The sequence below is a fragment of the Syngnathoides biaculeatus genome, chromosome 10 (genome assembly GCF_019802595.1).
Source record: "Syngnathoides biaculeatus isolate LvHL_M chromosome 10, ASM1980259v1, whole genome shotgun sequence".
Lineage (NCBI taxonomy): Eukaryota > Metazoa > Chordata > Actinopteri > Syngnathiformes > Syngnathidae > Syngnathoides > Syngnathoides biaculeatus.
In genome coordinates this window covers 10,305,027-10,426,922 of record NC_084649.1, presented here as the reverse complement: position 1 = coordinate 10,426,922, position 121,896 = coordinate 10,305,027, and the positions used below count along the sequence as shown (strand labels likewise).

General features: G+C 41.0%; 4 protein-coding genes, 1 non-coding gene and 2 pseudogenes across 10 annotated transcripts in view; 5 read left to right on the top strand and 2 right to left on the bottom strand.

The window, feature by feature from the left end:
• Positions 1-1,124: 1,124 nt before the first annotated feature.
• LOC133507156 (eukaryotic translation initiation factor 4B-like) lies at positions 1,125-32,895 on the bottom strand. Of its 4 annotated transcripts, none has more exons than XM_061831930.1 (15): positions 32,742-32,895; positions 31,172-31,312; positions 18,196-18,401; positions 16,364-16,480; positions 14,532-14,586; positions 13,717-13,863; positions 11,658-11,777; positions 11,323-11,493; positions 10,964-11,231; positions 10,744-10,832; positions 9,100-9,343; positions 8,990-9,027; positions 2,733-2,856; positions 2,255-2,327; positions 1,125-2,069 (listed from the first exon to the last, which is right to left on the bottom strand). In XM_061831930.1, exons 1-15 carry the CDS (start codon positions 32,752-32,754, stop codon positions 1,995-1,997), a joined length of 1,881 nt encoding a protein of 626 aa, XP_061687914.1. In that variant the 5' UTR covers positions 32,755-32,895; the 3' UTR covers positions 1,125-1,994. The 4 variants fall into 4 exon arrangements, with proteins under 4 accessions (XP_061687914.1, XP_061687913.1, XP_061687915.1 ...); XM_061831929.1 differs by lacking the exon at positions 32,742-32,895 and adding an exon at positions 31,532-31,565; XM_061831931.1 differs by lacking the exons at positions 2,733-2,856; positions 32,742-32,895 and adding an exon at positions 31,532-31,565.
• LOC133507157 (keratin, type II cytoskeletal 8-like) lies at positions 32,798-60,635 on the top strand. Of its 3 annotated transcripts, none has more exons than XM_061831935.1 (10): positions 32,815-32,924; positions 53,290-53,980; positions 55,838-56,046; positions 56,586-56,646; positions 56,774-56,869; positions 56,968-57,132; positions 58,056-58,181; positions 58,458-58,678; positions 58,789-58,829; positions 60,216-60,635. In XM_061831935.1, exons 2-10 carry the CDS (start codon positions 53,528-53,530, stop codon positions 60,467-60,469), a joined length of 1,626 nt encoding a protein of 541 aa, XP_061687919.1. In that variant the 5' UTR covers positions 32,815-32,924; positions 53,290-53,527; the 3' UTR covers positions 60,470-60,635. The 3 variants fall into 3 exon arrangements, with proteins under 3 accessions (XP_061687920.1, XP_061687919.1, XP_061687917.1); XM_061831933.1 differs by having other exon boundaries at positions 32,850-32,924; positions 53,248-53,980; XM_061831936.1 differs by lacking the exon at positions 53,290-53,980 and having other exon boundaries at positions 32,798-32,924.
• LOC133507797 (keratin, type I cytoskeletal 18-like) lies at positions 38,165-42,834 on the bottom strand (annotated as a pseudogene).
• Positions 50,949-51,067, top strand: LOC133508196 (5S ribosomal RNA; annotated as a pseudogene).
• Positions 60,636-75,253: 14,618 nt separating the features above from the next.
• LOC133507911 (keratin, type II cytoskeletal 8-like) lies at positions 75,254-78,990 on the top strand. The gene is made up of 9 exons (XM_061833493.1): positions 75,254-75,701; positions 76,559-76,767; positions 76,848-76,908; positions 77,013-77,108; positions 77,217-77,381; positions 77,464-77,589; positions 77,679-77,899; positions 77,998-78,050; positions 78,143-78,990. Exons 1-9 carry the CDS (start codon positions 75,324-75,326, stop codon positions 78,298-78,300), a joined length of 1,467 nt encoding a protein of 488 aa, XP_061689477.1. The 5' UTR covers positions 75,254-75,323; the 3' UTR covers positions 78,301-78,990.
• Positions 78,991-113,599: 34,609 nt separating this feature from the next.
• LOC133508003 (V-set and transmembrane domain-containing protein 2-like protein) overlaps positions 113,600-121,896 on the top strand; it is a 19,609-nt gene continuing 11,312 nt past the window's right edge. The window contains exon 1 of the mRNA XM_061833657.1: positions 113,600-113,926. Within this exon, the coding sequence (XP_061689641.1) occupies positions 113,821-113,926 (106 nt within the window). The 5' untranslated portion in view covers positions 113,600-113,820. The remainder of the gene's footprint in view (positions 113,927-121,896) is intronic.
• trnas-gga (transfer RNA serine (anticodon GGA)) lies at positions 119,372-119,444 on the top strand. Its single transcript has one exon. It is a non-coding gene; the product is annotated as a tRNA-Ser (tRNA).

Sequence of the window (121,896 nt, the reverse complement as noted above, 5' to 3'; positions counted from 1 at the left end):
AAAACCATAAGAAGTACATTGGAAGGGAGTATAGCGGTTCACATGGTTGAAAGAAAATTTTCACTTACTTGGTAATTTCTCACATGGAATAAAAGTCATTCATCAGAAGGAGGATACTCATTTTTGTAATAAAACCTATTTTTTTTCCAGGCAATTTTGGTAGTACAGTGGTACCTCTACTTAGGAAATTAATCCGTTCCGGAAGTAAATTCGTAACAGGAATTTTTCGTAAGTAGAAGCACATTTTACATGTAAATAGCGTAATGTATTCCAAACCCCCTGCCTGCCAAAAATAAGCATTCAAAATACATAAGGTAAATAAAAAAAAAATGCTCATTTACCTTTGCGTGATTTGGTGACATTGAGTGTTCAAGGGAAACAAAAAGCATTGTGGGTAAAGACTGAGGTACCTCCTAGCCAATGGGATGGCAGGAAGATGCTACGGTGATAGCCAATGGTAGAGCAGCCCTATCGCACCATACAAACTAAGATACAGGAAGTGCATTACGGGTTGATTGACGTCCTTCCTAGCCAATGGGATGCCAGGAAGATGCTACAGCGATAAGTCAATGGAAAATCAGGATTATGTAAAGGGTCCAGGATTGGGCTCAATTTTTGTGAGAGTGGGATTTCCTTTAAACACTCAATTGGGATTGGAGGAATGGGATCAATCTCTCTGGGAGCTGGGAGTCAAAATCCACTCCTCCCTCAGCCTGAATGTAGATATTCCCCTTAAAAAAAAAAAAAAAAAAAAGGCTAGGAATTGACTATATTCCTGTGTAGGATGTATTTGAGTGTGACGCTAACTTCATAGCACCTGTCAAAATAAAGGCACAAATTTAAGAAACACTGTGCATTTTAGTTTTTGAAGGTAATGGAGGGAAACCGAAGATATCTCAATCTCTAGTATTTTAACAATGGGAACTAAAGTAATTTCATTGGAGTTGATTTGAGCGTCTTTTTTTACAACATTTTTGAAAATCTGAACATCCCATCAGTCTGCCCATTTGATGTGCAACTGATGTAATGTTCAGATTCTAAACATTCAAAGGACTCTTCATTTGACAAGTATGAAGCCAAATAAAGCAAGGCACCCATTGATTTAAGAAATAAATTGTTGGGAAGAATGTGCTGTGTACTTAATGACACCCCTTTTATTGGAAGCGGGAAAAAAGGTAATGTCATGAAAACCTCCCACACTGCAGTCCTCACATGAATAAGAGAAGGATTTGCAGACAGCAGCGGAGGACGGGAAGACGCCAGAAAGGACAGCAGATGAGACTAATTGAAGCGATGATTTCATCAGGTGTAGAAAGAGAATAAATTCTGTACAATGATCGGGGGAGAACAATAATGGCACTTGATTGACTCAAGGTGAGTCGTGAGGTGGCTGTTATGTGTCAAAGTGTAAAAAGATTTTGCACAGTGGACACAACGTGGAAAATGTTCCATGGGTTAGCTTCAGAATCAAAGACAATACTGGAAGACAAGATTCGTGATTTAAGTTTAGAGAGAAGCGTTCAGGGATGACTTTCAAAATGACAAAATTGAAAAAAGGTGACTTTGTATGGAGGTACGCAAGTCATAATGTGAACAATTGATTCAGATTTAAAAGTCTTGTTACCATAGCTACCTCATACGGGATCAATCTACCACACCTTTGATCCACAAATGTACAAATTCTTTCCCCCCCAACGTTTCCCATTTATTTATTACAATTTTTCAAATTCATCCATCACTTTTTATAAGCTAAACACTCCCCACCCCACAATTAAAACAAGTCCAGTAGATGACTATTGTGTAGACCTTGAAGGAGTCCTCAGAGTGGGACAGAGGAGGGAGAGGGGAAGAGGGAAAGGAGATGAAGGGAAAGAACAGGTTTAAAGGTGGGAGAAAGGGGCGATTGTCCTCCTCAGGGCTACTTCCACATAAAGAGAATATAAGCTATGTGAAATTATTCTCTGTTCATTTGTTCCTCTTCTTCGTTGTCTTCTCTACTCCACATCCCCAGCGTCGTCGCCGTCTCCATCCATCAGCAAAGCAGCGTACTTACTGGCTGAGCTGAACTTCTGAAAAAGAAAACCAATCGGGCATTTTCAGCAAACTGTGCTTTTACAAATCATTCATCCATTATTTGGTGCCTGGTGGTGGTGGAGGACGGGACTAAAATGTGGAGGAGGAGCCCAAGTCCAGTGAGAAGCGCTTTTAGAAACTATGACAACTGCCAGAGCATTATGCCCAGTGATGGACTTACAGGGGTTGGGGTTTCGTCGTATTTCTTTGGCTCTGGCGGTGGTCTGGTGTCTCGGTCTCTTCTGTTATCCTTTCTATAGTCAGAATGAACCCGTGGGTTAACATTCATCAGCAGAATTCACAATACTTGCCATGAATACTGCAATATCAAACAGCTTAAACTCTACAGGAGCACCAACTATCCATTTGGATCATCTACAACCTGGTGTCAAGTCAGTCAAACTTTTTTTTGTTCTGGCTCATCCTACGTTGTTACTGTTGTGGCACTCCTATCAACTGGGGACTGTCAGCATTTTCAGGAACAAATGCATTCAAAAGTCCCGTAGCTTAAGAGGTGATGATGTTCACAACATTCAAAACAAAGGATGCATCATCAGTTGTATAGTTCAATGTGGGTCACTCTTTGCAGATGCCCCTGTGCTATCGCCCTGTCTTTATTTTTAACAACTTAAAGAGGTGCCAAGCTTTAGGTGGCTGACCTGTCTGCCTCCTTTCTTCGGTCTGTGTTGGAACCCTCTCCTCGCCCTGCTGCAGGCCCCGCAGGCCCACCTCGAGCCCGTGGGGGGTCTCGGTCCCGATGAACACCGTCAGCCTTGTTCTCATCTTAAAGGAGAAGCCAGACAGTTGAGAGAATGGTTGGACTTTAAACTGTCGACTAAACTTGTAACACACTGCAGCCGCAAAGGCCCATCATGACTGTCACAGATGGAGGGGTAATGAAAGACGGATCATCAAATAACAGTTGGAATGTTGGGTCCAAGTGTGTCCTATTTCTCCCCTCCATAAAGTTTTGCAACAAGAGTAACTAATTAGAGTTGCCCCACTATTCGAGGGGAATGGAACCTACCCCTACTGCAAATAATGAACATCCATGAGTACTCTACAGTCCCCCTAAAAAGGTAAAGAAAGTCATATGGATACCATAACATGGTGGCAAAGCACTGATTTGGTCTACATGAAACTCATCAAGTCACATCATCGTAATTATGTTGCACCAAGATGTAGCCAAAGCAATATGTTTGTTTTGGCCTGATGAAAAAAAAAAAACCAACAATCAGTGAATAGCACATCTCACAGAAAAAAAGTCGATAGGTGAATCCCCAATCGTTTAATATGCTGGGAAACACTGTAAGAGCGGGTCCATTCTGTTTTGGGGATTTTTTTTTTTTTTTTTAAACAAAAGGGCACAATCCAATGAGCAAGATTTCCCTCCAAATTTCCAACAAACTTTTCATTCATCAAAACTCTGTTTAAATTCCACCCACACTAGATTAGCTTTTGTCTAGAGACAAAATGTTCTAATATATAATATTCTGTAAGCAACACTACAATAACCTCCATCACAGGAACATTGTAATTTTTCATTTATTTATAAATTAACTCTATCCAACTAAATCTCACTACAGATCAACAGTCGATGAAGCACGTCATAAAAACAGAAACGCAAACAAATGTAAATTATATGATCTCTCACAAATTTTCTAAATTCACTTACGGACAAAGTCATGACCTGTCTAATTTCAATGCTAAGTTTATGTTTACAGTGAAAGACAGAATATGTAAAAATTGAGAAAATCACAAACAAACCAAAAAAAAAAAATTTTTTTTGACCCAATACCAGCAAAAAATTTTGGCTGTCACAAAGTTTTCTCACTAAGAAAGTACTAATCCAAACTCATTAGCTGAATGAAAGACACCGAGCTCAACTTGTTACCTGTATAGAGCTTCTGCACCTACGTTACCAAAGTCACATGACTGGCCATACTGCTGGGCAAGCAAAGCATTGCTCAATGCTAAGTCGGTTGGAGACCGGGTTCAAAAGTACGTCTTATAGCAAGACGCCCAGAGTTTTGTTTGATACCGTTAAACATTTAGAATGTAATAATAAACGAAAGTACATGGAAAAATGAGAGACACTTGGCATAGATGGCCCATATTTAATCCCGCAGTCGATGTTTTTGCCGATAAGAAATTGGACCGTTAACCCGCTTCCGCTTGTCTTGGACAACTGAATCTACATATGTATCTGGTGAGGAAGTCATCGAGATTTGCACGGAAGAGTTTGAAATCGTAAAAACGTCTGGACGCATACGAATACTTCGTTGCTGGATCTGTTCTCAACTGGGAAGCGGCTCGTGAACGCAGAAGTGTGTTCGGGTATGTCAACTTTTCATTAACTATGATTGGGTGGGAAAAAAAAGGACAAGCGAGTCGGCTCCTCCGTAGCGTCTCCCCAAAAGTATTTATAATGCCAAGTTGGCTCATATGAGAACAATGCGTTAAAAAAAATGTAAAACATGAGTCAAGCACCATTGCCTTCATGGTAGCGACAACCTTCCCAACATGGCCGCCACGTAGGCAATGATGATCAGCTAGGCTGGCTTATTGAGTATTAATACCTACGTCCGGGAACCCCAACAGAAGACGCGTGAGATCAAGACGTTTGATTGGTGAAAAGGACTTCAACGCCACTAGCTCTTAAAGAAGGGCGCAAGGATTTGGACCAAACAGCACACAATGCAGATCTGTCTTGTAGGCAAAATAGTAGAAATAAGCAATTTATCAATAAAACTAGTGAGCAACATTTAGCTCATTATTCTGCGAGGAAAGTACCGTTATTTCCCAACTGCAGAAGAGAAGGGAAGTGTTTTTTTCTGTCCCTGTCAACTCCTGTAACTTATTCAAAACAGGTCCTGAGTGCGTATTAGTCCACTGTGGAATAATATTCAAAAATTACATCTGTGTGCCTGTGTGGAGTGGATGTAGGTGGCAACGTTTAAGGAGTACTAAACAGCCTGTGATGAAAGCTACCCACCCCAGCCATGGCGAAATTTGCCAAAAGGAGACTGATTTATATGTATGAATTATAGAACATTCAAATTTGCAAAATCAGAAAGGGATCAAATATGCAGACAATTGGCAGATGCAACCCTATTATCCTGTCATACAGTACAGTGGAATCTTAAAGGATGCACAATTTATTCAGTAGTATTAGCTCACTACCAAGTTCTTCATTTAAAAACAAAGCAAATTAATTGTAACACAACATTTTTACATAATTGTAATACAGATAGAGAATCATTTCACAAATAAGTTAAATAAAACAAAACTGACAAGAATAAAAAGCAAAATATACATGTCGAATTTTATTCCATCTCTAAATAGCATCACTTTTGGGGTATTTGATCCTGATGGTTCCCATGCACATGTACTCATTTTTATTTTTGAGTTCATCCCTTTAATACAGTGAAGAAAAGTATTTTAACACCCTGCTATATTGCAAGTTCATCATGGAGGGGTCTGAAATTTTCATTGTAGATGCGTGTCCACTGTGAGAGAGAATCTAAAAAGAAAAATCCAGAAATCAATGTATGATTTTTTTAACAATTTATTTGTGTGTTAATGTATTTGAACACCTATCGCCTAGAAATCTGACACTCAAAGATCTGTTAGTCCGCCTTTAAAAGTCCACCTCCACTCCATGTATTATCCTGAATCAGATCCACCTGTGTGAGGTCGTTAGCGGCATAAAGACACCTGTCCACCCCATACAATCAGTAAGACTCAAACTTGTAACATGGCCAAGACCAAACAGCTGTCCAAAGACACCAGAGACAAAATTGTACAACTCCACACGGTTGGAAAGGGCTTTGGAGAAATTGTCAAGCAGCTTTGTGAAAAAAGGTCCCCTGTTGGAGCAATCATTAGAAAATGGAAAAAGGTAAACATGACGGTCAATCTCAATTGGAGTGGAGCCCCATGCAAAATATCACCTCGCGGGGTCTCAATTATCCTCAGAAAGGTGAGGAATCAGCCCAGTACTACACGACAGGACTTAGTCAATGACTTGAAAAGAGCTGGGACCACCGTTTCCAAGGTGACTGTAGGTAATGAACTAAGACGTCATGGTTTAAAATCATGCATGGCACGGAAGGTTCCCCTGCTTAAATCAGCACATGTCAAGGCCCGTCATAAGTTTGCCAATGACCATTTGGATGATACAGAGAAGTCATGGGAGAGAGGTTTGTGGTCAGATGAGGCCAAAATTTAACTTTTTGGTCATAATTCCACTAGCAGTGTTTGGAGGAAGACGAATGATGAGTTCCATCCCAAGAATCCCATCCCTACTGTGAAGCATGGGGGGTTCGCATCATGCTATAGGGGTATTTTTGGGAAAGGATGACTGCATTGTATTAAGGAGAGGATGACTGTGGCCATGTATGGTGAGATTTTGGGGAATAACTTTCCCTCAGTCAGAGCATTGAAGATGGGTCTTGGCGGGGTCTTTCAACATGACAATGACCCGAAGCACACAACTAGGAAAACCAAGGAGTGGCTTCGTAAAAAAAACATCAAGGTTCTGGCGTGGCCTAGCCAGTCTCCAGAACTAAACCCAATAGAAAATCTTTGGAGGGACCATAAACTCCATGTTTCTCAGCGACAGCCCAGAAACCTGTCTGATCTAGAGAAGATCTGTGTGGTGGAGTGGGCCAAAATCCCTCCTGCAGTGTGTGGAAACCCGGTTAACAACTACAGGAAACATTTGAGCTCTGTAATTGCAAACAAAGGCTACTCTATCAAATATTAACATTGGTTTTCTCAGGTGTGCAAATACTTATTTGCATCTGTATCACACAAATAAATCATTAAAAAAAAAAAAAAAAAAAATCATACATTGTGATGTCTGGATTTTTTTTTTTTTAGATCCCTCTCACAGTGGACTATTGGAAAATTTCAGACCCCTCCATGATTTCTAAGTGGAAGAACCTGCAATATAGCAGGGTGTTCAAATACTTATTTTCTCCATTGTATAATGGGAGGATATGCAGGGAGAATTTTTTTTTTTTTGCTGTTTTGAATAAAAACCAGTCCTATATTTGAATTGAAGAATTTTTTGATCTTATATACAAAAAAAAAAGTGACCAACATTCTTCATTTTGGTTTATTCTTCTTGTCAAACCTTTAAGATCCAATTCAGAGGAAATCTATTTTATTTGTCTATCATCCAAACAGCTAATTTTTCATAAAATATTGTAAAAATTCTCAACACAACAGAAAAGAAATAAATTAGCATCAAAGTGCACATTCTCTTTGTATTTCTATGCCTCCCATGTCTGTTTCAAACCGAGGCTCTGTTAAAGCTGCTTCCGTGTGACGTCACAACTAGAAAACCCCAGTACAGGAATGGCTTCTTATATAGACAATCATACACACGAGTCGGATCTGGAGAAGATATCCAGAAGTGAAGAAGCAGAATGAAGAGGTTTTTAAGGAATGTGTAAATCCAACCAGTTTCTTGTGCGTGCATAGAGATCACAAGGCTTTCCGAAGCAATGAGTTTTTATTGAACTCCAAGGACATGGAACAAACACAGTGAGCGGCTACACAGACTGCAGCAGCTAAATAACTACAACATAGATAAGGGACCCAACCCATAACACCTAGAAGAGGTGTAAGCCCTTACTCGGCATAATGACAAACAACCAATCTACAAAATGGTCCATGGAAGAGATAGGAACTGAAGAGGAAAATTTTTCTTGTTCTTCCCATGTTCGAAAAACACCCCATGGAGGTGTAATTCAACCATATGTGTTCGAATGTTCGGCGTGACGGTCTGAGCGTTGAATGCAACAAGGATGGGATTCGGCGACACCTGACGAAGTAAAGGTGGAACTTTGCATCCAAAACACAGACTGGTAGGTGCCTCAAGAAAATCTACATCTTGTTGATGAAATAATCTAATTCAAACACGTTTAAAACGTCTGATGCTGCTTGCACACAACAGTGAGTCATTTGTTGTTGTACTAGAGACAGAGTCGGCGTAAAACAAAAACCAAAACCTTTGATAAAGTTCTGCGTTTAAAGATTTAGCCCGTATTTTAAATAATGCACTGAACACTTGAGAGCACACACCGCCGTAGTCAAATTTCAGTGTCAACAGTACACTAACTTTATACAGTTTCCAAACTTTGTCACCGCCTAAACATCACATGGATACGGATATTAGCTGACATACATCTGTATAGCTATTGTACTTACATTTAAAACGAGGTGGATACTTGTCAATACTAAACAATTGAACAGTATGTACTTACTTGCTACCGGGTTTTCAAAGCAGTCTTCCATGAAATGCTTGGAACATATTACTGTCCACTTTGATTTGTAAGTCCAATGCGCCCACTTTGTCTTCACAAACCTGGCCTGTAACCTGCCTATGCGTTCATGTTTTGGCCATTCATGTAAGCTGACTCAGTCAGTGTTTGACGCAGAAGAGCCGTATGAAACACACTTCCTCATTATCGTTGCTAGCTCTTTCACTCTCTGGCTAAATGTTGTCGTGACATCACATTCCAGAGAGTACGAGAACTTGCCGATTCTAAGTGACATTTCGAACAAAATCTTGAGACTGACTTTGACGCTAATTCATTTAATTTCTGTTATGTTGAGAATTTTCTAAAATATTTTATGAAATTTTAGCTACATTTGTATGATAGACAACTAAAATACATTTCCTCTGGATTATACCTTTAAATAAAACTGCCCAAAAAAAAAATCTGATTTAGAAACAGCACAAATATCCTCATCAAACAAGATAAAGCATCTATGGACGTGGCACTTTCCTCAAGTAAAAGGCCGTTTTGTTTGTCAGTATATTTTTGCTAATCACAAGTCAAGCAGAGAACGCTGCCATTTGTTGAAATCCCCCAGTGTCCCCATTTTCAGCAGTGAGCCTTACCCTTTCCAGATGCTCTTTCATCTGCAGAATTTGAGGAGCTAATAACAGAAAACAATAATCAGGCAATATCATACACTAATATAACACAGTCATCAAAATATTACACTAACCTGAACTTGGGAGGGCCTGAACCAACAGGGGAAACAGGGGACCGCCCATCAGTTTCACCAGAGCTGATGGTGGCCGCACTTCTCTTGGCCCAAGCATTCTCCTTGGGGGGTGGTGCAGGCATCACTTTCAGGGGCTCCTTGGTGGGGGCAGACTGTGAGGAGGGGGCAGGGGGAGAGGACTCATCATCCCTCCCACTGAAAACCTCATTTTCCCCGGAACGCTCGCTGTCTCGACACCGTGACCCTGGCAGAAAAAAAAACAATGGGAAACTTAATTGTGTTGCCTTTTCTGGGTACAGTAATCCCTCTCTACTTTGAGCTTCACCAATTGCGACTTCAGTGCAACATGATTATTTTTTTCACTCCCCACCAAACAAAATCCAGATTGGCATACAGTACATACCATATTCCAGGAAGGCGCATTGACAGAAGGTGACATTGACTTATGAGGCCAAAAGGTTAGGGTTAGCTGCGCATCATTGAAGCCCCACCCAGCAACTCTCTCTCCCTCCCTCCACTCCCCTGTCCTTCCTAGCCACCATTTGTCTGCGTGATCACCTCTCTAGTTCACAATCCCGCCAAAACGGGGTGCTGATATTAAAGCTTCACTCGATGCATCCAAGCGGAAGAGGAAGATGCGAAATGAGAGGATAGTGAAATGGGAGCTCCATACGCTTTGTGGAAAACGGATTGCAGAAAAACGGCCGGTGACGACGAGGAAGAGGATCGGTGCAAAAGTCAAACTTTTGAATATGATCAAAGACGGCAGAAGTTACGCTTTAGTGGTGCCATTATGATGTGAATGAATCAGCAGTGCACTACATAAAGAATGTGGTAAACATCCTTAAAAACGCTTCAATAGCTTTTAATAAGGAAGCGAAATGTGTGATGATGAACCCCAAGCTGCAATGAGGCATTCACCCCCTCGAGGATGAGGCTTTTCGGCAAGAAAAGCTTGGTTTGAAACATTTCAAATGCATTACCCCCTCAGAAACGTGCAAAAATGTGGTACGACTTGTCGAGTTTAGCAATGTGTTGATGGGGTTATGTCCTTGTACAGGGTGTTGGACTATATGGATGATTTGTACATAAATTTGTTTTTTTTTTTCCGTTGTTTTGATTTTGATGCTCTTTTGGAATGTTTAATAGGCTTGAACAATTTGATGGAACAAAGAGGCATTACGTTGACTCGTGTTTGTTTTGTTTGCCACGGTTGCTTTGTTTATTGACTCACGCATGTTTTGTTTGTAACGTTTGCTTGGTTTATCACTTTTGCTGTGTTTGTTACATTTCGGACAGCTCTAAGGAAATAAAAAAAGGATTCTTGGACATGTGGAGAGAACGGGTTGGTGATGGTGAGAGAGACATCCCGCGTTCTCCTCACAAGCAAAAGTTCCTCTTGTCGGAGGAGGGGACCTTACAACGGCGAAAGGGAAATGACATCACAACTACGTGACAGAGGTGATGTCAAAACGATGTGTCGGTCACATTCTGCGCTCTACAGACACTCTTGGTATGTTGAAGCATTCAGAGTTCCTACCCCTGGAGCTCAGGGGTTAATACAATCAGTATCCAAGTTACAGCTTGGATTGGTTCCATGTCTTGAAGTCAAAGTGTATGGAAAATTACAAAGATAAATCTTACCTCTAGTAGAGCCACTTCCTGGCTGGGAGGACTCGCTTCCTGTACGAGATCTCTCAGTGTGACTTTCCTCATGTCGCCAGCTTGGATCTCTGGATATGAAAGATTTACTCAAATGTGTAATCATATATATCCATCTTAACCTAAAAATACAGCCTATTTTGCATTCATTTTTGCATGCCATAATTACACTTTTTTTTTTTAAGCAGGGTAAACCACACACTTGTCTCGTATCTTTCTGTCAGGGACTCGGCCCTTGTCTTCTTCCAGCTGCCTCTGCAACCTCTCTTCCTGCTTCTTCAGCCTTTCTTCTACCTCCCGTTCCTTGGCTGCTGTGTCAACTGGTTTGGCAGCACCAAAGATGGACGAGGCCCTGCTGCTTGAGGTCGGTGCAGTGCCTGGGGAGGATCCACCGCCGCCGGCACTGCTACCTTCTTCGTCCTTGGGGACGCTACGGGGCTTTAGATTTAACTTGGGCCTCTGCTGTGGAGCTGGAGGGGTGACATGTCAGGTTTATGTAAACGGGTAAAGATCAATTCCTAAAAATGTGAATGACTGCCAAATTCCGAGTGCTGCACTCACCTCTTTCCTCACGCCTCTCATCCCGTCTTTCATATCTATCTTCACTATAACGATCCCTATCCCCAAAACGATCCCGATCGCCGTAACGGTCGCTGCTACCTCGACCATCATCATAATCTCGGCGGAAGCTACTGCCAAAGGCTCGCCGACCTCCACCACGAGAATCATATCCTAGAAAGCAGAGAGTAAAACAAGAATATAAGGTTAAAATAAATGATTATGAATGAAATTTTAATAAACTGAAGGTTGAGCAGGTTTAATCACAGTTAAAGATACTAGATATCTGTTCAAAGTATCAAAGTAAATCCATCCCATCTTCAAACCATTGTACTCACCTCTATCATAATCTCGGCGGTCTCTGTCATCATAGCGATCCCGGTAGCGGTCTCTTCCACTGTCATAGTCCCGGCGTGGACCATCTCGGAAGCGATCTGACTCATAGCGATCCCGTGATCCTGAAGATATTTTGGATAGATTTAGTTAGATACCTAAAACGTGTTTCATTTATGGCTTTAAATGTGGAACCAAGCAGGCCAAGAAAGAGACTGAATTTGTTAAGCCAAAATGTTTAAAAAATATTGGCAAGTATGGAAATTAGACTTCAAAGTAATCAAGACTTGAGACATTCTTTCCACAGTTGTAGCTGTGCGGTGCCTCCCCAGAACTTTCAGCTATCAATCAAATAAGTCCCTTTTCTTATGGCTCCTAAGTTGGAAGAGGAGAATTCCAAGTGAACCACATTGCTGTGGCTCTAATGGGCTGCAGACATATACTGTGGGTGGATATGTGTTTGTGTGTATGTGAACATTCATTCATTCATTCCTGAGCAGCTTACCCTCACAAGGGTTGGAGTAGTGCTGGAGCCCATCGAACCCTGAACTCGTTGCCAGCCAATCGCAGGACAAAGAGACAGACAACCACACACACACACACACACATCTATGGAAAATTTAGAGCTTCCAATCAATGCATGTTTTTGGGACGCGTGAGGAAACTGCAGTGCCCAGAGAAAACCCACACAGGCATGGGGAGAACATGCAAACTCCACACAGGCAGGGCTGGGATTTGAACCCCAGTCCTCACAACTGTGAGGCCGATGCTTTAATCAGTTGCTCCACCCTTCCACCAAAAATTTAAACTATCACACCACCGTGTGTATTTTTCACGCTCGCTCTGCATGGGCAGCTTAGGCCAACCAAACACATTTCAAGCTTTGCATTGATCAATAGCCAGTGACAATCTGACGGAAGGGTAGACCAGCCACACAAACCATACGCCCGCAAAGTCCCCCAAAAAAGAAAAGTGCAGTAAGTCCGGTGCAGTATCTGCTTCGGCAAAAACAAGTCATCTTCAGTTATTTGGAGGTATTTGGGCTTTAGAAAAGAGGATTTAAAGAAATGTGAGGTTTTGGGCAGGACTTGAAGAAAATTGCTGCAACGCAAAGTAGAACAACTACCATGTTTCACCATTTGAAACATCACCGCATACTTTAATGAGAGGAAATGTGATGCACAGAAACAAAAAAAAAGATAAAGTTTGATCGCTGATGGATTCAGCAGTGCTACACCATATGAGTCAATGTCCACGAGCCACAAACACATTACAGATAGTATAGTTTACTACATAGAAAATGACATGAAACCCGTGTACAGTCACAAAGGTGTGCTTTCAGAAAATAGTTCCCACGCTGGACAAACGTAACAAAAATACCATCCCGATCACATTTTAATTGAGTGGTGACTCCAAAACTTTACAATGAACGTAAAATGAATGTTTAATCCAAGTTCCGTTGAATTGAATATTTTGCCAAAACCACGGACTTGTGGTCGAGGCGAACAACTGAACCGTAATTCCGACTATCTGTACATTTTATAAATATGAACTCAAGATCCGATCTTGACAGACATTCTTTTTCCCTAACGACTCTCAGTAAATTCTAATTTAAAAACTTTAGGTTTACCGGTTTTAATAGTCACTTCGTCAGCACATATATTGCCCCGGTCTCACTCTTACCTTTTCTGCTCGAGTGCCCACTTGCGGCCGTCAGAAAAAAATGCACAAATTAGCCGCATGACTGCAAAAACCGCAGGGTTGAAAGAGTGGAAAAAAAAGTCACGATTTACAGGCTGAAAATTACGGTAAATTACCCCCCCCCCCCCCCCCAGTAACTTCAGACTTGATTATGACTTGAGACTTGCTCATCGCTTACAGTTACTTACTCCCTTCTCTGGATAGTAGTTCAAACAATGTTGTTTTGCTGATGAAAAAAAAATTGACCACCTTTTTTAAAGACCACAAAAACTACAAACAAAAAAATAAAATACATTCCATTAAGCTTCTACTAGAACCAGTGCAATAAAACAATTCTAAATCAAAACATAAAATGTGACTTACTCTCTCCAAAGGCATCGTCTCTCCTGGGAGGCGCATCATCAATGTCTCCGCTGGGCCGAGCCCTCCAATCACTGTCTGTCTTGTCAGGGCCCATGTCTGCCATTCTCCCACCACGGTCTCGACCTCCCATCATTCCACTGTCTCTCTCTAAAGTAGAAAGACACCAGTATGGTAGATATTGTCAACAGGTTTAGATTGATAAAGCCAAAAAAAAAAAAAAAAAAAAAGCTGTGGTTCCGATTTCCTACATTTCAGAACAAGGGTCTGTATGTGTTTTTTTTTTTTTTTTTTTTTTTTAAAACAAAATACTTTTACCTGGTCTCCAGCACATGGTGCCGGCATTTTCTTGACAGTTCTCATTGATTCAGGCTCTCCCATGCACAACGAAATCAAAATTTATGAATGCTTGGTCGAACAAACATGAAAAAATGTCAAAAATCAGACATGGCAAAACATGAAAACGTAACTTGACTTGATATGGCTCAGTCACACTATGACGAGACGAGGCAGTTATGCAAGCGGACGCTCGTGAACACAATTGCATAGACACACAATGAGCCGGCAACAAGTGGCATGAAAAACAAGGCTAAAATACACAACGACACCGCTACGCACAATAAAGTGCCACACAGCCACGCTGCCGGGCCTGCTGTCAAACATCCGACTCGCACACGCCTGGCTGTGTAGAACCACGCCCCTGACATATTCTATGGTGTAAAAATTGTTAGGGCCGGTTGGGAAATCAGAACCACAAGCTTTGTTTTTTTATTGCTTAGACAATGTCACAGTACAACCCTATAAAAACTGATTCTTACCTTTATCATTCGACTGCCCTGCTATATCCACACGGATCCTTCGGTTTCCCAGGTTCTGGAGGTATAAACCGATTGGCAGGAACAAATTAAAAAACTTTTGTTGCCAAGTGTCACATCTATTACAGGAGTTGAACTAATTAGTCGACTAATCATCACGCATACTTTGCCATCGCGCAATTATGGTTATAGCTTGGAATCAAATAATCACGACTAATGTGTTTTGAACATGGATGATTCGCTGAAAAACTAAACGCTATTTAAGAATCTGTAAATTCTCACTACCAAATTCCCTGACAGTGTACTGTCATTTGCTTACTCCATGACATGTAGGCAACCCATGGTCGATTAAAAACCTTTTTATTGTCAGGGTGAAGGCTTAATGTGTCAAAGAAAGCGTGTCCTCCTGTCTTAACTCATTTGCAGACAGTGATTCCTATATGTTTTGCCACCCCCCCCCCCCCCCCCCGCATTCAGGGACTGTCAAAAAAAAATGTCTGATTTAATCAACCTTCTGCAACGACATTCACGAGAATTCTCATGATGATTACAACATCGACTTATCATTCGATAAACGCGACAAAGATATTTTGGGGATGGGGTGGAATAGTCACTTATATGGTGGGCGACTGTGCAATTCACACACTGAACCAATAGGCAGGAAGGCTGTGTCATTTGCCGCTAAGGGGCTCATGGCACACTCTTGCCAGTGTTGGGTCCATCCAGCATTCCACAAACTTGCTCCATGTGCAGCACGTAGACTCACAGAAAAGAGAGACATGAGTAAAACTTGACTCTTTGTTGTATCCGCTAGCCTCGCTGCAATCTAAAGAGCTTGCCTGTGAGCTAGGGAGTTAAGGAACTAGAAAGCTCACTGCACCACAGCAAAGTCGTTTAAAACATCAGTGAATTGTTGTGTGTGTTACTGCCCAATCAACACAAATTAGAACTTTAAATGTTTACGCATAACCTCTGTGGCCATGTTATTCAACCAGTAGTTGCCTACAGCGAACAATGTATATTTGGTTGACAGGTGAAGAGCTCCTCTTCAGTGGAACAACCAGAATCCCTGGCTTTATATGGTATTATGTAATTTTGATTTAAATTATTACAAAAAAGACCTCTGGTCAACTATTTAAAAGTTGAGAACGGAAGATGAATAAATGAATGATTGAGATATTTATCATCTGGAGCCTTTTCATTTGATTTGGACTTTTAAATCATCATCAAAGTTGAAGACTCCAATTGAATCTGGTTAGTATTACAGTTCTTCATTCTTTATTTCAGACCCAGGGGGGATCCATATAACAGTGATAAGGGAAAAAAAAATTATCATTTGAAAGTGGAAAAAAAATAAGAGGGGGCTTATCATTCATGATTTCAGTGGCATTAAAAAAAATTATCATGATGGTTTCCAGGAAAACATATTGGAAAAATGAGCTTGACTGGCCTACCTGGAATACAACTGAAGGTTTACTAAAATACATTCCCTCTACTATTATTTTATTTTAACTTTGGACTATTATCATACTGCACCAAGGACCAATCTGTTGTATTCCATAAACTGTTGTTAGTGGTGTATAAATTATGACAGTACCAGAACTGTATCAGAATATGAGTGGATGAACATGTACGAGGTGTTGGGTGTCCTCAGCAAAGCAGCCAGTGTGTGATTGAGGAAGGAAGAAAGTTTGAGTGTTTTTTTTTTTTTTTTAATTGTTGGACAAGTTGAGAAAAATTAATCGACCTTGACACAACTCTCATCATCTTAGTTTTTTAACCCCGAGTGCATTGAACTTCACTTAAAAATTCTACTACATGGTGTGTTGCCTCACCTCCTCATTGAGACTTAAGGCTCTCAGGAGAGAATCCACATCATCAAACTCTGCATAGCCGAAGCCCTTCAACCTCTCATGGTTGCTGGGTTCACGAGGCAGACGAACTGCACTGATCTGGAAACAAACATTACACACTCATGCAGCAATAACTGGAGGTAGCATTGGGACAAAATAGATAGGCACGCTCACAAAAATCCCATGGAACAATTTTAAACTCCAAGTTGAAGTATCACCAGCTGAAATGTCCAATTATTAATAGACTTTACAGAGATTTGATCGTTGAGATTGGCTAATAATAAGCATTTTATGCTTTAATGTTATAATTCCGTGATCTGATCAATGACTTAATTGATCGGCTCCTCCAAAGACATTTTCTATGCGTTGCCATGGTGCCTAGTAAATTTGAAGACAAAGGACTTTTATTAGCCTTCTTGTGTATTTTAATATAGAACTGTAAATATCTGATGGCCAATACGTTTTTTTAAAAAAAAAAAAAAAAAAAAAGAAGAAGAGGAGGTATGGGTGAGACCAGACTGCTGAGAGAGATACCACGTAATACCCAGATCAGATGACAAGACAAATTTGCTCTATCATGATTGCATTATAGCAGACTACGAAAATAAAATCTTGTATATCAATATCACCGCATTCCATTTTTTATGACCACTCAAATGTGACTGGATAGACTTGTTACTGTGGGGATGATGGCACGAGTAAATCGCGGCAACTGTATTATTGTATTGTATTGTATTATGAAGAAAATTGGAGGGTGGGGGTTGAGACGACGACACGTTGGTGGTCACCAGTACTCAGGACAGGAGAGGAAGGCGGTGGTTTTAAACGTGCTGATTGGCCCCAAAATAGTTCTGGGGCAACCATTACTAATCATGAAAAACTTTCATCATTAACCCATTCATGAGCAGGGTGGCAATTTTTTGCCTTATTGAGATAAAAGGTCTAACAGGCCACAATCAAGGAAATAACACTTCTTTTTCGTTTATGGTTAAATTATATAAATTTCCTAATTTATAATCTCATCCCAAAAACCTAACTGCTAAATTTGACCAATGAGTTATCCACTCCTGATACCAAATTATAGCTTCAGATTAAAACACTTAAATATTTTGATATACTGAAGGATATAATGCGTGAAAATCATGATGTCCCAAAAACGCTGCCCACGAATGGGTTAAGTTAGGGGTATTTCACGTCCAATGGAAAAAATTATTTTGAACAAGGGGGGCACGCCCCCAAAAATTTGGGAACTGCTGGTGTAAGGTTTGCTTTGAGGTATGTTCTTTTAACACTACGGCCCCCAAGCAAGCAACAAAGGGTTACGTAGCCTAGCATGCTAGCGCAAGTGGTTTCAGGCATAAGTCTGGCGTTCTGTTGAATCATGCTAAAAAATTTTGGTGTGGATGAAGTAATGTAATTGTAATATAATTAATAACAGTAAGTTAGCACCCATTACTTCTATCACGTTGTAGTGTTGGTTGGACCTGAGAAGATTAGAATACATGATCTGACCAGAGCAGTGATTTCCAAGCTTTATGGAGCCAATGCACATACGTTACAAATGAAAAATCTCACATTTGTTCATAGATTAAAGAACATTGCATGTATTGGTGATTGTTTGTATTCATTTATTTTAATTATATTTTGAGTAATTAAATACACAAGTATACACAGTATATGTTAACAGGTCATTTAAATAGACCCATTGCTTTATCTTGTGATTGGATTGGTGATCATTTTTTTTATTTTTTTTTTTGTTTTTTGCTCATCTGTCCCTAAAATCCAGATAGTGTAAAGCCCAATTATTTACTTACTGCCAAGCCGCGGAAGAAGTCTTTGATTGATTCTTCAGTGACATCATAGGGCAGATTGCCGAGAAAGGCAGTGTATGGCGGACTGCGGGGCAGTCGTGACCGGTCAATATTTGGCTCACGAGCTGAACGGGGTGCAGTGGGCAGGATGGACCGGTCAATGGCTGGGCCACGGAAAGAATCCTCATCTGTATGCCACGAAGTTGACACTGAAATGTTGAACAGGGAAAATGTAAATCACTTGACTGTTAAAACCCTTTTTGAATAACATACTGGCATTGCAGGAAAAAGCTACTAATATGACCTACCATTTGTATTTTTGAAGAAGTCTAGGTGAGCATCATGTTATATAATATTCATTTATCTCAAATGAATCTGAGAAATAGCAGAAAAAAAACATTTGGAAAAAGACAGGTGGATGTACCTGTCCCCCCGCCCCCATCGAAATGTATTTGCAATTTATTTTTTTTTTATTAATAAATCAAGTGACATGCTAACCCATAAACCCAGTCATGGATGTGTGGAATACAGGTGATAGCAACAATAAAGCAGCTGAAATGAGTATTTAATGTCACCAATTTTTTTTAACTAAATATATTTCTAAAGGTGTTAGTGGCCTGTAAATTTCAGCAATGTTGAGAATAAACCAAATCCATACATATAAAGAAAACTGAAAAAAAAACCAAGTCAGAAGATGTGTGTAATAATATGAAATGACGGAGGGAAAGTACTGAACACACAAACTGACAAGTTCAAGATATCTCCTGTTTGGAGAAATTAGTCGGAAGGATTGTTCTGGTGTGATTTTGGCCCATTGCTCCACACAAGCAGAGTTCAATCTTAAGGGATCCATGCGCTTCTTTTCTAGAACTTTAGTTTAAATTCTTTCCTTCGATCGTTTGGACATGTTCAGAGGTGAGAGTGAGTATATTGGTAGAAGGATGCCGAGGATGGAGCTGCCAGGCAAAATAGTGAGAGGAAGACCAAAGAGAAGGTTGATGGATGTTGTGAGGAAAGACATGATGGCAGTCGGGGTTAGAGGGGAAGATGCAGGAGATAGGCTACTATGGAAAAAGATGACACGCTGTGGTGACCCCTAACGGGACAAGCCGAAAGAAAAAGAAGTACTTTAAAGTCTTTCCATAGATTTTCAATTGTATTCATGTATGGTGATTGGCTGGGCCATTTTAGCAACTTTATTTTTTTTTTTCTTTGAAACCAATAGCGTTTTCTTGGCCGTACGTGTTGGATCATAAGCCTGGTGACATGTCCACCCCCCATTTAATATTTATTGCTCTTGTAGACGGCAGCAAATTTTTGTCAAATATCTCTTGGTACATTTGCCCATTCATCTTTTCTTAAAAATGTGAAGCGTACCAGTACCACTGGCTGAAAAACAACACAAAAATCATAATTTCCCCACCTCCAAACTTGACTGTTGGTATGGTGTTTTGAGGGTGATGTGCAAGTGCCATTTCACCTCCACATTCTCAAAAATCGGAAAGGGCAAAACATGAAAACGTAACTTGACTTGATATGGCTCAGTAACGGTATGACATGGAACAAGGCAGTTCCACTTGCTGACGCTCATGAACACATGCATATATGTACACAACGATGTGGGAAGAAGTGGCATGAAAACCAAGGCTTAAATGTACATTATCAGCGCGCAGGAGAAAGTGGCACATGGCCACAACGCCGCAGCTGCTGTCAAACACCCAAGATAACTGTGCTTCCGCGTATGCGCACGTGTGGCGTCCCTCACATATTTAATACGTGGTGTAAAAAAGTTAGGGCCGGCGGGAATTTTTAGGCTTGTCAGAACATCTGGACCAAAAGTGTTTAACGCCTTATTAAAAAACAAAATAAAATGAAAAAAAAATTCCCAGCCGAGGCATAGAGGGGGGCCGGTTTGGTGGCCTCAGTATTGAATCTCTGCTTTTTGCAGATGATGTGGTTCTGTTGGCTTTCATTGAGCAGTGATTTCCAACTTTCACTGGAGCAATCCGCAGCAGAGTCTGAAGTTGTTGGGATGAGAATGAGCACCTCTAAATCTGAGACCATGGTCCTTAGTCAGAAAAGGGTGGTGTGCCCTCCACAGGTCAGGGATGAGATCCAGCCCTAAGTGGCAGAGTTAAAAGTATCTTGGGTCTTGTGCACGAGTGAGGGAAGAATGGAGTGGGAGACAGACAGGTGGATCGGTGGAGTGTCAGTTTGTTGTGGTAAAAGGAGCCAAGTCAAAAGGAAACACTTTCAATTTCAATTCAAAACTATGTTCCTACCCTCGCTTATGGTCACAAGCTCTGGGTCATGACTGAAAGAACAAGATCCTGGATAGACACGAACGAAATGAAAATGAAACAATATGAGGAGCTACACATCCGCATTGAGAGGAGCTAGATGAGGTGGCTGAGGTATCTGATTCGGATGCCTCCCGGACACCTCCCTGGTGAGGTGTTCGGGGCACGTCTCACCAGAAGGATTCCTCAAGGATGACACCAGGAGCCATTGGAGAGACTATGTCTCTTGGTTGGCCTGGGAATGTCTCACGACCCCCCCGAAGAGCTGGATGAAGTGGCTGGGAAAAGCAAAGTCTGGGTGTCCCTGCTAAAGTTACTGCCCCCACAAGTGTGGATCCTGGCTCTACTTGTCATTGGGAGATCATTCAAGAAGTTACCATTGGTGTTTTATGGAGTTTACGCTATAACTCGGGGAGAATAAAATTCCAGACGAATGTGAAAGGAAAACTGCTTAAAACACCAACTCTAAGCTACAATTATTCCATAACTTGGCTGTTTTTGTGATGACCAAGCCCATAAGGCAGGAAAACATTACACTAATTTTAAGATCACTACATTGGCTCCCCACGAGTTTGATTTTAAAATTAGCTGTTATTTTTTTAATGTCTTAACAGGGCTTGGCCACCATATTCATCTTATTTACTTTTACCATATCAACCTTCATGAGTACTGACGTCCTCTGGCCTTTTAATACTCGCAATGGCTAGAACTAAAACCTATGGCGAGACTCCATTCACAACTATGCCCAGCAACTTTAAAATAGCCAAATTGCATCAGGACCCCAGGGTCTGTTTATGCTTTTAAAAGGAGGCACAAGACTCACCTGTTTGGTTTACCATATAACTTATTTCTCATTCATTTAGACATTAAGTATTCACTCTGCTATCCATTATGTTTATTCTAGTTTATTGTATCTCATATTGTCAGTTTTTATACAGTCCTGTAGCCTTTTTTTATGTTCCTCCTGTGTTTCTTCATGGGAGCCTCCACACTGGGTAAAGCAAAGCAAATTTATTTATATAGCACATTTCATACGCAAGGTAACTGAATGTGCTTTACATGATTAAAAGTATTTGAATAGAACAAAAGTTGTACGTTCAGTCTGGGATGTCATTCTACAGGTTTCCCCATAGCTCATGGGACAGGGTTTCGCTGCACAATGTGGAGAGCCCATCAGGACCTCCCAGGTTATGGTGCTCTTTGTTGGGGACACCCCTCTGGCTGCGGGGTGCGGCATCTCTTGGTGTTGACCACTCCCACAGGGTCACATGGACCCTCAGTGCTTTTCCATGTCTATACACTCAATCAATATTTGCCAAGCATGTGTATAAGCGGGTGTGTGTTTTGCATGTCGGTGGGAGGCGTATGTCTTGTTTTTCTTAGTATTTTGTCTGTTTTTGTGAAGTAATATTTGCTCATTCTGATGGATGAAGGTGCTATAGAAATAAATCTTTAGATTTAAATGGTCCCATATTTTGGTTTTTAGATCTCCATAGAGTGACTCTTGAACATGAACTTGTATAACAGTGCCAATTTTATTTAAAAAAAAAAAAAAAAAAAGAAAGAAAAAAAAACCCTTGCTTTTGTCATAAGATTGCCTGGAAAGCTCGCTTGACAGGTACTTCTGTTTGACTAAGTTTTGTATCAGCTGTGCCCGTATTTGGTAAGACTGCCCCATTTCATAGGATTGGGTGCCTCCTTGTAGAAGACCTGATTTCAGACTCTCGGCAGAAAAACGTATGGAACTCAGGGATGCGACAATTTAAATTTGTATTTCACATGTGCACTGAGGCACCACAGAGCCAATACTACACCCCAAACACTTGAAAAAAAGTTGGTTTGGTAAATTTTGGCAGCTTTAATATGCAAGTGTCGAAAAGGGTCCACTAATGAATCAACAGCAGCCACCGAGTCAGTTTACAGTGGAAGTAATCAAATAAAATATTGCATAATAAAACCTTATATCACAATTGTTGCATAAATATATGAATATGACTTAACATAGTCAAGGACAATAAAATTAGACTCCTTGTATACTTTCCTTTTCATTTTAAATATCTGGTACAACTCAGGGTACATTTCTTTGGCCAAATTGATAAAAATATAAATAGAATAAAATAACTTGAGAGTGTAATTTAACAGCTAATATCTAGCCATTTTCCAGCTTCTGGGATAATAACCAAAATATTTTATAGAATTAAGCTGATTAGTTCTTCAGGCAATATACCTTTACATATACCAAGCCTTAAAAAATACAAGAGTGGCATATCACTTTTATATGACTATGTATCATAAACAGGATGCGACATTAAAGGTGGCCCGATGGCCTGGGGTCATTTCTGCCACTGAGCTGGGCCACCACCTACATATTGACACTAGGTCACTTGGGCCAGCACAAATTTGAGCCCATAAGTGGCCCACAAATGCATTTTCAGTGCTAGTCAAATTATTTTATCACCGAAACATCCCGATCAAGACAGAATGTTGTGATGACGCATGCAGCACTCACAACCGTCATGACTAAATAAACGCTTGAGCAGGAGTGCAAAAATGAGAGACAGGTGGTCAATGCAAAGAAGAGACCTGTTTTTGCCATACTCAAAGCCAAATGAAGCACAACAGAATATTTTTCACACTCCTTCTCAAGGAAAGCACACAAAGAAATGCATATAATGCAGCTTTTAAATTGAAAGCAAATTGAGTCGTCCACCGAGGAAGAAAATAGAGCTGATACACATAAGCTTTGCGTTAATGAATCAATGCTGAGAAGGAGACTGCAGCGTTAAGTACTGAGTCAATGCCAAAAGACAAAGGCTTTCAGGTCATGAAAGCAGATAGCCTGAACTTGAAAATATTCATGAGAACTGGGTGAACACACAGAACAGATGGATGAGATGTATCAAATGTGCAGATCCGACAAAGCCAAAACAAATTGCCAGTGAAACAGATATTGAAGATTTTAAAAGGTGGACCATTGTGGTGTCTCAGATTTATGATACGAAAAGGCTGGTACATCAAGACTTGGATGACTTACTGTCAGCAAGGAGGAAAAAGTTGAAAACTTACAAACTCATTGGGGGCGGGGACAAGACAATTCAGTCAGACCAGAAAACATAAATATGGATGAGTTCCTTTTGACATGCCTCTAACGAGGACTTAACAAGACCAGATCCTTTTTAGTGAAAAAAAAATGGCCACCAGAGAACACATATCACATGTTTTGAGCTGCATCCAGACAAAAAATCCTAATGGTGATTAAGCAGTTGAAAATACAAATAAAAAAAATTTTTGTTAAAGAAAGGATTGATAATAGAAAGCACAATGAAAGAATGGTTAATGGAGTGCTACAGTAAGCACCCGGAAGGATTTTTTTTCCCCCAGAAAAATAAAAGCAATGCTTGCTTTGGACAGCATAAAAGCCCATATAACAGATTCTGTGAAAGCAGCCATGAAGAGAACAAACAATTCCAGCTGTGATTCTTGGAGGTAATACTAAGCTTTCACAACCACTCTACATCAGTGTGAATAATGCACTTAAAGCAGCACTCAGAGGTTAGTGGGAGGCTTGGATGTCCAGCGGCGAGAAAATTTTCACAAAAACTGGCTGCATCTGAAGAGAAACCTTTTCAGAGGTCTGCCAGTGCATTTTTACAGCATGGAGCAGTGTGAAAGAATCCATGATCAATGGGTTTCGAAAGGCCGGACTGCTGGATGACAGCACGTCAGCGCTAACTTTTTCTCGAGATGAAAGTGACAATGAGCACGACACAGACTGAGACTGAAAAGGTGTGTGATGGGAGATATTTTGAGGCTGTTCAACTTTGACACTAAAGAAGTGTACAGGAGAAGAATGAATAAGTCATTTTTGTAGTTTTACTGCCGAGTTACAGGTATCTTTTGAAAGCAATCAGTTAATCTATGTTAATCCTCTTTTCCTTTTGGCTTGTCAAATCAGGGGTCGTCGCAGCGTGCCATCTTAGGTGCACGCATATTTGTTTCCCAGTTTTACACCGGATGCCCTTCCTGAGGCAACCCCTCTGCATTTAGCAAAGGAGAGAAGCTTACAGCACCTGGTATAGGTGACTTGCAGGTGAAGTCACATCCGTTTTGAATTTTTTCTGGCCGCCATATTGGGAGGTCTCATTTCGTTGGTTACATTAGATTACATAAGACACTTTTTGACTTCTGAGACGATGGTCCACACGTGTTGTGTTATTGGCTCCTATAACAAGTTCAGCAAAGAAGGGAACAGACGGTTTTTCCGATTTCTGAAAATAATTACGCACTAAGGACCCCAAACAGAAGAAATGTCGAGCAAACGGCAAGCGAAAACGCTCAGTAATATCTCGCGTGCAGATCTCACTCGTCCCACAGTTTCAAGTTGTGTGTGCAGTGATCACTTCATAAGTGGTAAGTTTAAGACGAGTATTGCACTTTGACCATATCCTCCTACCACTATTTTTACATGTGTTGTTTGCTGTGTTTTATATTACAAGACTAACGGTGTTTGATAGGTCTACATGTACATCCAACTCGGCCGCCGATCGAAATCGGCCGCCAGTGACAGGCTTTTCATCTACAGTTTAGGATACAAACGTATGGATGTGTGTTGTGCGTTTGCTGTCTGTAAACATCAAATTATTTTTACTAAATATACCGTAAATATATTAAAAACAACACGAGTATGCATGTAGCACCTACCACCTACCATGGCATCATTCACGCTAGCCCTAATATAACGGTAGCGGCTTTCTATATGCTTACATTTGAGTAAGGCAAATGTGAACAAATAGAAAGCCGCTACTGTTGTATTAGGGCTAGTATTACTATTAGGGCTACATTCAGACATTCACGTTATAATTTGTTAGTACTTAGTAATTTACACCTTGTACATTTTAATTATTGTCATATTACTTAATGCTCCTTCAAATAAATTTAAAAGATGGTGTAATATTTATTTGTCATAGATCTTTTTCCCTAATCGGTCTGATTTGTCGGACCTGAAAAGGCCATAATGGCTAAGCAGAAACAACAACAGTGAGTTATGCACTCTGTCCCGGGTGATCACAAGTTACTTACTCAGACAACAATTAAAAGCTTTTCTTAAGACAACGTTTTGCAGAGGACACTCTGAATCCACCCGCTTACAAAGTAATTGTAAGCCTCCAAGGGACTTGTAGGCTTTCATCTGGTGGTTAGTAAGGCTGTTGCTTGTAAGCACCAAGTAGTTCACAATGTCGGGGTATTCCACTCTCGGCCAACATTTTTTAGTCGCAAAATCAGCCTTCGATAGACCATACGGGTCCAGATCCTCACAAACTGATTTTCTGCCTGTAGTAGGGTTTCAGATCAGCCGACAGATCCTTGAAATACTTGGAAAACGCCATAGAAAGTGCAGATACAATGAACGCGATGCTGGTATGTAGACAAACTTTAAGAACTGTTTACAACCTCCCAAAATGGCCGACACACAAAAAATTCTTACCCACAATGCACTTGCTCTGAAATTGTGCAAGTGACCTATTCTCAGGCGGTCACTCATCCGAGTACTAACCAGGGCCGCTTAGCTTCCGAGATCTGACGAGATCGGGCATTCTCAGGGTAGCATGGCTGTAAGCCAGTTAATGTTTGTGAATAAAAATCCATAAATATCCTTCTTCACGACAGGTATCTACAGTTTATAGTCTGGTACAGCTATTACGGCAAATATTTTCTGCTTTTCGAATTTAATGGGTACTGTTTATATTGCAGTGCGCTCCATAGTTCTGATATAGTGTTTGTGTGCGTGGGTGTGTACACACACAGTTGAAGGTTTACATACACTGTGCAAAAACAAGTTTAATTTTTTTTGTCTCACTGTCTGAAGTCAAATCAGACTACACCTCTCCTGTTCCAGATCAGACAGGATCACCAAAATAATTTTGTAAAATGACACGAAAATAAAGAGGTTTTCTTCGAGGTCAAACGTTGACATAGACAAATAATACTGTCTTTAAAGAACATGGGAAAGCTAATGAGGTCACGGCTTTGCGAGCTCCTTATAGGTTAACTGACGCGAGTTAATTGACACCACATCTGTGGATGTAGTCAAACCCATACCTCAAGCACTTCTTCCTTGCTTGAAATCATGGGAAAATCAAAAGAAATCGGACAGGAAATCAGAGAAAGAATTGTGGAGCTCCACAAGTCTGGATCACCCTTTGATGAAATTTCCAAATACTTGAAGGCACCACGTTCATCTGTTCAAAAAATTATACGCAGGAATAGACATCATGGGAATGTCCAGCCATCACTCCGCTTAGGAAGGAGACGGGCTCTGTGTCCCAGGGATAAAGGTATTTTGGTCTGAAATGTGTGGCTCAACCCCAGAACAAAATCTAAAGACTGTGTGAAGATGCTGGATGAAGCTTCCAAGAAATTATCATCCAGACTGAAACAAGTCCTGCACCAACATGGGCTGAAAGGCCACTCACCAAAAATGATGCCATTACACTTAAAGAAACATAAAACAGATTACAGTTTCCAAAAAGATACCCAGACAAATATTTTGCTACTGGAGATGTCCTGTGGTCTGATGAAACAAAAGTGGAGCTGTTTGGCCACAATGACCAACGTTACAGCTGGAGAAAAAAGGGGGAAGCTTGTAGATCTGAGAACACCATACAAATTGTGAAGCATGGAGGTGGCAGCATCATGTTGTGGCGCTGTTTAGCTCCTGCAGGAAATGGAGCTCTTCAAAAACAATAGACTGACAGCATCATGGAGAAAGGAAATTATATGTAAACATTAAGGCAACATCTCAAGACATCAGCCAGGAAACTAAAACATAGGTATAAATGGGTGTTCCAACTGGACAATGACCCTACCCATTCTGTCAAAATGGTTCAAAAGTGGATTGAGGATTAATAATGGTCTTGGAGATACCATCACAAAGCCGTGATCTGAATCCCATCGAAAACTTGTGGGCTGATGTGAAACACGCCTGTGTGGTAGCAAGGCAACCGACAAACCTGACTCAGTTATACCTCTTCTGTCAGAAGGAACGGGCCAGGATTACAGCAGAGTACTGTGAGAAGCTTGTGGAAGGTTACCCAAAACATTCGACCCAAGGCACACAGTTCAAAGGAAATGCTACTTGATACTGACGAAATGTATGTAAACTTTTGGCCTTGAAGAAAATAATAAAATTCTCTCCCTCATTATTGTAGAAGTCAACAAAAGGAAATGGTTTTGCGGATCCTGACTGATGAGTCCGACTTCACTTCAGACACCGGGGCAGAAAATGAAACGTGTGTTTTTGCAGTGTATATAAACTTCTGGCTTCTATTGTATGCGTGTGTGTGTGTGTACATACATACATAGATATACACACATACACAATATCCCCTTGCCCATTTGAAGTTCACCAATCACAGCCCGAACGTTACCATACTTATGGTCATGGTCTCAAAGGTCCACCCCATAATATACCATATTTTCACAACCATAAGGTGGATTTAAAAGTCTTACATTTTATCTTAAATAGGGCACCTTATAGCACGTGCCTTCTATGCGTACCAAGTTCCAAAATACAACCGAACATGCACATTACACTGTTAGCATGCATGCGAGCATGTGTTTCAGTGTGCATGAAAGCCAGCATATGACGGAGCTCACAAGGCAGTCAGTAAAATTTGCAATTTTACACACAGACACATATATTATAGTCACTATATTGTGCACACTCAAGTGTCATATTGAAGCTAAAATTATCACACCACAGCAAACAGAATATCACAAACAAATATTAAAACAATGAAGAAATGGACAAAAAAACTCACACTTTAAACATGATTTACATCCTTCCTGTCGCAAAGCTTGCTGAGGGGCGCACCGTCATATTTACAGTACTATGTCAAAAGACATTAAATAAAACAAATACTACTATATAAAAATAAGATAGCTTTTGGATTCAGATATATTCTGCGTGTCGCCAACACGGAGTAAATATGTTTCTCGGAGGCAATCAATGACATCACTGATCTGATCGGCGAATTATGACTTAAAAGCCCATTGCCAATCAGCAAAAAAATGCTAATTAACGGCCGATCAAATCACTGTAAAGTCTAATATGGATTTCTTTTGTTTAATGATGTATTGGTGTTATTTACAGAAAGTGGGAGAGCGAGAGCTATTGTGTACAACCTTTAAGTTACATGCTTCACTCTTTAATGTGCTTGATCAGAGATCATGTCTCTCAATTGTCCATTTTGGTCAAAAGATGTGAGGATGTACAGTTCTCCAGTTGGTTCTGGAATTACCATCATCCTAACTTTCATTTAGTGGCTGCACATACCACCTACATCGTTTGCCTCTTGATTAATTTATCAACTTTTTTTCAATATAATTACACACACAATCCGGTTGTCTAGATTCATTAGTTCTAGCAGGCAGTGTTCCACAATTGGCAATGTTGTTGTTTACTCCAAAAGTAAAAACAGCTACCGGAATTGGCCGTAAAATGCAGAGGAAACTGTCCTAGCCAATACCAGCCATAGAGACACCCCCGAATTGGAGGAGAGCTACAGTACATTTTCAAAACAGCACAGTGAAATCATCATGCTGCGAGAATAAAGAAGCTTTCAGTCAGCACTCAGCAAGCACTGTAATTGTTAAAAAAAAAATGCATGTATGAAGTGGTGGGCCTATCTTGGATGCCATCAAGTGCTAGATTCCTGTTAGCTCTTAAGCATCATTTGTGCAGATTTTCTGTGCAAAATAAATTGCTGCGGTCTACTGGATTAATTAGATATTTACAATTTTTTTTTTCAGTGCCATAAATGTTTGAAAGTAGGGTTGGACAAAATCCATCCATCTTTTTTCTGAAACCACTTATATTCACAAGGGGAGCAGAATGCTGGAGCCTATCCCAGCTGTCTTCAGGCAGGAAGGAGTGTAACCCTAAACTGATCATTTTATAAAATTGGTTAAGTCAAGTCAAACCTATGTTCTTTAAGATTTTTGCCATCAGCAATGTGAACTTCCACAGTTTCTGCAAAACTATCTAATCGTTTGGCTCCCTTACTGAACCAAACCCTAGCGTTCCACCCTTAATGATATAGTGAAGAAAATAACTATTTGAAAACCGCGTTATATTGCAAGTTGTCCACTGTGAGCGAGATAATCTACAGCTGCAAATAAGTGTTTGAACACCTGTCGATCAGCTAGAATTCAGACCCTCAAAGACCTGTTATTCCGCCTTTAAAAGTCCACCTTCACTCCATGTATTATGATGAATCAGTTGCACCTGTGTGAAGTCGTGAGCGACATAAAGACACCTGTCCACCCCAAATAATCAGTAAGACCCAAACTTGTAACATGGCCAAGACCAAAGAGCTGTCCAAAAACAGAGACAAAATTGTACAACTCCACACGTCTGGAAAGGGCCACGGAGAAATTGCCAAGCAGCTTGGTGAAAAAAGTTCCACTGTTGGAGCAATCATTAGAAAACGGAAGAAGCTAAACATGACGGTCAATCTTAATCGGAGTGGAGCCCCATGCAAGATATCACCTCGTGTGGTCTAAGTGATCCTTAGAAAAGTGAGGAATCAGCCCAGGACTAGACGACAGGACTCGGTCAATGACGTAAAAAGAGCTGGGACCACCGTTTCTAAGGTTACCGTTTGTAATATACAAAGACGTCATGGTTTGAAATCCTGCTTGGCACGAAAGGTTCCCCTGCTTAAATCAGGACATCCCAAGGCCCGTCTTAAGTTTGCCACGGACCATTTGGATGATACAAGGAGTCATGGGAGAAAGTTTTGTGATCAGATGAGAACAAAATGGAACTTCTTGGTCATAATTCCACTAACCGTGTTTGGAGGAAGACGAATCATGAGTTCCATCCCAAGAATACCATCCCTACTGTGAAGCATGGGGGTGGTAGCATCATGGTTTGGGGGTGTTTTTTTGCACATGGGACAGGACGACTGCACTGTATTAAGGAGAGGATGACTGCGGCCATGTATTGTGAGATTTTGGGGAACAACCTCTTTCCTTCAGTCAAGAGCAGTGAAGATGGGTCGTGGCTGGGTCTTTCAACATGACAATGACCTGAAGCACACAGCCAGGAAAACCAAGGAGTGGCTCCATAAGAAGCATATCAAGGTTCTGGTGTGGCCTAGCCAGTCTCCAGACCTAAATCCAATAGAAAATCATTGGAGGGAGCTGAAACTCCGTGTTTCTAAATGACAGCGCAGAAAACTGTCTGATCTAGAGAAGATCTGTCTGGAGAAGTGGGCCAAAATCCCTCCTGCAGTGTGTGCAAACCTGGTGAACAACTACAAGAAAAACATTTGACCTCTGTAATTGCAAACAAAGGCTACTGTACCAAATATTAACATTGGTTTTCTCAAGTGTTCAAATACTTATTTGCATCTATATCAGACAAATAAGTTGTTAAAAAGAATCATACATTGTAATTTTTTTCTTTTTCGATTATCTCTCTCACTGACGACATGCATCTATGATGAAAATTTCAGACCCCTACATGATTTCCAAGTGGGAAAAATTGCAATATAGCAGGGTGTTCAAATAATTTTCTTCACTGGAGTTTTTAAATCTAAGCATAACCTGTGTATCTAACTGTATTCATGACGGATTCCCAACACTAGTATCCATCCATTTAACCGTGTGCTCACCATCTCCATCCAAGTCATCTGTTTCATCAGCCCAGCTAGTGGTTTTGACGGGGTAACTGGGAACCGGGCCACTGCCTCCACTTTCGTCCGCCAAGAAGTCAGTTAGAGTGAGGGTCTTCCCCTTCTTATTCTTCTTCTTAGCTAAAGAGAAAAAACACAGTTTGCATATGAACTTCCAGACTATCAGAAAAAGCTGCAGTGTTTTTGCAAATAAATAGCAAACATTCAAGATTTCAGTGTGCTCTTAAACTGTAAACATCTATACATTTTATGGTACCCCCCCATCAAATCACAATAAAATGTGCATTAATATTGCTACTGCAAATATGTTTCCCTATATGGGATGAATGAATTTTGTACCTAAAGTAACTTGGTACATGATTTCCAGTCTGTTTCAGCTCCCACCATTTGGAAACAATGAGTCAAAACATCCTCCTTGTGTTTTGAATAAAATGTAAACAAAGTGGACATTAGAAAAGGCTAGTTAGTCGTGCCTGTGACACACAGCCAGAATGTATCCATGAGTCATACTGATGGCAGAACATTCTATATTTTCTGAATGGCAAAGAAGGGTGAGAGCAGGTCTGATTTATTTTGATCAAAAGGAAAGGGGGGCACAAAGCTGACTAAACGTTATTGTCTATTTCAGCAGTCGTGACATTCTTTGCACACGTTATGTACCATTTCTGCCTTCTTCTGAGATAGATGAAGATATCTTAAAATCCATACAAAGTCGGCTAAAAGTGGCTATGCGAGAACATCAACGGTAACTTTCATGAATTGGTAAGAGAAGAGCTTGTCAGGGCAAACACGTGGCAGTTAAAAGCACTTCCCAAAACAATATAACACTCTATTCATATAGGTGCCTGTACTTCTGCGGATGCAAACCGCAGCTTAGTCAGCACACGGCGTGCTGACAGGGAGTGTATCGCTGCTGAGCTGGCTGGCTGGCTAGCTTTTACGGCCTAGTCGAGCACATCGCAGCGCCACGAATCAAGTGCGCAATCGTCGCTGCAGCATTTGACCATAATGACTGTGGACGACGCGACGATGAAAGCCCAACACGGATGTGTTATTTAGGATGCGACCCCAACCGGTCCAACTGACCGGATTTCTTCACACGCACACATTTCGGGAGCGCGGCCGCACACGTGGGGCGAGTCCTCGGGTGGCTATCCGAATTGGTCGGCCCAAGTCCTCCACCAACCGTTGCTGTCTTGTGTGCTCCCAGCGTTTGCTAACACGTCGTATAGCTAGGAGGAAGGTTATAATGCAGCATTAACTAACGACTACGGAAAAACAGCGTAACAAAACCGATAAACACCAATAACAGGCGTGCAAAATGTTCGAATGGAACGAGCCGTTGCTTCGTCTAGTTACCATCCTTCAGCGGTTTCGTATGTACCGGCTTAAAAATAGTCACGGAGCTTTTTTCCGTACTAGGCGACAACGGGGGTGTGAGCAAGGACGTACTTACGAACACTAAACGCGAAAGACCCGGTTATTCGCTGTAAAAACGGGCTGAATTGTACTCGAACCGACGCTGTCGGTTTAGCCACATAAACCTCACCTGACGCCGCCATGTTGAAGAGCGAGTTCCCGGTAGTTCCCGGATGAAGGCGTCAGCGGGTAGTTATCAGGAGCGCGCATTCGCGTTCACGAGCTCAGCCCCCGTCTCCTCCCTTGACCCGCTTCTCTGCTTCGTTGACTTGCTGCCATGATTAATGGAGCACATCGACCAGAGGTTGCAACAGTGAGTATATCCTTGAGAACTTACGGATACGTCAGGAAAAGAACCATAACCCTAACCACAACCACACATTCAACTGTATGACTGTGAAAGTAAAAATTGCATAAATAAATAAAATACACACTGGAATAAAAATGCTCTTTTATTGTAAATTACATTAAAATACCCGTTTTGATAACTTGACACAACGTAAAGAAATGTTTTCTGCGCACAAAATAGTTGCTCTCTTCTCTTATTTTTATTATTATGCTCATACTATGAAGAGGAACGATGTTGCAAGAGTAAAAAATTGAAAATAATATATATATATTATAAAATAGCTCAGGATAATGAAAAAGAACCACAACTTACTTGTATGTGTATTTTCAGATTCAACAATTATTGAACAAAGCTGGTGGTTTGGTGCAACACACAACAGATTCGCCAGTGATCACAATTATAACTGACAACATCAATAGTTGTTTTAGGAATATTTTACTTCTCTCTATCTTTTGCATTATCATCATTCATGTTTCTTAGTTCACATGGTGCTGCTGTTGTTTTTCTTTCTTTCTTCCTAATAAGACTCCCAAGATCTCAATCAAACGAGAGCTCGACCACGGTTGACTTCATGTCTCTATTTACATCTTTTTTACATCCTGTCATCATCCTCTGTGGAGGTTGATAAAAGTAAAAAATGCAGATGCTGATCTGTAGTGAGAAAAAAAGTAGTGATTAACTGATTAATTTAGCATATTTACCTACCACTAAACCGATTAATTAATTGTCTTTATTGCTCTTGCACAAATATTTCCTAAATAGGGTTGGAGATCGATTGTTAAGGAGCAATTTTATCATCCATCCATCCATCCATTATCTTCCGCTTTTCCGGGTTGGGCCGTGGAGGAAGTAGCTTCAGCAGGGATACCCAGACTTCCCTTTCCCCAGCCACTTCTTCCAGCTCTTCTGGAGGGATCCCGAGGCGTTCCCAAGCCAGCCGAGAGACATAGTCTCTCCAGCATGTCTTGGGTCGTCCTGGTACATGCCCGGAACACCTCACCATTGTGGCATCCAGGAGGCATCCGAATCAGATGCCCCAGCCACCTCATCTGGCCCCTCTCAATGCAGAGGAGTAGCAGCTTGACACTGAGCCTCACCCGGATGACCGAGCTTCTCACCCTATCTCTAAGGGAGAGCCCGGACACCCTGCAGAGGAAGCTCATTTCAGCCGCTTGTATCCGGGATCTTGTTCTTTCAGTCACGACCCACAGCTCATGCTCTTAGGTGAGGGTAGGAACATAGATCGAATGGTAAATTGAGAGCTTCGCCTTTCGACTCAGCTCCCCTTTTACCACAACGGACTGAGACAAAGTCCACATCACTTCAGACGTTGCACCGATCTGTCTGTTGATCTCCCGCTCTATTCTTCCCTCACTCATGAACAAGATCCCAAGATACTTGAACTCCTCTACTTGGGGAAGGATCTCATCCCCGACCTGGAGAGGGCACACCACCCTTTTCCGACTGAGGACCATAGTCTCGGATTTGGAGGTGGTGATTCTCATCCCAGTCTAACTCTCACCAAAAACGAGTCCGATTTATTGCCGGCAATGCAGACCAAACTCTGACAGCGGTTAATCAGAGACCGAACAGCTCGTATCAGGGGATTTGGTACCCCATTCTTCCAAATAACCCCCCACAGGACTCCCTGAGGGACACGGTCGAATGCCTTCTCCAAGTCCACAAAACATATGTAGACTGGTTGCGCGAACTCCCATGCACCCTCGAGGATCCTGCCGAGGGTGTAGAGCTAGTCCACTGTTCCACGGCCAGGACAAAAACCACATTGCTCCTCCTGAATCCGAGACTCGACTTCCCGACAGTACCCCTGAGTAGACATTACCAAGGAGGTGGAGGAGTGTGATCCCTCTATAGTTGGAGCACACCCTCCGGTCACCCTTCTTGAAAAGGAGGACCACCACCAATCCAGAGGCACTGTCCCTGACGTCCACGCAATGATGCAGAGGTGTGTCAACCAGGACAGCCCCACAACATCCAGAGCCTTTAGGAATTCCGGGCAAATTTCATCCACTCCCAGGGCCCTGCCACCAAGGAGCTTTTTAACCACGTTGGTGACCTCAACCCCAGAGATAGAAGAGCCCAGCTATGAGCACCCGGACTCAGCTTCCTCATGGGAAAGCATGTTGATGGAATTGAGGAGGTCTTCAAAGTATTCTCCTCACCGACTCACATCCCAAGTTGAGGTCAGCAACGCCCCGTCTCCACTATGCACAGGGTTGATGGTGCACTGCTTCACTCTCCTGAGACGCTGGACGGTGGACCAGAATTTCCTCGAGGCTGTCCTGAAGTCGTTCTCCATGGCCTCGCCAAACTCCTCCCATGTCCTGTTTTTTGCCTCAGCGACCACCGAAGCTGCATTACGCTTGGCCAGCCGATACCTATCAGCTGCCTCGGGAGTCCCACAGGCCAGAAATGCCCGATAGGACTCCTTCTTCAGCTTGACAGCATCTTTCACTGTTGGTGTCCACCAATGTGTTCGTGGGCACCGACCACATTACGGTCACAGCTCCGGTCATCCGCCTCAGCAATGGAGGCGCAGAACATCGTCCACTCGGATTCAATGTCCCCCGCCTCCTCTGGGACATGAGCAAAATTCTTTCGGAGTTGGGAGTTGAAATTCCTTCTGACAGGGGAATCTGCCAGCCGTTCCCAGTAGACCCTCACAATACAGTTGGGCCTGCCACGTCGGGCACGCATCTTCCCCCACCATTGGAGCCACCTCACCACCATGTGGTGATCATTTGACAGCTCTGCCTCTCTCTTCACCCGACTGTCCAAGACATGCGGTCACAACTCCGATGACACAACCACAAAGTCGATCATCGAACTCGAGTTCTGATCGGAGGGGCCGTTCTTCCCAATCACGTCCTTCCAGGTCTCACTGTCATTGCCCAAGTGGGCATTGAAGTCCCCCAGCAGAATGATGGAAGTCGTCAGAGGGGGCGCTCTCCAGCACTCCCTCTAAGGACTCCAAAAAGGGTGGGTACACTGCACTGCTGTTTGGTGCATCAGCACAAACAACAGTCAGGACCCATGCCCCTACCTGCAGGCGGAGGGAGGCTACCATCTCACCCACTGGGGTAAACCCCAATGTACAGGCCCCGAGCCGGGGTGCAATAAGTATGCCCACACCTGCTTGGTGTCTCTCCCTGTGAAACAGAGTCCAACCCCTATCAAGAAGAGTGGTGCCAGAGCCCAAGTGGTGCGTAGAAGTGAGTCCGACTATATCTAGTCGGAACTTCTCGACCTCACGCACCAACTTGGACTCCTTCCCTGCCAAAGAGGTGACATTCCATGTCCCTAGAGCTAGTTTCTGTAGCCGGGGATTGGATCGCCAAGGTCCCAGCCTTTGGCCACTGCCCAACTCACATTGCACTCGACCCCTTCATCACCTCTCACAGGTGGTGAGCCCATGGGAAGGGGGACCCATGTTACCCTTTCAGGCTCTGCCCGGCCGAGCCCCATGGGTGCAGGCCGAGCCACCAGGCGCTCGCCTTCGAGCCCCACCTCCAGACCTGGCTCTCGAAGGGGGGCCCCGGTGACCCGCGTCCGGGCGAGGAAAACCAAGATGGGATTTTTGTAGTCATCATAGGGGTTTTGGAGCCGTACTTTGTCTGGTCCCTCACCTATTACGTTTTTGCCATGGGTGACCCTACCAGGGGCATGAAGCCCCAGACAACTTAGCTCCTAGGATCATCGAAACACACAAACCCCTCCACCACGATAAGGTGACGGCTCGAAGAGGGGCAATTTTATCCTCCTCTCACATTTACCAGTTGTTCTCTGTAGTGTCCAAAGAACTAATGAACCAAACTGTCAAATTTGGATTCAGTAAAAACACAAAGACAGTCCAGCATAAGTAGCCCCATTATAACATTTAAACACCAAATGGTAACGTTGAACACAATAACATCTGAAACAGAGTATTCTTGCCAGCATGTTTATTCCAAACAAAATGAAGAAATAAAAAAATTAAAGCCATTTTGTGTACAGTATAAGGTTTTCATAACCCTATTCCATAAATATGTGCAAAGTGATGAGCACAAATTATTAGCAGAAATTAAGGAGTGCCTTTTTTTCCTACATTAGAAGTAAGCAAGCTAACATACTCCATTAACAATATTTGATTCACACCATTGTTAAGTTTTCCCGTAAAAGAAAAAAAAAAGAGATTATACTGACTATGGTTTTAACTTTATGACATGGAGTACATAACATGCTTCTAAGTTTGACTTGAAAGAGCTTTTGTGTGATGTTGGACATCAGAGTCAAACATTTTCAACTCCACCCACGACTAAATGGTCAAAGAATGAATCTTTTGAGTTCTGGATTTCCTTTAAGGTCACATAATATTTCAAATGGGTATTATTCGAACTGTTCATGTATTATAATACCAGTATTTGAACATTTATTACAGGTATTTGAACATTTATAATGTATGTATTTCCTTGATCAAAAATGTTTATGATATTGAACTATTCTCTAGCTTATCTTTTCAGTACTTGTTAAATTGGTAGTTTGAAAAATGTGACAGTAATCAAGATTGAGCGATATTGGAAAAAGAAAATCTGAAGCTTTTTATTTATTTATTTATTTATTTTGCCATACTGCCCAGCCCTACCATTTGCTCACGGAAAATTATGAGTTTTCACTAAATCTAACATGTATGTTTTATTTTAATCATGGGAGGAAGCTCGAATACCCAGAGAAACCCCACACGAGCCCAATGAGAACATGCAAAACCCAGAGGTTTCTAGCCAATATCCAAACTTAGTCTTCTCAAATGCGAAACAGATGTGGAAACCGCTTGGGCACTGTGATGCTTTTCAGAAGGGTCTCAGGGAGTGCTGGAGTATCTTCAGGCAGGATGCTGGGTACACCCCGGCTTGGTTGACATCCAGTCACAGGGCGCATATAAACAAAAAAACATATGCACTCACATTCACACCTACATGCAATTTAGAGTTTTCAATTAACCTACCATGTGGGTTTTGGGGATGTGGGAGAAAACTGGAGCGCCCAGAGAAAATCCACACAGGCACGGGGAGAACATGCAAACTCCACACAGGAGCAGGGCCAGGATTTGAACCTCAGTCCTCAGAACTGTGAGGCAGACACTCTATCCAGTCATACACTGTGCTCATATATATATATATATATATAAAACAAAAAATACACAAAAATTCAGCACTGATGGACAGTTTTATTGCCTCCAGGTCGCACATTTGTAAATGGCCTTATTCACTCGAATCATGTGATACAATTATGTTATGGAATTATATTCCTTAATTCAACAACTTTCTATTGGGTTTAGATAGACCTGGATCCTCCTAAAGGGAACTGTGGCCGACAGCTCATTGAAGGGCATCTTGGAGCCTGTGCACAACACAAATGAAATAAGTGATTGTTTAAAAAAAAAAAAAATTAAAAAGCTGTTTTATTGTGAATGAATGTCATAGCAATTTTTGCTACTACTTGAGTATGTAATTTCTGAGTAACTTTAGTATTTTCCTCCACCACTACCATTGCCTGAACTTGGTTTTCTTTATTTACATACACTACAGTGAAAGCTGGAAAATGGAAATTCCCAAAAAGTAATACAATATGGAATTCAAACATCTTGTGGGACATCAGTGAATATCATGAGACTATAGTAGGTATTTAAAAGAGTCCTTTTACTTACTTTCTTTTTTGTGGTTTGTTGTTCTTATAAGAAAAATGAGAAAAGTGTCATAATAAAACCCTCAGAAATGAAACTTACTGTGACATGAGAAGAACGGTCTTGCTGCTATGTACAATACATGTAATTAAATTCCAATAAATGACCCAAATTCTGTAATTTTACAAAGTAGATGCCATGTAGAGTTTTGACAGGATTGTTCAAATGTTACTTAAAATTGCACATGTAAAGTTAATAAAGGCTTTATGACGTTTGACTCTGGAAAAGATTGATGTTCTTTGAAATTAGAGCAACTTGGTTTCAGTCTTGAGTCTTACTTGAAATCGCCACCATCCAGCAGGCTCTTGTAGGTCTCAATCTCAGCTTCAAGTTTCACCTTGAGGTTGAGCAGAGCCTCATACTCTTGCGTCTGTTGGTGGATGTTTGCACGCAGGTTTCCAAGCTCCTCCTCCAGATGTATGATGATAGCATTATACTTCTCCATTTCCATGTTGTTACGTAGCTCTGTGTTCCGCAATGTGTCTTCTAGGGAGGCTTTCTGATAGCCCATCATAAAAGAGCAGTGAGGTGTTAGGGAGGGGTTTCGTGTTATTAAATTAGATATCAAAGTGGATAAAGAACCGAAAAGTAATTTGCTCACCAAGCTCTGTTGAGATGCGAGCTCGATTTCCAGAGTCTGTATCTGTCTGGCTAAGTCACTCCGCTCTATTTGGGCACCTTGCAGCGCTTCTGTGTTCTGTGATACTTGCGCCTGAACCTCCGCCGTCTAAATTTGTGAGAAGAAAGGATATCACACTTATTAACCACGTACCACTATTAACTTGGTTTGTGATGACCCATCACAGCACCACCTTACCTGATTTTCATGCCAGCGTTTGAGATCCTCTGCATTCTTCAGTGCGATCTTTTCATAGTTGCCCCTCATGTCCTCCATGATCTGCGACAAGTCTTGGCCTTTGGGGGCGTCGACATCCACTTGCACCCCCGACTGGGAGATCTGATTCCTCAGCTCCCTCACCTCCTACATGGCAAAACAGAGAAGAAGAAAAAAACACATTGACCCCAAAGAATGAATTCCCACACCCAATGTTGGGATTCATCACTTGTCGGGATCAGAGTTGTATTAATGTTGAACTACTATGAATCCATAATGTTCATATAGAATTTTACAATTAGGTGGGTCTCACTCCCTACCTCAGTGATTTCCTACCTGTGTGCAGACAAGGCACATATTTTACAATTGAAAAATGGGTGTAGAGTAGACAAGATTTATCGCATAGTATGGTGCTGTACAATGTTAATTAAGATAGCATAAGAGTCCATCTAAAGAGCCTTCTAGAAAGTGGTTCTTCCTCAGGACCTGACCCATGCAGTTGGAGCAGAATCCTCCACAGCAGTTGCCTAAGGGAAGGTGTTCTATCTCAGATCTCGTCCCAGTTACTCCGTGGAAAATTCATACAGCAACAGTCTCACATGATGTCATAATCTGTTGCTCTTTATTGGATCTCAGATGGGTATTCATTTGTCCATTCATATGCTGTTGTAGATGACTTTCAAACTTCTTGAATTTATATTTTTACCTTTGGTTTTTGTTTGCACTGGAATCTTACATGTTATGTAAGACCGTCTCTCTCCTTTCTCATTGCCTTGAATTTTTGTTGCGGTCTCAACATTGAATGAACGGAGATAAACAGTGAACACTCAAGGACAACTTTAAATAGTAAGTACAATGGCAAATATTTCTGTACTGTACACTCACATTTTCGTGGTTCCTCTTGAGGAATTCAAGCTCCTCCCTCACAGCTTCACTCTCGCTTTCAATGTTCATCCTGCTCATATTTGTTTCATCGATGACTTTCTTCAGCCCAGCAATGTCGGCCTCGACAGACTGGCGTATTGCCAGCTCTGTATCAAACCTATATAAACCAACATTCTATTACAAACATGCACTTCATGTTGTCGCTGTCTAACTATAAGTGTATACTGTATCGCCACATTTTGCTACTGAATTGTTTTAAATCTGAAAGGTTTATCGTGCCACAGCTTGCCACTGAATTTTTAAACTTTTTAAATTTTAATTTTTAAACTAAAATTTTGAAACACAAAATATGTTCTTTTCTATGTGTGTTTCAGACAAAACCAAAATGTACCACTTTGCATTTAAATTTGAAAATGGATAAGTTTCATTGTTCATATCACCCAAACACAGTGTTCTTATTCAATACTATATAAAGATGTTATTGTGAGAAAGTATTCTCTGTATTATCCCAAGGGTGAGTGTTATTGTTTTATCTTGCCCTGGCAAGGCCAAGCGGCATGTGACAAGGAAGCCTAGATTTTCCACATTTATATAACCTGAACTAAATGCAGGAGAGCATGATGAGAAAAATCATACTTGACTTTGAAGTCATCTGCAGCCAAACGGGAGTTGTCGATTTGGAGCACAAGTCGAGCATTTTCTGATATCCTGTCAAAGATCTAGAAGAAAAAATAAATAATATGAAAGATACTTATTAATTGTTAATGACTGTTCGAAATTTGGTTCTGTTCTTATGGTGGGTTTTTTTTTCCATTTATCATGCATCTTTTGGAGATTTCACACTATGTCTCCAGATGTGAGTTGGATCTCTGCATCTGTTTAAGCACGCAAGCGTCAGATTACACAAACTGTTCATAGAAGAGCAGGAGGAATCCTTCACTGGAACCTTTCTTCTGTCTGGAAAAAATATTTTTCCTTCTGAATAAGTCTTGTATAAATCAAATGTGTTTATTTTCATGTGTTTATGTGAGTAAAGATGTCAACATTTTTCTGTTAGTGGGAGTGAATCTCTTTCAAACCCATGGTGTCCTGTCTGGCAGGAATGGGAAACACACATTTTTTATGAGTTGGGGAAAAAGTATCATTATGTGAAAGATATGAAAAGATATTTGGCATTTGGGGAAATATGTGACATTTGACTCTGCCGAGGGCAGCTGATTGTTATGCAAGCAGTACACACACTCACATTATACATCTGCATACACATTCATGCTGGCAGCACAAGATCCTTTGTGTGTGCTTCCACCACACATCTGTTTCAGATTGGGGCCCACGGACACAGGGGGAGTGGTGTAGAATGTCAATTATAAGCAGCGCCATTTAGAGAACTTTTATATGTGGAAGTTTCTGCCCTCGTGTTGATGACTCAACAGAGGAAGTTGTGAACAACTTGAAGCACACAGATTGATGGGGGATGGTCAGAGCTGGGCAACCACACCCTATATTCTTATGCAAGCTATACGATGACAGACTGAAGAAATTGTGCACTTCTTTGCATATTGGTACCAAGTAAATGTCTAGTTTCAAATGTTTGTTCTCCAATGGTGGATAGGGAGCTCCATTCCTCAATTAATCATACCCATGGGCAGGAATAGTCTGAATCAGGAAAAATGCAGGTCTTCCCCAGATTCTTAATGATGTGCTCTGAATTAAAAAAACAACATGAGATCCATTTGATTTGGCTCCAATGAAAGTTGGTTATAACTTAATCACTACAATGAAAATTTTGGCCCAGGGTTGAGACCATTTTAGAACTGGTCTAAAAGGTTGGTAGCCCAAGAGATGCATACCGAACGCAACTTGCTGTTGTTATTAGGTAACAAATGATTCTCATCATAATCTCATGACTGCTTCTTAAATCTACCTGTTTGCGGAGGTCTTCAATGATGGGCTCATACTTGCTGTAGTCTCTCATGTCGGGCCCTCCGGTCTTCAACGCCTCCCTGATCTTCATCTCCAGCTCCTGGTTGGCCTGCTCCAGGTTTTTCACTGTCTCAAGGTAGTTGGCCAGGCGGTCATTGAGGTTCTGCATGGCTCCCTTCTCATTCCCGGTAATGCCGGCTCCCATCCCACCGCCTGCTGCCATGGATCCACCGAAACTTACACCAACACCACTGCCCAATTTGTTTGGTCCAGAACGCAGGGAGGATACAGAGACAGTGGAGATTCGGGTGTCCTGGCCACCAGCACCGCCATAGATGCTGGGAGCACGGTAGCGGGGTGAGATGTGGGAAGCAGATATCTGCTGAATGTTGGATCTCCTGTAGCTCATAGCGGAGAAGTTTCTGTGGCACAGACAAGAATGTGAGAAGTAGAGAATCTCTGGTGGTCGGCGTCAAAAGAGACGAAGGCAGTGAAAAGTGGGGAACTTATACTCCTCCTTCTCTCCCTCAGTCTCAGTTGGCCTTTTTAGACCCTGCCCACTTCAACATTGCCCTATTTTACATTTCCTGCTCTCACACGCTCTCTGTTGCCCGCATGTTTCCTTTTCCAACCTGTTGTGTCTTAAATTGTCATGGAAACGTACAAAGCATATTGTGTGCAACAAACTCCGCGCGAAGATTAATAACAAATGGAGAGTAGAGGGAAATGAGGGACTTGGAAGGTTCTACAATGATTAATACAGAAAAAAAGTCAAAGAACTTAGCAAAAGCAACCCAGTGGTTTCGGTTTGCCCATAAAAGGAATAATGTCTGCTTTTCATTTTAGACTCCAACATCAGTCAAGCTATTTTAACTCATGTCAAGTGGCATGTGACAAGGAAGCCTAGATTTGTCACATACTGTACTTGCACATATTATAAGCAGAATTCAAGGGCTTCGTGAAATAAATAAAACTGTTTAATAATACTGTAAATCATTAAATGTGTATTCACAAAATCAACTAGTGATTGCTTAATCATGAAGTGATAACCACACCTACAGCTGTAATCATATTTCAACACAATAAATTAACAGAAAGAGACAATTACTGTTCCCACACTCAAAGAGAGAATCCAAAGGACACACAAGCTTCCGAGATACCCTGGAGCTTGTGGAAAAGTTGAGCTGCACAAAGGCACTGTTAGCTGATACCAGGCTCAGAATACAATCAAAAAGAAAACTCAGATAAAGGTCACCTTTGTTCACCAATCACATTATAGCTGATGAGCTGCACATATCGGGTCTTCTCTTGGTGCAACAACTACTGAAGACCTTTGAAACAGCAGCTGACATCACAACCATCAACATGTCAATGTTGAACACTCACACAAACAAAGGTACAACAAAGTTTAGGATTTTTGTGATCTGTGACCCTCAATGAAAACCAAAGCAAATCTGTAGCACTATCAGGAGTGGGGGCCCCTCGTGCCCTGGCTTGAACTTTAACCTCTTCATAGCTGATGATCTCTTGTAGTTTTTGCATTCAGCTTTGCAACGTCAACACAGTCCAAAGAACTACAGTTCTTCCCAATTCAAGACTGTCCAGATTTCACTGTCACTCCTACTTCACTAACTAGCTAGGAAAGAAAAAAAATGTGGAAAATCAGTTTCGTGAAGGGAACACAGAACTATAAAGAGGAACGATAAATTAAATCTGCATGACTCAAACCGCATGACAGTGTTGCAGCTCTCTTTATTTGTATGGAAAAAACACTGACAACATTATGTTTCACCATCGCAACCACCAAACAGACAAATCAGGGTCTGCTCAACTTTTCCTTGACATGAGATTACAGGATAAAAGAGGCTAAGTAGCACCAGGCTTGGTCTTATACATTGGAAATATATTGGTAGCACTATTTTACACTGTGGACTTCATTAAAATGTGGCTTTCAACTGATTTCCTGCGCAGCTTCACTAAATACTGTAATTTAAATACCAAGCCAATATGTTTGAGTTGTGCAGGTGTGAGTGTAATGAAAGAGTCTTTCTTTGTGTTAAAAGTTTTTTGTTCTTTTCATCTTTTCTGTGAAGCTTAAGTATTGCAAAGTAGCTTTTCTTTTTCCTGATCTTTATTATTTTCTGTTATGGCAAAGAATGACTATTTAGAGGGGAAAGTCAATCTAATGCTCCCCACCCTCAGAAGAAGCCTCCGATCTCACTATCAGGAGAAGAGTGCCACGGAGCTTTACAGGCAGCTGACCTCTGAAGTCCAGGGCATCAGAGAAACCCCACAGAACTTTCTCATCAGAACCCCTGACCTCAGACAGAAAATCCTGTCTGCATCGCAAGAAGCTGACTCACGTTTGAAATACAACCCAGATCTAGTACAAAATATGTTTGAAGAAAACTGTGGGCGAGTGTAGAGCAGTAATGGGCCTCCTCAGTTATTACCGTCAATACATACGAGATTTCTCCCGTATTGCTGAACTTCTGTATGCACTGCTTAAGCTAACCTGCGACAAAGGAAAGTAATAACACAAGGAGAGATGGAAAAAAAAGGAAGCGTCGAGGAATTCTTTCAAACAAGCCGATCACTTCGACTGATGCTCACCATTTGGAAAGATTGATTGACTGTGTGGTTGAGCCCCCCATCCTTGGATTCCCAGACTTCAACAAATCATTCATCCTGCACACAGAGGCTTCCAACCAGGGCCTCGGTGCAGTATTGTACCAGGAACAAGAGGGAGAGCTACGTGTCATAGCCAATGCATCTCGAACATTGACAAGGGCAGAAAAGAATTACCATCTTCACTCTGGAAAATTTAGAGTTTCTGGCCTTAAAGTGGGCGGTGACTGAGCGATTCCGTGATTATTGTTCTAGAGTATTATATGAATTCCACCTGCAGAGTATACACCGATAGCCCACTCACCTATGTATTATCCACAGCTAAGCTGAACGCCACAGCGAGTAGGTGGGTTGCTGAGCTGTCAGACTTCCATCTGACCATTAAATATCGTCCAGGCAAAGAGAATACCGATGCTGATGGTCTGTCAAGAATGCCTTGTGTGATCGAGGAAATGATGGAGGACTGTACACAGGAACTCTCTTCCCCTTGAGTCCAAGCTGGTGTGCATGCAGTAGAAACAAATGACTCTAAAACAATATGGTTCATGATGGCTCTTGAATGTGCGAGAACAGGCACAAAGGGAGGAAACAGATATTGCCACTGTACTAAATCACAAAGAGTCAGATCAAAGACCTGCTGGACAGCAGCTCAGGTCACAGAGTGGGACAAACTGAGTTTGGATGTAGACGGCGTACCGTACCGAAAGACTGTCACCAATACTCAACTTGTCCTACCAGAAAAATATAAAATAACAGTACTGAGACAACTTCATTATGACATGGGCCATCAGGGGTGGAACGCATAACATCACCCATTCGTGATCGTTTCTTCTGGCCATACATGCAGCAAGAGGTTGAGACCGATATGTCTCGATGCAGTGCCTGTGTTAAACAGAAAAAACCCTGCAAAGAAACAAGAGCTCCCCTCACTCCCATTGTCACGACACAGCCATTTGAACTAGTCTCCATTGACTTCATGCATCTTGATAAGTGTGCAGGTGGCTATGAGTACATACTGGTGATAGTTGATCACTACACTTGCTTTGCTCACGCATATGCTACAATGACGAAATCAGCTAAATGTGTTGCGGACAAGATCTTCTATGATTATGCTTTGAAGTGGGGTTTTCCCAAGCATATTTATAATGATATGGGGGGAGAATGGGAAAATCAGTTGTTTGCACAGTTACAGAAGGTCTGTGGGGTGATGGGCTCGAGAACACACCGTATCACCCCCAAGAAAATGGGCAAGTTGAGAGGATCAATAGAACCCTTCTACAAAAGCTGAAAACTCTCACTGAAAAACAAAAGTCCAACTTGAAAGAGTCACTGAATAAACTTATGTTTGCATACAATTGCACGAGAAGTGAAGTTACCGTATTTTCACCTTTTTATCTTCTATTTGGAACGTCTCCAAGACTGCCGGTCGACTTGCTGTTTGGCTTGACTCCAGAAACAGGGACTACCAATCCCAAGGACTACATGAAAAAATGGAAAGCACAGATGCGGTAGGCATATGACATAACAACTAAGAATACAAAGAAAAGTGCAGAGAGAAACAAATGAAACAATGACAACAAAGTGAGAAGTTTTGTGCAGTATGAGGGCGGCAGAGTCCTTGTAAGAAATTTGACCCTCAGAGGAGGAACTGGGAAACTGCGAAACCACTGGAAGATTAGTCTATACAAAGTCATCCGCCAAGTGATAGACGACATGCCGGTCTATGAGGTACTGCCAGAGCAAGGTATAGGGGGAACAAGTAGGGTTCTACACCGTAATCTTCTGTTGCCATGCGATAACTTACCCTTGGAAACCCAGTTAACCCCTACTAAACGGAAAAGGAAGACTAAGGCTCAGGCCAGCCAGTAGTGATACAACTGTAGCAAATCAAGAGGATGAGGAGAGCGATAATGACAACTATGGATACCACTGTGTGCCAACAGATCAGTTGTTTCGTGTACTGCAACCTTTCGACCTAGACGAACAGAATGTCAATGATGCTGAACCTCAACAGCAAGACCTACCTCAGCAGCAGGAGATTGATGGTTTTAATACAGGTGCTCAATGGAGGCATAACACCAGATGAGGAGGAAATGCAAGTTGAAGATGAGCAGGTCAACGGACAAAGAATGCCAGCAATCCTATCATCTATTCCTATCATCTATTCCAAGCGACGACAACGAAGCAGCACAGCACTACCAGCGACCAGTTAGAGAGAGACGGCCTATGAGGGTTTTCACATACGATAGGCTGGGCCACCTGACCTGTTATAGTGCTGTGGACCTCCAAGTAACATGTAATGGTACCCTCCAGTGTCCCTTATGCCCTATGGAGTGATGCTGACAGAGAGTACGTAGATGCCTGCACAGCATTCCTTCAACTACCAGTTTGCCATCCCCAGGTCCCGAATGCCGAACACCCCCCAAATCCTTGACACCAATCCACCTATTCCCATGTACAGATATACACTATCTACATACACACACTACACAAAACATTCATGGACTGTGGCTGATGCATGCACACTCCACATACAGACACTTCCCAGTCATGGAATCTATGATGAGCTGAGTACAAGCATACATTTCTGTACTCTTGGACTTTATTTTGAGTTGAGTACAACACACAACATTTATGGACTATATATGATGCACAATACACAGACACTGCACGATCCTGGACTCTGTGATGAGTCACCATTTTCACGGCGCCATATTGCCGGTCAAAAAAAGCTGCTCGACAGTATGGGGGACATTGAACCGCAGCACATTTTTCCCAATGCCTGAGACCTATTGTGCTGTTGGTTGTCACAATAGATGAGACAGTTCTTCAAATAGATCATTCTATGGAATACCAGCTGAAAAGATGGATTTGGGCAATTAAACGGGATGGATGCTGCCCAACGTAATACACACGCCTGTGTCGCGATCATTTCATTTCAGGTAGGAATTATTCTTCTCAATCTTGAATTATCAAGAAGTATTTATAATGCCAAGTTGACTCATTTGAGAACAATCCGTATTTAAGGAAAAAAAAACACATCAGAGATATGTTTATGGAGGTAAGCGTGAGGCAGCAACACGCTTCTGTGTATGGAGGAGATGACTCCCTGTCGATTTTTTTTTTTAATGCATTGTTCTCAAATGAGCCAATTTGGCATTTTAAAGACTTCTTGGGAATTTGAGATTGAGAAAAAGAATAACTCCTACTTGAAATGAAGTGATCACTAGACAGTTGTGGGTATTTGGTTGGGCACCATCTATCATGTTTAATTTTTTTTTCCAATCATAGTTAATGAATGCGAGTTTTTGTAAAACCAGGGGCAATTTATTTAAATGTTCGTATTTGTATTGAAAAAATCTGAGTGGGTCCATCACTATGTGGGATTTATTCTTGATTGAGAACAGATCCAGCAACGAAGTATTTGTATGTGTCCAGACATTTATACGCTTTCAAACTTTTACATGTAAATCTCGACTCGATTCAAGTGTATATCCAGTTGTCCAAGACAAGCGGAAGCGAATCAACAGTCCAGTCGGCGAAAACATTTACTTCGGCATTAAATATGGGTCCTCTATGCCAAGTGTCTCTCATTTTTCCATGCTTTTTCGCTTATTATCACGTCCGAAATGTTTAACTGTTTCGGACAAAACTCTGAGCGTCGTGCTATAAGACATTTTCGTTTTTTCTTGATGTAAAATGTACACTTCCCATTATTTTCCAAAGTTCAGGTGTAGGAGCTGAACATGTGAGCCAAAGTTTTGGTACTTTTCTTTGGAAAAAAAACAAAAAAGAATAGAAATGTGAAAAGCATACAATGCCCACTGAGATAACTTGAAACTGGCAAAAGTAAGGATTAATAAAAACTTACTTCAAAGTATCTAATGACAATAACTTTAAAAATAACATCTTTTTACCGCCAAATCATAAATGTAGCAGGCTTTTGAAAACTACAACATAAAAAATGACTATATCACTAGCTATATAACAAAACCTAATAACATTCTGTAGCTATGCAAAAAAAAAAAAAAAAAAAATGTAGTGAAATGCAGGTGAAATGTACTGTCAGTCTGCAGTCACTGGGTGGCAGTCTGGTAGAAGTCAGGAAATAAAAAAACAGGTTTGGGCAGTCCACTTCTTTGCGGTCTCAGCTAGTCTAATGGGTTTTGCAAACATGCACGTGTACTTGTGACTAGACACTGACACACGCTATGGAGACACAGCCCCACAGAGGCCTAAGCAGTGGCTGAAACCTACACCTACTGTAGGTTTGGAATCTGAATTGTTTGTTGAAATGTCAACAGTTCCTCTTTTAACAAGGTGCCATTTCAGTGCAGAACAACACTGAAACCATTTCAAGATAGAAAGGGCACAGTGTGGCCTTGTAAAATATGTTTGCATGTGCCATCACTATATGACACACACTATTGCTGCAACTTGGTGTTTTTCAGTAATAATAATAGTTTCTTTTAATTCGTTTTTTTTTTTTTTTTTAAATAAGGACAGATTTAAAAAAAAAAAAATCTGAGCCAGTATTTTTATGGGCCCTTTCCAATGATGACTTTTTGGCAAATGCAATTTTCACTTTGACACTGTCACAAAAATGAATTCAAATTATTATGATTAATTTTGTATTGCTATCCAGTTGGCGGCAGGGTGGTCAGCTGGTAAAGTGTTGGCCTCAGAGTTCTGAGGTCCCGGGTTCAATCCCGGACCCGCCTGTGTGAAGTGTGCATGTTCTCCCTGTGCCTGCATGGGTTTCCTCCGGGCACTCTGGTTGGTTTCCTCTCACATCCCAAAAACATGCAACATTAATTGGACACTCTAAATTCTCCCTAATTGTGATTGTGAATGTGACGGTTTGTCTCTATGTGCCCTGCGATTGGCTGGCAACCAGTTCAGGATGTACCCCACCTCATGCCCGTTGACAGCTGAGATAGGTTCCATCACTCCCCGGGACCCTTGTGAGGATAAGCGGCTAAGAAAATGGATGTATGTATGTTATCCAGTTCAGATTCATAGCTGAGCTGGAGCTTATATACACTAGTAAACTTTTGGTAAAATGCAGACATTCAAAATTGCAACACAAACCATAGAAAATTAAAAAACACTTTTTCCCCCCCATCTTTTTCATAGGGCTGAAAATTAAAAAAAAATGTGGAAACTTTCTTTGAGACAATCAAAATGAACACGTACATACCTGAGTGAAATTAGAGAACAGATTTATTTCTCTCAAAGAGAGAATATAAATTGGCATGCAATTCATCCTTTTTTTTCTCTATTTGTGGATCGTTCTCACAGTGGCTTTCTAAAATCCTAACGCTTCAGCACAGGCTTTGTAACCAGGCTAACTGATGTCATGAATTTCTTTGGGTTGTGGCATTTTATTGCAGCTTTTTGAGATCTTCTGTGTGACTTGAATTTGTCATGACATAGGCGTATTCTGTTAAAGTGATTTCTTGATTGAACATGTCTGGAGCGAATCAGCCTTGGGTGTGGTCAATAGAAAGTAACTCATCTTTAAAAGAGCATTTTAATTGACTATAGTTAATTTAGCTGGCAAGGTGTTGCAGCTGTAGAGCATTGACCTCGCCGTTCTGAGGACTGGTGTTCAAATCCCGCTCCCGCCTGTGTGGAGTTTGCATGTTCTCTATGTGCTGTGTGGGTTTTCTCTGGGCACTCCGGTTTCCTCCCACACCCCAAAAACATGCAATAATTGGAGACTCTAAATTCTCCCTAGGTGTGATTGTGAGCGTGAATGTTGTCTGTCTCCATGCGCCCCTATGATTGGCTGGGAACCAGTTCAGGGTGTACCCCGCCTCCTGCCCAATGACAACTGGGATAGGCTCCAGCACTCCCAGGACCCTTGAGAGAATAAGCAGTTCAGAAAATGGATGGATAATTAATTTATGATTATGCGGCGGTACTTTTTAGATGAGATTATATTTTTTCCCCCTTAATTTAAATTGTTTAGTTGTCTTACGGCCATGCTACCCTGAGAACGCCTGATCTCATCAGATCTCGGAAGCTAAGGGGGTTTCTCCCTGCGTAGTACTTGGATGGGAGACCGCCTGGGAACACCAGGTGCTGTAAGCTTCTCTCCTCGGGGGTTGCATCCGCCATAAAACGGTGCCAAACAAATATGCATTCATCTATGACACGCTTTGGCGACCCCTACTGGGAAGAGCTGAAAGGAAAAGAAGAAGATAAAATTTTTAGTTGAGCTGTCTGTTATTTACATATTTTTAATGATCTTAAATAAAATAGGGAAACTATGCAAAGAATTTGAAATTGAGAACGTGGACTTTTTCATGGCACAGTTTACGGGTAGTCACATGTATTCATCCTATTAATTTTCTATGTAATGATCATTAGGATCATGGGCAAGCTGACGCCTATCCCAGCTGACTTTGAGTGAGAACCGTGGTACACCCTGGACTGGCAGCCAGCCATTTTACTGCACACATAGACAAACAACCATTTCACTTACTAACATTAATAAACAAAACATTAACTGCGTGTTAGGAAATATGTAAATATCATACAGGGAATCCAGGATATTAGCCCAAAAACCTCAGTGAGGTAGATGTGATAACCTTTAGGAGCCTCCTTGCTGGCCATGAGTCATCCATTTTCCCGAGGTGCTTATCCTCATAATGGTGGTGGGAGAGCTGGAGCCTATCCCAGCTAACTTTGGGTGAAAGGTGGACTACACACTAAACTAGCTGCCGGGCTTTCACAGGGCAGATATTTTGTTTTACATAGTGAAAAAATAGAACTAATTTTCAACAGGATGATTCTTGGCAATGTCATAATGACTGCCGATGTGTTGTGTATTGTGAGCAAGTTATTTGGAAGCAAGGAAGAATATGGGTTTTATGATTGACTTGACCAATAACTTTTAAGGCTTGGCAGGATCCTCCTGAACACAGTCCACAAACCCAGTCTTATTCTTATGTGTTTGTGTGTTTTTCAAATTTTGTGATTCTAAAGTCTTTTATTACCTCACCATATATATATATATATATATAAACTATTTGGAAACAAAAAATTAATAAGTCGATTTTCCATTTTTTTAATTGCATTGTTCTCAAACGAGCCAACTTGGTATTATAAATACTTCTAAAGACCTACTTTTCCCGGTCACTGCTAACCTTAAAAATTCCCCCATGTGACATTTATTCTTGTCTTTACTTACAAATAAGGTCACAAATAAAACCAATAATTTAAAGAATCAGTTGGAATACTGTACATATTTAGAATCCTTTTTGAAAATGATTTTATGAGTTATGTTGTGATGATTAAATATTTGGACCTGCAAAATTATGCATGCTATACATTATTATTTCTACCTCAGCTTAGCCTTTTTTTTAATGAACTGGACCCATTTATAACTTTGAATTGGTGATCCATGCCCTGATCCTCTTTGACTTGTAGCATGTATGTGTGTCTTTCAGCACATTCCTCACTTGGTGGGTCATTTCGCCACTGTCCTCTTAATAGACTTACAACAAGAAATTTTGGCCCCTCACCTTACTGTCTTAGCTTCCTAATAAAGGAAGCGTAAGAAAATCTCTTTTTTTTGATAGGTGAAACAAAGAGTGAAAAATATCAAGCACTAAAGCGCCAAATATTTCCATCCCCTCAGTTCCACTCACTGTAATCACACTTTTCAAATAGTCATATTAAGTTTCAAGGCCACGAAGATGAAAGATTTTTTTATCCAGTGCTTTATCACTATCTTTCCTTATGTAGGATTTATGGGTAATTTGAAAGCTATTTAGGACTTAAGGTGGGACAAGACAAAAAGAACTGTTTGCTTTTCACCTTACTGATAAAGAAGGAATGTTCTTGATTCCGCATTGTTGATTGTACCACCCGTAAAAGTCCACTTAACTCTTCCCTTTTTAGAGTATGTTGTTAAAAATGAGTTGTTACGACGTGAACAAAAGTAATCAAAGGGTAAAAATATGTTTGTCACATTTTTGAGACATACTGTACAGTTGCTGGCAACAAACGCACACAGCACATCACACAGGGAGAGGATAATTTACTTTGCAATATGTCACGCCTATGAGAAATGAGGTAACAGACAGGAGCTTCCAAACGAATGTGCAGCTTCATTATACCCAAGGTTTGACTTGATGCTGTGTGTGTGTAATTGTAAAAGAGGATATTGCAATGTCACCGCTAATTCTATGGGTGGAAAAGTCTAAAACTATATGGTCATATGGACAAATGTAACAGCATGAAAGATTTCCTCTGTCGTTTTGTAGAAGATGGACCAATATCAGTTGCAATCTATCCTTCCCTTGAAGAATTTGCAGGTTATAAATGTGCAACAAGATGTGATTTTCTTCAGTGACAACACACCCATCCACACACCCCATGCCATATGCCTGTGTTCATGACAATGGCCAATCACGAACAAGAAGGAACCCTCCCCTGTCCAGATAAATAGCACCCAACACCAGGGACAGTCTATCTGCTTGACTCTCCTATCTTCAGCAAAGCCTCCTCTCACCCCACCTCGCTACAACAGAAGCCTTTGTGACCATGTCTGCCAGAGCTGTGAAGACCACCACCTTCTCCACCTTGTCTACATCCAAGGGGCCGAGTCAGGGCTTCAGCAGCCGCTCCTTCGCTGGGTACGGTGGCCGAGGTGTGGGTGCTGCCAGGCAAAGCTGCGGAGTCCGCAGCTCCTACGGTGGAGTGGGTAGTAGTGGTGCCGCCCTTGGTGCTGGGGGTTTCAAGATGGTTGGTGGGTATGTTGCTGGGGGGTCAGCCCAAAGAGCTGGTGGACTAGAGTTTGGCTATGTGGGATTTGGTGGAGCCATGGGTGGAGGGGTGGTCCAAGAAGTGGTGGCCCCCATTACAGAAGTGACTGTGAACAAGAGCCTGCTGGCCCCCTTGAACCTGGACATTGACCCCACAATCCAGTCAGTCCGCATCCAGGAGAAGGAGCAGATCAAGACCCTCAACAACCGTTTCGCATCCTTCATTGACAAGGTCAGTCAACTAAACTAAGAATAAACTTAGAAAAATCAGTTTCTTCAGAACCAAATTTGTTTCCCCTCCCCCCTTCCCCCCTCTTGGCTCCATACGCAATCTCCACACGTACTTCCAAAGTAAAAAACAGCGACTGTTTGTCACAGAACAGGGGTTTAAAAGAATGTTTTTTTTTCACTGATCTTGACTAATAATCAAGTTTGCTCAGCGCTAAATATATTACTGATGACACAAATTGGGCGGCACGTTGGCTTAGCTGTAGAGGGTTGGCCTCACAGTTCTAAGGACCTGGGTTCAATCCTCGCCCCGCCTGTGTGGTGTTTGCATGTTCTCCCTGTCCATTGGTTGGTTTTCTCCGGGCACTCCGGTTTCCTATCACATCCCAAAAACATGTAACATTTACTGGACACTCTAAATTGCCCCTAGGTGTGATTGTGAGTGTGGCTGTTTGTCTCTATGTGCCTTGTAATTGGCTGTCAACCAGTTGAGGGTGTACCCTGCCTCCTGCCCATTGACAGCTGGGATAGGCTCCAGCAGTCCCCCGACCCTCGTGAGGATAAGCGGCTAAGAAAATGGATGTATTACACAAATTGTAACACCAAATCGGCACAGTATGTCATTGTTGTACGTCTACTATCTCGAGAGAAAAACAGAACTATGCCCACACAAAGCAGGGTTGAAAAAACATCGTCCACTTCACTTCAGACAGATACTGTTTGTAATATTTGTGTTAATGAGGACATGGCTTTAAATTCAGGAAAAGTTTAAGTTAACAAACCGAGTTGAAAGAGATAGCTTCATGACTTCTAAGATAATCATTTAAAAGGTTTCGGTGGATAATCAAAACCCAAAGTTGCCAATATTGTAAAGATCAAACATCCATGCATCCACTTATTTTCCAAGCCCTTTATCCCCACAAGAGTCGCACGAGTGCTGAAGACTATCCAAGCTGACTTCGAGCAAAAGGCAGACTATATCCTTAACTGGTCGCCAGTCAGTCACAGGGCACATAAAAACACCATCACTGAGCGGGAATTAATGCCACGCTGCCCACACCAAAGTCAGGCGTGTGTACCACTACACCATCAGTTACTCAGAATAAATGTAAAAAACAAAAATGTTGTTCAGCAGTGGTGAAATTGACTGAAATTCTATCCATCTATTAATAATGTGAATGTTTACCACTTCATGATGTTGGGTAAGATGTATAAATCCATGAAAACAGGCAGCCTCCATCAACGAATTCTTACAAAACGATGATACAAACGATTTGCTTTCAGCCAATGATTGATCAAATATGATCTAGTTGACGCTGCTTGTAAGCCATGCATTGGCTTTCTTATTGAAGGAACCCCCCAGAGAAATGAGGCCGGGAAGTTAAAGTGTGAATCAATCCCTTACGTTCTTTGTACTGGAAAAATCAAGCTTTCATCTTTATATCGTGAAACTCCACATGCATGCTTTTTATGTTTGCCCAAGACCCCACCCCGGGTGAGGACACTGAATGGAGACGTTGTAAAGGGGCAACCATGTGTCACAATGGGAAAACACTGCTGTGGTGTGTTAAAATCTGCATTGTGGCTCCCAGGTTGAGTGACAAATAATTGACATGACATTCATGTGGTCGTGTCAGAGGAGTCATATTTCATCTCATGCCTTTCTTTGTCCAACCACACAGTGAAGCTATTGATGTATTACTCCTATCACTTCTTCACACATCCTGAAAGACCCCTGTACCACATTCCATACAGTTTTGTCATCAGTGTCCAGTCTATTCCGATTTCTCCAGGAATGTATGCAGATTAGCTGGCACTCTTTTGAAAACTATTGTTCTGAAATCACATTTTTACTCTGCAGGTACGCTGCTTGGAACAGCAGAATAAAATGCTTGAGACCAAATGGAAACTTTTGCAGGAGCAAACTCCAACATGCTCCAGCATCCATGCCATGTTTGAGGCCTACATCGCCAACCTGCGCAAGCAGCTGGGCAACTTGGGCCATGAAAAGCTCAGACTGGAATCTGACCTGCATCACATGTCAGGTCTGGTTGAGGACTTCAAGACCAAGTGAGTTGATGTTCCTGCTTTTTGGAGATACCGCTGAGATACATGCATACTTAGAAATACAGTGGAAAACACATGTTTGAGTTCCCAGAGAAATATTATTATTAAATATTGAGTGAAATAAAATATTCAAAGTGTTGCCATCATAAAACTGCACCTGTACCAGTTAGCTAACCACTATATAATAGTACAGTACTGTACCTAGAACCCATGTACTAAAATACCTCTTCATTGGAAGAAGTGCGTACAAGAGAGCAGTCATCTAGTAGTATGATATAGATATCGATGCAATTAACAATGACACATCTTGAGGGTTATGGTTACTTTGGTAGTAGAATGAATAGAATAAGTAGCAAAAAACATTTAGAAATAGAACAAGTAAAAAAAAAAAAAACACACCATTGCCCTGCTCCAGTCATCAATCTGGCCCACCATAAATTTACACGTAAAGATGGAGGTTCATTGAATTTGATCTTTATTACATTTACCCTTACCTTTCAAATAATCTTGCCCATTTGTATAGGATTCTTTCTATTTTTTAGATATGAGGAGGAGATCAACAAGCGCAATGAATGTGAGAACAACTTTGTCCTCACAAAGAAGGTGTGTTGATATCTTTTTGACCATTTGTGCAATTGTCTTACATTTTCCAGCACAAAGGTAATTTGTATCGATTGTTTGTTGTGCAGTATGCAACAATGCATTCTTAGAGCTGTCTGTTGCCATGCAGGACACAGATGCGGCGTACTTGATCAAAGCAGAATTGGAGGCCAAAGTTGATGGGCTGTCAGATGAGCTTGACTTTTTGAGGCAGATCTTTGACGCTGTAATGAACTCACATTCATCTTTAACTGATCGACCATATCTGCAATCTGTGTTCATGTTTCACATCTCTGTGCGTGGGTTTTGCTCGTCTCTGTTTAGGAAATCCATGAGCTACAGAGTCAGATCAAGGACATATCCGTTGTCGTGGAGATGGACAACAGCCGTAACCTCGACATGGATGCAATCGTTGCTGAAGTGCGAGCCCAGTATGAAGACATCGCCAATCGAAGCAGGGCTGAGGCTGAATCGTGGTACCAAAACAAGGTAGTGGATTATTGGGATGGGAAAGCCCAACATTGGCAACTTTTACAAGGCCTGTTGTCACTAATCTTAGTGTAGTAGTTTGTGGTGTCAAATTAACACATTCATGACTATTACTTAATTACAGTCTTATTTAGTGTGTTATGTTTTTTTAATCGTCTTCATCTATTTTTTAATCCGTATACAGTACTGTCCTGTACTTTCCTGTTTTGCAAGCAAGTTATCCGATAAGACTTGTAACTGTTGCTTTGCTCCCCTCTGCTGGCGTTTTAGGGTAATTGTTTTCTTGGTAAAATTAATCCTTTTGTGATAGACTTGCTTCCGAATGAATGGATCCGGTTGAGCCTACCAACTCAATGGTTTAGGGACCCCCCATTCTCTCTCAAGGAATTACTCATAATCCCAATGGGAATCACACTGCAATAGAAGGAGTTAAGATGTTTTTCTTGGGGAAAAAATGTTTTATAAGAAAGAAAGGCATGCTATTATGAGAATAAAGTTATATTTGTTCAAGAAAAAAAAGTAATCTCTACAAGAACAAAGGTTCATTTTGTTAAGGTAAAACGTTTTAATCTTACCAAGATAATGGTCAACATAAGATTAAAAAAAATTCCAACATTTTTCTCATAATTTTATCCATTGTTTTCTAGAAGACAACTCTAATATCTAAAGAATAGGACTGTATTCTCACCTTTTGTTCATCCTCTCATAATCCATCCCTCCATTTTCTGTACCGCTTTTCCTCAACTGGGTCATGGGCGTGCTGGAGCCTATTTCTATTTTCTTGGCAAATAGGAAGTAGTCACTTTTCATTTGTGATCATCATCACACCCACTGTCATTTTCATCAAAACCGGGATTACAAACACCTGTGACGAAGTCAAAATGATTAACCAACATCTGCTACATTTCCACGTGTCGCTCTAGTTTGCTGAGTTGGAGCAATCCGCTGGTAAATATTGCGAAGACCTGAAGTTAACCAAGACGGAGATTGCTGACGTGAACCGCAGAATAATGAGACTCCAGTCTGAAATCGACATGGTGAAAGCACAGGTAAGGACTGGATCAGCACCAAATGGTCCATTTCCATCGATTCTGCCTCTTGCACATGACTGATTTAGCCATCGGGAGTCATTCATTATTTGCCACAAATCCAGAAAAGAATTTTTTTTGTATTTTCCGATTAATAACAACACAGTGCTTACATTAATATAATGATTAAAGACAGTGGTTAAAATTTGACTTACTCTTGCTCGCCACTCATTCACTTAACAGCAGAGATCATGAAAACAGCCAATGATTCATTGAGCACTATTATCCTATTATCAGAGAAATAATTTGGAGGCGCAGATTGCTGAAGTTGAGGAGCGTGGCGAGCTGGCAGTGAAGGATGCCAAACTCCGCATTCGAGATCTGGAGGAGGCTCTTCAGAGGGCCAAGCAGGACATGGCCCTGCAGGTCCGCCAGTACCAGGAACTGATGAACGTCAAGCTCGCACTGGACATTGAGATCGCCACATACAGGAAACTTCTTGAGGGCGAGGAAGACAGGTATGATGATAATGATGATGATGTTGAAGGTGATGAGTGGAGTCCTTTTTTTTTTCCAACCATGCTGTTGTGTTGTGTTTCTCAAATAAGATGTCTGTGTCTCTTTGTAGGTTGGCAACTGGAATCAAGACCAATGTGTCCAAGTTGACATGTACGTATTCATTCATTTGAAAGACTTTGTCTTCTTAAAAATGTACTTGTTGAGAATTTGTAGGTATTTGAACGAAGTCATTTGGGGGCTCACAGTGTAACCTCTCCAGCTCAATTGGAGTAGTACTGTTGGCATGAACCTTTTGCTCCAAAATCTCTCCTTGCACGTGCGTTATTTGCTTCTCTGTGCGACATAAATATGCATTACAGTGTGAATTCAAAAGCCCTTTGAGAGATTATAATGGGACAGAATGTCTGCCTCATAGTTTCAGGTTCAAATCTCAGCTCTGGCCTTCTTTGAGGTGAGTTTGCATGTTCTCCCTGTATCTGTTTTTTTTTATATACCAGGGAATAGCACATTTCAAAAACATCCACGCTAGGTTAATTGAAGATTCTAAATTGTCCGTAGGTGTGAATGTGATTGTGATTTGTTTTTAAATACCGTATACCTTTATAAGGCACATCACATCATAAGGCATACCTTCAATGAATGGCCCATTTTTTTTTCATATATAAGTTACACCGCATTATAAGGCATATAGAATAGATGCTACAGTAGAGACCATGTTGATCCATATATAAGGCACACCAGATCATAAGGCACACTGTTGCCTTTTGAGAAAATGAAAATCATTTTGCTGCGCCTTACAGTGCGGAAAATACGGTATGTCCCCTGTGATTAGTGGCGACTAGTTTGGGGTACTTTTGTACTCAGCTCTGAACCCAAAGACAGCTTGGATTGGCATCACCGTAATGAGGATAAATTGCATGGATAAATGAATGGATGGAATGCATTATGAGAAAAAAAACACACACAAAAATGTCACTTAATATATTCGCTCACATCGTCTGCTTGCTCAGAGAAGCAAATATTTTACTATGGAAAATTCTGACCATTTAAACTGATGTCCTCAATTTTCATGAATAGTAATTTAAAGAGAACATTTTTGGATAGGCGGCATGGTGGTACAGCTGTAGAGTGTTGGCCTCACAGTTCTGAGCTCCAGGGTTTGATGCCAGCCCCGTCCTTCTGTGTGTAGTTTGCATGTTCTCCCCTTGCCTGTGTGGGTTTCCTCCAGGCTCTCCGGTTTCCTCCCACGTCCCAAAAACGTGCAACTTTAATTGGACACTTAAATTGCCCCTGGGCGTGATTCTGAGTGCAGCTGTTTGTCTCCACGTGCCCTGTGATTGGCTGGCAACCAGTTCAGGGTGTACCCCGCCTCCTGCCCGTTGACAGCTGGGATTGGCTCCAGCACTCCCCGTGACCCTTGTGAGGATAAGCGGCTAAGAAAATGGATGGATGGATTTTTGGATAAAGATGTGATTTAGTACATTGTAAATACTTATTTTCAACATACCTGTACATATATACATATATATTGCACAGCTGTAAACTACAATGCTTATGGCCTGGAGAGCTCTCGTACCCCGTCCTACATCAGCTGCTCATTTGGGGCCGTCAAGGTGAGCGCCGGTTCTGTTTCTGGCCCCGAGACTGCAACAGTGAAGAGCACCACTACAGATACCACAGCCAAAACTGTGGTGGACACCAATGAAGAGAAGAAGGAGGTGGAGGGGCCCGCTGCCACCGAGGCTGCTCCTGTCGTGGAGAAGATGGAGGCTGAAATTGTGGCTGAGTGATCACCTTACACCCTATTGGCATTTGAATTTGACAAGAAAGTTCACCAGTGGGAAAAGCCTCTTCAGTCTCTGTCAGTTCTGTCATCAAGGCAGTAAAATATCTGGCCACTAGATGACTCTGTGGCGTAGGTTTTGCTTAAGTCAATAAATCAAAGTGCCATTTGCAAGGAGAGACTTTGTCACTTATTTCACAGCTAGTTGCAACACAAATGCAAACTGATTTCCACATACTGTATATTATAAACTATGGAGACCAGGAGTGGGCAAAGGTTTGCGCTCAAAGTCCAGTTTTGATTTGATTCTTCTGTTGACATGCCTGTGTGGGTTTTCTCCATGTATTTCGATTTTTTCTCCCACATCCCAGAACAAGGATGGAAGGTTAATTGAAGACTCTAAATTGCCCGTAGGTGTGAAAGTGTATGTGTGAATGAATAATTTGCCAGTTATTTGTATTACAGCTATGAATTATTATTGTAATAAAGCAAGTAAAAATTATTTATTGAGGTAAATCTACGAAAACTAATACAAATAGTTTAGCAAAACAATTTCAGAAATAAACAAAAAATGAATTAAACATATATTGTAGATGGAGGTTGGATTAAAAAGCAGTGTATCATATGTCCTTCTAGTTAATTTTCCTCCATCCATTTTCTTTGTTTAAATCCCTGACCTCAGAACTGCGAGGCAGATATCTGCATTCAAATTGCAGTGTATATTGTACATGTAAATATAAAGTAGTACAATGACAATGGAAATCATACAGTATATGCTGCCGTTTAATTTCAACAAGACAAAGAGGGAGCGCATGAACTCAAGTGGTTAACTGGGAAAAAAAAAAAACAGGTTGGAACATGCATTCTGGGTGGTGTTGTGTTGCCACACCCAAGCCTATACAACCTCTCACGAGGTAGAAAGCTACACAAAGCTTTTGTGCTTCCTTTATTGTTCTTAAGCACAACTGTGACTGTTGACATACGCACGATAAGCTCAGTACATACAATATTTAGGCCTGATTCGAGTTCAGCATATTTTACAATGTGTGCACACATCAAAAGCAAAAGACATGATAAAATGACTTGAAATACCAGCAAGGGGAAGTAATAAAGTTCAAGTTTTGATCTGCCTACTACGTGTACTATGATACCCTTCAGCAGCCAAGAACATAAAGCAAAGAACCTAAGAATCATATAAAATAATTTTCACAGTGCTTCAAACAACTGAACTTAAAATTTAGACATAGTCACAAAAGTACACTCAAATAAACACAAAGTAATAGTTCTGCATTTCAGCAATGCATAAAAATAGCCACTAGATGACAGTATCAAACTTTAATATCTCCCAATTGGTGAGTCTTTTGAATCTACTATACTATTTTTTTTATTATTGGTTTTTGTACCTTCGAACGAAAGTTATGAAAGTTCAAACATTGCCTATAAAGTTACTAAACATTTTATGATGTGACAGTTTGTGTTGCATATTCTTTCATTTTAAGTTATTTCCTAACAACCAGCATCACAGAATATGAGTGTACTCCACTGTATTGCAATTCATATCTGCACTACAACTTCATACTCATTTTAAAGTGGCTTTACGGTAACTTGCAGTCGTTGAGTTTCAATCATTTGTTGTCCCCCCCATTGATGCATGTTTCCTAAAACAAAGTGTAATTAAGGTACCAAAATGAAGTTGGACTTGTTGTGTGTGGGAATCAGATGCAGCACATTTTATCATTAGGCACATTTAACATCCAAATAATTGAAGTTTTGAGTTTTGGCAGCAGCACTGATGCCTAGAAATGTTCCCTGGCAGCGGTTGACACACGCACATACTTTAAGCAAATTACTGCTGCATGCTTAAATATTCTTTCATGGGTACACTGTAGGGTCACACATTTTTATTTACATTGTGTATTCATTCACCAATGTGTTGTCCAACATTTCTTCATTCATAAAATGTGCCTTTTTCTTCACGATTGTGTTGTGTCATTTAAGATGATATTTAATGAAGCCACCTATGTCGGTTTTAAATTGTCTTATGTAATGTGCAAAATATGCTTCAGTGTAGTACAGTACAGCGCGTCTCCTCAAGCTTTCAGTAGAATACACAGGTCTATGTCTCAGTGGGAACATTCAATTATCTTTGCATCATCCAAGTGCCTGCAGCTAAATGTTGTAACACTGAACTCCACAAGTTAGACTTGTCAGAGAGTTGGCAGGAAAATACATTTTCAAATTGTTGGACAGTAACAGGGCTGCATACAAATCAGTCAACTATTCCTATAAGTGTGCTTGCGTGTGTCTTTTCTATGGAGACGAAGTTGTCATAGGCGCTGATAAATATTTCTTAAAAATTTCATCAAGAGCACCAATTGTTGCTCCGAGGTTGTTCATCATCTCGAAATCAATTGTGACTTCCATAAGATATAATGACGCCATGCAATTGTTTAGTATTCCATGTTTGGTAGATTCGGACGATAAAACCATTTAGCCTGAAATATTGAAATATCCAAAACTGGCAAACTGCAATTAATTCACACAACATTCGACGTGGAAAGGCAGAAAGAGCAATAGTGAATATCATCTGAGCCTTATAAAATTAACTAAAATTACTAGTTTATTATTTTTGGTTTGAAAAAACTGCAACCATAATTTGCGAAGAAAGAAAGAAAGAGAAGAAATGCAGTGCAAACTACAACATATTGTAACGTGACAAATGAGATCACTTAGATACAGTACAGTATATGATTTTTTTTCATTTTAATGTTTATTTTATTTAATACTTATTATACTTATATTAGTTTTACAACGTAGGTCAGAAAAATATTCCGAATCAAAGTGTTTTTGTTCCTTTGGAGTAATAAGCTCTCTGGAGTCGAATGCATGGCAACCTTGTGCGCCACGCCTTCATGCACCCCAGGAAAGATTCTTCCGGGATTTTTTGCACTTGCGTTGTCCCGGCCATCTTGACATTGCCAACTTCTAAAAAACTGATACCTTGTTGACTCCCCTGAGCTTAGGAAAGGTAAAAAAAAAAAAAAAAAATCACTCAGATAAATTGGGATGTTGCTTCAGGGCAGCAATGTTCTTATCAGCCAGGAACTGCCAGGTGCTCAGGGCATAGTGAGCAGGGGCGTTGTCACGGGGAAGCACCCATTCGTTGTCAACTCGTGCTTCTTCTATGTGTACTTGAAGAAGCAAACATTACAATATCTCTTTGTGAACCACCTTGTTGATTATCCGCTCTTGTGGCAAAAACTTGCCGCTCACATCAAAGAAAACATCAACATGACTTCAGAGACCATCAAGTGTGTTGTGGGGGATCAATTCACTTAATTTGACCAATTCTTTTTTTTTTAATGGAAATATATCTTTGTTCATCAATTTATACCAGCGATGTATCCTGACTATCAGAACAAGTAAATGTGCTTCCATTAGATGCCAGAATGTACAATAAACCTGTATATCCACCTGTTGCCATTCATGCAACGGACTAAAAGTTTGTTCAGTTACCATTGTGAATAAATGAAGATGAACATTTCAGTCTTCACATTTTTGCAGGTGGCAGAGAGTGGATGAGTGGTCAGGGCAGCTGTCTCCCAGGTCTCAAAACCAGAGTTCAAATCTGAGCTTTCCTGTGTGGAGTTTGTGTTCTCTTTTCTGATTCACAGGACATGACTAACGCTAACTATGTGGTAAATTGTGGTGTATTCTGTTGTTCTCAGCCATAATGCTAAACAAGTCCACCCTCAAATGAACAAAAATACCATCTTGCCATTAGTGTTTCGTCCCTTTTCATTTTGGGTCTGTTTAATGAGTATGACCCAGCATGTGCAACTTGTAATAAGTCTTGTTGTGATAAGACACATTTGATTGAATCTGTGATGTTGTTTGGTAAAAGACTGACCATGCAAGTTTGCACTGATAGGATACCTGTGTCATATTATTGTTTTGGGTCATGAACATTGGACCTAGTAAAACCCCCAAAACAAACCTAATCAAGCACTGGCTGGTGCACATGATCACCTGGCTTTGTTTGAATCAAGCCTTACCAGCTGCACCTCTCTCAACCATTTCAAGCATTCAAAGCCACTCTTTACAGCCTTTTTAAAAGTCAAGCAGGTTTAAGGAACATCATGAGTTATTTTGCACTGATGCTGACTGACAAGTGGTTAATTCACTGCAGGGCATCTTTGCAGAACTGCTCCAGGCTTCCCAAGCCTACTACCTGCGAATTGGACGTGACTTGTTTGGTTCAAGCTATGCATCTAAACTATGATCTGAAAGTAGAGCTGCCCCACCCAAGAGCATTGCTTTGTTAAGGTTGGGTGTGAAACTTTGAATGCCTGGTGCTGTCCAAGAGTAGTTGTGCTGCAGGCCCTGTCATAATGATGGCAGTTAAATCATTAGACCCAAAGATTTGCAAAGCAGCAAGGTTGCATAATACATTTTTGTTTTGTTCAATATCCTTCAATGCATATTTTTTGGGGCAACACTATACATGCTTGTTCCCTATTAATAGGAGTTTTCAATCATTTGTTTGGGTGGTAGCCTGAATGTTTTGGTGTCAAACATATTTGTTACCAGCACTGATGAAAAAACTGTCTACAAACCTTGTGTCAGCATCGTCCAATGCAGCTTAATCTACTGTATGTCATGTGACACTCAATGATGAAGAGCACGCTAAAAAACTTGATCAGTGTGTAAATCACTCACACGGGAACATCTGTGGTATTGTAACTATCCCCTGGAGATGGGCATGGACACACTCGTCTGTCCCTGTCAAGCATCTTCTAATTATATTCTTATGTGTAAGCATACTGCAGTGAATGGCAAAAAATGCAGAGAGATTTCCTTCAATTAGTTCATTATTGAAATGATCAGAGAAGGTCTGTAAATACAATGCAATGAAAAAAGTATTTGTCATCTTCTCAAATTAAATTTTTTTGGTCACATTTTCCCCTTGCTCATCAAACAAATATGAATGTCAGACCAAGATAACCCAGATAAACATAAAAAGCAGTTAAAGCTAAGTTAAATTTAAATGACCAGACCAGAGTCTGACGACCTCCAAACCTGTTCAATCAAGAAATTTGTTCTAAAAAAAAACATCTGTCTGTCCATTTTCCTTACTGCTTACCCAGGAGTGGCTGGCGTCCATAGATGACCCCAAGGGCACAGAAATGACTCAACCAGGAAGTTACAAAGCAACCCAAGACATCTAAAGAACTGCAGGCCAACATTGCCTCAGGTAAGGTCAACTTAACAATAAGGGATAGAAGTTAAAAATGGCATCCATGTCAGAGGAGGAACCAAAAGGCTCATCTTACTTTTGGGAAAAAAAAAAAAAAGAAAAAAAAAAGAAAAGAAAACTTGTGGATGATAGCTTGAACATTTGGGAGAATATCCGGTTCTTAGGTTTAGGGGGGAATTATTATTTTACACAGGGCCAGGTCACTTTAAATACTGGTAGTTTTTTCACCTCTTAATAAATAAAATGACCATCATAAAACTACATTTTACATTTTTTTGGGTTATCTTTTTTTGATATTTACATTACATTGTGTTTGATGATCTTTACATTACATTACATTGCAGAATACAGTGAAGAAAATAAGTATTTGAACACCCTGCTACATTGCAAGTTTTTCTCTAGATCAGACAGGTTTCTGGGTTGTTGCTAAGAAACACTCAGTTTCAGCTCTCTCCAAAGATTTTCTATTGGGTTTAGGTCTGGAGACTGGCTAGGCCACGCCAGAACCTTGATATGCTTCTTATGGAGTCACTCCTTGGTTTTCCTGGCTGTGTGCTTCGGGTCATTGTCATGTTGAAAGACCCAGTCACGACCCATCTTCAATGCTCCGACTGAAGGAAAGAGGTTGTTCCCCAAAATCTCACAATACATGGCCACGCTCATCCTCTCCTTGATACAGTGCAGTCGTCATGTCCCATGTCCAGAAAAACACCCCCAAAGCATGATGCTACCAACCCCATGCTTTACAGTAGGGATGGTGTTCTTGGGATGGAACTCATCATTCGTCTTCCTTCAAACACAGTTCGTGGAATTATGACCAAAAAGTTCAATTTTGGTCTTATCTGAACACAAAACCTTCTCCCATGACTCCTCTGTATCATCCAAATGGTCATTGGCAAATTTAAGACGGGCCTTGACATGTGTTGGTTTAAGCAGGGGAACCTTAAGTGCCATGCAACCATGATGTCTTAATGTATTACCAACCTTGGAAAGGGTGGTCCAAGGGTGGACCAAGTCCTATCGTGTAGTCTTGGGCTGATTCCTCACCTTTCTAAGGATCATTGAGACCCCACGAGGTGATCACTCCGACTGAGATTGACCGTCATGTTTAGCTTCTTCTGTTTTCTGATGAGTGCGCCAACAGTGGACCTTTTTTCACCAAGCTGCTTGGCAATTTCTCCGTAGCCCTTTCCAGACGTGTGGAGTTGTACAATTTTGTCTTTGGTGTCTTTGGACAGCTCTTTGGTCTTGGCCATGTTACAAGTTTGAGTCTTACTGATTGTATGGGGTGGACAGGTGTCTTTATGCAGCGAATGACCTCACACAGGTGCATCTGATTCAGGATAATACATGGAGTGGAGGTGGACTTTTAAAGGCGGACTAACAGGTCTTTGAGTGTCAAAATTCTAGGCGATAGACAAGTGTTCAAATACCTATTTGCACGTGTAGCACACAAATAAATCGTTAAAAATATCATACATTGTGATTTTGGGATTTTTCTTTTTAGATTAAATCTCTCAAAGTGGACAAGCATCTCCAATGAAAATTTCAGACCCCTCCATGATTTCCAAGTGGGAGAACTTGCAATATAGCAGGGTGTTCAAATACTTGTTTTCTTCACTGTATATGCAAAGAAAATCTCAACAGTGAAGTCTTAATAGACAAGCTCTTCCTCCCAATTATGCTTTTTAATATTCTGGATGTTGTGGATTGCCTCTGATTTGTTGGCGACCAGTCCAGCGTCTACCACACCTCTCACTCGAAAGTCACCTATATTAGCCTCAAACTCATCCCTGACATTAACAGACTGTGAAAGCTTGCAATGGTGGACTATTTTAGAGTATCATAAATGAAAAGAATGAACTTTGGATTTGTGGTATTATCAGGAGTGAGGCAGACAAGTACAAGTGCAAATAATCTCTTCTAGTCAGAAATTGTGCAACAGCATTCCTAAAGATAATAAAATGCAGTATGTATACAGGCTAATGATAGAAACTTAAACAGACTATAATTAAATGGTAAGACCGTCACCTGCTTGTAGGGAACCTCCCAATTATTCTAAGGGTTGAAGTCTTAACACAAATCTTGGAAAGGTCCCCCAAAATCTTGACTGACACAAGGTATGCATCACCTTCAGTCCTCAATAATAATTGTAATTGCTTTCTGTAAAACGTCAGCCAGAAACATTTGCATCCAGACAATGTAGTCAGGATTGAAGAAACATCAGCAGAGTGTGCTATTGCGTAACCCGGCAACTCTTGTCATCCATCAATTGCGCTCTGTTTTTCAACTAATTCAAAAAGTTGCCACATTTGAATGTTTGCACATTGCAAGGCCATGCAGGTTTGAGGCCATTTTCTCTTCCCAATGCTCTGACATCCTGTTAGACGACTGTCGCTTAAGAGCATAAGTTAATTTTTCACTGCTATCGAAATGACGCTTAAGGGTTAAAAACTGGCTGGGCGGGGTGAGTAGATGACAAGTCCTCGGTTTACTTTCACTTGTTCAAACACGCCAGTCTGCTGGTATCTACAAAACAGTCTCTTGTTGGAATTTTCTATTGTATTATTTTGTTGTTGTGATATTATGCTGATCTTTGATTGAGCTAATTCTTTGTGTGACGTTTTTACAAACACTCCATGTTTCCACATCAAACTTTGACTTTTTACTAGTGATGGTTGTTGAGTGACAAAACTGCGGTTGCTAAGCACCACTGCAATAACATGGAACATCATTGAGACAAATGTTGGGAAGAGAATGTAGTCAGTATCATTAGCCATTGTAATAAATTAGTGCTGTTCTGCCTGAGCAGTCCACAAACACATTAATAGCATTTCTGTTGACTATAATTAAACAAAACAATTCCTGACCACTTGCCTGGTTTTAAAAATGTGAAAAGCATATGCAGAATGTCAAGAATTTTAATATATTCATCCACGAATGATCACACATGCACATCAATAATCCTGGTTGCGATACCAAACAGGTTTCAGTGTTGACTGATCAGATTTAAGTAGACACACCCTCCGTCACTTGCCTTGAAAAGTCTATGGTTTTCAGTTGACTGAAACACAGTTATGGCTTCTTTTTTTTTGCAACTGATGATGGATGTGCATCTTGAGAAAAGTGCATGACTTTTGCAGAGAGCTTTTATCAGTCACTGAGAGGCAAGAAACGGTGCCAAGGACCTGAAGGATAGGTTGGGTGGTGTCCGAACGGAATGTGCGCAGTCCTGGTTGAGCAGACCGAGCTGCTTGGACTAGTTGTCGACGTGATGTTATAAGTACCCACTGTGCAGTCCACTGACAGGTCCAAAGACACAAAGTGAGAATAGGAATTTGGTTTCCAGATAAAATGCAACCAACCATCACTTCAATTTGTCTGTGTTTTGATTTATGTTTTTATGTAGAGCGACAGTCATCAAGGATAGGGCAAATTTATGAGGAGGCAGAGGGACCACAAACACAAAAAGGAGATCCCACACAAAAGTCCTGGAATCAACTTGTGACCATTGAAAATGAAATCAGCAAACAAAGCTATTGAAGTTTATATTCTATTCAACATAAGTCCAATTTCAGTGAATGCAGGATGCAATGATTTGCAACTTTTTTCAACCTATGTTAACTTGAATACACTCCAACACACACACACACACAACACACACACACACACACCACACACACACACCACACACACACACACCACACACACACACACACACACACACACACACACACATATATATATATATTTACTGTATATACTGTATATCTTTTGTAGAGTAATCAATTCAATATAGGTGGGAAATTATTTGGAACTCATCCGATTCTGTTTTAAATTACCATACATCATTGGAATTCGGGTTAGTACATGTAAATGACACATTGCCCTTCCTTTGTTGTGACTGGCTGTCAAAGTGACGATAATCCACAAATACCATCTCAGTTTCTATGCACTCTAAGAGCCATAGTAGATGTGTGTAAGTGTTTGGCGGACTTGCCCATGTCCATTTTCCAAGACGCAAATCCTCACAAGGGTCATGGGAGAGCCTTTCTCAGCAAATATTGGGTGAAATGTTTTTAGAATCGCATGGCAGGCTGGATTATTGTAAATGTTTTTCCATGCCGCCCCAATCTGCACCTCAGCATCTCACTTTGGGCAGAAAATACTGCTCTTTAATCATTGCAATCGTCACCCCTTACATGTTCTTTTAATCAAAAATGTCCCCATTATCTACTGTACAAAGGCCAGCACATCGATTAATTTAAAAAACTTTAATTTTAATTTAAATTTAATTAAAAAACTTTACAATCCATCGAAAAAACAAAAAGTAGAATACATTCATTATTCCACTTGTCCATGTCTATATGTGGCTGTTGACTGATTGGCGACCATTTCAGGGTCTAGTCCGCTTTTCCCACCAAGTCATTTGGGACAGGCTCCAGCACGCTGTGACCCTGGACAGCATAAGCGGTGTTGAGAATGGATGGATGAATCACTCCATCAAGACAAAGAAATATAGTCTGTGCTCTCTGAAACGTATTTCGTTGTTACAAAATTAGTGACAGTAAATAAACAGAAACTGACAATGACTATAGACTTATCACTGATACTATATTGATGCAAACACAGGTGTTTGCCAGTTACACAAGCAGACCACACATTTCGTTACATTTTTTTTTTTTTTATTGGCTAGACATCTCACAAGATCTCGTCTGCTGAAAAGTGAATCATCCAGTTTGACTCCATCTTTTGCCAGCGTTCCCATGCTGGATTTCTTTCACAATTACGGCCGTACTGTGCGTGTTTGTGTGTGTGTGTGAGTGTGCGCCTGTGTGTCTTTGTGCAGGATAGGGCGGGGTAAGGGATTGTGTGCATGTGTGTGGGTACGTGTCTTGGGGGAGGAGTAGCTCCATTGACAAGGTGTTAAAGTCCAGTCCTGCACGCGGAGTAAATGGAATTGTGTTGGCGTGCAAATTCTGCCGACTTGTCAACTCTGCAAGATGTGTGAAAATCTGTTGGAAGTGGCAAGTCAGCAATGCAACCCAGCTAGTTGGTTGGAGTGCTTTAGTGAGAGGCTTTTATGCCCCACTCATTAATGTTAACAATCCAATTGTTCACATTCATGCAGGTGAACCACATTCTCTGCACTTGGCCCTCACAAGCTGGTTCCACACATGACTTGCGGCTTCTGTGTAAGGGCGTGTCACCGTTGCAGGTGGTGAACGGTGAAGTTTAGATTACTATCCAAACCGGCAACACTCCCTCATAGACACACCCACATCAAAATGCCGACACAGGTATGAGGGGGTGTGTTTGTGAGTCTACTCATGCCACGTTATGATTCATATGGTCAATGACCGATTTGTAGTTTGATAAAATGGCACAGTTGACTTTGCTCACTAAACGTACATTCAAACTGATCACCTCTGCAAGGTTAAACTCAACACCACTTCATTGATCAATATTATTGTTATTAAGCAACAATTAATGCAAACATGCAGGAATGTATCTCCCCTGCAAATCTATTATCATTAGTATTTGCTTGCAAAGAAAAAAGTATTCTCACGTATTTTTACTGCTGCAAAATGGACATTGTTGAGTTTGTGCAGCTTTTGTTTTAATGTTTTCCCCACTGGCAAAGCACTACAAATACTAGTCAAACCAGTCAAACACTGTAAGAACTAAATGGAATACTTCACATTTTCTCTTTCAAGATCTTGTTTTCAGGCTTTTTTTTCCTGCATGTGGAAAAACGCTGCAATGTCAATATACTTAGGATGAGAACTTAGATAATTGATACCCTCTAGCATGAACAAGTGAGCGTACCCCTAGTAATACATGAGAAAAGTCTCAATCAAATTGCACTTGCACTTTCTACACATAAAATTGTTGTTCGCCTTCCTTGGAAAAAAGAAAAAGCTACAAAAGTCATTTTAAAACACTGACACAGATTCAAATAAGAATACAAATATTACACTACTGAATGGAAATGTTATTGGGTTTTTTTGTGGCACGACAGATTTATTTTTAAAAACACATCATGGTAGAATGTGAGATAAACCCTCCCTTGAGGATCATAATGTGTAATATTTTGTTTCAGTTAATATTTTCTTGCAACGTTTGAGGCAATCACTGCAATCAAAGTATTTTTGTAACAGAGACTGTAAGGTTGATGATGAGAAATGTGCGTGGGTGTCTTTGTGTTGTCGTAGTACCTGTTGTTGTGAGGATGAGAAAACCTTCAGTAATGTGCTTACCAAGGAACACATTTGTGCACAGTAACGTCAGCAAAAAGCATTTCATCAGCTTATGACATGTGAATAAGACACAATTTGCAAATGAACAATTTGTTGTCTGGCGACAGACCAATATAATGTGAACATCTCTTTCATCTCCCTGTGAGAATGTATTTTCAGGATATTGAAAAAAGAATTGATCACAATTTAAACTCATATGGGTCATTTGCTAATGACCGGCTCGGGGTGGCTCCAGCACCGGGTGACCCTGAACATGATAAGTGGTATTGAGAATGGACGGATGCATAGTTTGTTTCATGGTATAAAATCCACACTGCAAATGTGTTTAGCAAACATTTACACAGAGAATCTCCTTTATAAATGGCCGTCCACATCTTGTGAATGATCTTTTCTTAAACGAGATGAAGTATGAGGAAGCCAAGCCTTCCAAAGTGCACCTCAAAAGAATGTTCACACCCACCTGACACATACTGTAATGGAACAAACTATATCTTTTAAACATGCCTGCCTTGGATTTGTTTGCAGCATTTGATAGTTTTAGTACAACTTTTGTATACTTGTTAGTAAAAAGAAAAACAAATATAAAATGCATTTGATTTTGATGGATGTAGATACAACGTATGCATCCGTCAGAGATTGCATTTACAGTTGTTCTTTTTAAACGCACACTTGGAGTTTGGCCACTTGAGTCACGCATTTACGCATTTATTTGGAGACCATGAAACAATTCTGCACAATATTTGTATTGATTGTGTGTAAATTGAATGCATTATCAACAACAAAGGATTTTGTGTTAGAAATTGAGTCATACATTTTTACATGCGCTGACATTAACATTCCTGTACCACAATATCATTGTGGTATTCTTTTAGTTTTCCTCAGTTCTTAATATAACTGTTTAAGTCAATTCACATTAGAAAACAAACACATTAACGGATAGATGCCAAATGACACACAGCATGAACAAGGAATCTTAACCCGCATCGTTCCCCTATGGAGACTGGAGACACAAAACTCCTTAAAACTGGTGCAGCTCACGTCCTTCACATGAGCAGAAGCAGTGGAATACAGAAGATTTCTGACATGACCAAGGTCATTCAAGATGTTGTGATTGAAAGAATATCCAGACTATAAGCTTCTCAATAACTGCTTAAGACAGCCCCTGATCCCTCATCTTATGAGCTTCCTGCTTTGATTCATTAGTCTTTATGTAAATGGCGCACATCAATTAAAATATAATGGGAACACGAGTGTTTGCACGCAGAAAACTTAGTCCATATGCATTATTAATTTGTCATCCTTTTTCATTTTAATTTGCTAAATTTCCGTACTATTTAAGACTCGTCAAGAGTTCCTCTGATGTTCAAAAGTCTCATGCAAGTAGCCTGGCATGCGCTACAACAGATTTATTCATCAGTTTTGATTTGGTCCTATAGCAAAACTAGTAACGACAGAACAAATCTATAAAGACTGCATTTGCAGCAGGTGCTTGCCACTCTGTGATCCTGGTCTCATGTTGCATTCTGCGCAGACATTTTCTCCAAATAGTTGGTAAGACAGATGACATTTGAGCTTTGGGGTAAAGTTCCACACCATGGTAGGAATTACAGTCATGTGCATGTGAAAAGTTGAGGAAGAATAAAAAAAAACTGCACAAGTCATCACACCAAATGCACAGGGGGAAGAAATTAACATGGTGAAGTTGGAGCATGGAATAATTGGGTGCCCTTATGTCAAGGGTCAAATTAGGCAGCAAATACATTTGAAATGCACACTTGAGGAAGATCATTTTCCACCAAACGACCGTTCCTATTAGACAAACCACAAAATACCATAAGCCTGAAATACAGTATATGGGGCAACTCCCTGGCACAATTCACTTACTACTTGTTGCAACACGCCCTTTGGGAGAGTAACTTGCCTCAAGGGTTCTTGCTGAATCGCCTTCACAACACAATGTTTGTCCTCCATTTGGGATCTGCAATACGGTGACATTTTGAGCCGGATACTTTATGCACGTCAATTCAAACACTGTAAATACACCGGTGTGGTTTATTTAATCAAATATTGTCATCCTTTTTGCAAGGATTTGCATTCTCTTTGTGGTTGTGTTGTTTTACCTGGGTTGTTCAGCTTCTTCCCATGGTCCAAAGAAGACTGTACATTGGTCTGAATGTGGGGGTGAATGGTTGATTTTTCAGGGTATTGAAGCCTCATTTCATATATTTGCCAAAATGCCTGCTCTGTGTCGAATTTAGTAGACATTTATTTTAACGTAACATCGACTTGAAAATGGAGAGAAAAAGCATCTTTCATGGCAAAAGGGAGACTATGGTGGGTGCAATCATCATCAGGCACTCCTGTGTGATTATGACTGGAGCACTGAGTAGGAATTCAGGATTTTCCATCACTTTTTGACACAATAACACACATTCATGCTTAAAGGAAGATGAGAGGGACAGTTAAATTAATAATAATAATTTTATGTTTGCGTTAATCAGAGTTCGTCACACTGCCTTGGTAAACTGTTAATATGAGTTTACTGGAATTCTTAGGACAATCTAAATATGAAACACATCAAGAGGATTTAGTGTTCTGCTGCCATTAATTCTGAAAACATATTTTCTTTGTAGATCTCCTAATCTCTGATCCAACATATTTCAGTTGATTGGGTTCAACATGGCTGATAAGGAGGACAATTGTGGTTTAATATGTGAATCATTATATGGTAATAAGCTACTCAATATTTATGCAGATGTGTTTCTGAATGTGTATTTTGGACAATTCTCTAGTCTAGTTCCATGTGAAAAATGCACTGCTTGTGAAGACAAAGTCATGCATATTAAGGCGTATTTGTGAAATTATATGGCGCTGATCCAATTCTGACCGTAAGGTCTGCCGTCTTTTGAACGCCATTCCAGTTTTATACAGTTTTAAATGTGGGACTTGAGGAAGGATCGGCATGAAAGTAATGCGCTCAGTCAGTCTTTGCTTCCTTACATAACAACCTTTTCCCTCTGCTAACCTCTCACTGTCTTCTCTCTCAGCCTTTCCCAGGTTGGGTGTGCCACAGTTTATCTTCTGACAATCCCTTCCTACCTGTTTGACAGGATTGTCCACTCCTGTTGTTCAGAGCCGCAGGCATGTAAGATGGGAGGGACGGAGGTTGGCCAGTAAAAGTGAGAGGACAGGTTGTAACGATGAGGATCCTCCCTCATCAGCTCAGCTCAGCCATAAAAGCAAGGAGACCTTTCAATCGGACACTCAGAGGGACTTGACTCTCCTTTGAAGCCTGCACATCTCCAGTTCTCTACCCAGTCTTTACAAACCCCAACAACTCCAACATGTATGTCCAAAGGAAGGCCTACTCCATGGCAAGCTCCAGAGGAGCCCCCAGGATGTCGCTCGCAGGGCCCCAATCTGGCAGCTACACCGTCAAGAGAAGCAGCTACAATCTCGGCTCCAGTGCTGGTGGTTTTGGTGCCGCTAGCGTTTATGGTAGTGGTTCCGGCTTAGGTTTTACCAGTTCCATCAACTCGGGCTCTATGCTTGGTGGTTATGGAGGAACAATAATGCCCGGCCAAATCACCCAAGTCACAGTCAACCAGAGTCTGCTGACCCCCATGAGTCTGGATATTGACCCCAGCATCCAGGCTGTTCGCACCCAGGAAAAGGAGCAGATCAAGACCCTCAACAACCGCTTTGCTTCATTCATTGACAAGGTCGGTTCCTTTGACTTCTCTTTGACTTGATTACATCAGCATCACTTTGCACAGGCAAGTAAATGTAAATAGTATTAGCAATCTCGCTATCTGCAAAACACACTCAACCAAATTCTGACGTGTGTTTCACTGACTAAGCAGAGGAGCTGTGATGCTTCCATCAATGAGTCACATCTTGTAGGATGGGAGTGATTAGAAAATAATCTGTCTTCATTATCTAATATGATTTTTCTTTGATGTCATACTTTATCCCAACATTATTTATTTTCTCTGAGCCTCCCTTTCCTGGGTGACTCCGTATCCAAAACCTGACTGTTCTAATATCTTACAGTCGGAAGAATGTAAGGCAGAATAAACTTCTGCTTGTCTTAGTTAGATGATGTAGTTAGATGAACCCATGTGCATCACACATAATAATTACATTTAAAACATTTAATCCCATGATATCACATATGCTTAGTCTTCCTTACTTTTTTCTGCCTCGCCCATTTTTTTCATAGCTGATTGTAGCTTTAATCAACTAACCAAAGCGGAAACAACAGGATCAAACATGAACAAGTGATATTACATACAAAGATCAATTGATCAACATATAATATTTCAAACGTCAAATCATATGTACGGCTCATTTGAGTTATTCGTGTGGGCTTCTGCTGGGACAAGAGGGTGTGGCTGTTCAGATAAGAACACAGTCATGTCGTAAAGGATGGCACCGCCCTTTTTTGCTGATCTTCTCACATTTTAGAATGTTAGAAAAATTAAACTCCACAAGCAGTAGCGAAACATAACTGAGTAAATGAAACTCTGCTTTAAAAAAATACACTTTAACAACCTCCTCTTGTGGTCTGTCATTTCAGGTCCGCTTCCTGGAGCAGCAGAACAAGATGCTGGAGACCAAGTGGAACCTCCTCCAGGAGCAGACCACAACCCGCTCTAACATCGATGCCATGTTTGAAGCTTACATTGCCAACCTGCGCAGGCAACTCGATGGGTTGGGCAACGAGAAAGTCAAGCTGGAGGGAGAACTGAAGAACATGCAGCTCCAGGTGGAGGACTTCAAGAGAAAGTGCGTGTTGACTAGACTAAAGTGGATATTTCATTGTGCAAATGAAGCTGATTGAATTAAATTGTGCCATGTGTCCAAAGGTATGAGGATGAAATCAACAAACGCACAGCTGCAGAGAATGAGTTTGTGGTCTTGAAGAAGGTAGGAATTCATTGATATTGTATTGATTCATGTGCTTTTACATTGGGTTGATTCTGTTAAAGACTTTGAATATATTTCAATACTTTAAAAATATTTCTTTCCAGGATGTTGATAGTGCCTACATGAACAAGGTGGAGCTGGAGGCCAAATGTGATGCTCTTCAGGATGAAATCAACTTCCTCAGAGCCATCTATGAGGCTGTATGCCTACTTACTTCTTAATAGTTCAATACTGTTCTCACCACATGGGTTTTTAGCATTGTTCTGCCCCAAGAGTTGACTATTTTGCAAAAATCTGTGATTCTGCAGGAGCTTCGGGAGCTGCAGTCCCAGATCAAAGACACCTCAGTCATTGTGGAGATGGACAACAGCCGTAGCCTTGATATGGATGCTGTTGTGGCTGAAGTGCGTGCTCAGTATGAGGATATTGCCAACCGTAGCAAGGCTGATGCAGAGTCTTGGTACAAACAGAAGGTATAAGCAATGCTGACAGTGATTCCTGCTCTATTTCATTGTTGATTACAAACTATACATTATGTCACATTTTCCACAACAGTATGAAGAGATGCAGAGCTCTGCTGGACAGTATGGTGATGACCTTCGCACAACCAAGGCTGAGATTGCTGAGCTGAACCGCATGATTGCCCGTCTTCAAAATGAAATTGAGGCTGTCAAGGCACAGGTAGTGATTATTTCCCAAACATCTTTCGGTAACTTGTTATTGAAGACAATGTAAAAGAGCTTTTACTATTTGTGATAACCTTTCCACAGCGGGCCAGCCTTGAGGCACAGATTGCAGAGGCTGAGGAGCGCGGTGAGTTGGCAGTGAAGGATGCTAAGCTCCGCATCAAGGAACTGGAGGAAGCCCTTCAGAGAGCCAAGCAGGACATGGCCCGCCAGGTGCGTGAATACCAGGACCTGATGAACGTTAAACTGGGCCTGGACATTGAAATCGCCACCTACAGGAAATTGCTGGAAGGAGAGGAGACAAGGTAGGGTCAACATTTAGTAGTATTCAATTATACTTCACAGCTGTGTCATTAGTCTGAATCATGCATTCATTTCTTTATCTGAATTGTGCAACCACTAGACTGCTCTCTGGACCCACCAGCGCAACCATCCATGTGCAGCAGTCCACAGGCGGTAAATTATTAATCTTCTAAAGTCATTAGCTGTACCTGCTCTTCAAACAACACAAAATTCCAAAACTCTTTGTCCTGCATGCTCTTTTCCAGGATACTCCAGCTCCGCTGCCAGTTCCGGTGGATTTGGCTACGGTGGAAGCAGCAGCAGCATGTCTGCTGGCTATGGCAGCGGGCTTTCTAGTGGTTTCGGTGGTACCGTTACGAAGTCCACGATGTCCACAACCAGCACTTCCAGAAGAATACTTTAAGAAGGAGAGCAGTCCCTCTACCCCATTTGAAAATCTTGAATTGACCAAAATCTGTATGCCCTTTCAAAGTGGTATGCACGTACCACTGTGGAGCAGGCATGATAGTCCAAAGATTTGCCATCTGCCAAATTATCTCAGTTACAAAAATAGCTACCAGTGGTGTTCCAAGAATCACTGGGTCCATTTAAAACTCATATGCGACATTCATCATCATTTAAGAGTTTCAGAAACTAAATGCAGTGGAAAATGTGTCTCTTTTCTACACTAACTTCAAATCGATTGGAAAAGAGATGCAAAAGAGGCATGCGCTGTTGAAACTATGCAAAGGAAACATTGGCTTACCAGATCACAAACTTGAAGAACAGATACTCTAGAATCTTAGGCTGCTCCAGTTCTCAGTAGAAGTCTCCAATTTTTAGATTTGAGTGCCAACACCAGTGAAGAGAGCTGGAGACAAGCAATAAAAAGAAATTGTACGTTTATAGCTGCGATACTAGATTTGTTAAAAAAGTAAATTGCCTTGATCTTTGTTTTTGGCACTGTCAAATAATGTCCTTTGTTGTTTAAGATTGTCTTGCCTTGATGGTTCAGTTAGGTTGACACCAGATTTAGTTTTGAAAAAACCCTCCTCCCAACATGATTGATGAAAGCTGCAACAAATGACATCACTATTAAATCTAAAGTACACAATCTCCTGTCTGTCTTGTTTTTGCGTGAAAAAATTCTTTCAAGAAGGGCACTGCCTGGTAGAAACTGCACCACAATAGGAATGTCCTCTTCCAGTTTTGAACATACAGTATTTACCAACCTCTCTTTTAATTGATTGCACTATAAATGCAAAAATGATGCAAAAAAAAATCTAATTTCCTCAAAATCTACACAAGATTTCTATTCTCAGTTACACTCAGTTATACAAAATCTTATTTTAATCAAGAACAGTATTTTATTAGTTCAATGATAGTTTTATGAGTAACACCAATTATATATATTTTTATTTTTATGATCCGCTGAAAGTTTGTATTTTTCTAAAAAAAAAAAAAGTTTCAATTTTAAATAGGTGTTGAATAATTTTGAGTGCAGCTAAAATACAGCTGAAAGACAGTATTTAAGGTACACACCAATGGCTGAAATTCTACATCCGACAATCTCCATAAAGTAAGTAAGTAAGTTTCTTTCGGCTTGTCCCTTTCGGGGTCGCCACAGCGTGTCATCTCAGATTAACGCACATATATGCTTGGCACAATTTTTTTTTTTTTTTTTTACACCGGATGCCCTTCCTGACGCAACCCTTCTCAGGGAGTGGAGGCCCCAGTGGGATACGAACCCACAACCCCTGGTTTACCAAACCACTGCTCTAACCACTGAGCTCCGGGGCGCATCTGACAATCTCCATAAACTTTAGAAAAGCTCCCGCACTCTTTGCTGACTAATTTTTCATAAAGGCAACTCTCCAAAATGATGTGCTTTTTCAATCACCCAAGTGAGACTTAACTTGACATCAGATGACAGAATAATAACATTCAGAGCAAGATTGAAACCCCAAGTTATCTCACACCAGTCACATCTAATCCATAATTAGGTAGGGACAAGTGTAAACATGCTTGGAGGAGAGTTGAACTATTTTTTTCAAGTGTTATTGACAGGTTCTTCATCTTCCCCTGAGGCTGAGTGTTGGCAGGTATTATGCATTTGTTGATGGAATTAAAATTAGGCTGACTTAAACTAACTCTTGTCGAGCCTCATGCCAAATACTAAAAACATTACCTCCAACTTCCCATTGCCGTGTTCTCGATGATGACGCATGACAAATGAAAAAATCTTTCAACTTGGTGATAGTATTTTACAGGCTCAAATATTTTCCTTATGTCCTTTTTCATCGTCCATCGTGACTGCAACTGGCAGTACTCTACATGTACAAAAAAAAACACAACTATTGTATTAAATCTATAGGACCTAGAGTTGTTAAACACATTCTAAATGCCCTAATCCTGCGGTGCTCAATGTGGCAATCGCGATCGACGGCGTGACCAATAAAGAAAAATGTCGGCCTTTCATCCAGCTCGTTGATTGATTCAGGTGTGGCAGATACGTTGATCGTATGCACATAAAGACACGTTCTCGCAAGCTGGCCTCCTATTTACGATCTCTATTTTGCTTTCTCCCCGACAGTCATCATATCCAGGTCTTATTGCTATCTTATCTCTGCAATAATGCTACTAATACCAGTACGTATTAGTAGTAGTTCCAATAGTAATGTACCATGAGTACCAAAAATGGTGACTACTCCCTCAGAGGTAATGTGAAATATGGCTATAGAAGACCCTGATAGTGACGTCTCAACATTATATTATATATTATTTTAGATATTTGGATTCTCCCAACCACTGGTATGCCTGGCCTAGCAGTAAGGGTGTTGTCCTCCTAACGCATCACGCTATCTTACCAAACATTCCATCAGAATGAAGGAAAATAAACTTGATCACAATTGGTCTCGTGTAAGGACTTGGTGAGGTTCTTGTGGTGTGTGGTGTTACTGGACAGGTTGCAGGACAGAGGTGTGACAATGCCCTCCATTTTTCACTCCTACTCTCAAATTTGAATGCATTCCTCATGGTGAGACACACCTAAGTAGCACTCACAGGGAGAGTCTTAAAAATAGGTTTTTCAATGTAGTGTTCAGATTAATGAGTGAAAAAGAGAAAACATCATCGGAAGAAGTTGTTGAAATTGTACTTGTTATTTTCAGTTTTCATTCTGGCCTTACAAATTTTATATTAAAGAAAGCGGGGTTGCAGTTAGGTGAGAGTCCCCACAATGCGTACCTGGGTCCATATAGTTACAGTACTTACTTTACTTTGTGTTGCTCATCACCTCTGTCATAAAGCTCAAATATTGTGAAATGTGAAGGTTGTGTCTCTCCCCTCTCAAACTGCTTGGAAAGGGGGCCTGATGGCGAAGATAGAATCAGAAACAGTAATTTATGGCAGACCTGACCATTCTACGGCCCGAGGGTCACATCCGGCCCAATGACTGACCCCGTCTGGCCCTTGTGAGGCCAATCACAAATTAGAAAATAGATAAAAAAAAAAATATGAATGCTGTGCATGCAATACAACTGTGTTGCTTTTTTTTTGGAAAGTGTTTCCTTCATATTTACTTCCATGCATATTTTAACAATTTAGGACCGAAATGATACAAACTGGGAGGTGTGACAATGGGCGGTTGTTTAAATCTGGCTGGGAAAAATGTCAGACTTTTGAAGGGAATGCAGGATTAGCTGACAGAAAGGAACCCTGTGAAGAGACTGACATTCTTACATTGTATCACATCAGGAAGTGTTGTGTCAATAAGTGTTAAAAGTTAACTGTGTTGTTGATTGTTAATTTCATCAGAGCAAGAGTATCGAATCACAATTTGTTGCACTTTAGGAGGAAAATGAGCTATGACTGTGCTGTCAGGTTTCTCAGCCGAGGCAATGTACGGAAAAGTGCTTGGGACCCAAGAGACTAGATTTAGGATTTCTGTGTGAAGAAAGGACATAACATCTCACATCTTTCAGATGAAGACTTTTTGTCGGTATGATTGCTCAAAGAGGAGAACTTTCCACACCTGAGAAGACATGGTCAGAGGATTCCAGTCCCCTTTAGACCAATTTACCCATGTGAACATTCTCAGTGATGAAATTCAATAAATCCAAACACAGATCCTCTATCACTGATGAGTTATCAATGATGCGGCCCTCTGACACTATTCTGGTCATTCATGTGGGCCCCTGCAAAAATTCATTCCCCACCCTTACTTTATTGATTTTGCATTGACCGACTGGGAGTAGTTCTGATGTGGACGACTTCCTTAGAAGCATTGCTATGGAGGATTTTGCCTTGTCCGAATAGGTCAGGTCCTCTGAGGTCATCTCAAATGGACTCTTCTGATGTTTTAACTAGCGTTCATTTGCACCATATTTTTGATGTTTGCCTATTGAGTTGACCCAAATAGCTTACCTGCTGAATGTTGGGCTAATTTTGAGAAGTTGGCGCTTCTTTTTGTTGCACCGGACATCACTGGAACCAACAAGTTTTCTTTGACTGTAAAGATTGGAAAAGTAGCATTAATTTGTTACAGTATGGCCCTGGGGATTGATAAACACACGACCACACCTCTGGTCTCTTTTCAGCCATTTTATCTTCTTACAAGCTTCTTATATCCCATTTTTTTCCAATTATTTGTGTGCATCATCTTGGCCACCCATTAAGAGGCGGTACATATCACCATGTTACATACAAGGAAAGAGATTAGCGAAGAAGAAGTGGGATACTGAGAGGACTGAGGAGAGGCGAAAGGAGTACATCGAGATGCGACGTAGGGCAAAGGTAGAGGTGGCAAAGGCTAAACAAGAGGCATATGAAGACATGTACACCAGGTTGGACACGAAAGAAGGAGAAAAGGATCTCTACAGGTTGGCCAGACAGAGGGATAGAGATGGGAAGGATGTGCAGCAGGTCAGGGTGATTAAGGATAGAGATGGAAATGTGTTGACTGGTGCCGGTAGTGTACTAAATAGATGGAAAGAATACTTTGAGAAGTTGATGAATGAAGAAAATGAGAGAGAAGGAAGAGTTGAAGAGGCAAGAGTGAAGGACCAGGAAGTGGAAATGATTACTAAGGGGGAAGTCAGAAAGGCACTACAAAGGATGAAAACTGGAAGGCAGTTGGTCCTGATGACATACCGGTAGAGGTATGGAAGCAATTTGGAGAGATGGCTGTGGAGTTTTTGACCAACTTATTCAACAGAATACTAGCGGGCGAAAAGATGCCTGAAGAATGGCGGAAAAGTTTTCTAGTTCCCATTTTTAAGAACAAAGGGGATGTTCAGAGCTGTGGGAACTATAGAGGAATAAAGTTGATGAGCCACACAATGAAGTTATGGGAAAGAGTAGTGGAGGCTAGACTCAGGACAGAAGTAAGTATCTGCGAGCAACAGTATGGTTTCATGCCTAGAAAGAGTACCACAGATGCATTATTTGCCTTGAGGATGCTCGTGGAAAAGTACAGAGAAGGTCAGAAGGAGCTACATTGCGTCTTTGTGGATCTAGAGAAAGCCTATGACAGAGTACCAAGAGAGGAACTGTGGTACTGCATGCGTAAGTCTGGTGTGGCAGAGAAGTATGTTAAAACAGTACAGGACATGTATGATGGCAGCAGAACAATGGTGAGTTGTGCCTTAGGTGTGACAGAGGAATTTAAGGTGGAGGTGGGACTGCATCAGGGATCAGCTCTGAGCCCCTTCCTGTTTGCAGTGGTAATGGATAGGCTGACAGATGAGGTTAGACTGGAATCCCCTTGGACCATGATGTTCACAGATGATATTGTCATATGCAGTGAAAGCAGGGAGCATGCAGAGGAACAATTGGAAAGATGGAGACATGCACTGGAAAGGAGAGGAATGAAGATTAGCCGAAGTAAAACAGAATATATGTGCGTGAATGAGAAAAGTGGAGGGGGAAGAGTGAGGCTACAGGGAGAAGAGATAGCGAGGGTCGACGACTTCAAATACTTGGGGTCAACAATACAGAGCAATGGAGAGTGTGGTCAGGAAGTGAAGAAACGGGTCCAAGCAGGTTGGAACAGCTGGCGAAAGGTGTCTGGTGTGTTATGTGACAGAAGAGTGTCTGCTAGGATGAAGGGCAAAGTTTACAAAACAGTGGTGAGGCCGGCCATGATGTACGGATTAGAGACAGTGGCACTGAAGAAACAACAGGAAGCTGAACTGGAGGTGGCAGAAATGAAGATGTTGAGGTTCTCGCTCGGAGTGACCAGGTTGGATAGGATTAGAAATGAGCTCATTAGAGGGACAGCCAAAGCTGGATGTTTTGGAGACAAGATTCGAGAGAGCAGACTTCGATGGTTTGGACATGTTCAGAGGCGTGAGAGTGAGTATATTGGTAGAAGGATGCTGAGGATGGAGCTCCCAGGCAAAAGAGCGAGAGGAAGACCAAAGAGAAGGTTTATGGATGTGGTGAGGGAAGACATGAGGGCAGTTGGGGTTAGAGAGGAAGATGCAGGAGATAGGCTAAGATGGCAAAAGATGACACGCTGTGGCGACCCCTAACGGGACAAGCCGAAAGGAAAAGAAGAAGAAGAAGAAGACATATCACCATGTTAGATGTAGGAGATGCATTTAACGTTTAAAGCTACACAACACACACAGACACACACACAATGGGGTTTACGACGCCATCGCAGCACATTAAATGGTATTGTAAATTCATAGACATATCTCGGTCGTGCGATTGGCTGGCAACCAGTTAAGGGTGTATCCTGCCTCCTGCCCGTTGACAGTGGGATAGGCTCCAGAACTCCCCACGATCCTAGTGAGGATAAGTGGCTAAGAAAATGGATGGATGGATATCTCGGTCTCCTGTCTAAGGAATGATAAATTTCATAAACACTAGAAATACATAAATCTGTGACAATAAGTAATAATGGTGACAAAGTGATGCCCAATAGTAAACATTCGTTGTATTCTATGATCCAACGGCAGACAGATCAGTCAATAATGGCTCACAAAAGGGACTAACAATAGATTAGACAAGTTGTGTACACATGTAGGCTGCAACAAGTGATTGATATTTCTCCAATCCAGCCACTCTATTAAGTTTATATTGACTTAAAAGGTGAAAAATAATTCTTTCAGCAGTAACGATATGAATAGCAATAAACAGCACGATAAAAAACATTTTCATTGACATATTTTCAAAACAGAAAAGAGGGGATGCCTGAGGTTTTTTTTAAAATACAATTTATATTTTTCCGGACTGATCACGGGCAGCATGGTGGATCAGCAGGTGAAGCATTGGCCTCACAGTTCTGAGGACCCGGTTCGATCCTGATCCCGCTTGCATGGAGTTTGCATGTTCTCGCCGTGCCTGCGTGGGTTTTTTCCGGGCACTCCGATTTCCTCCCACATCCCGAAAACATGCAACATTAAGTGGACACTCTAAATTGCCCCTAGGTATGATTGTGAGTGCGACTGTTTGTCTCTATCTGCCTTGCGATTGGCTGGCAACCAGTTCAGGGTGTACTCCGACTCCTGCCCGTTGACAGCTGGGATTGACTCCAGCACTCTCCACAACACTTGTGAGGATAAGCAGCAAAAGAAAATGGATGGATTGGTCATCCCTGTTCAGAAGCAGAGGGATGTGGGGTGATAGGGAATCAGGTTGGCTAACAAAAGTGAGAGGGCATGCAAAATGGGGGAGGGTTCAGCCAAGAAACCAAGCAGACATTTGAGTGAGATACTCTGGGATGCTTGACTCTCATTTGAAGCCTGTGTAACTTTGGTTCTGTGCTCTACCTGGACAACTGTAGCTACAATGTTTAGCAGGTGCTTTATGTATTGGTGACCTTGGTGCTGGCTTTTCTATGAGCTCTTGCTCAATCATTGGTAGTGGTTTAGGAACTGTAGTTGTCATGATACACTTGTATCAGTTTACACTGGACCCAGAAGCAGGCAGAGACTGAAGAAGCTTGTGGAGAATGGTTCTTGAGATTGTATTTGGAGTGGACCTCAGGGGCGTAATGCCCCCCCCATCCCTATCTCTTTGGGGAGAAGACAGGGTACACCTTGAACTGGTTGCCAGCCAATCGCAGGGCACATAGAGACAGGCAAGCATTCACTTTCACAATCACTCCTAAAAAAAGTCTCCAAGTGTGCCTGTTTTTTAGGATGTGGGAGGAAACCGGAGTGCCCGGAGAAAACCCATGTAGGCATGGGAAGAACATGCAAACTCTACACAGGCATGGCCGGAATTTGAACCCTGGTCCTCAGTGTCACGATGCGGGGCTCAAGGGTGGACCCAAATGCACGACTACAGAGGCAGCAGACAGTACAGAGGAAACCTTTATTCGGTCCGAGGTCTGAGATCAGGTAGACAGTCCAAACAATCCGCAGTACCAGTACGGATGGGCTTATGAGGGTGGTCAGTGGACAGGCGTGGGTCGGTGCACGGAGATCAGAAGTCAGGAAAGCAGGAGTGCGGGAACGAGTCATCAAGAGCAACGATCTAGCAGAGTATTAGTCGTCCCCCGGGTCCTATATGTACTGGGTCTAATCAGTGTTCATGAGGTGCAGGTGTGCACCTTCTGATTAGCTGGCCACGCCCAGCCTGGGCTGGAATCCAGGAGCATGACACTCAGAACTGTAAGGCCAACGCTCTGACCAATTGCTCCACCATGCCGCCACTGTTATTCATGTGTAAAGTAAATAAAATGAACAACAAAAATATGCTTTTACAAAGGAATACAAAAATAGTGTTACTGTGTAACAGTGTCACTGTCCATTTCTTTACACTTTGAAGGTATTGCACGGTCACTCCAGATTCAACAGCTACCTAACTGCAGACAATAAGCCACTATTTATTATTTGGTTTTTATTATTATTATTTATTATTACTCTATCTGTATTTGTAAATATATTATCACACACGCATATGGATTTCTGTGCACTGTGCCACAATGACTCAGAAACATGAGCTGAATGACATAAATTTGAGTCAACAGAATTGAGTTTCCCATCACAATACAATTCAACATTCTGTATACAGCAACCTGAAAAATCAGTTCTTTTCATTTTACGAAAAATAATTGCACTCGAACTTGCATAGAGGGATCTAAAACATTTGTAATCTGCTATTTGGGCATTATTGTCATTTCAAGGGCCATCAAACTATTAAGTTAAATGTTATACTTTGGAACACCATCTTTATTGTTTGGTGAAAGTACCGTATTTTCTGCACTATAAAGCGCACCTAAAAGCCTTTCATTTTCTCAAAAGCCGACGGTGCGTCTCATAATCCGGTGCGATTTATATGTGGGTCAATATTGCGCCTTTGGTGCAGCTCCATCTAATGGATGCATAACGTCCCCCCAGCCTTTACTGTAGCGTCTATTCTATGCACCTTATAATGTGGAGCGCCTTATATCTGAAAAAAGATTTACAATAGGCCATTCATTGAAGGTGCGCCTTATAATGGGGTGTGCCTTATAGTGCGGAAAATGTGGTATGTAAAAAGTACAGTAGAAGTGGGGTAGTACATTATAATTCAGAAACTGTATTTTAAATTAAATAATTACTTTTTAAATGGCAATAAAAGACATGACGTTTTGGTAGACATATCAACCAACAATAGCTGTTACAAAGGTTTCGCTCAAAGCTGGAAAATGGTGGAATCACTCAGCGTCAGTGGGGACACAAGTCACACATCGAACTTGGCAAACGGAGATACTGTACAGAATTTCACATACCAATGGCAATCTTACAACATAAATCATGGTTACATCATTTTTTTCAAGTGACCTCTCCTTTATTGAATCACACAGCACACAAGCAGCCATTACAGCAACATGACGACAAAAGCTGCACATTACCTGTTGAATGTTTAAATGTTATGCAATTTCACAGCCCTGTGTCACTGGCTTTAAGCACAAATACTTTCTCTGCAGGTGGTTTTGGTGCTGGCTTTTCGATGAGCTCCACCTCAAAGCTTGGTGGTGGTGGCAGTTTTGGAACTGGAGCCACCTTTAGGGCTCCACAAATCACTGCAGTCACAGTCAACAAGAATCTGCTAAGCCCGCTGAGGCTGGATATTGACCCCAGCATTCATGCAGGAGAAGGATCAGATCAAGACCCTCAACAATCGTTTTGCTTCCTTTATTGACAAGGTTGTAAATTTAGAGTTTTTATTGAATTGAGTATTTATCAAACATTTGACTGCAGACCTCTCTTTTTTGAGTTCTTGGTCATCAACAGCTTCAGCCTACAATTAATGGAATCAGCTTTAAAAAATAATCACACATAAAAACTTTCATGGATATTGTTGTACTGTTGTTGTGCCTAATGCCATCTTGTTGTAGCATGTAACATAAACCCCTTGACAATTTACAAGAAGGTCTCGGCTTAAAATGTCGCAACAGCAGGGTGTGGCTATTCACACGAGGAGGCTGAATTCACAGTCACAGTGGTAAAGGTGGGGCCTTTGAATCTTGAGGAATAATGGCTAAACCAATCACAAAGATTTAATTTTAAACATTGGTTACCAAAATTATCAAAATTACTATTAGTAGTAAAAAATATATATAATGTAACTCTGCTGTTATAGCAGCAGAACAGCGGTAGGAAGCGGTAGGAAGATTAAGAAGGCAAAGGTAGAGCAGAGAACCTTGTGGTGGAAGCCGAGAAAGGAAGAATGTTGTGCAGCCTTTCGGAAAGAAGTGAGAGAGGCTCTTGATGGACAGCAGAAGCTCCCGGAAGACTGGACTACAACAGCCAAGGTAATCAGAGAGACAGGCAGGAGAGTACTTGGTGTGTCTTTTGATAGGAAAGGGGAGAAGGAGACTTGGTGGTGGAATCCCAAAATACAGGGAGTCATACAAGGAAAGAGATTAGCAAAGAAGAAGTGGGACACTGAGAGGACTGAGGAGAGGCGAAAGGAGTACATCGAGATGCGACGTAGGCCAAAGGTAGAGGTGGCAAAGACTAAACAAGAGGCATATGAAGACATGTACACCAGGTTGGACACGAAAGAAGGAGAAAATGATCTCGACAGGTTGGCCAGACAGAGGGATAGAGATGGGAAGGATGTGCAGCAGGTAAGGGTGATTAAGGATAGAGATGGAAATGTGTTGACTGGTCCCAGTCGTGTGCTAAATAGATGGAAAGAATAATTTTGAGAAGTTAATGAATGAAGAAAATGAGAGAGAAGGAAGAGTTGAAGGAAAAGTACAGAGAAGGTCAGAAGGAGCTACATTGTGTCTTTGTGGCTCGAGAGAAAGCCTTGACAGAGTACCAAGACAGGAACTGTGGTACTGCTTGCGTAAGTCTGGTGTGGCAGAGAAGTATGTTAAAATAGTACAGGACATGTATGATGGCACCACAACAATGGTGAGGTGTGCCTTAGGTGTGACAGAGGAATTTAAGGTGGAGGTGGGACTGCACCAGGGATCAGCTCTGAGCCCCTTCCTGTTTGCAGTGGTAATGGATAGGCTGACAGATGAGGTTACACTGGAATCCCCTTGGACCATGATGTTCACAGATGATATTGTGACATGCAGTGAAAGCAGGGAGCATGCAGAGGAACAATTAGAAAGATGGAGACATGCACTGGAAAGGAGAGGAATGAAGATTAGCCGAAGTAAAACAGAATATATGTGCATGAATGAGAAAAGTGGAGGGGGAAGAGTGAGGCTACAGGGAGAAGAGATAGCGAGGGTGGACGACTTCAAATATTTAGGGTCAACAATCCAGAGCAATGGTGAGTGTGGTAAGGAAGTGAAGAAACGGGTCCAAGCAGGTTGGAACAGCTGGGGGAAGGTGTCTGGTGTGTTATGTGACAGAAGAGTCTCTGCTAGGATGAAGGGCAAAGTTTACAAAAAAGTGGTGAGGCCGGCCATGATGTATGGATTAGAGACGGTGGCACTGAAGAAACAACAGGAAGCAGAACTGGAGGTGGCAGAAATTAAGATGTTGAGGTTCTCGCTCGGAGTGACCAGGTTGGATAGGATTAGAAATGAGCTCATTAGAGGGATAGCCTAAGTTGGATGTTTTGGAGACAAGATTCGAGAGAGCAGACTTGGTTGGTGGTTTGGACATGTTGAGAGATGAGAGAGTGAGTATATTAGTGGAAGGGTCCTGAGGATGGATCTTCCAGGCAAAAGAGCGAGAGGAAGACAAAAGAGAAGGTTTATGGATGTGGTGAGGGAAGACATGAGGGCAGTTGGGGTGAGAGAGGAAGATGCAGGAGATAGGCTAAGATGGAAAAAGATGACACACTGTGGCGACCCCTAACAGGAAAAGAAAGAGATTTTTGAACAGTCAAGAACTCCACCGGGAGCAGCTTTCCATTTGGGTTCTTTGGTATTTTTGTCATTTGTGGTCTGCAGAATTTTCTATTGTGGTAACGTTACTTGTTTATGTGTTCTGAACGAAGGGCAAACATGGAAGTGTGACAGTGTTCAGTGAGGGGTTGTAAAATTAGGGTATAGCAATTAAACATTCGCAGCTTTTGCACTCCATGGACATTTTACAAAATTTTGAATGTCTTTCTTCTCAGCAAATAGTTTTAAATATTTAATTCACACAGGAAATGGTGTGTTTCTCTTTAAATGCAGTTTACTTCATCTGGGCTTAAAGTCAAATCTCCTAAAACAAACATTTCTGTCTGGACTTCGAGTTTAGCACAACATTCTATTCAAAAGGTCTCTCTCAATACATGAACTGAGAAAGGTTCCTCAGCACTAATTATTTTGTCTTGATCAGCAGTGAAGGGAATTCTTCAAATAGCCAAATGTTCACTTGTTTTTATGTCTTTGCCTCCTTCTTACTCACATAACCACACGTTGTCAAAGTCTCTGTCAGTGTGCCGACATGTAACAAAAAGGAACCAGTTTGTCTTGTTTGTGAAGTTTTGGCCCGTGTCCATATGCATAAATCCTCTCATTCACTACATGTTACAACTTTGTTGAACTAAACTATACAAAAACGTCTATGACGCTTATCCTCAGATTGACACTCATACCTATGGGCAATTTTAGACTTCAATCAACCTACCATACATGTTTTGGGATGTTGAAGGAAACTGGAGTACCCAGAGAAAACATCCACAGGCATGGGGAACATGCAAACTCCACACAGGCAAGGGCGGTATTTTAGCCCTGGTCCTCAGAACTGTAGGGCAGATGTGCTAATCAGTTGTCCGCTCTGCATTATTATAATTATTATTAAATTTATTTTAGTTTTTTTTTGTTCATTGTATGAATTGTCCAATTGAGATGCAAGATCTCTTCTTCCAGGGAAACTCTGCCAAGATGGCACAGAGAACATTTAAAAAAAAACAGGGAATACATATTATATGAAATGAAATCAAAGTAACATTAAAACCTCACAACATAAAAAATATTGCAACCCCCTAATTATCTCTAAAATGGTTTGCTCCAAATAATTCCTCCCATCTCTCCACAACTGGTCTCTGAGCGCTCCACCATCGCAGAGCAATTCACTGCCTTCCAGTAATATGATCATAAGTACCAGGCCCCAATATGGATGTGAAACACATTTCATACCGGCCCGAAATTATCATATGGAATACCTTGAAAAAGTAAAATTTGGGCATCCATCCATCCATTGTCTGAGCTGCTTATCCTTAAAATTATTCTGTAAACCCTATAAAACGGCATCAAAGATGATCAAAATGAATAGAAATAGTATTAATTTATTTTATGACTGCAATCCATTCCTCTTTTGCTGTTACCGAAGATTTAAACAATCTTTATAAGATTTGAGGGAAAAGTGTTATGATTTTCTTTTAGAAATATGGCCATGAAATAGTGTTGACATGTAAAAAACAGTGAAATCCCCTGTACCAGGTGCTCAGCGCCCCTAAACCTTTGATCATTGACTCACCCTTGGATTATATTACATCCACAGACAGCTCAAAAAGGAGTGGTAAAAAAAAAAAAATGTTGCTCTGTTGAGGTTATTTGAGACTTGAGGGAATTTAGCTTATGCCTGTTCAACATAATTTGATTGAGGGTCACAATGAAAAACCTTTACAGAAAACAGCCCACTGTGCTGCCACAGCAAGTTCTAAGATTTTCTTCGCCACTGTCTGCGAAGAACATGCTGGCTTTATCAGTCTGTAATAAAAACTGCTGGAGGGGAAAATGATAGTGTGTCACAGGGCAGAAGGTGTTAGCTGTGGATGGGATAGCGAGGAGGCGCTGACAGGTCTTTGAGTGGAGGGTATGCATCAGTGAGAAGGATTATCGAGCCGAGAGAGCAACTAAGGTGGTTAACCCTTTCATAGTAGGTGTATATGCATAGAACCAGAGGAAAAATGTGATTTCATTATTTCATTAGCTTGTCAAGGTTTGGGTTGTACTCTCTTGAACCAAACCTGTTGCCCATACAATACATTCCTGACTATGCTGGCAAAACCGGCATCATACCCAGCAGAATGAAAGATCTCATTTCGCCATGTTATTGCCCACGGGGGGGGCTGCTCAATTCAAATTGGTTCTCTGGACTTGGATGGCGAGCTTGGGTGTATTGGTTTGCACTTATGTTTTGTATCTCATTGCCTTTTCTCATTTTCATACCCTCTTGTTTAGTCCCTTTGATTATGTCTTCAGTTTCTCGTATTGGTGACAGTGTTTGCAATGCACGGTTTCACTACTTGGTTTCTGATGAACGTTTTTCTGACCTCTTGATCCAACTGCTTGGATATCCAAGGCAGCTCCGATGATGGGCGTGTCTCCTATTCTTGTCGACCTCATTTTTTTTTCTTGGGATATACCTGTACATCACAGACACCGTGTCCTGGACTAAAAATATCACAGTCTGAGCAACGTATTCACCTCCTCAGAATTTTAACAAGAAACAAACTCTGTTAAGAGCATGGTGGTAGCCTTTTACCCCTCTGCTGTAAAAAAGCATTTTTACACACTGCGTTACATCACGGTATGCAGGCTGCTCTGTTGTGGACAAGAAAGCACTACAGAGAGTATTGTAAGAATAACAGAAAAAGTCATTGGCTGCCCTCTTCGTTGCCAACGCCCATTATCTCACGAGAGCCGGAACCATCAGTACAGTATTACTTTTTCACTGTTTTGCTCTATGGGAGGCGATAAAGGTCAATTTCATCGCACACCACTAGATTCATCAACAGTTCTTCATCAAAGTCATTCACTCTCTGAATAAGCAACATACAACACTATCACCGGCACATTACATCTTTCATGGAAAGGAATCAATTTTTTTTAAATGAGCCTTTCTATTGCTTGCTGTTATCTGAACACAAAGATGATTGCACTTTTATATGTTTTTACTGAAGCACCATTAAATGCCGATATGACATTGTTTTGTTTGCTACGGTTACGGTTATTGTAGTTTTTATGTGGAGGGGGGATCTGATCTTTCGTCGTGTTTATATGCAATGACAATTAAAAAAACAAAGACAAAAACAAAAAAACTTTAACTGGATGAATTTTGCACAACCACAATGTGTCTTGTATGATGATAATCATTGCTACACAAATAGCACAACCCCAACATTTGTTGTATTTTAAAATGTTTGACCTTGGATGCTCACAATGATCTGTAGTAATCACATAGAAGTTTCATGTTTTCTCCGCCAGTCAGATAATTACAGTCCACAAGGAATCACTGAGGTTTGTCACCTTAAAGATAACCACACTTTTTCCTGCTGTGCTTTGTGAAAGTACCCTGTACAATCGCAAACTGGTTTGACAAAATGAACCTCTGGTAAAATGTAATGTCTGTGAAGTATTATGCTATTGGCAGTGAGAATCTCAGTCATGGTAATCACAACTGCCTTCCCTTTCTTTTATACATTTAATTACCCAATGTTTAAACACCCCTCACCTCCTAAAGCACGTTGGTAGTTTAACGACAGGCACCATTAAATAACAATGTATTTTAGTTTTGACAGAACTGACAGGACAAATGTTATGGTTTATTTCATGTTTGTAATAGATTGTTTGTATTAATTTCGCCAAAATTCTTCACTTTCTTCAGGACTCAGTTGAACTGCAGCTTACTGTGTTTTCTTGTACTGTGTTATAGTTCCCCCTATTGTTTGTTAAGAGGACACACAGGGCTGTTTGTGCTGAGTTACTGAAACTTTTTATTCCACAAGACTGATTGAAGCATGCATTGTTTATTCACAACAGTTGTCAGAGATTTTATTTATTTATTTATTTATTTATTTTGTGATTCATTTTATATTTCATGTGGGCTTCATGCTACAGGTAAACTAATAACAGGCATAGTTTTAAGTGCCAGTTTTGTTCTGTGTACAGTATGCTATCGTGTGATTTTGTGTCCATGAAATAGGCTGTTTATTTTAAATCTATAATATATTTTGCTCATTCACATTATGATTGAGGGTCATATCGTACAATTTTTCAGTTCTAATTAACTTGTTAATTCCAGTTGCATTAGAAAAAGAGGGTTGTTGGGATTGAAAATGGGTGTCAAGCAACAGGATTTTCAGCTGATGGAGGGCTTTTTAAAAAACATTTTAAATAATCCAAAGATCATGCCAAATGCAGCACTAACAGCCTCATTTTACATTGAACAAGGTCAAGTTTTGGGATATTTTTAGTGAGTGAAAGTGAGACATAGACTGTGTTTGTGTGCGTGAGTGACATGTGAACACAGCCCCTGCTCTCATTGAGCATGCTTTAAACTGTTTATTGACACCTGGCCTAATTTACTCCTAAACTAAACATGCAACAAAATTACACACATTGCATATTTAAATATGACACATTTGGTCATTTTAGAAATTGCCACTTTAACGCTCACACTCAATGAAAACCCATATTGAGAGGCTAGCTAGAATTAGCATTAAAATATGGCTGACATTCGCCTTCAAATGATGAATATTTATATGAAAACCCTGTAGTAACATATACAGAGAGGTGATGTAACAATACTCACCGGCATATGTTCTTATTAATCTTTTTTAAAAAAAGTTGACTGAATGGTGTATCACATTGTTTCTTTTTTCCTTATTGTAAAATGTAAATCCATACATGCTTTGCGTTAAACTGCCCTGAAGAGGCCAAGGTACACACAGCAGGAAGAGCAAATACAATTATTTACCCCCCGACTGCCATTAAATCAGCTCACCTCCATACATTTTGACAACAAACACAATTTACCACCATCACTGTCCCAAATCTTTCCAAGTGGATCAGAAGACCTTATCAACAGGCAGTCATGACCCCCATCAGTGACACTGTTAAACACAAGACTGTCCGTCATGCTCTCTGGTCATTGTTCTGAGGAGCCAGGTTCAAATCCAGTCTCACCTCTGTGGGCATTTTCCCTGTGCCTGCGTCAGTTTTCTCCTGGTACTTTGGTTTCCTCTCACATCACCAGAATGTGCATGGTAAGTTTATTGACGAATATAAAATTGTCCATAAATATGAATGCTAGTGTGAATGATTGTTTCAGTGCCCTACGACGACCCATGACGACCAGTTCAGGGTGTACCTCGCTTCTCACCCAAACATATCCGCGAGAGTCTCCACAAACATATGCGAAAATCGTCACTAGTGTTTGACAAAACTGCTAAAGTGAATGAAGCAGCAGAAACCAGTCAATGGTGAAAAGAAAGTACTTTAAAACCTATAAGAAATTGTTGCCTCCGGTTGCACGAAGTTCTTGAAATCATTACAGTGAAGGGCCATATTTAGTTCCGTGAACACGGACGCATTTCATATTCTGCATTCAATACAGTTGAAACACTTGTTTCTGTAACATAATCGACTACATAGAAAGATCGGATTTTACAAGAAAATTGGAAGTCGACATAATTCGTGTGAACGTTCTGCGGTGTAGAGAGCGCTATGTTCAAATATACCCTTTGTGTTGGAAATATAGACCCAGGTCAAACAGTTGCAGACATGACTGAAGAGTTTCAGTATAAGTGGCGGGGACAATCCCTTGGTCAACGGCACCTTTGCAATAGGCGGCAAGCAGACGAGCATCATTCAAGAAACTAAACCAAAGCAAAGCAAATTTATTTGTATAGTGCATTTTATACACGAGGTAACTCAATGTGCTTTACATGATAAAATGCATTTGAAAACAAAGAGCTAAAACATTTAAAAAAGGATAAAAACAATAAAAATAGATAAAATATTAAAAAAAAAAAGACAATTAAAACTGCATACAGTGCAAGTAATATGATCAAAAAGTGGATATATTCTAAAAACCATGAGAAAAAATTTTCAACCTGGATTTAAAAACATTCACACTTCGGCCAGCTGACCTCACCTATGTTGGCAACTTATTCCATTTGTGTGCAGCATAATAGCTATATGCTGCTTCACCATGTTTGCTTTGGACTCTGCGCTCCACTCTTTCACCTGAGTCAGTCGATGTCTGAGCTCTACTGGGTTTGTATTTCGTAACCATTTCTTTCATGTATTCAGGGCCTAAATCATTTAGTGATTTATAGACCAGTAGCAGTACTTTTAAATCTATTCTAAAGCTGACTGAAAGCCTGTGCAAGGACTTTAGGATCGGCGTTATATGCTCTGACCGTTTTGTTTTGGTCAGTACACAAGCTCCAGCATTCTGAATGAGCTGCAGCTATTTAATACTCTTTTTGGGGAGTTCAGTCAGAAGACCATTACAGTAGTCAAGTCTACTTGAGATAAAAGCATGGATGAGCTTTTCCTCGTCTGCTTGACACAGACAAGACTTGACTCTCGATATGATTTTCAGATGGTAGAAGGCAGTTTTTGTGATCGATTTGATATGATTGTTGAAAGTCAGGTCAGACTCAATCAGAACACCAAGGTTTAGGACTTGGTCTTTGTTTTTTAAAGATAGAAAGTCCAGTTGTTTACTAACAGCAATTCTCTTTTCTTTATTGCCAAAAACAATTGTCTTAGTTTTATTGTGATTTAGTTGAAGAAAATTTTGGCTCATCCAGTAATTTATCTGATTTAGACAAAGACACAATACCTCAATTGAACTGTAGTCATCTGGAGACACTGCTAAATATAACTACAGCATAGCTATGGTAGTAAAAATTAAAGTTTTAAAGAATTTGACCCAAGGGTAGCATATACAGGCTCTACAGGAGAGATCGAAGAACTGACCCTTGAGGGACCCCATAGTTCATTCCCATTTGCTGAGACCGAGCACCTCCAATGGTCACAAAGTAGCTCCTTTCCTCCAGGTAGGACCTAAACCATTTAACTAGATTCCACATCATTTACATTTTTGTCCATAGTGAGAGGCTACTCTGAAGGCAGGCCTTCGAGACTAAGGTATTGCCACCACAATACTGCTCATTCCAGAATGTGTTATGGTCTACATTTTGGTTGCTTTGGCTTTGTTTAATGTTTTTTGTGTTCCACGTTTTCCATGTCTCTATGTTAGCCATGTCCAACAGTTCTAGTGAACCTCCTACCTTGTGTGACCAATCAGCTACTTCCAGCCACTTGTCTTGTCCAGGTGTTCCTCGTTGGCTCGTTGATCTCTATGTATTTAACTGAGTGGTTTGTAGCAGTTTTGTTTGGTCCATTACTGATGTCATTCCCATGCCATTGCCACATTTGAACCTAGGTTTACTTGAGGTTTTTTTGGTTGTCTTATTTGTTTTTGGACAGATTATTTTGCTGTTTTTTAAAAATGAAATGACATTCCTGGACTCACGCTATGCCTCCCTGGTTCCCTGCACTCCCCACATCTTTGCCTTGCCTTCCCCCAATACCCCCGACTGTGACAAATAGAACACAATTTATTGTTTCCCAGAAAAAGACATTTCAAATAATAAATGCACAGCTGCTACAAAAATATACACTATTAAAATACTACGAATAATTATAGTGCTGCAGCAGAAACGGAAAGAGACCAACGAGTAATTGCTACTGGACTGCATTTTTTTGCGCAATTGTTATTGCATCATTAGGACATCACAAATAAAATATGATTCGAACTGGGATCAACTGAGTGTGAGGCAGACTTGCTAGTCACTATTTATACGCTGTGCTGCAATGCCTAAATTATGAATGTAAATAAATACACTGCAGAAAATCAGTCAACAGAATGGCACATTTATATAGATGCACAAAGCTGAATTTCATGCTGTAAAATTGTAAGGTGGAATGTATTAACTCTCCTTAAAGCCCCGGAGAGGCTTGCATGGCTTTTTTTTTAATCTCACATGTGCAGATTAGAGGATGGTTTGCTGACTGCCTGGAATAGACACAGCGCTTTTGGGTGAGCAGCAGACGACTGCAATGTTGGGTTAAAGTTGGTAGCAGGCCTGATTTAATGTCAAGATGTGTCAATTACTGTTGTACATGTAAAGTCCAAACTGGAGAAGACAAAATTTTAATTAATTAATTAGTGCAGACATGAGGCTGATGGTCTAATCCCCTTCAATTAGAATGGTACCAGATTCGTCAAATAGATTTGAATCTACAAAACATGTAGTCCCAGCGGCAGAGCAGACTCAGTAGGCAAGTGTGTGTGGGAACTGCGAGTGGCGTCACATTTAAATTCTACCACTCATCAAATATTTGATATCAGTTTTCTGTTGAGGACTAATAGACTAATCTTTTGAACCAAAACATGTTCGTTTTGCAGAAAAATATGTAAATCGCTCTCACACACACGAATCCACATATTCAATCTTAAATGTTATCATGAGTTAAACCATGGAGGGTAAGTGTAAAATAATTAAGCACCTACCTGAAAAAAGTTGTAGAGGACACATTTCTGTTTTCCATGGTGTCCTTCCACGTAGTTTTGCATTTTTGGTATTTCTATCAAACGCCATCTGAAAAAATGAGCCTCCTATTTTGTGGAGCATTATATAATACATATAAAATATATATCTGAAAACGTTACTCAGAGTGGAGAGTGAATTCTTGCGTATTGCCAACATAGTGCCAAATAGTAGGCCGCATTGGAATAATAAAAATCGAGGGCAGACCCAACAATGATTAGCGTATTTTAAGGTTCTGTATTGTCTGGTGCATTGTTCATGACACCTGTCCCAAGACTCCATAAAGAAATGTGTGGGTTGTGTCAGGAAAGACATCTTGTGTTAAAATGGTGCCAAACAAATCTGAATGTCCCCAACAACCTTGAAGACTTCCCACAGGTGGAGAGCCAATGGGAAGGGCCACTCATGATGTCTCTCTGAGCCGTGCCCAGCCGCAAGACACTTGCCATTGAGCCACATCTCCCTGGCTGGCTCCAGAGAAGGGCACTGGTGAGCCATATTCCGGCAAGGGAATAGGAGGTCCAAATATTTTGCATTTCATAGTGCGGTTCAAAGTTCCCCCATATACTGCTGGCCCAGTTTGAAATTGATGACCTTACCAGGGGCATGGAGTTTACCTCCTAGGATCATTGGAACATACAAACTCCTCCTCTCACAGTGAAGAAAACAAGTATTTGAACACCCTGCAATATTGCAAGTTTTCCCACTTATAAATCATGGAGGGGTCTGAAATTTTCATCGTAGGTGCATGTCCACTGTGAGAGATATAATCTAAAAGGAAACATCCGGATATCACAATGTATGATATTGTTAACGATTTATTTGTGTGATACGGCTGCAAATAAGTATTTGAACACCTGTTTATCAGCTAGAATTCTGACCCTCAAAGACCTGTTAGTCTGCCTTTAGAAGTTCTCCTCCATTCCATGTATTATCCTGAATCAGATGCACTTGTGTGAGGTCGTTAGCTGCATAAAGACACCTGTCCACCCCATACAATCAGTAAGACTCAAATTTGTAACATGGCCAAGACCAAAGAGCTGTCCAAAGACACCAGAGACAAAATTGTACAACTCCACACGGTTGGAAAGGGCTACGGAGAAATTGCCAAGCAGCTTGGTGAAAAAAGATCCACTGTTGGAGCAATCATTAGAAAATGGAAGAAGTTAAACACGACGGTCAGTCTCAATCGGAGTGGAGCCCCATGCAAAATGTCACCTCATGGAGTCTCAATTATCCTTAGAAAGGTGAGGAATCAGCCCAGGACTACATGAAAGCACTTGGTCAATGACCTGAAAAAAGCTGGGACCACCGTTTCCGAGGTGAATGTTGGTAATACACTAAGACGTCATGGTTTGAAATCATGCAGGCCAGTCTTAAGTTTGCCAATGACCGTTTGAATGATACAGAGGAGTCATGGGAGAATGTTTTGTGGTCAGATGAGACCAAAATGGAACGTTTTGGTCATAATTCCACTAACCGTGTTTAGAGGAAGACGAATGATGAGTTCCATCCCAAGAACACCATCCCTACTGTGAAGCATGGGAGTGGTAGCATCATGCTTCGGGGTTGTTTTTCTGCACATGGGACAGGATGACTACACTGTATTAAGGAGACGATGACCGTGGCCATGTATTGTGAGTTTTTAGGGAACAACTTCTTTCCCTCAGTCAGAGAATTGAAGATGGGTCGTGGCTGGGTCTTTCAACATGACAATAACCCGAAGCACACAGCCAGGAAAACCAAGGAGTGGCTTCGTTAAAAACACATCAAGGTTCTGGCGTGGCCTAGCCAGTCTCCAGACCTAAACTCAATAGAAAATCTTTGGAGGGAGCTGAAACTCCGTGTTTTTCACCGACACCCCAGAAACCTGTCTGATCTAGAGAAGATCTGAATGGAGGAGTGGGCCAAAATTCCTCCTGCAGTGTGTGAAAACCTGGTGAACAACTACAGGGAACATTTGACCTCTGTAATTGCAAACAAAGGCTACTGTACCAAATATTAACTGGTTTTCTCAGGTGTTCAAATACTTATTTGCAGCATTATCACACAAAAAAATCATTAAAAAAAAATCATACATTGTGATTTCTTTTGACATTGTGACTTTTCTTTTTAGATTATCTTTCTCACAGTGGACATGCACCTACGATGAAATTTTCAGACCCATCTATGATTTCTAAGTGGGAGAACTTGCAATATAGCTGGGTGTTCAAATACTTATTTTCTTCACCTATAGGTTCTTTTCAAGTAGGAGCAGCATTTTATAATTAGAAATAAAAAGTCCAACCCCAAATTAGTGACAAACTACTTTTAAAACATAGTTTTTTTTGAGGCACAGTGAATACAGTCAACACAGTGACATTTGTATTCATGTCGTTCTGTCATTGAGTGCACTGAAGGTTGAGGTTGGGCTAGTTTCCCTGCAGCTTTTCCAGGCTTCAACAACAAGGAACTTATCCCTTGATGAGCCACATCAAGGGATTTGTTCCACTCACCTCGTCATTTCTCAATTCGGGCTTTTCTTTAACCTTCACTAAGCTGCACCACCTTTTTCATCCTCCCTCAACCCACAGGTCTCTCAAGAAGACAGCGATATCGGTTGGCTTGTTGTCATATTTTGCCTTTGACAGCAATGTTTTGAATGTCGATGCAAAGTTTCAAGGTTCTGAGCTACCGATGCCAACTAATGATTGACATAAAAGAGCAAAGACAAGAAAAAAATAGAAAAAGACTAGACAGTTCAGTTCATATTTTCTTGCACGCATCCATGCACCTTTTCTCCATACCACTTTTTGTCTGAATGAGAATCATCTTTATTTGCCAAGTATGTCAAAAACGGGCAAGGAATTTGTCTCCCGTAGTTTGAGCTGCTCTAGTAATAAATACACACTCATTGAGCCATAAGAGGTTACCAGTAATAGGGGAATCTAACCATCCATATTCTTTGCCGCTTATCCTCACAAGGGTCAAGGGCGTGCTGGTGCATAAGCCAGCTGTCAATGGGCAGGAGGCAGGGTACACCCTGAACTGGTTGCCAGTCACTCGCAGGGGACATAGAGACAAACAGCCACACTCACAATCACACCTAGTGTTCAATTAATGTTGCTTGTTTTGGGATATGGGAGGAAACCAGAGTGCCCGGAGAAAACCCAAGCAGGCACAAGGGGAACATGCAAACTCCACACAGGGAGGGCTGGGATTGAACCCAGGTCCTCAGTACTGTGAGGCCAACGCTTTCCATCTGATCCACTGTGCCGCCCTGGTAACCCATTATTTTTTCATTTTTGACAATTGTGCAAATGATGCAGAGGCTCCAAAAATTCTGTTGTTTAAACTGACTAGTCGTTCGATGTCAGTTGTGCAAACGGTGCAGCTACTTCTCAAGCACATGAGTAGCCAGTATTGGTCAACAACTTATTCTGTTCAATCATTTCCATCTGATTCAGGGTTAGAGGCAGGGGACACTCTGCACTGATTTTGTTTGTCCTATGTTAAATTAATTGGTTCGTTTCTTTTCAACCCAATTTTAAGTAACCCAAAAAAGTCCCATGATTCCTGAAGGTATTAGACCAGAGGAAACTACCGGTACTTGAGGAATTATGTGTTATAGTAAGGTCACATAATAATAAATGTATTTTTGGACAGTACGAGAAACTGTAAACTACACACAGAAAAACCCAATTTAAGATTAAAATCCCGAACCTTCATGGTGTTAGGCAGTAGCGCAAACCAGTCACAGTGGTTCCCACACGTGTATGTCGAATATTTTTGTTACCCAACTGCGAGACTGCAGACCTCCACAGAATTCCTGGTAAACTTGAAAGGATCTTGCAGCCACATGACAAAAGCGTCATCTTGTCTGTGCAATGGATTAGCCGCAGTGACAGGTCATTAAATACCTGAAGCGCGGTCTAATCAGAATGTCAGCAGAGCCACAAGCCCCAGGAAATTATCACCTCAGTTTTCATGTTCAAAGCTCATCTGTTCTAATAGCATTGTCACCACACTGGCATTTATATGGCCACCTACAACCCATTGCAAATGCAAACACTATGACAATATATATATATGTTTCGGGGTTTGTAAGACTCGTACATTGAAGTGGTGTACATGCAGCACACCATGACAGGAAAGTCAAAATGTGTTTACTTTAGCATATATGAGTTATAATGCTGGGACTTGTAGCATCATTACCTCCACGAATGAGGTTATATTTTCGACTGCTCTCGTTTGTCTTACTGTCTGCCACGGTGACAGATTAAGCGAGAACAAAATTCCCAGGCGTGCAAGACCCCATTTTGTGTAGATGAGTTCAAAAAACAACTTTTTAAAAACATTTGTGAGAAAACTTTACTTCTTTCTTTACAAATATCAACAAGAAATTTTAATTTTTTTTATTTGGAATGAATGATGAAAACAATGTATACATTGTTTACCTTCTCAGAGTAATTCACTAATTCCATCTGTGATGACAAATATAAGATCACACATTCCCATTTATAATCTAATTATGTGATTGTGTATGACCACGGAATTCTTCCTGAATTTGTATTGCTCCAACATATACAGTATTTTTCCTTTTCAGAATAAGAGTAGCTTTTCATCTGTCTGCTAGTTTTACCCTGGCGCGGAAACTGAGGGAACCCGCAATGAAGCAATTAAGGAAGCACAGAAATGCCAACTGTCATGCTCTTGTCTGGGCCTGAGGCCAGATGTGAACAAGTTGCCCCATGTCAGCTTACTTTGTGGCAGCTTGGCAAGGAGCTGCGTTGTTAGCTGGGGTCTGAGAAGAACACACCTGAATGACTGCAAGGCACAATTTAAAGTTTCGTATGTGTTGTCCGATAAAGATGAATTTGTAAAATGGACCTGATGCAAACTAATTGTGAGTTAGGATTAAGTTGATATTTTAGGGAATTTTTCCAGTTTACCCTTAAATTGAATTTTGTCTAAACGACATATTTTCTTTTTTTTATATGCTTTGTTTTCCATAACTCCTCAAAACTAATCACCTCTCTTCTTTGCATGATTTTGCCATTTTACCATCTGGGCACACCGCAGCAGAGCACTTGTTCATATTCGCCATGGGGGAGCATGGCTGTTCCTTGAGTTAGCTTGCACAACTTCCCACTGTAGTAAAACCCCATCTGTTTGAATACCGATACTGCAACAGTCCTGTGGAAATGAAGCTTGTGATTTGCATGCGAGAAACAGTTGTCTTTTTGTTATGGTGGAATAAATCACATATTTATCGTTGAAATGGTGTTATGGCACGTTAGAATACAAACCAATTAGGCAACAATCATTTCAAATGTACAACACAAATTCCAATGAAGTTGGGATGTTGTGTTAAACAAATAAAAACGGAATACAATGATTTACAAATCATGTTCATCCTAGGTATAATTGAATGTACTACAAAGACAAGAGACAAGTTAATGTTCAAACTGAAAAACCTTATTGTCTTTTGCAAATAATCATTAACATTTTTTCTTGTGAATGACTGAGTCATTCAGGGAAGCTCCTTTTCTACCCACCTGTTCCCCATTTGTATGTTCACCTGTGGGATTTTCCCAACAGGTGTTTGATGAGCATTCCTCAACTCTATTTTCCTGCCTGATTTAAATTAAAGATTGTTTGCTAAAAACAGTCACGTCTATCAGTTTGAGCATTCAATATCTTATCTTTGTAGTGTATTCAATTAAATACAGGATGAACAAACAAATAAGATATTAATATCCAATTGAGGCTCCTACAATAAAGCAACATTTCTTTTAAGTATGGCTGGCAAATGGCTGATCAATCAATCAGACAATCAAACTTTATTTACAGTATCAAGCGCCTTCCAAAGAAACAACAAATACTTTACATTGTCTAAATCACCCCCCTCCTGCCCCTCATCTACACACATACAGACATACAAACACACATGCATACATATAAACCTAAGTTTAAAAAAAATATAAAAATAACAACCATATGGCGTATGCCTCAGAGGATCCTGGTGAGGAAACACCATCTCAACAATCTGTCTGCACCAGGAGCAGATCCCAGGCTGTGGCCACAGGACACCCACACAGAGCCCAGCGATATAAGAGGAGCCATTGTGCAACCCGTTAAGCGTGGCCACATCTTAACTCCTCCTTTGGTGGAATGACTGTAAAATAGTACTTAAAAAACATAAAACAATTAAATCACTGAAAACATACAATGATATAAAAATCTAAATAACAGACATGCAGTGCCGTGAAAAAAGTTTTCACTGCTTCCTGGTTTAATTTTTTTTTGACGTAACTACAAAGGTTTCAAATCATCAGACCAATTTTAATTAATTTAATAGCAAAGAGAGGTGGAGGTGGGAAAAGAGGTGGGTGGCAAAGAGGGTTTCGTGCTGACCCCCTTCCTGTTTGTGGTTGCAATGGATAGGCTGACAGACACGGTTAGACTGGATTCCCCTTGGACCGTGATTTTCGCAGATGATATTGTGATATGCAGTGAAAGCAGGGAACAGGCAGAGGAACAGTTAGAAGGATGGTACGCACTGGAAAGGAGAGGAATGAAGATTAGCCAAAGTAAAACCAAATACCTGTGCATGAATGAGGGGGGAGAAGGTGGAAGAGTGAGGCTACAGGGAAAAGAGATACCATGGGTGGACAACTTCAAATACTTAGGGGTCAACAATGCAGAGCAATGGAGAGTGTGGTAAGGAAGTGAAGAAACGGGTCCAAGTGGGGTGGAACAGGTGGCGGAAGGTCTCTGTTGTTCTATTGTAACAGAAGAGTATCCGCCGGGATGAAGGGCAAAGTTTATAAAACAGTGGTGAGGCCAACCATGATGTACGGATTAGAGACGGTGGCACTGAAGAGACAACAGGAAGCAGAACTGGATGTGGCAAAAATGAAGATGTTGAGGTTGTCGCATGGTGTGAATAGGTTGGATAGGATTAGAAATGAGCTCATTAGAGGGACAGCCAAAGTTAGATTTTGGGAGAGAAGGTTGGAGAGACCAGACTTAGATGGTTTGGACACGTTCAGAGACGAGAGAGTGAATATATTGGTAGAAGGGTGCTGAGGATGGAGCAGCCAGGCTAAAGAGTGAGAGGAAGACCAAAGAAAATGTTGATGGATGTAGTGAGCGAGGACATGAGGACAGTGGATGTTAGAGAGGAAGATGCCCGAGATGGCCTTAGATGAAAAAAAAATGACACGCTGTGGCAACCCCTAATGGGACAAGGCGAAAGAAAAAGAAGAATAGCAAAGAGACAACCCAAGAAAATACAAAATGTAGTTTTCATATTACAATTCAACTTCATAAAACTAAAAAAAAAAACCTTTCTCATGTTGTATATAAGAGCTAATCTAATCTAATCTAATCTAATCTAATCTAATCTAATCTAATCTTTATAAGCGTTGAATAAAGTAAAAAGAGAGATATAGATCAATTTACAATAAATCTACGCATATTAGTTACACAATTTATATCTTTCTCTGCCCTTCTTTTCATCCCCATTAAAATGTTTTTCCATGGTATCTTCCAAGTGTAACTGCTCATCGTATATTGCGATAAACATGACTACTTTAAGAGTAACAAGAGCACCACTGTCATCTACTGCTGTGAATGTGCAATTACACTTTATTTTAGTATGGCAAATCATGTTCTTTGGGTGCTGACCTCGCTCTTAAAAACATCCAATGGTTGGCCACCTGCACTAGCTACCGATTGAAAGGAATGGAAGTAAGTGAATTCAACTGGTTCTGTAGTTGCCAACAGGTGAAAAATAAAAAATGACCACAATCTGTCCCAACTCTGCAGAAATGCCAAATGCTGAAGAGAATGAGAAGATAGAAAGATATAGTAAATCTCTCGTGCAAAAACTTTGCCGTAATAAGGTTGGCATAGTCACGATTTGCTCGACAGCAAGAATAGAAACTGTGGCACTCCATTCACTAACCACCGCATGGTTTAATGTATGAGTTGCCGAGTCATTCTTTTTAAAACCAAATTGTCAGGGAGAAAACATGACTATTTAATTTTAATTTATATATCACTGAGACTGTGTCAGCGACACAGTGCTGTGACAGCGCCTCGACAAGAGATGCACATGACTCAAGTTCTACTGAGACATTGAACTAGTGAAACACCCTTTCATCAAATATGATGCACAATACATTCATCAGCGCACAAAGCCCCTCCATCGCTATTCATTGCATGCTTCTGTCAAGCTACATTAACCTCAGGAGGGAGGCAGCCTGCAGAGAGATGCTCGAAGTGGCGCAGCTGCTGCGACCGGCACGCTCCTCGACATCCTCGCTTCTCAGCTGCTGCAGGTTACAATTGTGCCAGGAATGAACAGTGAAGATTTACTGAAGCGCAGAGCCATATCCAGTGAACCAGGAAATGATGCCGTCTTTTTCTGCCATCATTTAATTTTTCCTAAATGGTCGGCGAGATGACAGTGAGAGAGGAGTGTGGCTAGCCAGCCATCTGTCTCTCCACAAAGGGATGAATTCTGTGGGCTGTGAAAACACTTTGCTCCACTTGGGATCTAGCATTAAGGTCCCATGTTCATAAATAGTCTTGGGTGGCTAAATGACATTTCATCAGGTGACAACAATGGACGCCTTTAAGAGTTTACAGTCGAGTGCTTTTCTGTGGCATAAATGAGGGATAGTTTATTTCACTCTCCAACTTTAATACTATTGCCCAACAATACTAAACATTCTGCTGTATTTAAGGTGCAGTACACTTAATGAACAAAGGTATTAAGACACCTGGCCATTACACTCTAAGAAACTACTAGATTAAAGGGCCACTGACAGCCATACATACATTTTAAAATAGATATTGTTAGGAAAACTACATATAATATTATTCACAACAATGTCTATACGAAAAAAAAAATGAGCAGAGAATGTGTCATTAATACGCAAAGTTGTGGAAGTCTCACTCGACATTCTAGTGGCAGCCATATTGCCTGCAACGTTATTTGGAGATGTCACATTGGGACAGTTGCCATTCAAAGAAAGCTGTGCCACCTGCTATGGGAGATGAACTAACCCTAACCTGGCGACCCTTCTCAGACTGAAGCTCTTTTTGGAGAAGAGAACATGTCACAGTCAAGTGAAGTGACCAGGGCAATAAAACCCTACGTTTGATAGATGATATACGGATCACTTCTACCAAACAACAGACTCCTTGACAGCCAGACAAGGAACCCAATGAAATATTCAAAATGACAAAATTATTATATGACTGTAATTATTCGATTCCCTAACTCTTTTACAAATCTTGTGTATGTAGCGTACTCAGGAGGCTCTATGCCAGGCGAAGTAAGTACTTCAGCGGTGCCCAGACACCGGTGGCCAGTTAGGTGCGGGGGGGGGGGGGGTTCCTCTCTCCTCCCCGCACACAGCCAAACCATCTACCCGCCCAATCCACCTCCGCGTCAGGGCTAACGCGAGCAGTCAGCAAGCGACAACAACGCTGGACCGCCGGTGTTACAGTTTGAATGTTCCCGGTGCTGGAATGTCTCCTTGTGATTGATGCACATGCGTGTATATTAATGCGCATCCGCATATATTTTGTAAACTTCCGGCCTGTCTGAAACATCCCCAACCATGCTTCAACATGTGCCATTCGACAACTTGTCTCCAAGTGTTCATGTTCGCTATGGACTTCTCAGTTAGACGAACACAGCAAACGTACATATATGTGTATATCTTTCTATATCTTCAACTTGTGTTTTAAGATTAGGTTAGGGTTAGGTTATAACGTATGTTAGCTCCCTCTATGTAGAAGAAGGGGAACTATGAGACTTTCCCAGTAAGTGTCTGCTACATACCCAGAGTTCCCCTGTTAGTAGCGCATGCACATTAATCACAGGGAGACTTTTCAGCACGGGGGAGCGCTCGGACCGTCACACCGACAATCGCCAACAATGCCGGTCCGCCGGCGAGCGACAACAATGTCAGCCCGCACACATTGACACATTTAGCATCCCTGACTTACGTACCTTATGAAGTTATTATGACGTGGATCTTTTGTTACGTTCTAAGAGAAGGATTACGTCGTCAGACGCCGACGGAGCTTTTTATTATTGGTGCTTTCAAAGAAGTTTTTCAAGTTTGGTGACTATACGTCTCATTAGCTAGTTAGCTCGTGTTACACACTAGAATACTGTCTTTGTACTTTATTTTGTTATTGTTTTGTGTTGCATTGTATTGTGTGTGATTAAATTGTCTTAAACGCAATACAAGTGTTTTGTTATATTTTGACAGTTTGACCAAGGGGATTTATTCTAAATTCACACGTAACATGTGCTACAAACTGTGGACAAATTAGTCCCCCCCAACTATCATCTTTTTTAATAGCTCTATACACACCTAACTGTCATTTAGAACCCACAAAGCTCTCGTCCTTTACACCTGTGCAATCCATTTTTCATGACGAACCAGGTGTTTTGGAAAAGTGTGAAGAGTGAATCCATCCTCCCGAGTGTTCGAGCAAAATCCAGCAATACAATGAGCCGGCTTTGTGGCTAACACGATGAAAAAAACAGCTAATTTTCTGCCAGTAAAACACGTATAAACCCACGAACCCGCGAGTGTGGGCGCCTACAAAAAAATGTGACTTCCTGGTTCTTCTCCCAGACAAATGCCTTGGGAGGATTTTCATGGCGGGAGATGCAAAAACCCATATACGACAACATCCTGACATGTGGTGAAAAAACGGATGGGTCCATTCTGGCTGACTTTTTTTAATTGAAAAAAATACTAAAAATTATGTGTTACATGTCAGTGGACCTTTAAGAATATTAAGAACTGGTGGAACGGTGGACCAACTGGTGAGAGCGTCTGCCTCACAATTCTGAGGACTGGGGAAGAAAATCCCTCAAACCCCACATGTGTGTTGTTTTCATGTTCTCCCTGTGCTTGCGTGGGTTTTCTCCAGGCACTCTGGTTTTCTTCCACATCCCAAAAAACATGCATTAATTAATAAAAAAAATTGCCCGTAGGTCTGATTGTGAGTGCGAATGATTGTTTCTTTGTGCCTAAAGATGTCACTGACACTCTCCGACAAACTAATAGACAGCACCACAAAGTTGCAGTTTGTGGTTATTTCTGGAAAAAATGTCATTCTTGAGATTATGGCAGGATGCCACAGAGAGCCAATCTAACATGCATCATCTTTAAAAGGAATGATGTGAAAAAAAATCTACTTTTGCAGCATTTTTCTAAATGTAATTAAAACTGCAATCATGGAGATTTCAATTTTCTCTCAGGAATGTAATAGGTTTCAATAAAAAAAATAATTTCCAAAATCTCATTATACGCAATTAGTTCTACCCCAACAGTGACGATGAAGGGCTACAGTGGGATTCATTCTGACAATTCTTTCCACATGAGAGTCACATTTCTAATCTGCTTTTCAACTTTGAAAAGATGCAGTTGTATCGTTTTGTCCTCCTTTAGTCGCCGGTTGAATTTGATTCCAGGTATTCAGTACAACCGAAACTTTCATCTCCAAATAAATGCAGAGAGAGATACAGAAACAGTTGAGCGAACACCTACTGGCATGATGAACTTACTTGAGTCCAGCCGACAAGGTGACATTTGCTTATTTTCAAAAATCCCTTCTCTCCTTCAGCTCACCTTGTACCAGCAACACTGCAGAGAGAGAACATGGATGATAGACCGCAGACGGAATATTATTTATTTTTTGCCCCTACAGATCTTTAGGATTGAATGATTTTCAGTTTTAGCTTTTATTTCGTATCTGAATATCATGTTACAGGTTGGGTCTTTTTTGGTGTTGGAGGCAAGAAGGTGGAGGTCCAGAGTCCAGGGAAGCAAGGCAGGAATCTAAAAACATTTTACTTTTCAAAAGAAAAAGACAGACAAGGATCATGGAGGTAAATGTTAAATTAAGAAAGTCCGAAAATGGAAAACATAGAATCTTCTTCTTCTTTTCCTTTCGGCTTGTCCCGTTAGGGGTCACCACAGCGTGTCATCTTTTTCCATCCAAGCCTATCCCCTGCATCCTCCTCTCTAACATCCACTGTCCTCATGTCCTCCATCACTACATCCATCAAGCTTTTCTTTGGTCTTACTCTCGCTCGTTTGCCTGGCAGTCCATCCTCACCAACCTTCTACCTACTCTACTCACTCTCTCGTCTCTGAACATGTCCAAACCATCGAAATCTGCTCTCTCTAACCTTGTCTCCAAAACATCCAACTGTGTCTGTCTCTCTAATTAGCTCATTTCTTATCCTATCCAACCTGTTCACTCCAAGTGAGAACCTCAGCATCTTCATTTCTGCTACCTCCAGTTCTGCTTCCTGTTGTTTAAAAACATAGAATCAGAATCATTATTTGTAGACACAAAGACACAAAGAATTTGTCTCCGGTAGTTGGAACCACTCTAGTATGGCAGCAGAGTATACTTTTGGGACAAAGACGCAAAAAATAAAATAAAATAAAATAAAAGGAACAAGTCACTGAATAATATAAGGTTGCCAATAATGAGTAACAGAAGTATTTGATTTATTTATTTTACAAAATAATCATCCAGTGCAAGAAATGTATGTGTGCAGTGTAAAGTGACTAGTCGTGCGATAATCTGAGACAATGTCAATTGTGTGCATAAATAACCATCATTACGGTTTAGAAATAACATTGCATTCTTTCAAAGTCCTCTTCCCACTTAAGCACATGCCATTTTCTAAACATAATACAACCTGCCATAATCCGTGATGAACATTTCAAACATACAGAGTATGTCCAAAACTAGTATATTTTATAGTTTATGTCAGGAAATGACTTGGTCAAACATTGTGTTGGAATACATAGTCATTCACAAGAGCCAATAAGATAAAAACACATCACAATACATCGTGAATGGTTCAAGATAGTGATTGTGCTTTGGCATCCACATGTAGCACCAAGGAAGGAGCCATTAAACAGCTGCAGTGTTACGATGCTTCGTGAAGATTTATTCCACTATCTCTAAACTGGGAAATACAACATGACAAAGAAAAAGTTGGGGACAAAGAATTCATCAAACACAAGTGGAGGGCTGATGAGAACAAGTGTAGACAATAACCAAACAACCACATACCACGCTAACTACATTGGAAGAGAAAAACATGGAAAAGAACTGAATTATAATCTAAATTTAAACACAGACCAACTTTATGTTCACTAGTTATTTTTTAGTTTGTCCCTTCTACACACCTTTTTTGACCATGGTATCCGTGGGCACATAATCACTGCAGTACTTTGCTTCATGATGATGCTACGATTTATTTCCCCTTTTTTGAGGGTGGGGGGATAACAGCTGCTTGATTCTCCTTAATTGCAACAAATATACGTATGTTAAGATCTTTTTGGTTAGGTTATCTCGTTAATGTATGACATTCGTGTTAAGTTTAGAGGGATCAAATTTCAAATATGCCTCTCCAGCTGCAGATATTCAGGAAACCCTGAATCACACTACTACTACTACGACACTACTACAACTTTTGTCACAGCCATGCAGCTTTCCTGGCTGAGGAAGTGGCAAGAGTGATTAAGATTCTTCCATATACAATATACAGTGAAGAAAAGAAGTATTTGAACACGCTGTTATATTGCAAGTTCGTCCACTTAGAAATCATGGAGTGGTCTGAAATTTTCATCGTAGGTGCATGTCCACTGTGAGAGAGAGAATCTAAAAAGAAAAATCCAGAAGTCACAATGTATGTTTTTTTAACGATTTATTTGTGTGAAACAGCTGCAAATTAGTATTTGAACACTTGAGAAAACCAATGTTAATATTACAGTAGGGATGGTGTTCTTGGGATGGAACTCATTCGTCTTCCTCCAAACACGGTTAGTGGAATTATGACCAAAACGTTCCACTTTGGTCTCATCTGACCACAAAACATTCTCCCATGACTCCTCTGTATCATCCAAATGGTCATTGGCAAACTTAAGAAGGCGCTTGACATGTGCTGGTTTAAGCAGGGGAACCTTCTGTGCCATGCATGATTTCAAACCATGACGTCAGAGTGTATTACCAACATTCACCTCGGAAACGGTGGTCCCAGTTCTTTTCAGGTCATTGACCAAATTCTGTTGTGTTGTCTTGGGCTGATTCCTCACCTTTCTAAGGATCATTGAGACCCCACGAGGTGATATCTCGCATGGGGCTCCACTCTGATTGAGATTGACTGTCATGTTTAGCTTATTCCATTTTCTAATGATTGCTCCAACAGTGGACCTTTTTTTATCAAGCTGCTTGGCAATTTCTCCGTAGCCCTTTCCAGCCATGTGGAGTTCTACAATTTTGTCTCTGATGTCTTTGGACAGCTCTATGGTCTTGGCCATGTTACAAGTTTGAGACTTATTGATTGTATGGGGTGGACAGGTGTCTTTATGCAGCTAACGACCTCACACAAGTGCATCTGATTCAGGATCATACATGGAATGGAGGTGAACTTTTAAAGGCGGACTAACAGGTCTTTGAGGGTCAGAATTCTAGCTGATAGACAGGTGTTCAAATACTTATTTGGAGCTGTATCACACAATTAATTAAAAAAAATCATACATTGTGTTTTCTGGATTTTTCTTTTTCGATTATCTCTCTCACAGTGGACATGCACCTACGATTTTTTTTTGTGAAAATTTCTGACTCGCCATGATTTCTAAGAGGGGGAACTTGCAATATAGCTGGGTGTTCGAATACGTATTTTCTTCACTCTATGTTGAGTCAATATATGCAAATTTATACTCAATTTTATTCGGTACTGTATGATATTTTTTCAAGCAATCTATTCCACTATTCATTTTCCTGAAACTTGATGTGATTTTTAATACACTTTATTTTATTTGTCAATATCTAATACGTACCTATAAATGTGTACAGCAAATATATTGTTTGATGATTGCAATATTCCACCATTGGCAGGGAAAAGTCTGAGATTCCTCCGCGCAGTTGACTGTCACTGGTGGCCGCTTTTCACCTGTCTTCCGTGCGTCTCCTTCCGCCCACGGGCACGTTCAGTGGCAGAAAAGCTTAGTGGAGCGGCGTGTCGCTCCACAACCTTTGAGTTTCATGTCCGTGACGGTGGTTGCGCTTCGTGGAGGTTCTGTATCGATGCTCTCCACCTGTCGTGATATTTCCTTCGCACTCGTCGACATATTTGGAAGCAATGAGAGCCATAGTGGGGCTTTTGCACTACGTGGGACTTTTCGTGCAACTTAACGCGGCACTCAGTGTCGGAACCAGTGGGCTGGACAATCGTTTATCTGGAAATGGTAAGTTTGATTTTGATTTGCATCCATAATATACTATTTCCACTGGAAATAATGTTCCTACGATTTGCCTGTGAGATTTTTTTTATTTAGCGTGGATTTGCAGTATTTTCTAAATTTAAATAGTGTCTGTTGGTATTCATTAACCATGAAAAACGGAAATAACCCAGTCAAGATTTCCAACTTGATTAGGGTTGGCCAACCATAGGTTCGTGGGCCATATGAAGCTCCGGAAGCATTTCAACCTGTTTGCCATGCAAAAAGAGACACTGAAAACAACGGAAACATTATTGTGTATTGAAAATTATTGAACCTAAAAATGTTTAATACACAATAGCAAACATTTTTTTTTGTTTTTCATAAATTTGGTTTTGCCTTTGATTGACTACACCAAAACAATGATAGATAATATTGACTGATAATAATGACTGTGTGTGTGCATATGAATTTGTGTAGATGAGTATGGGTAGCAGGGACTGATATTTAACTATGTTAAGCTCTCTGAGATGCATATCAGTGTATAAAATGCACTCTATAAATAAAGTTAAATTTGATTTAAAGAATTTAATAGATTTTGAGTCCCAAATCTAATTCAAATCGATTTTGATGGAACGCATATGGCTGCTTGATAAATAAATTGCATTTCTGAACATCTCTCGACCTTTGAGGTTTGGAAGCACTTTTTCAATGTCATCCTAATCAGGCCCTCGCACGGTGATGATGTCACAGAATGATGTGGATCGTTAGGAGAGCAGTCACTCCATACATAATCATGAGTCCGCAATACCAGGTTTATCCTTTTTAATCTGAGTAGCAGCAGAATGAATGGATTAATCTTCAGAAGTCATGTGTTTTCTTAGAAGGGGTAAAAACATTGAATATGCATATATACTGTATATATATGTGTGTTTTGCATTTTGAATGTATGTAACCAATGCTTCACACCAATTTCACATGCCCAATCACTATTGACGAGTGCTGATTGCAGCAGCTTCAAATAGATTAACTGTGGTTGGCAGGTTAGAAAATCAATTAGACACATTTCTCCCACTGGGAGTTAATTATAATTGGCTATAATTGTTGCGTTCTCCCACATGTGGGGTTTCTAACTGGGTATGAAATGGGGGAAGGAGTGAGGTGGGTGGGTGACCACAAACTACCAAGATTAAAATCCCCTCTGTTGATTTTTAATAAATCAATCCAGAAATCATTTTTTGTAGGTTTCTTTGATAAATCACCAAAGCAGTGGAGCTTTCATGTCGAGGCTGAAAGCGTTGGTCTCTTGAGCACTTGTTAGAATCAGGCCAGGCCCATTTGTTTCATATAAATGCATCTGGCTGAGGACCGTTCAGCTCCCGCAGCCCAGTTTCCACTTGCGCTCAAGTGTAAATCAAATTGCCTCCCAACATGAAACATATTGGTGCTAGGCGAAAATAAATCTGCCGCACGGGTTGGTCAGCATCGGCAGGAGGCTGTGCAAAGAAGCCTTTTGTATTATTTGTCATCTTAATTAGGATGGCACTTTGCATTGCTGTCCCGTTTCATGGTGCTGGGACTGTGCAGGGGGCTTGGAGTCGTATTGCACAGTCATGCTGTGAAGGGTGAGCGCTCATCTCTGTTTTGTGATTACACAGAAAAAACAATTGGCTCATGGATGTTTTATTAAAAGGCAGGGACTTCAAACGAGTTCAATATTTTGATCGTGATTTAAGCTGTAATGTATTTTGTCTGTTCTAAAATGTCTTATTGAATTATGAATTTTGCTACTAGTAAAATGAACTTCACTTACCGACCTCAACATTGTAAGTACAACACCACAATCTAATGAAACTGAATAGATGCTAGAGTAGTTCTGCCATGAAAAGAAAAACATTTGTTTGTTTTATCTTACAGTGTAAGTACAAATTCTTTGTTGGAAAATTATCCATCCATTTTCTTAGCCACTTATCCTCACAAGGGTCGCGGGCGTGCGGGAGCCTAACCCTGCTGTCAACGGGCAGGAGGAGGCAGGGTACACCATGGTTGCGAGCCGATCGCAGGGCACATCGAGACAGACAGCCGCACTCACGATCACACCTAGGGCCAATTTAGAGTGTCCAATTAATATTGCATATTTTTGGGATGTGGGAGGAAACCGGAGTGCCCAGAGAAAACCCACTCAGGCACGGGAGAACATGCAAAGTCCACACTGGCGGGTCCGAGATTGAACCCAGGACCTCAGAACTGTGAGGCCAACGCTTTCCAGCTGAACAACCGTGCGTCTGAAAATTATCCATACTTGGTAATATAGTCCTTTACAAGGAAGCAAACTATATTACTTGAAATAAAAATCATAAGCCTAGCTATGAACTGAATGATTGTCACCTTCAAGTTCACCAATAAATCAGCAAAAACTATTAAGATTCAAACATTCACAAAGAAAGATGATATTCAGGAAAAAAAGTACAATCCTTCATTTCTTTTAAAAAGTAGTTAATTTATATCCAGATGGGAAATTTGAGAAAACCACTGACATTAGTGAGCTTTGAACCCACATCTCCAAAGAGAACCAAGACTTATTCATGTGCTTTAGACCATCAGCCCAGCTGCAATTTTGACGGTCCAGTCCATGCGATGTAGAATGTGTTATGCTACATCGTATCCTGATCAAGGACCAATACCCGCATTTCATTGGCCTGGAGACGAGTTGGCAACCTGATGGAGACTCAAGTCACCACTGGTTGTGGAGACGTCTCCGTGCTTAGTTGGGTCACCAAGGAGTAGCAGTCAAACATGTTTGCCTTCAGAGTAGACCTTTTCAATATTTTGGATTTTATGGATCTCGAGTTTTTCTCTTGAACATTTAACCAAACCGCAAGCACTCATAACCAAAGTTTACATGGACATGTCTAGATATGCCCCTCCCCACAACTGCTACTGTAAATGTGAGGTTAAAACTTACAAATATTTGTCACTCGGAAGCCAATTGTTGCCCCACAAAGGGCACCTAACCAGCGATTCAGAGTACGCCTTGCATTCATTGCAGTAGCCAACTGAGGTTTTGGAGGAATCCCACTAAGAAATATCTTGTGACCTGTTTACCATACCAAGCCAAGCCAAAACTTGAACTTGTTTGGGCCCACTTGCATGTTACAGTCTCAGTGATTTGACAGGCACGTATGTGCCCGCGCGCCATCACACTCTCAATTCACACGCATAAAATTTGTTACGAGTAGATATTGAAAGATGTTGCTTTTTTTTTGTGTAGTCTTGACCAATGTTCCCTCTAAGCTGCGCAATTGCGCAGTTGTCGCACACACTCGGTGCACGTGAAAACCGATCCAGTGGAGTGAATCACAGCCTGACTTTTTTTTTTTTTTTTTTTTTTTTAACATGGAAGCCGACCATCTATAACTATAATGAGCTGCTGCTCAGCCTACTTCCACTTCCTAGTTTACCTGACAGTGCCCCCCTCCGCTTTTAAAGGGGTACACTCATAATTACAAACAGAACACACACCCACATCTTTATATTTGCGGGCATGGCTGACGGCATCCGTACATTTTTCAAATGTGGGTGACTGATGTAAGCCGATAAATGGAACAACTACACAGTCCATGTAGGGCAATAGTCCCAAGATATACATTGATGGATCCAGGGAGTGCTGCAGCCTTACAGATTAAAGGGTGCAAATACTTGACTCACCCCAGACTCTGATAACACTCTCATGTCATTTCCACCCACACTCTCACACAAATTGCATAATTTCTCCCAGCCAGTCAGTAAAAAAAAACAGTAATAATGCATTCATGAATAAATAAACAATATTGTAGGGTTTTTGTCACAGATGATAATGTTACCATTAAAAAATCCGAAATTGCATTAATTAAATGAGGGCTCACCAGGTTTTCATGGAGGCAGAAGTGTGGATTTTTGTGGAACTGCACTCCATCATACCGACAAAGCGTGAAGGGCATTATTATTTTTGAAAAGCACGAGTTTTTCAACCCATCTAATCTTTTGCTTTATTTTTTGATAAAATGTATGGTACAACCATAAAAAAACCACATAGCAAACCCATTTCCAGGTTTGTTGAGGTTTGATAAAAGTGGAGAGCAAGAACCCATTACATTTTAGAATCAAATGTGTCCAGGCATTATTCACTAAACAATGTGTGTGAGTTGATATACTAGTTTGTGTGATCTGTGTCTTAAGCAGAAAACACATTGAACTGAAGTCAAACTGTTCATATTAATTGTCTTGCATATTTTCAGGTTGAGATGTCAGAATCTTGGTCAGTGCTGCACACAGTTGTTGTTCAAACCATACCGCATATCTCTTGTTTGTCCACAATTTCTGATGGAGCGTGACGTTAATATTCATCTCGGGGGAGTTGAGCCTGGGTATGAGTTGTCAACAAGGCATGTTAATACATGTTCTCACACACCGCAAAGAAACGGAAATAGCTCCTGTGCATTACGCCCCCAGGGCTACAAAGAATTCGGCCCACAAGTCTGGATGATCTGCAGGAACAGGCAGAAATCTGCTCCCCTCTTAGTTCATGATTTTTTTCCTTCCACCTTGAAAGGAGGCTGAAGAGCTCATGGCATCCATTTATTTCCCCAAGGAGCTCCTTGTCTGTTTACCTTACTCCTGAATCTGAGGCTAATGCAGCTTTATTGACTTTCTGGCAAATTCCCACATGACTTATTTTTGCTTATCTGTATGTAATGTTGTTTTCCCCCCATGCCATTATGCGCTGTCAGCAATCCTAGTAAAGGAAACTCCTGTCACTATAAGCCAGAGTGATAAAATGTTTTCATAAGAGCTGGCGTAGCATTCAAATCAGCAGTGACGGTAAGTCAAGTAGCAACACTGTACACATCCTGGCAACATTTTCATACATATTTTCGATAAATATAGTACATTTTTATTATTATGGCGTAAAAATGTCTCAAAATGCCAAGTAATAATATGCGGACATATAGAAATTAACGATTGTGCTAAATGTCGGCACTAAGTCTCTTGATTATATGGGCTTCATTCACCTTTCGCTTTAGCCTTCCCTTATTATTAAAGCCATTTATCAAATTAGGGAAATAACTCCTCCCAGAGGGATTCTCTTCACAGGTTTTTTACGCTCACCTTGGCAAAAGTTAAACTGTTAGCTCATGTCCTCGTGTTCACATGGTTCCCTTTTCTTTTCAATTCTTCTCCTCTGTGCACCACAGGCATTACAGAAATGGGGCCAATTAAGTTAATGATCCTTAATTTACCAGCTGGCACGATGAAGTGGCACCTTTGCGCATGACAAACGTTGCCAATTAACTTCAAAATGCATTTGTTCAATTATTCGAGCCAGCAGTGCCCATTTCAGAACACATTTTAAGGCAGAGGCCCTCAATAGGTGGCTGCATAAGAACAGACATATGTAAAATAAATTGATTAACACTCGTGATATAACCATGAGGCCCCGTAGCTCAGTGGTTATAGCACTGGTTTGGAAAACCAGGGGTTGTGGGTTCGTATCCCACCGGGGCCTCCACTCCCTGAGAAGGGTTGCGTCAGGAAGGGCATCCGGTGTAAAAATTGTGCCAAAACATATGTGTGTTCATCTGAGACGACAGGCTGTGGCGACCCCAAAAGGGACAAGCCGAAAGAATCAGTCTGGGGTGTCACTTCCAAATGGAATTTCAGGATGACATTGATTGAAATAACATACTTGCCTAGCCTGTTCTTGATTGTCTTTTTTTTTTTTAATGCAGCCCTATGGGGGCACAAACCAGTGCAATCTCTAGGCCGGTCCCAAGCCCGGATAAATGCAGAGGGTTGCATCAGGAAGGGCATCCGGCGTAAAAACTGTGCCAAACAAATATGAGCGTTCATCTAAAGAATCCCATACCGGATCGGTCGTGGCCCGGGTTAACAACGCCCGCCCCCGGAAACCGGATCCATCGTCAGAAGAAAAAGAGGAATGCACAGACCTTACAACTGAGTGTAGGGACTTTGAATGTTGGGACTATGACAGGAAAAGCTCAGGAGTTGGTTGACATGATGATGAGGAGAAAGGTTGATATTCTGTGCATCCAAGAGAGCAGGTGGAAAGGTCGTAAGGCTAGAAGTTTAGGAGCAGGGTTTAAACTATTCTACCACAGAGTAGATGGGAAGAGAAATGGAGTAGGGGTTATTTTAAAGGAAGAGCTGGCTAAGAATGTCTTGGAGGTGAAAAGAGTATCAGATCGAGTGATGAGACTAAAATTTGAAATTGAGGGTGTTATGTATAATGTGGTTAGCGGCTATGCCCCACAGCTGGGATGTGACCTAGAGTTGAAAGAGAAATTCTGGAAGGAACTAGATGAAGTAGTTCTGACCATCCCAGACAGCGAGAGAGTTGTGATTGGTGCAGATTGTAATGGACATATTGGTAAAGGAAACAGGGGCGATGAAGAAGTGATGGGTAAGTACGGCATCCAGGAAAGGAACTTTGAGGGACAGATGGTGGTGGACTTTGGAAAAAGGATGGAGATGGCTGTAGTGAACATTTATTTCCAGAAGAGGGAGGAACATATAATGACCGACAAGAGCGGAGGTAGAAGCACGCAGGTGGATTATATTTTGTGCAGACGATGTAATCTGAAGGAGGTTCCTGACTGTAAAGTAGTGGTAGGGGAACTGTAGAGGAATAAAGTTGATGAGCCACACAATGAAGTTATGGGAAAGAGTAGTGGAGGCTAGACTCAGGACAGAAGTAAGTAACTGCGAGCAACAGTATGGTTTCATGCCAAGAAAGAGTACCACAGATGCATTATTTGCCTTGAGGATGCTAGTGGAAAAGTACAGAGAAGGTCAGAAGGAGCTACATTTTGTCTTTGTGGATCTAGAGAAAGCCTATGACAGAGTACCAAGAGAGGAACTGTGGTACTGCATGTGTAAGTCTGGTGTGGCAGAGAAGTATGTTAAAATAGTACAGGACATGTATGATGGCAGCAGAACAATGGTGAGGTGTGCCTTAGGTGTGACAGAGGAATTTAAGGTGGAGGTGGGACTGCATCAGGGATCAGCTCTCAGCCCCTTCCTGTTTGCAGTCGTAATGGATAGGCTGACAGATGAGGTTAGACTGGAATCCTCTTGGACCATGATGTTCACAGATGATATTGTGATATGCAGTGAAAGCAGGGAGCATGCAGAGGAACAATTAGAAAGATGGAGACATGCACTGAAAGGAAAGGAATGAAGATTAGCCGAAGTAAAACAGAATATATGTGCGTGATTGAGAAAAGTGGAGGGGGAAGAGTGAGGCTACAGGGAGAAGAGATAGCGAGGGTGGACGACTTCAAACATTTAGGGTCAAAAATCCAGAGCAATGGTGAGTGTGGTAAGGAAGTGAAGAAATGGCTCAAAGCAGGTTGGAACAGCTGGCGAAAAGTGTCTGGTGTGTTATGTGACAGAAGAGTCTCTGCTAGGATGAAGGGCAAAGTTTACAAAAAAGTGGTGAGGCCGGCCATGATGTACGGATTAGAGACGGTGGCACTGAAGAAACAACAGGAAGCAGAACTGGAGGTGGCAGAAATGAAGATGTTGAGGTTCTCGCTCGGAGTGAGCAGATTGGATAAGATTAGAAATGAGCTCATTAGAGGGACAGCCAAAGTTGGATGTTTTGGAGATAAGATTCGAGAGAGCAGACTTCAATGGTTTGGACATGTTCAGAGGCGAGAGAGTGAGTATATTGGTGGAAGGGTGCTGAGGATGGAGCTGCCAGGCAAAAGAGCAAGAGGAAGACCAAAGAGAAGGTTTATGGATGTGGTGAGGGTAGACAGGAGGAATGTTGGGGTTAGAGAGGAAGATGCAGGAGATAGGCTAAGATGACACGCTGTGGCGACCCCTAACGGGACAAACTGAAAGAAAAAGAAGATTTAACCATCGGAAATGATGTTTTACATACTGTTTTACTTTGGCTATTCTTCATTCCTCTCCTTTCCAGTGCATGCGTCCAT

Excerpts from the sequence above, each read along its gene's own strand:
- LOC133507156 (XM_061831929.1), bottom strand. Across the intron at positions 11,494-11,657 it reads CCGCCGAGATTATGATAGAG|GATATGATTCTCGTGGTGGA; the intron begins GTGAGTACAATG and ends TCTGCTTTCTAG. Across the intron at positions 2,328-2,732 it reads CGAAGAAAGGAGGCAGACAG|AAAGGATAACAGAAGAGACC; the intron begins GTCAGCCACCTA and ends TTCTGACTATAG.
- LOC133507157 (XM_061831935.1), top strand. The coding sequence starts at position 53,528 with ATGTCTGCCAGAGCTGTGAAGACCACCACCTTCTCCACCTTGTCTACA. Across the intron at positions 57,133-58,055 it reads AATCGTGGTACCAAAACAAG|TTTGCTGAGTTGGAGCAATC; the intron begins GTAGTGGATTAT and ends GTGTCGCTCTAG. Across the intron at positions 58,679-58,788 it reads CTTGAGGGCGAGGAAGACAG|GTTGGCAACTGGAATCAAGA; the intron begins GTATGATGATAA and ends GTCTCTTTGTAG.
- LOC133507911 (XM_061833493.1), top strand. The coding sequence starts at position 75,324 with ATGTATGTCCAAAGGAAGGCCTACTCCATGGCAAGCTCCAGAGGAGCC. Across the intron at positions 77,109-77,216 it reads TCAGAGCCATCTATGAGGCT|GAGCTTCGGGAGCTGCAGTC; the intron begins GTATGCCTACTT and ends GTGATTCTGCAG. Across the intron at positions 77,590-77,678 it reads TTGAGGCTGTCAAGGCACAG|CGGGCCAGCCTTGAGGCACA; the intron begins GTAGTGATTATT and ends ACCTTTCCACAG.